The sequence below is a fragment of the Corapipo altera genome, unplaced genomic scaffold (assembly GCF_003945725.1).
Source record: "Corapipo altera isolate COAL_440 unplaced genomic scaffold, ASM394572v1 60644, whole genome shotgun sequence".
In the NCBI taxonomy this organism is placed as follows: Eukaryota; Metazoa; Chordata; class Aves; order Passeriformes; family Pipridae; genus Corapipo; species Corapipo altera.
Genome location: NW_020885089.1, coordinates 126,972 through 229,571, shown reverse-complemented (window position 1 = coordinate 229,571; position 102,600 = coordinate 126,972). Strand labels below are relative to the sequence as shown.

General features: G+C 46.1%; 2 protein-coding genes across 2 annotated transcripts; both read right to left on the bottom strand.

The window, feature by feature from the left end:
• Positions 1-12,665: 12,665 nt before the first annotated feature.
• LOC113960161 (spindle and kinetochore-associated protein 1-like) lies at positions 12,666-44,710 on the bottom strand. Its single transcript, XM_027669556.1, is given in 9 exon segments — positions 12,666-12,808; positions 15,064-15,196; positions 37,649-37,664; positions 38,475-38,612; positions 42,121-42,212; positions 43,177-43,301; positions 43,971-43,996; positions 43,998-44,066; positions 44,597-44,710. Coding segments are annotated over 8 exon segments (738 nt in total). The 5' UTR covers positions 44,063-44,066; positions 44,597-44,710.
• An 8,882-nt stretch (positions 44,711-53,592) lies between these two features.
• Positions 53,593-72,351, bottom strand: LOC113960162 (zinc finger protein 131-like). The gene is made up of 6 exons (XM_027669557.1): positions 72,213-72,351; positions 70,090-70,191; positions 67,546-67,690; positions 63,001-63,686; positions 57,976-58,106; positions 53,593-54,240 (listed from the first exon to the last, which is right to left on the bottom strand). The coding sequence occupies exons 1-6, from the start codon at positions 72,334-72,336 to the stop codon at positions 53,593-53,595; spliced, it is 1,836 nt and encodes a 611-aa protein (XP_027525358.1). The 5' UTR covers positions 72,337-72,351.
• Positions 72,352-102,600: the final 30,249 nt, after the last annotated feature.

Sequence of the window (102,600 nt, the reverse complement as noted above, 5' to 3'; positions counted from 1 at the left end):
ACACCGTTGCTAGTTGGCAAAATAGCTATTTATTAGGAAAAGGTGGCAAACAAGGAAAAGGGGGAAAAAACCCCAGGCGCCTGAGGGAAAAAGTTTAGGGCGGAGGAAAAAGTGCACAAAAGACCCTAGAAAGAAGGCCCCCCCCCCTTCCCCCATACTCACCCAGGTGTCACCTGTAAGCAAGTCTTACCCATCCTAACCAATAATGAAGTCTCTCTGCAGCAGCTGCGTGTTCCGGAGGGGTGGCAGGCTCCCACTTCAAGCAGGCGTCCCCGCTAAAAGCAACTTGGTCCATCCTGAAGAGCAAGCCACCCCCAAGAAACGTGTCTGCCTTTATAAAGTTTATTGAGAGCGCCTGCCCCGGGGAGGTGTGGCCAGTACCGCCCTGTCAGGGGTTCCCAATTCCACCCCCTTGGTTATGTAAGTGCACCCCTCCTGCGCATGCGTGAGCATTTTGGAAATTCCCTCACGCAGGCGCAGTGAATTGAGGGGGCTCTTTCTTATTTGAGGCTGGGGGAGTGCCTTCATCACCTCCTCTTCACTTTGTCCTCCAACTGCCCTTGGAGAGCAATGGACCAATCACAACAGACCAATTAAAACAGTTTACACAGAAGTTCTCCCTCCAAGGCCAAATTCACTGCTTTATCAGAAGACTTGCTGGGAGGAACCATAAACTTCTGCAGGTGGCTAGGGCCAAACACAGACCAAAACCAAAATAACATCCCAACTTCGTCCCCTCTCGCCATCTCCAGGAGGAGCCGCCCCAAAGTCCGGTCGCCCCTCGCCATCCCCGTGACGATCTGCTGGAGGGGTCCGCTCCCTCCCCTTCCCCCCCCCCTCCGCCATCCCCAGGAGGAATGACCCCAGGGGTCTGCTCCCTCCCCCCTCGCCATGCCCCGGAGGAGCCACCCCAAGGTCCGGTGCCCCCCCACCATCCGTGGGAAGAGCTGGAAAGGTCCGGTCTCCCCCGATATCCCGGAGAGAAGCCGCCCCAAAGCCCAGGATACACCCCCGGGAGGAGCCGCCAAAGCGATCCGGGCCCCCCGACACCCCCGGGAGGAGCAGCCGGAGGGAATCTGGTTCCCCTCTTCTGCCATAGCCCCTGCGAGGAGCCGAGGGAGGGGGACCCTTCCTGGCTCCCACCTCAGGGCATCTCTCACAGTGGAGGGGGGTGGGCTGGGGCAAACCCCCTCACTCAGACCCTCCAAGGTGGGCTTTCTGCCCTTTCCCCTCCCTGGACCCAACGTGTATTTGCTTGTCAGCCTAAATGTTTGGGTTTCCAGGTCTGCACCAAGCCAGCGTCCCTGTGGGACCATTCCAGGTTACCCGCTTTGGCCCCTGGAGCATGGCAGTGTCCTCTTGTCCTTCTGTTCCCAAGATCTTTCCAATGGAGAAGGTGTAATGGATCACAGGTGAGGCAGCTGAGCTCCTCCCACCCAGGAGTGGCTTGACCCACTGAGCAGCCTTAAAGGAAGAAAATTCACTGTATGCTATATTTACAGTGTGAAAGAACAATTAAAGGAAGCTACTTCAACAGTCTAAGTGGAGGAAGCACTATAGCTCGATAGTTATTGATCCCCTCCAGACAAGTGTGCTGCTTTGTTAGGGCTGGAGGAACCTGCTGCAGGGGAAGTGGTGAGGAAAAATAAAGGAGAAAGTGGCCTGGTAAATTAAAACTCCCGGGGAATTACACAGGAAGAAATGGAGGTGTATAAACAATAGGAATCTGTGACAAGACCACTCTGCTGTTTCTCTAAGATAAAAATGAATGTTCCCATCTGTTTACCCTGTGAGCAGGAAGGTATTGAATTGGTGCTTATGCCTGTGAATGCAAGGACTGTTGTCTGGCATCGTGGTTCAAGGTTTCGTCACAGAGAACCACACGGTGATACCCCCAGCTCCGACTCGAGGGCCCTGATCTGGTGTTCGGCAGAGAGGTTTCCACCACTGGCATGGCAAAGTGCTGTATGGGAACGGAAAATAACTCACCACCCGGGCTGTGGGGTGAGGCTGAAGCACACAGACCCAGTGCTGTGGGAGCACTCTCTGCATCCACACTGGCTGTGAGTGAGCTGGGGATTGGAGAGCTTTGCTTCCACAACTTGAAACCTTTGGTCTCAAGGAGGTTTTTTGGCACTGCCATACTCTGTTATGTTTCAACAAGTAGACCAGGGATTTCTGGAGCGAGTCCAGAGGAGGCCACCAAGTTGATCAGAGGGATGGAGGAAAGGCTGAGAGAACTGGGATTGTTCAGCCTGGAGAAGAGGATTCAGGGTGACCTAGTTGTGGTCCAGTTACCTGAAGGGAACTTACAGGAAAGATGAGGCAAGACTGTTTACAAGAGCACATGCAAGAGTGACAGGACAAGGGGGAATGGTTCAAATTGAAGGAGAGTAGGTTTAGATTGGATACTAGGAAAAAATTCCTCCCTGTGAGGGTGATGAGGCCCTGGCCCAGGTTGCCCAGAGAAGCTGTGGCTGCTCCATCCCTGGAAGTGTCCAAGGCCAGGTTGGATGGGGCTTGGAGCTACCTGGGCTAGTGGAAGGTGTCCCTGCCCATGGCAGGGGATTAGGAATGGGGTCCCCTTCCAACCCAAACCAGTCTGTGATTCTATTATTCCCTCTTTCAATTAGTAATAATAGCACATAAACACATTTTTTATATTTTCTTTTCAAGGCTGCACACCAGTTTGGTTCATATGAATTTGGTTTGGGTGAAGAGGCTGGATATTTCTGGCACTTCATAAAACCGGGGCACTGCTCAGCACCTCACAGGACCTTGGCAGTTGTTCCTGGCACAGCATGAACGACAAACTCTGGCAGTGCCATGAGCAGCGCTGTGGAGTGTCTCCCACACCAACCTAGCAACCAGCTCAGGACAGTGTGGCAGGATCAGTTCCAAATGTTGACTGGGCAAAGGGGCTCCGTGCAAACAGGATGATTAAAGGCAGTAACTGCAGGGTGCTGTGGTTTACTCCTTATCATTGTGAAGCATCGTGTCAGTGTGACTCAACCTGTGCCATAAACTGCAGGTTTTGGCACCTGTGGGAGTGTTTGGAATCACAGAATCACAGAATGTGCAGAGTTGGAAGGGACCCACAAGGATCATGGAGTCCAACTCCTGGCCCTGCACAGGGCCATCCCCAAGAGTCACACCATGTGCCTGAGAGTATTGTCCAAACAATTCTTGAATTCTGTCAGGCTTGGTTCTGTGCCCACTGCCCTGGGGAGCCTGTTCAGTGCCCAACCACCCTCTGGGGGAAGAACCTTTTTCTAATATCCAACCTACACCTCCCCTGACACAACTTCAGGCCATTCCCTGGGATCCTGTCACTGGTCATGCAGAGGAGAGATCAGTGCCTGTCCCTGCTCTTTCCCTCGTGAGGAAGTTGTGCCATCACTCACATGGAGGCGGGAGGTGCTGCCCTCTGGCATGAGGTGGGTGCCAGGTGCGTGATTCCAAGCAGGATGAAGAGAGACAGGATGATAACACGATAAGCAACTGTCCTAGTTAGAACAACTGGGACCAGTTCATCATTGTATGGGTGTAACCCAAAACTGTGTATTCTATAGCCTTCCATGCCATTTCCCAGAAACTGTTATCAATGAACCATTTACACCATCTGCCCATAGAGGCTGATTCCTCAGGCTATAAACTAGGTGTTAAGAGACCTGCGAGATAGGAGGGTGCTCTTGTCCTTGAAGCCAGGTAAAAAACCTGGAAAGCAGATATAGTATAACAATACGAGAATTAGAGAGTTAAAATGCAGGCTTTAAGCAAAAGCATAGAGAACTTAGTATTAAGAAACAGCAGAGGCAATAAATTCACTAAGGAGTACAGGACGCGCTGACATGAAGGAACATAAGCATAAGCACACAAGAGGACAAAAAGAACTTAAAATGCTAACGCACACATAAATGGACATATGGAAGGAAAACAGAGGGAGATAAGGAAAGGGATGAACTAAGAACCAAATACCCTTGCCAGACACCAGAAATCCCTGCCAACCGCACAGGAAAACTATCCAAATTAGGGAAACTTCAAGAGTTTATGAGGAAGATGAAGAAAAGGACACCGGTTCATGAGGCCGAAGAAAAGGAATGACCCTTAAAAATCTCCCCAAATTGAAGACCATGCCTCTAACCCCGCCTCAACTCCACCTGTTATGAATATTAAAACTAGATGTTGCAATGTAATAAATATTCGTATTGTATGATGCAATTGCTTGGCAAAAATGGTATAAAATGCTCAACTGTAAGTTGCTGGAGCAAAGTAGTTTTGTCTAGAGAGATCTGGCTGCTTTCCGGCACCGTGAATAAACATGCCTCCTGCTTAAAGGCTACAAACTCTGTCTTTCAGCAGTTTCTCCGTCCGAGCCTTTTGGGGCATAAAAATCGGCATCATCCTCACGCCCATTGAAGAATCCCCTGCCCTGAGGGAGGTACTGGGCATTCCTGCCTGAACTGGAGAATATATAGTCTTGGAGTCTTGGGACTTTTTTAACCACTCGTGGGATCCAGAGGAAGACTGCAGATCACCGCTCTCTACCAAACTGCACACCACCACTCTCGACTGGATTGCAACCACCACTCTTCAAACAGACTGAAAACACCACCCTTGACCAGACTGCAATCACCACTTTTGACCAGACTGCAACAGCACTCTCACCAACAGGTTTTTCCCCTCTCCTTTTACTTTGGACTCAGGGGGCCCAAAGAACACCACTCTGTTCATGCCCAAATCTGTTCTGCTCCAAATCTGGGATGCCACAGCTAACGATACAATTCTAGATGGGAGTGAAACAAGACAGCTGGGATCCCTGTCTTGAGATGCAGTCATTGATCAGGGGATTGGAAGGAGGCAGGAAAGTCTCAGCCTCTGGCGGCGACTGTTGTCCAGTGTGAGGGAGAGATACCTTTGTAAGGAGGACCTCCACGTACAGCAAGGACAGTGGAACACGATGGAACAAGGTATCCGACGCTTAAGAGAATTAACTGTACTGGAGATAATCTTTTCAGAGGACGAAAGATTCCCTAAAAGTCCAGATGGTGTACAGTGCACATCCCAGATGTGGTTGAAGTTTGCACGGCTCGGGCCAGAAATGTATTCTGGCTACTTAGCAACGCTGTAATGGAGGGAGGGAGAGGACAAGGTGGATGTGTTGGTTAGTAAACTCAGGATTTATGAAGACACTGTCACCGCCCCATTATGAGCCCACGTCTCATCTGTGGAAACCAAACTGGCTGAACATGTCCAAAGCCTGGAAGAGAAGATTGAAGAGGGACACCAGAAACTAAGAGAAGAAATTAAGGAAGGGATCTTCCATATCTCATCAAGACAAACAAGAGTCTCTGCTATCAGGAGCCAGCGTCCCCCAGCTAAGGAGAGAGGGCACACTCCACGTGACAATCTATGGCTTTACCTCCATGAGCACGGAGAAGATATGAGGAAGTGGGATGGGAAACCCACCTCTTCCTTAGCAACCCCAGTATGTGAACTGAAAAGAGGAACAAGTACCACAAAGAACTCTTCAAGGATAAATGCTGCCCCAGTCTCTCGTGGGCAAGACTCCAGACGGTACAGGAATGATGATACGTCTGATCCTCTTGAAGGGACCTCCAGGTCATACTTATAAGAAGAGCACAATGAGTACCATGACCAGGACTAGGGGTGCCCTGCCTCTAACCAGGTAGAGGAGAGGGACAATCAAGTCTATTGGACAGTGTGGATTCGGTGGCCTGGTACATCAGAACCACAAAGATATAAGGCCTTAGTGGACACCGGCACACAATGTACTTTAATGCCATCAAGATACGTAGGGGCAGAATCCATCTCTATTTCTGGGGTAACAGGGGGATCCCAACAGCTGACTGCACTGGAAGCTGATATGAGCCTGACTGGGAAGGAATGGCACAGACACCCCATCGTGACTGGCCCAGAGGCCCCGTGCATCCTTGGCATAGATTACCTGAGGAGTGGGTATTTCAAAGACCCAAAAGGACTTTGTTGGGCTTTTGGCATAGCTACTGTGGAGACAGAGGAAATTAGACAGTTGAACACCTTGCCTGGTCTCTCAGAGGACCCCTCTGCTGTGGGACTGCTGAAGGTTTATCTCAATCTGAGGAGACTGGAATGGTTGCTAAATAGGATGAGTTGTGAGATAGACCAAACTCCTCTCTCTCAGAAATTGTAAATTCAAAATTAAGGGGCTTTAATCGAGGAAGTGTGGGAAAAAACAGAAGAAATAACAACCCTTTATTAAAAGATATATGTATGTTGTCAAAAAAAGTAACAGAACGCAAAAAATAATTAGACAGTGGTCCTAGAAAAAAAAAAAGGTCTGAATGAATACTTCTCTGTCCTTTAGCGCAGTCCTAATCGTGGTCTGCAGGGGGCGCTGTTGGATCTCTGAAGGTGCAGAGCCTGCAGTACTCTGTTGTGTCCTGCAGGGGGTGCTGTTGGATTGCTGAATGTGTAGGGCCTGCAGTTCTCTGTCGTGGTCAGCAGGGGGAGCTGTTGGGCTCTGGCGGTCATCACACAGGGAGAGGGGTCTGGGGGCGGTGGTCTCATAGCATGGGAGGAGCCGAGAAGAAAATGGGGGACCCTTCCCTCAGTGGGAGAAAAAAAAAGGGAAGGGAAGCAGTTCACTCCCAGGGGACTCACTGTTGTCTCAGGTGCCGGTGTCTCAAAATTCCTCCCTTCTCTCCCATGGGCACGCAACTCTCCAATGAAACACAGCAGATCCGGGCTGGAGACAAGAGAAAGCTCCCAAGCAACTTGAAGCCAGTAGTCTGAGTTGGCTAGGATGAGAAACCAAAAAGCCAGATCCCCAGTCCTTCGCCCCAAATGCCTGCACACAGACCCCCGTCTCCACTCTTAGGGCAAACTCCGCCATCTCACGTGTCCTCTGTCTGGGCAACCAGCCCCCTCACTCCAGCCTTCCAATGGACCATTAGCTAGGAATGTAGCTTGGATGCCTAAATCTTTTGTAAAGCTAATGACCTCCCCTTCCCCCCTCCCATTCCAACTCCATTTTTTCTTACAGAGAAGCAGGGAAAGAAAAAATTCACTCCTCAGATTTATAACCTATAACATTATCCACCCCTAATTTTTTCTTTCCCATGCTTTCACACTTTATCAGATTAAGTCTTTGAACTTCATACATACATGCATTATTCTAACTATGTACACATCTACTAACAGGTAGATACGAATACAGATACAGATACAGAGTTACATATAGATGCAGATATACAGTTACAGCCAGTTCACCCAAAAATAAGGTCTCCTTGAGGTATACACCGAGTTTCTCCATCTTTCTGCATCACCCACCAGGTGCAACTGGACCCTTGGGCAAAAACAATCCCACAAATGGCTTTGCTTTTGCTGGAGGCAGGGTTAATCCAAACCTTTTTACCTAACATACCCCTCATGTGAATCACTGGGACCTTGTCTCCATCCACAGTGTTAAGGGACTCTGATTGGGCAGGGCTGGGTCGGTTGATGGAACCTCTGGTGTTGATTAACCATGTAGCCTTTGCTAGATGCTGATCCCAGTGCTTGCATGTCCCTCCACCCAATGCTTTCAGGGTAGTTTTCAACAGTCCATTATGCCGTTAAACTTTCTCCGCAGTTGCTGCATGATATGGGATGTGGTACACCCACTTGATGCCATGCTCCTCTGCCCAGGTGGCAACTAAGCTGTTCCTGAAATGCATTCTGTTATCTGATTCGATGCACTCTGGGGTGCCATGTCGCCACAGGACTTGCTTTTCAAGGCCCAGGATGGTATTTTGGGCAGTGGCATGGGGCACTGGATGTGTCTCCAGCCATCCAGTGGTGGCTTCCACCATGGTGAGCACATAGCGCTTACCTTGGCGGGTTCGTGGCAGTGTGATGTAATCAACTTACCAGGTCCCCCCATATCTATACTTACTCCAACGTCCACCATACCATAGGGGCTTCAGTCTCTTAGCTTGTTTAATGGCAGCGCAGGTCTCACAGTCATGGATAATCTGGGAAATAATGTCCTTGGTTAAGTCCACCCCTCGGTCTCGTGCCCATCTATGAGTGGCATCTCTGCCCTCATGGTCTGAGGCATCATGGGCCCACCGTGCTAGGAACAACTCTCCTTTGTGCTGTCAGTCCAGGTCCACCTGTGACACCTTGACTTGTGCAGCTCGGTCTGCCTGTTCATTGTTGCGATGTTCCTCATTGGCTCGGCCTTTGCGCACATGGGTGTCTACGTGGCGGACTCTCACAATTAACTTCTCTGTTTGGGTGGCAATGTCTTGCCACGTATCAGCAGCCCAGATAGGTTTTCCCCTGCATTTCCAATTGGCCTTCTTCCATCTGTCCAACCATCCCCACAGAGCATTGGTTACCATCCACGAGTCAGTGTAGATGTAAAGCTTTGGCCACTTCTCCCGTTCAGCAATGTCCAATGCTAACTGGACAGCTTTGAGCTCTGCAAATTGGCTCGATTCTCCTTCACCTTCAGTAGCTTCTGAAACTTGTCGGGCAGGGCTCCATACAACTGCTTTTCATTTACGTTTCATTCCTACAAGGCGACTGGAACCGTCAGTGAAGAGGGCATAGCGTTTTTCTTCTTTTGGGAGTTTTTCGTATTCTTGGGCTTCCTCAGCCCGTACCACCTGCTCTTCTTCTTTTTCATCTGCTAGACCAAAACTCTCACTTTCCGGTCAGTTTGTGATGACATCTAGGATCCCAGGGCAATTCAGATTTCCAATACGGGTGCACTGCGTGAGCAGAGCGATCCACTTACTCCATGTAGCATCAGTGGCATGATGCTCCCTTAAACATCCAGTTCAGCACTGGGAGTCGAGGTGCCAGGAGGAGCTGTTCTCCTGTGCCAATCACCTCTGAGGCAGCTTGTACTCCTTCATAAGCCGCTGGGATCTCCTTCTCTGTTGGGGTGTAGTTGGCTTCAGATCCTCTGTAACTTTGGCTCCAGAGTCCAATTAGGTTGCCTCAGGTCTTGCTAGGCACCTTTTGCCAGAGGCTCCAGGAGAGACCTTTATTCCCAGATGCAGAATAGAGTACATTTTTCACATCTGTTCCCATCCTGACTGACCCAAGGGCTACAGCGTGTGCAATCTCTTGTTTAATCTGTTCGAATGCTTGTTGCTGTTCAGGGCCCCACTGGAAATCATTCTTTTTGTGGGTTACCAGATAGAGAGGACTTACGATTTGACTGTACTCTGGGATATGCATCCTCTAGAAACCTATGGCACCCAAAAAAGCTTACATTTCCTTTTTGCTGGTCAGTGGGGCCATTACTGTGATCTTATCAACGACTTCTGTTGGGATCTGACGACACCCATCTTGCCATTTCACCCCCAGGAACTGGATCTCTCGGGCAGGTCCCTTAACCTTACTCTTCTTTATGGCAAACCCAGCACCCAGGAGGATTTGGATGATTTTCTTTCCTTTCTCAGAAACCTCCTCTGCTGTGTCCCCCCATATGATGATGTCATCAATGTACTGCAGGTGTTCTGGAGCCTCACCCTTCTCTAGTGTGGTCTGGATCAGTCCGTGGCAGATGGTAGGACTGTGTTTCCACCCCTGGGGCAGTTGGTTCCAAGTGTACTGCACGCCCCTCCAGGTGAAAGCGAACTGTGGCCTACACTCTGCTGCTAAGGGAATGGAGACGAATGCTTTCGCGATGTCAATAGTGGCATACCACTTGGCTGTCTTGGACTCCAGCTCATACTGGAGCTCCAACATGTCTGGAACAGCAGCACTCAGCGGTGGAGTGGCTTCGTTCAGGCCACGATAGTCCACAGTCAGTCTCCATTCTCCATTAGACTTACACATGGGCCAGATGGGACTGTTGAAGGGTGAATGGGTCTTGCTGATCACCCCTTGGCTTTACAGCTCACAGATCATCTTATGGATGGGAATCACAGAGTCTCAGTTTGTCCGGTACTGCCGGTGATGCACTATTGTGGTGGCAATTGGCACTTGCTGTTCCTCAACTTTCAACAACCCCACAGCCGAAGGGCTCTCCATGAGACCAGGCAATGAGTTCAACTGTTTAACCACCTCTATCTCCGCAGCAGCTATTCCAAAAGCCCATCTATGTCCCTTGGGGTCTTTGAAGTACCCGTTCTTGAGATAGTCAATGCCCAGGATACATGGGGCATCTGGACCAGTCACAATGGGGTGTTTCTGCCAGTCCTTCCTGGTCAAGATCACCTCAGTTTCCACCATGGTCAACTCTTGAGACCCTCCAGTCACCCCAAAAATGGAAATAGTCTCTGGTCCCACATGTCCTGAGGGCATTAACGTACACTGAGCGCCAGTATCAACCAAAGCCTGGTATTTTTGTGGGTGTGACTTGCCAGGCCATCTGATCCACACAGTCCAATAGACATGGTTGTCCCGTGCCTCTACCTGGCTAGAGGCAGGGCCCCTCTAACATTGGTCTTCATCCTGCCAGTCACTGTTTTCCTCTTGTGAATACAGTCGGGAGGTACCCTCTAGGGGGTCAGATCCCTGCCCACAGGATACTGGTACGGCACTCACTTTAGCAGACTTCCCCTTTTCTTTCTTTTCAGTTCTTGGGCTGCTAGGGCCCGGGTAGGTTTCCTGTCCCACTGTCTCATGTCTTCTCCATGGTCAGCTAGGAAGTACCACAACTCAGTTCTTGAGGTCTGTCAGCTCTCTCTAGCTGGGGGGCGTCTGGTTCTCACTGGGACCATATGGAAATTGCTTCCCCCAACCTTCTCTTTCAACCCTGTAGTTAATTCCTTGAGCTCATTAATCATTGTCTCTACAGTGGAGATGCGGGCCTGTAGTGGTCCTTCGATCATACTGTCGTACAACCGAAGTTTATTTATTACAGACATCACTGGCTCCCGCTTCTCTCCAGCCTGCAATGATGTCAGGTAACCTTTATGTGTGGACGGTCCCATACGTGTGAAGCTCCACCACATCTGTGGTGTACACTTAACCTTGTCAGGATCGTTGGTGGGTTGCCCATCCCCTCCAAACAATACTTCCAGCAGTGCCATTTCCCTCAGCCGTAGGATTCCTTCTTCTATGGTCTTCCAGCCTGTGCAAGGAATCTCTGTAAATGAACCTCTCCCTCACACCGTCCAAAAGCCATGCATAAAGAGACAGGGACTTCGATTCCCTCACAAACGCCTCCTCAGTACCCACATCCTGGGCAATAGACCTCAAGAACCTCGCTTCACCGCCATCAAGGTTTATGGCATCACCTGTAGAGTCCCAAACTCGGATCATCCAGGCCAGAATGAACTCATTTGGACGACGAACAACGTCTGTCCGTAAGCTCTGGAGGTTGTTATATGATAAAGACTCAGTGATGATTTCTGGTTCTGGAGCAACCGCTTGTAAGGGTCCTGCCTCCCCATCATCGTCAGCTGGGAGAACTGATTTGGCTTTATATTTCTTCCTTTGGATAGGGGCAACCTCCGTTGGCTTGATCTGCCCCTTTGCTTTGGCCTTATCCTGAGTCACCTTGGTATTAGGCGTTTTGTTTTCATTTTTTCCTTTTCCCTGGAAGTGCTGCACCATATCGAGCAACTTCCTGTAGGCAATGGCCAAAGCCCCACATGCAGCTGCCAACGGCCTCTCCATGGATCCATCACGACCTCTCTCCCTCACAGTTTTCATTATTTTTGTAGGGTTCAAGAGTTGTTCAAGGGTGAGATTCCATGTTATGGGAGCTGAGCAACTTTCTAGGAATTTACCCATGTCCTCCCATAACCCATGCCACTCGAGGTTTTCCACCCCTGGGGCAGGCTCCTGGATGCCTTCTCGGTAGTTCTTGGCCTTGGTTTCATATATTAGGTATACTATAATGGCACAAACTGGGATAGAAAGCCCAACAAGTTAAACGTCTCTGACATCTAAAGAGGATTTAAACTTCCCAGAGACCATTGTATTGTACCCAAAAGGAAACTGAATAAAGGGTTAGGCAAATACATTCCCCTGTGTTTCTCCATAGGAATGGGTGCTATTATCCTTAAAACTCCAGAGGAAACAGCTTAGGCTAGAGCAGTAGTGCATTCTTGAGGAGATAATCCAGATGAAAATCACAGGTGCTGAGTTTGCCATATCAGAAACCCAATGCACAAACTCAAAGGTACTTATCGCAATGAGAGTACTAGTATCTGAGCTGAAACACATTGACAGGTGTGACAAGTATCTTGGCATGGTTATATGCCAGAGGAAAGCAACAACCCCTAACATCATGGTGCCTACAGGTTCAAAATGTGTGTCAATCACACAAGGGGTTCAAAATGCGCGTAACTCACACAAAGGGTAGTTATTCTTTTTCCACCTTTCCTTTTTCCAGGCCCCACATTGGGCGCCAAAAATGTCTCAGTCTGAGGAGACTGGAATGTTTGCGAAAGAGGAAGAGTTATGAGGTAGACCAAACTCCTCTCTCTCAGAAATTGTAAATTAAAAATTAAAAGGCTTTAATGGAGGAAGTGTGAAAAAAACCAGAAGAAATAACAACCCTTTATTAAAAGATATATGTATGTTGGCAAAAACAGTAACAGAACACAAAAAAACTAGACAGTAGTCCTAGAATAAAAAAAAGATCTGAATGAATACTTCTCTGTCCTTTAGCGCAGTTCTAATAATGGCCTGCAGGGGGTGATGTTGGATTGCTAGACATGCAGGGCCTGCAGTACTCTGTCGTTGCCTGCAGGGGGCACTGTTGGATCCCTGAAGGTGTAGAGCCTGCAGTACTCTGTCGTGGTCAGCAGGGGGCGCTGTTGGGCTCTGGCGGTCATCACGCAGGGAGAGGGGTCTGGGGGGGGTGGTCTTATAGCATGGGAGTAGCCGAGAAGAAAATGGGGGACCCTTCCCTCAGTGGGAGAAAAATAAAGGGAAGGGAAACAGTTCACTCCCACGGGACTCACTTGTCTCAGGTGCCGGTGTCTCAAAACTCCTCCCTTCTCTCCCGTGGGCACGCAACTCTCCAATGAAACACAGCAGATCCGGGCTGGAGACAAGAGAAAGTTCCCAGGCAACTTGAAGCCAGTAGTCTGAGTTGGCTAGGATGAGAAGTCAAAAAGCCAGATCCCCAGTCCTTCACCCCAAATGCCTGCACGCAGACCCCAGTCTCCACTCCGAGAGCAAACTCCACCATCTCACCTGTCCTCTGTCCGGGCGGCCAGCCCCCTCACTCCAACCTTCCAATGGGCCATTAGCTAGGAATGTAGCTTGGATGCCTAAATCTTTTGTAAAGCTAATGACCTCCCCTTCCCCCCTCCCATTCCAACTCCATTTTTTCTTACAGAGAAGCAGGGAAAGAAAAAATTCACCTCTCAGATTTATAACCTATAACAAGGTTAAAGAACAATTGGTACGGATAGCCACAGGAACAGTGCACCGTCGGCAATACCGCACCGACCGAGACTCTGTGACCCCTATACATAAGATGATCCGTGACCTGGAGACCCAGGGGGTGGTCAGCAAGACTCACTCACCCTTTCATAGCCCTATATGGTCAGTGCGTAAGTCCAGCGGAGAGTGGAGGTTGATGGTGGATTACCGTGGACTCAATGAAGTCACACCACCCCTAAGTGCTGCTGTGCCGGACATGCTGGAGCTCCAGTATGAGCTGGAGTCCAAGGCAGCCAAGTGGTATGCCACCATTGACATTGCCAATGCCTTTTTCTCCATTCCTTTGGCAGCGGAGTGCAGGCCACAATTTCCTTTCACTTGGAGAGGTGTGCAGTACACCTGGAATCGACTGCCTCAGGGGTGGAAACACAGTCCCAGCATTTACCATGGACTGATCCAGACTGCACTGGAAAAGGGCGAGGCTCCAGAACATCTACAGTACATTGATGACATCATTGTATGGGGGAACACAGAGGGGGAAGTCTTCGAGAAAGGAGAGAAGATAATCCAGATTCTCCTAAGAGCTGGTTTTGCCATTAAACGGAGTAAGGTCAAGGGACCTGCTCAGGAAATTTAGTTCCTAGGAGTGAAGTGGCAAGATGGACGCTGCCAAATTCCAACGGAAGTGATTAACAAAATAACAACCATGTCCCCAACAACCAGTAAGAAGTAAACACAGGCTTTCCTAGGCACTGTGGGCTTTTGGAGGATGCATATCCCCGAGTACAGTCAGATTGTAAGCCCTCTCTACCTTGTGACACGGAAGAAAAATGATTTCCAGTGGGGCCCTGAACAACAACAAGCCTTTGAACAAATTAAACAGGAGATTGCCCATGCGGTAGCCCTTGGACCAGTAAGGACAGGACAGGATGTGAAGAACGTGCTCTACACTGCAGCCGGGGAGAATGGCCCTTCCTGGAGCCTCTGGTAGAAGGTGCCTGGGGACACCTGAGGACGACCTCTGGGATTCTGGAATCGGGGATACAAAGGATCTGAAACCAGCTATACACCAACTGAGAAAGAGATCCTGGCTGCCTATGAAGGAGTTCGAGCTGCCTCAGAAGTGATCGGCACCGAAGTGCAGCTCCTCCTGGCACCCCGACTACCAGTGCTGGGCTGGATGTTCGAGGGAAGAGTTCCTTCTACACATCACACCACGGATGCTACATGGAGTAAGTGGATCGCTCTGATAGGGAATCCTAATCGCCCTGGGATTCTGGAAATTATCACCAATTGGTCCGAAGGTGAGAGTTTCAGACTATCCTCTGAAGAAGAAGAGGAGCAGGTGACACGGACTGAGGAGGCCCTACCATATGGCAATTTACCAGCAGATGAAAGGTGATATGCGCTCTTCACGGATGGTTCCTGTTGCATTGTAGGGACAAACCAAAAATGGAAGGTAGCCGTATGGAGTCCCACACGGCGAGTTGCAGAAGTGACCGAAGGACAAGGCGGGTCAAGTCAGGCTGCAGAGTTTAAACCTCTTCAGTTAGCTTTGGATATAGCTGAACAAGAGAAGTGGCCAAGACTCTATCTCTACACTGACTCATGGATGGTGGCCAATGCTCTGTGGGGATGGCTAGAGCGATGGAGAAAGGTCAACTGGCAGTGCCAAGGGAAACCCATCTGGGCGGCAGAGATGTGGCAGGACATCACTAGCCGGGTAGAGAAGCTGAGCATGAAGGTCCGTCACGTAGATGCTCATGTACGCAAGAAACAGGCTAATGAGGAGCATCATAACAATGAGCAGGCGGACCGAGTTGCCAGGATTCAAGTCTCTCAGGTAGATCTGGATTGGCAGCACAAAGGAGAATTATTTCTGGCTCGATGGGCCCATGATGCCTCCAGTCACCAGGGGAGAGATGCAACATACAGATGGGCTCATGACCGAGGGGTAGACTTAACCATGAACATTGTCTCACAGGTCATCCATTACTGTGAGACATGTGCTGCCATCAAGCAGGCCAAGCGGGTGAAGCCTCTATGGTACGGTGGACAGTGGTTGAAATACAGGTATGGGGAAGCCTGGCAAGTTGACTACATCACGTTCCCCAAAACCTGCCAAGGCAAGCGCTATGTACTGACCATGGTAGAAGGAAGTACTGGATGGCTGGAGACATACCCCGTGCCTCATGCCACTGCCCGGAATACCATCCTGGGCCTTGAAAAACAAGTCCTGTGGCGACACGGCACCCCGGAGAGAATTGAGTCTGATAATGGGACCCATTTCAAGAATGGCCTCGTAGACACCTGGGCCAAAGAGCACGGCATTAAGTGGGTCTATCATATCCCCTACCATGCACCAGCGGCTGGAAAAGTTGAACGGTGCAATGGACTGCTGAAAACCACCTTGAAGGCACTGGGTGGAGGGACTCTCAAACACTGGGAACTGCATTTAGCAAAGGCCACCTGGTTGGTCAACACCCGAGGCTCCATCAATCGAGCTGGCCCTGCCCAATCAGAACCTTTGCATACTGTAGATGGAGATAAAGTCCCCGTGGTGCATATGAGAGGTATGTTAGGGAAGACTGTTTGGATTAGTCCCACCTCAAGCAAAGGCAAACACATCCGAGGGATTGTTTCTGCCCAGGGGCCTGGTTTCACCTGGTGGGTAATGCAAAAAGATGGGGAGACACGTTGTGTACCACAAGGGGACCTAATTTTGAGTGAGACAGGTCTGTAATGGTTCATTGTATATATATATAGATGTATATAGTTTTAAAGGGATGTAGTTTTTAAAGGGGGTTAATTTGGGCATGACATGGATGGCATAGAATAAGGGGTGGATAATGTCCTAGTTAGAACAGCTGGGACCAGTTCATCACTGGATGGGTGCAACCCAAAACTGTGTATTCTATAGCCTTCCATGCTATTTCCCAGAAACTGTTATCAATGAACCATTTACACCATCTACCCATAGAGCCTGATTCCTCAGGTTATAAACTAGGTGTTAAGAGGCCTTCGAGATAGGAGGGTGCTCTTGTCCTCACGCCCATTGAAGAATCCCCTGCCCTTAGGGAGGTACTGGGCATTCCTGCCTGAACTGGAGGATATATAATCTTAGAGTCTTAGAACTTTTTTAACCACTTGTGGGATCCAGAGGAAGACTGCAGATAACCACTCTCAACCAAACTGCAGACCACCACTCTCAACTGGACTGCAACCACCACTCTTCAACCAGACTGCAACCACCACCCTTGACCGGACTGCAATCACCACTCTTGACCAGACTGCAACAGCACTCTCACCAACAGGTTTTTCCCCTCTCCTTTTACTTTGGACTCAGGGGGCCCAAAGAACTCCACTCTGTTCATGCCCCAGGGTGCCGAGTTATACATTTGGGTTTTGTGGGTTAAAACCAATTGTTTGTCTGTATAATCATACTTGTTGTATTATTTTATTAAATTGTTATTCTGACTTATAATCTCTCTTTTGAGTTGAGTTCGTTTCCCCTGCTGGTTTACCTTTAAACCAGCACAGCAACTCAATTAAGCACTATGGAACCTGAACAGATAATCATGGGCTTTGCTGCACCCTCAAGCATGAGGAATTGTGTCTCTTTTTAAGTGGAGGGAAGCAAAGCTCTCAAAAACCTGCCTGAGTGTTTACATCAATTTCCTGATGATTGGTGAGGAGAGACCCGGTGCATTTCATCAAAGCAGGAGGTGCTGGTGCCTGAAGTGTGTGCCAGTAATGGGAGTTGTAAGAATCTTTTTTTTTTCACCCTGACACAGTGTGGTTTTTAACCCAGGTTCTCTCCCTTCCCTGTGCAAGACAGCCACAAGCACAGGTAAGGCAAGTGCAGGGATGTGTAACACTAGTCCTGCCTGAACCGTGGTCATTCAACCTTCCCGCTGCAGGCATGGACTATCGGATGCCTTCAGGAAGAGGATACTTCTCTCTGCTGTCGTCATTTCCCACGCTAATTGTCACTGGCAGAGGTAGCATTTTTATTGTCTAATCACAGCACGTGCAGCATTTTATTTGGAGTCTGAAATTCACCCCCCTGACAGGCAGAGAAGCCAAAATACATGGGGATGACATTCAGACTGTACTGAGGGGCTTTTACCCTGTCTGGGGATGTATTTCACCACACTTGCATAAAGATGCTGTTACACCCACTGCAAAATGTTTGTCTTGCATAACATTACCCTGTCTCCCATTACAGAACTTATCCAACATATTTAGGGAGTTTAATCATTGGTTGCTGAAATAAACAGGACCCGAGTGCCTCAGCACGAGTGAGTTTCAGAAATCCCCTGCCAGATCCGAACTTGTCAGTGCCAGTGAAGTGACACGAGTCAGTCCAGTGCTGTCATTTTCCAGTGGGTACATTCAGCACATCCTCCTCGACACCCAGTACACCACCTTTTCCAGACACATCCCTGTTATTTTATCAGCCCTTGGAACACGGTGCAAAGTGTCGGTAGTTGCCCTACAAGTGACCTGTGGTAGCACACCCTGGGATAAATTGTTAATGCTTTCACAGGCCCAGACACAACAGGCAGAGAATACTCTCGGTTTTGTAACTAATTCCATAAAATGAAGAACTGGTGTAAAACTGGCCACATTTCCAGAGGTGCTAAGACTGGTTGCTGGGCTTTGGGGGCACCACAGGACCCACGGGAAAAAAATTGTGCTTTCATAAGTTGACACTTTGTGGGCTGCCTTCCTTCTGCATAGATGGGGAACACTTAGGAATTGTTCTCCTCTGCTCATCTTCCTCACAGAGTTTTCCAGCTGAGTCCTGACCATCCCTAAGGATGGAAGACTGTATGGTGGGGCAGGGCAAAGGTGATGTGACAGTCAGGTTTTGTGTGTGAGGCAGCAAAATAGAAAGCAGTGTTTCTGGTCTCAGCAGTCTCCTCTCCTGGCTGCAGGCTGCCTACCCCTCACGCACACACTGCTTACCAAATTCCAGCTTTCCTCAGCACTTTGAGCTTGCAGCCCAATTTCATTCCATCAGCTGTATTATTAATCAGCAGGCTGCAAATTATGTTGCTATAGCCCACGTGCTTTTTATATTTTAAACTGAAAATTGAATAAATTGGTGCATAGTAAACAAAATCCCAGCGTTCCGGGAGCAGCACACAACTGGCATGGCTGAGCAAGGGGAGCTCTGGGGGATCTGGGGCCAGGACAGATGGGAGCCCACGGAGGATGACCTCATCCAGGCTGGATCCCCTTGTCAGCAGATTGAGGTAATCAGTGGAGTGATTGTCCAGACAGGCTCTCTACAGATCCCAGGGTAGCAAACACACCACTGAGATCGTCTCTCTCCTGCTTCTCACCCAAGGTCCCACTTGTTCTGTTCAACTGAGATGGAAGAACCCAAACATCCCAATCCCCTGCCACTTCAAGAAAGACCTTGAAGGGCTAGAGTGTGTCCAGAGAAAGGAACAGAGCTGGGGAAGGGTCTGGAGCAGCAGGAGCAGCTGAGGGAGCTGGGGGGACTCATCCTGGAGAAAAGGAGGCTCAGGGGGGACCTTCTGGCTCTGCAACTCCCTGAGAGGAGGGGGGAGCTGGTGGGGTTGGGCTCTGCTCCCAGGGAACAAGGCACAGGAGGAGAGGAAACGGCCTCAAGTTGTGCCAGGGGAGGTTCAGGTTATATATTGTGAAAATTTCTCCACGGAAAGAGTGGTCAGGCATTGGCACGGGCTACCCAGGGCAGTGGTGGAGTCCCCATCCCTGCAGGGATTTAAAAGCCATGTGGATGTGGCACTTGGGGACATGGGTTAGTGGTGGCCTTGGTAGTGCTGGGGGAATGGTTGGACTTGATGGTCTTAGAGGGCTTTTCCAACCTAAATGATTCTGTGTTCCTGTGATTTCAGCCCAGGTGAGCAGCCGCACGGAACTACCCGGAGAGCCGGTGTAACAGACAGATAACATACAAATGCCAAAAATTATGTTTCGCCATTGTTTCTCCCTGTCAAAAACTTCCTACCAAAACTTCTGTGTCAGTTTTCCACCAGAAGTTCTCACCAAAATTTTCCCACTGGAGTTTTCCTGCCAAAAGATCCTGGTATTGTTCATCCTTATCATATCTCTGCAAACATCTGAACAGGGCTACGTGCCAAAACACCACAGACTACCTCCTTTGAACACTATAAAAGTTGAAGAGAAATTTGGGAAGATCAGGGAAAGAGGAGTGAGAAAGAGAGTTTGGCTATACCAGCTGAAAAATCTCGTCTCTGCCTCGCCCTCACCTTTTCTTTTCCTCCGCCGCCGTAAAACTGCCTGCCCGTCACCAGAGACTGAACCTCTGCCGTCTGGCAGTGGACTGGGACCCTCAGTGCTACCCACGTGAGTTTTCCCCCCCGACCATATACCGAGATCCCCGTTGTGATATATAAATAATTGTGATTCGTGAAACAAATGGGTGATTACATCAAAATAAAACAAACGGATTGTAAAACTTAATTACACCCCCATAAAGAAATAAAACAGACCCTTACAAGGTCAAGAGGCCTAAAACCTCCTTACTGTCCGAAGAATAAAATATAGTAGAACTTTAAATCTTTAGGCGCCTGTTCGTCCAAGAATGCATGAATTATGACTGGTTGTAGAGATAACCCTTTTAGCTTTAGCTGTAAGAAAACCCATATATTAAATACTTAGCAAAAACCTGTAGAATGTATATGTATATGATATAATTAATATGCATGAAGTAGCTAAGATAAATACTAAATGTACCCTGTAGTAAGGGTGTGCAGATTTGGGAAACTGGTCCCATTTCTGTCACCCAGCCGGCTGCTTGCTTTTACCATATAATAAACTATTATTCGAAACTTATAGAAACTCGAGACTTTGTTTATCACACCGTCCGGCCTGGAGCCGCCCGGTGTGAGGCGTGAGCTGCGGAGAAGCTCACATCCTGGCTGCATTCCAGAGAACTAAAGACTCCCTGCAGCTAAAGAGATAACATCACACCGAAAAGCGGCACAGACCAGAAAAAAAAAAAAAAAGGGAAAAGCTTTTTTTTTCCCTCCCCCCCCCCCCCCCCCCCACTCCACAAGTCAGCTCGGACGAATAGGTAGTTCTTGGTGGTAATCTTTTTCTATGCTTCTAAAAAAGTAATCTTAGCATTTTCTAACCTTTTCTTATTTTTTTTCCTCTTTCTCTTCGCATCTCTTAGCAATTAATAAAAACAGTTTTGGCATCAACAGTTAACTTGTATGAGTTTTAATTTTGCTCAAGGGAACATTCGAATATAAAAATTCTTTCTGCAATATTTTAGCAGATTGTAACAGCCAGGTACAGCATGTGCCTTAGTCATCGCCTCACCCCAAACTGTACTAGTGAACAGCTCTCTAAATAGAGTCTGAAAAAAACTGAAAGGACAGTATAAAATATTTAAAAAGTTCCTTTGACTTCCTAACATTTCATGCAGAAAAAAGGACATAGAGAAATACCAACAGAGGAGAGGCTGATTGATGGTTGGACCAGAACTAGCCTCCCATGTCCATGTTTCCCATTCAAACCTTTGTAAAGGTCAGTTTATATTTCTAGTACACAGAATAAAAATGCCATTTAATAATGCATATATTTTTCTTTTCCTTCCTGTTACTAAGATTGCATTGCTTAGCAGAGCTCCAGTGCAGCCTCAGTGGTGGTTTACACACTGGTGTAAGGCACCACTGGAGTGGTCCTTTTGCATTAGCTCTGGATTAGTCACTCCTCTGAAATTACTCTGCCTTTGCACTGATGCCATCAGGAAAAGATGAATTCTCCAGGGGAGTGTGTGACAGTAATGTGTGATCAACTGCCCCAGAGTAGTATTAATGTGCAAAAATAAAGTGGAAATTAAAAACAGCAGGACAGGAAAGTGCTGTGAGTGTCAGTCTCGGGAAATGAAACCACTCCGTCTCGCCATGTGCACCATTCAATTCTTCATACACGGTCTGATTTCTCCCCAAAGTGTTATAAATCAAATCAATGCTTAAATATTGGTGTCTACAAAGCAGTTGGGAAGGTAAATTGTGGTAAATCCACGTGCATGGAATGGAGCAGCCCTCCACACCTGCACCCATCACATGATGCTGCACCACCACTGCTGGTGCACATTGCCCTTCCCCTTCCCACTGCACCTAAGGATATCACAACCAAACACAGGCTCTTTGGTGCAGGCATCACACCTTCCATTTTTTCTCTTACTTTTAGAACCCCAAAGAGAGGTCAAGGGTGTGAGTTCATGTCTCAGAAGGAATGAACTGCTCCTGCAGCCCTGGCTCTGCTTTATTCTGGTGTAGCAAAGCTGGCTGTGCATGAAGCAGGTTGTTTGCCCTGCTCACAGCAGGGGTGAGACCCTGGCTCTGGGCACAGGCAGTTGCTGAGCACCAGGACATCAGCCAAAGGCACACCAGTGAGTTGTCCACTAGGGAAATAGGGCCTGCCTCTTGGAAATAGGTATGCTTCAAAGGAGGAGATGTCAGAGTACAAAATCTGTCAGGCACAAGTGAAGTATTACCCTCAGCCCTGCCAGCAAATCCAGTGCTCTGCGAGGAATGGAGGGTTACATGGAAGAAGGATCGGAGATGCTTTGGAGCTGTGCTAAATCCAGGTCTGGATAATGTGGCAGAGGATGGCGTGGAGCAGCTGGTGCAAAGAACAGTGGAGTAGTGAGCAGATGTGATGTCCAGACATGGAGCTCCTGGGATTGGGTCTGTGTGATGAAAGCGGTGCCAGCAGCACATCCCACCTACTTCCTATTTTTTGCAAACGCTTGTTCACAATCTTGAGCCCACACAGCCTGTCCCTGCTGCTCTCCTCCCTGTCCCCACAGCTGCACCCAGGCCTTAGCACCCTCCTGTTGTCCTGAAATAAGCCTATTCACTCCTTCCTCCATCTTCCTGCATCACATTTTATCGGCGGAGAGGTTAGGACAGAATTGCACACGAATCAATATGATTGGCAAAAATGTCCCCTTTATTCGAGGAAAGGCAGCTTATATGCTGCCTGTGGCACAGAGACGTGATTCTTCCCCAGGTTACATTGGATACATAAGGAAAACATACTGTGGTGTACAGTACTAATTGGATAACAGCAGGTGTCCATAAAACTTGTTTTCCTGCCAGAACAACTCCTCCTTCACCTTGGCACAAGGCCTGCAGCCATATTAGTGGTGCAGTATTTTTTTACTGTGTGCACCCAGCCATGCCAAGGTGAGGGTCTCAGAAATGCAATAGAAATTGTTCACACAATTTCTGCCCTCCGACAAATCCCCCGTTGAAGTTTGAACAATTTAAATTGCATTTCTGTAACATTCCTTATTGTAGTCATAACACTTCAATAAACGCAAACATACAATAACACTACTATCATTACTAAACTTAACCTATTGACCCCAAGATGTGTGTTCTAAAAGTGTGCCTAAAAGTGAGGGTTGATTCTTAAAACTTCCACTCCGTCCAGAACATCCTTGGAAATGGAACTCCATTAAACTCTGGGCCATATGTCTTCTGTTATTCTTTTTCACACCTTGGCCCTTAAATAACACAATGACATAATCATATATTAACACTGGATCTTCTGTTTCTATTGCACTCTTTGCATACCATTCTATTGCAGCCCGGAGATGTGTTTCAGGATTTTTTGCCATTTTATGTAAAGGTATCGGTGTATTTGTTTATTCAAAAGCGTTTGTGTATGTGTAAGTGAATATTCACACATATACATGCATACATTTTCATTCGTTCACTTTCACACGGTGGCCACCATCATTCAAACATGCTTCACACAAACATACTTTTGAATCTCATTTCACTGTGTCTCATGAAGTACGAGACCATACTAATTCTCTAGTACCTTCTGGTGTGAAGGCTTCTCCATCAAACAGGAAAACTTTCCTCCACCAGTACTCAGTGAATAATCTAAGATCTTTACCTTCTACAATTATATGCTTAAACATACTGACAAATTGCGTTCCAGCAAAACTAAAAATACTGTGCATTAACAACACTAAAATGTGCACATAATGCTGAAAAATTGTGTTCTTGTAATACTTACTTTAAAGTTCGTACAATACACTCTCTTAAATCCTTAATTTCATGTGCTTAAAAAATATACTAAAAAGGTGTCTATGACTAAGAAAAACTATGTTTATAATACTAAAAAGAACTGTGCTCCAAAAACTATGTTCTAACAATATTGAGGAAACTGTTAACCACAACAGCTCCTGATGTTACCATTGTTACCTGCAGAAAACAGCATCAACCTTGTTTTCTTTCCAAGGTTTCATTCATCATGCAGGCAGCTACGAACACCTGTGTACAAAAAAAACCTTAACATGAAACAACTTTTGGAAATGAACTGAGGGGGCTGCCACCTATTCTCTCCCCGTTTCTGTCTTGCAAAAGTGTTGTACAAATTCTTAAATCACTGACCTCTATACCAAAGACATAGTATTGTCTGGTAATTTGGTAGTAGTTTTCAAAGTATACAAGTAATCCACCCTTTTAAAGTTTTTCTAGTTTGGATACGATATAGAATTTTACCTCAAAAATTGGTATGTCACAATCACATATAATTTTGGGTAGACTCGTAGCCCAAAAGGTTTCTGTCATATGCCAATTCCAAATAAATCTTGCTACCCGCTGTAACACTACTGGGATGAAACACATACAAAGACGAGCACCGCAAGATAATCAATGTCTGATGTAGAATTCCCAAACCACACCAGTCTGCCCGATCTTCACAAACATCACTGGTGTGACATGAACAGCACAGAAAACAGACCATTGTATACAGGGACAACCATTAGGCCTCAGGATGTTAAACCACTATACCAATGCCCCAAAAGGAACACTGTGATCTGCAAAAATAAAAAATTAGACAATTTAGCAATGATCAATTCGTGAAACAAATTTAGAATATAAAACCTGCTCTACTTGCTGGATGGTTTGAACTGCTCTTTTAGTCAGTTCCCTTGGTTTCCGAGGATTGTCAGAATGTTTGAGTAGGTCAAATAGAGGTGCCAGCTGGGTGTTTGCCAATTCCAAATAGGACCTAATCCAATTGAAAGACCCTCATAGCTTTTGTATGTCAGTAAGAATTCTTGACATCAATATCCAATTGAACTGGTTGAGGAATAACTGCTTTCCGTGTAATTTTTGAATCCTAAATACTTCCAGGGTTCCTCTCGCTGCACCTTCTCAGGAGCAACTACTAGGCCAAAGGATTGTAGACTCTTTCTGGTTTCAGCTTCCAACACACCCAACTGATCCTCAGTGGCCACAGCCAGCAGAAATATTACCTATATAATGACAACAAAAGACAGTCAGAAAATTGCAGGAGACAATGTTGGAATCATAAACCACTGACAAATTATAGGAATATTTTCATTTCTTGGGAGAGGGTTTTCTATGTATAACACTTGTAAGGTTCTGCACGATCAATAGATGGAACTGACAATGTGATCTTTTCTTCTCTATAACTGGGGTCTAACTGGATTGTGAAAAAACAACCTGTCAAATTAATAATAACAATGGGTTATTCAGCAGAAAGCATAGAAGGGGTCAATAAACCAATGCTGACATGGTAACCATGATCGTCCCACCCGTCTGAGATCATACAACAGTCTTCATTTCACAGATTTTTTCTTTATCACAAAGACAGGGGTGATTAAAGGATTCTGAGATGGTTCAACGTGATCAACATCAAACTGTTGCAGAGCCAACAGCTGTTCTGTAGGTATAAGCCACTGCTGAAATCACACAGGATCTGTATGTTCTAAAAGAAAATTCTGAGCAGTACCTCCTAGTCTCACAACCCAAACCCCTGGCATGACCACAGGCCAGGAGGCCGGCCAGGATGTCCGTGCAATGATAGTTACGTCAGGTCCCGAATGCAGAAGTTCGTCCGCTTGGACAACTAACAGCAAGCTTCAAGTATCGTAGAGAGTGCAGGTCAGCTGTGGACGTTGTGCAGAGATTGGCACTGACCAAAAGACTTGTGGTGCATCAGTAGAATCAAATCCTCCATCCCGATGCTCACGAGGCTCTGCTTGGGGAACATAACTCAGAAAAGATACAAGTTGAGCTATCCGTGTCCCTTTAGGAATTGTCACTGGAGGATAAGGTGTGGAGACCATAGCACAAATCTGCCTCGTACAGTTAGCATCAATGACTGCAACATGAACAAAAAATCCCCAAATCCCACAATCGTGCTACTAGAATGGTTGATTAACAAGGCACTTAACCCATGTTGCCTTCATACAATGCTAAACATCCACCAGTCAGATTACATGATAAATACATCTGGTATAGAACAAGCAGTAGTCACAAGCATTGAGGACATTTTTCTGAAAACACACTTGCCACACGCAGGGCACATCTCAAGGATGAAGGACCAGCTGTTCCACAATGAATATTGCCACCAGCTGCCGCATGAAAGAAGCCCCGAAAAGAAGACACAAGGACTCCCTAAAAGGACGTCGCAGCCCTGGCCACACTGATCAACATAACTGGTGTACTCAGGTCTCCAATCAGGAGGTCTAGAGACACAATACCTGTAGCGCTGTCGATGATTCTGAGAAAGGACGCAGGACGGTCCTGACAGTCTGCAGGGCCCCCCCGCAACAAGCTGATCAAGCAGGGCAGCAACATCGATAGCCCGTGATTTAAACCCTGGAAAACACAGAAAAGTTCAAACGACCCTGCCTCCTGCACAGCCCACACAGCTACAGCCCATGGGCAGCATGACACATGAAAAAGGAACAGCACCAGGGGAAAGGCTCCACCTGAGATTTAAGCTCTATAAGCCTCTGAAACAAGGTTGAAATAGAACACCAAATTTGTGTAAGAATCTCTTATTTAACTTCAGTCCTAATCATATGGCTAGTCAGACAGGGCTAGTCTTGAAGACAGGGCTTAGCTTTAGCTTTTACCTTTAACACTGCTGCAAGAACAACTTGGTAGCACACAATTCAGGAGAGTTTGTCTCCAAATCTTGGCTAAATCCATAATACAAATATAATCATATTATAACTTTCTATGCTGGAGAAAAATGCAAGTTGTGAGTCCAACTCTGATCCTTGCTTGCTAGCAATATAATACCACATACAAAAAGAATAAGTGGAAAGACCTTGTTGGTGACAGAGATTTCCCCAACTCCGGAGTAGTAGATTCAGGGATCTAGAGAGATATTTTACCTAAGAATTAAGGAAATCCCCAGCCTGCTAGCTTTCCACTTATCCTATTCGCAGATTTGTAGTTTTTGTAAGGTAATTTCTACTCTCTCCCTAGATCTGAGAAACTGCTGGAGGTGGTTTGAGTCCCACCCAGTTGCTAAGCAACAAATGATCTCTATTGTGTGAACCTTTTGTCTCCTCCTGCTAAGGTTGAACACGAAATTTGGGCAGAAGGTCTTTACAGGGGTAAAATGTAACTAAAAACAAGGCAATTCACTAAAGCTTTTATATAAAGATTCATTCTCTGGGAAACTCTTAAAATTTCTTGCATGTTAACTTTTAGTAAAACACAATCTTTCAATTTTAAGTCATCTACAAGTGAGTAGAAGGACTAGAGAGAGATTCTGCTTTCTCTTCTCAATTACTGACATGCCTGGATTCTGCAGGGCTACTCCCCCGCAAGCCAGTCACCGCCGAGCTGCTGTTCCCCGGGCCGCCCCGCGCGCCGTGCAGCTCCCGGGGATCCCCGCAGAAGTCTGGCTGGCTCTGCAGAAGTAGCTGTCGGCGTTGCCTCTGTCGCTGAGGTCCCTCTGTCGCCTCTTGCTGTGGCTGCCAGCGCCGCCTCCCCCACGGCCCAGCTCGGCGCAGCGGCAGCCCCAGCGCACAGTTCCGAGCCCTGGCGCGCGGCCCCAGCGCCGGCACGCCGGACTCTAGCAGTTGTTTGAGTAATCCTGGAAACGCGTGTCCCTTTTTTTTGTGTGTGTTTTTTTTGTTTTGTTTTGTTTTGGTTTTGTTTTTTTTTTTCCGAAAACAGCGTCCGTTGCCAAGGCAGCGAGCCACAGTGGCTGTCTTCCGGGTTTCATGGAGGCCTCAGGCGCCAGCGATGCAGCGCCATCTAGCGACGCTGAGGCTTTTAGCAGCATCGTTCCAGGTGACACATGCGCAGTAGCAGGCACAGTGAGGAGCGACACTGCCGACTGCGCAGCCGCAGTAGAGAGCGGTGCCGCTGGCACGGCTCCAACTTTAGTCTCCGCCGTTACTGATTTTCCTGCAGCCTCTACACGTCCTGCTGCTACATACACGGTGCTAAACAGAGGTGATCCCGCTGCTGTTAAGGTTCCTAGCATTCGCAACTTCGCAGCCGCAGGCACGGGGATCTCCCCTACAACGGACTGATCGGGGCAGGGACTTGCCGTAGTCCCGCCGTCTCCCGACAGAGCTGTTTGAACATTTATGAGTTCCCGTCGCTCAGAACTTAAGTCTTGTAGCGACTCAACTGCCAGACGCCCAACCATAGTACACCTTCTAGCGTCTCCTGATCCCGTAGAGATCTCGTCCCAAAACAATTCCTTTATAGTGTCCCTTGTGGACACCTGAAAGGCGGTGTGAGCAGTGGGAAGTAGATTCTTCGCTCTCACCCATTCCATTAACCCCTTAGGGGCTTTTTCATCAGAAACAGGCTCTCCTAGAGAGATTATATATTGGAGGAACGTTTCCACAGCCTCATCCTCTTTGGATGCCGCGGGCCCCATGCTCTCTCCCTCGGTCAACTCACCGGGCCAGGGTAAGATTTCCTCTGTGCCGTGCGCACGGCCGTTATTATAGCGCCGGGGACAGCGCTGCCTTCACGACCGCTTCCCTCAGCTCCTTCGTCCGCCTTACGTCCCTGCAGAACTCGGCGAAGTAGGACTCCCTGTTAAACGGGCGCCAGATATCGGCGGAGAGGCTCGGACAGAATTGCACACGAATCAATATGATTGGCAAAAATGTCCCCTTTATTCGAGGAAAGGCAGCTTATATGCTGCCTGTGGCACAGAGACGTGATTCTTCCCCAGGTTACATTGGATACATAAGGAAAACATACTGTGGTGTACAGTACTAATTGGATAACAGCAGGTGTCCATAAAACTTGTTTTCCTGCCAGAACAACTCCTCCTTCACCTTGGCACAAGGCCTGCAGCCATATTAGTGGTGCAGTATTTTTTTACTGTGTGCACCCAGCCATGCCAAGGTGAGGGTCTCAGAAATGCAATAGAAATTGTTCACACAATTTCTGCCCTCCGACAACATTTGATTTAATGCAGGTGTCAGAGCACCCATCCACCACCAAAATGGGGCAAGAGCAGTGACTGCTGCCATTCATCAGCTGTGAGGGATCCCAGCCTGCTCCTTCCACCTCACTGGCAGCAAAACTAGTCAAGAGCAAAGCTTTTGATTTCCCAAACTGTCACCAACTTGGCACCGATTTCCTTGAAGGTTTCCTTTTGCCTTCTGTTTTATTAAACTGACCTAAAACTGCCAAAGCAAAGAAAAAAGATGAAGTCTCTCTCATGTCATAGGTAGCCACCTCTGTAAATCCTTGGGAATGAGCTTGTCGAAACACCCTGGCACGGGAGGGGGTTGCCGCTGGAGCAGCCATTCTCTGCCCACCCACATTTCCCATTGTTTTTCACCTCATGCTATTATTTTTTACGTGTACTGTAACCAGCCTTTATACACTGAGAACATCCGGGAGCAGAGGCAGGAGACCTCTGCAATGACGTGACTCCCAGCTCTGTGTGCTGGAGGCTCCAGGGAAGGCCTCAGAGAGCCCAAATTTTGCCATGGTGCTTCCCTGTTCCTGTCCCACCCCAGAGACAGTTTCCTGGTGCTGGCAGCAGTGTGCCATCCCTTTCCCTGCCCAGCCTCCTTCCCCACTTGCCGCACAAGCCATTTATCATTAATAAAAGTCCTAATTAAAAGCACAGCCTCTGTCTGCTCATAACCCCCCAGTGTCACTGGTTTAGCCATGGACACCAAAGCTGTACTGGGCAAGGGGAACCCAAGCATCCCAGGAGGGCACCACGCAGGGTCTACAGCACTACAGTTTTGGATACAGGTACCTGGATCAGCTGCATTCCTCATTGTACCCACAGCAGAAATCCAGTCACAAGAAAGAAAAACAACAGAATTACTTCAAAACTGGTGGTTTTTTTTCTAAAAGCAGATGCCTTTCTTTTGCAGTGGCTGTCCCCAGCATGCCAAATCCAGATGATGCCCAGATTAAACACCACCACTGCTGTTCCCCCAGCCTTTGGAGCAAATTCTTTGCAATACCTGGATCCCAGCTTAGCTTTAACAAAGGAACTATCCCAGGAAAAACTCACCTGCTCACCTGGGTATTCATGTGCTTTCCCAGCTCCCAGCATTTGGATTTCTGTTCCTTTGCAGCACCGAGCCTGCAGAAAACAAGCAGCCAGGTCCCTTGCATGGACTTTCTTAAAGCTTTGCTGCAAATTACCTGGGATAAGCATGGGAAGCAGAAGAGAAATAAAAATGGGAGTTAGTCATGGTCTTCCTATTTATTCATAGATTATTTTACCCATTAATTAAAAGGGAGCAGGCTTCAGAATGGGAACTGCTTCCCCAAGGTCCCAATTAAGTGGGATGGCTCAGTGGGTGTCCAAGGGACTGGGCTAGGATGGAGGGATTGATGGATGGTAATAATGAAGGAGCTGTTTGAACATGTGCAAGCGAAGTTCTCCAGTGACCTTCAGCAGCCTGGTTTGGGAAGGCTGTGCTGTCTGTGCCAGGAGATGTTATCTCCTCCAAGACCAGCCCAGCTGAGGCATCCTCCAGGCTTTTGTGCTTTAGATCAAACACCTTGGGAATATTACAACATGAGAAATCACCAAGGCCAAGTGCACAGCAAAATAATTTCCCCCCCTCTCCTCCCCAAGGCTGGCCATTTCTCTGCACTACCTGGTCTAATTTAAGTGTTTTTAAGCTTAAAAACATGTTTTGGAAGTGATGGAAGTTGTCCGACATCCCAGCTTCTCGGATCCCATGACGTACTGAAGCTGGGCAGTATTTATTTGTTTTAGCCTTTTAATAGGGGGCCAACTTGAATTTACAACTCAATCCCAAACACTCCGAAGCTGGGAATGCAAAGGAGCCAATGCCGATGACAAACCCCTAGCAGAGAAGTCTCCTGGCTCAACACAGTTTATCCAGGAGCAGCACGTGGATGTCACATGGTGAGCACGTTTGAGATAATGCCCAAGGTATTTTGGGAAATGTGGGGTGAAGTCACAGCCCCACAACTGAAGCTTGGGGGGTTTGGAGTGTTATGGAGTGTTGGGCTGTTTTCCGTGGGAGCAGTGGAGCTAATTGGATAGTTCCCATGGACACAGCCTTGAGTTGTAAGGAGTACAAGGTTGAATCTGTTTGGCTGAGTGCAGGTGCTGCATTCCTCGGTGTTTTTGTGGGAATATGTTTGTGTTGTGTGTGTGGGAAAGTAGAAGTTGGAGAACTTAATAAAAAGCTGCCTGCTGCGCTGAGCAGGCAGACATCTCTCTGGCTCATCCTAGTGTCTCATCATCCTAGTGTGTGTGTGTCGCGTGTCTTTCTTCCCCTACAGACCAAGGCCTCCGACAGGTACCCTACGACAGGGAAATGAGCTTTTGATTAATACTTCTGTGCCTTTTCTAGAGGTTCTTAAGCTGGGAGTTCACAAGGGCAAGGTTGGCAGCGACACAGAGCTGCTCTCTTCTGCCCCAATCTGGGAAGATGGAAAATACCCTACACCTAATGTGCTTATGACAGCAGCATGGTTGTTTGGAGGAGAACAGCTCTTAAGACACTTGTTTAGCCCAAAATTGCTCAAACCTTCCCTCTAACAGCACTTGCCTTATCACACAGTGGCTGCCATGCTCCAGGTTCGTGTGCCCTCAGCAACAGCCCATGGGCTAACTGTAGAGTCCCAGAAGGGGATGATGTGTTTGTCCCAAACACCAACATCCAGATGGCTGTGGAGCCAACCAAGGACTGTTGGGAATAACATGGTGTGAGGAAGACCAGGATGTGGCTGGAGAAGGGGCCATATGGAGGAAGGGCAGCACTTTTACGGGACAAACATGTTTGTTCTGGCTCCTGGAGATCAGCACAGCACAATGCAGGGACAGAAATGAGGCTGAGAAATGGGCATGGACTGTAGGGGGATCCAGACCACCCAAGACACTCAAAGCCTCTGAATCATTTCCAGAAAGGTCTGAAAGAACAGGCTGTGCATCAGAACTAATTGACATAGAAAGTGAAAAACTTCTCTCCAGGGAGGGGAAAACTTAACTATAAAAGGTGTCCCTGTGAACAGGTCCCTGCCAGGACCCTGGATATGCCATCAGCTGGACCAACTCTAGAACCAGGACTGGTGATTTCTTTCCTTCTTTCTTTCTTTCTTTTTTCTTCTCCCTTCCCTTTCACCCCACCCCTTTATCCAAACCCACTGCCATGTGCTTATACTGGGAGCCTAGGGACTAACACACCAATTTCCAGGCCAGGTGTGTAATTTACTAATAAACTTTGTGAGTTTTTGCACACCCTCTGACATTTGTCATTCCTTTTGACCACGAGCATCTACAAATCTTAGGAGCTCCCTTCCCCTTAGGAGTGGGACACCACAAAGCCCCGGGATGGGATGTGGGAAGCAGTGCTGTGGCTTGCTGGCACGTGGCAGCCAGCGGCACCAGGGGAATCACAGGCTCCAGGGCACCACCAGCACGGGAAAATTTGGCTGCTGATGAGGTGCTAACGATGACAGAGCTGTGAGTCTGCCCTTCCCCACCAGCCAGGTCTCCTCCAGCCATATGGAGCTGGGCAAGTCTGGCAAGCCCTGGTCATCACTGGAGGTGTGCAGACAGGGCTTGAGCCCAAAATCAGGCATGGTGCAAAGGGCAGGGCAGGGTAGCTGAGAGTAGTGGAGACACTACACTGTCCCCATCACCTCCTGCCTCACAGGTCCCTGGAGGTGGATTTTGCTGGAGGAGTTGCCCAAAAGGGACACAGAGACGACTGTTCACTCCCCCTGCCCACAGCTCTAGGTGGGCTCCAGACACTGCTTTTGTGCCTGGAATAAGCCAACGAGCCCTGTGTCCTCACTGATCAGGGGGTCATAGTAGGAATGCCACTGCTGAGTGGGACGTGTGGACTGTTTCTCCCATCCTCTCCTTTCTTAGGTGGCTGCAGGCAAAGGTTTCACTGTCCTGGGGGGAAAGTTGATCTTAGGTCTCCACCCCTCAGCCTGCAGCTCCCATGCCCATGCTTTTCCTCTTGGTGGTCCCCAGAAAATGGCAAGGACTGTTTGATCTCACTGGGACATGGTTCATCCCTGGAAAAGGGTCTGGGTCAGCCAGGGCTGTTTCTGCGTGAGTTGAAGGAAGCAGCAGCCCCAGCTCACATGGACATGCCTCAGAGCCCTGAAGGCTTTTCAGCTGCTGGTTTAACCTCTCCAGTCCTCCCAGGCTTGCAAGACATATCCAGCTGAAGAACAAAACCAGAATAACCAGCTGGGCCACAGGTGCCAACCAGAGCCTTTGGTCTCGAGGAGACTCCAGCTGCCAGAGTTTCTGCTGGAGCCGGTCCTTTCACAGCAAGTGGAGCCTGGGCAGGGCAGCAGCAGCAGATGATGCTCGATCTCTGCCAGGCCAGAGGCAAAACCTGCTCTGGGCAGTCTTGGTGGCTCCAAGGAGGATTCATGAGGCTCCCCAGTAGAGCAATTCCCAAACCTCAGCATCGCTGTCACTAAAGGCCACAGTATCAATGACAAGGCATGAGGAGGGGGAGGAAGGCACTGCAGGAATTCAGAGACCTCTGTGTGAAGCAGATTAACCTGTAATTTGATGTTTTCAACCAGGGAAATTTTATCCCGTCATCCGAGGAACCCCATGAGTTATTTGTGTATTGTCTACGTGTGCATTGTTTCTGCCACCATCTCAAATTAAAGTCTGGCCTCAGCAAAGGACTATAAAAGGCTGTAAATGCTCCCATGGAAAAGATGAACAAGCTGAGGAGCTTTGTGTCTGGGTGCTGCTGTTAATCACACTAGTTCATGTAAGCAAGCCATTCAAGTGATATTAGGCCCAGCAAGACTAAAGAAAATTAATTAAGGCTTTAGAGAATAAAGATTCCTTGAAATACAAGCCAGATTTCTGATGGCTGCTGTAGGCAAATGAGGAGCCAAAAATCCGGAGGAACTGAGGGCCTGGAAGCCCAGGACATGCTTGTGGGTCAGAGCATGGAGGATTTGGTGATCACAACAAGCAAGAAAGACCCTTAAGTGGCTGGACCTGGAAAAAGTTTGATGCAATGGTGGATTGAAATGAAGTGGTTCAGCAGGAGACTTCTAAGCACCCTTTTTGTGGTCACTGAAAATTCGCTTGCCTGCATCTGAGGTCAGACAATAGGAATAATTAGGATTCACCATCTTTGTAAGAACCTCCCCTGCAGCCAGCACTGCCACTGCCACCCAGGGCCCCTCCCAGGCATCATCCCCCAGATGTGGGTGCAGAGAGGAGCCACAGTTTCAGACCCTTTCCTCTCTGCTTTTGGGGTGAAAAAACACTTGGTAGATCTTTTGTATCACCCCCACCAGGGTTAGATGATTGGAGATAAAGCCAGGGGAAAGCAAAGTATAAGAAGTGCTGCTTGAGCCATCTTTGTGACCTCCCTCTGCGCTCTTTGTGTCTCAAAGTGGTGTTTTGCAGAGGTGGAAAAAATAGGAATTATCTTCCCCAGCCACCAAGAGAAGAATTCCCTGCGTGGGTTCCCCATCCTTCATGCAAGGCAACTTGGCTTCTCCCTGCACTGCTGGGAAGCCTTAACCTCAGCTTTTGACTGGATGAAAACATCCCAGCTGAAGGCAGATGAAGGGAGATATTGAAACCAGCATCAAAACAGCTCATGGCAATGGTGAGCTGAGCAAAGCCTTCCAAAACCTGCATTTTAAGCTTGATCTGGTCCAAAAGTTGGCTTTACAAAGGACCGCAGAATTGTATCTCCCCTACCTCTGCACTGCGTGCTTCCAGTTTTGAGCAAAAGGCTGTTCTGCTGTTTTCTTATGCTTCTGATAACATTTTGCAGAGCATCTCTCCTGTGTTCTGTTTCCAGGTGAGCTTCCCAAGGTCAATAAAAAATAAGTTATTATCAGGCTAAAAAACAACATGCAAGGGAGCAAATCTGAAGTGCAGATGGGAGAAACACAGATGTGGCTACACATGGGGAAGAGCCCCTGCAGCAGCATCTGCACGGGATGTGGAGGAAGGGAGTCACAGAGATATTGAAATTTCTCACCTTCTCCCTGTTTCCCATTTCTTCCCCACTTCTGGGCACAAGCACCTCAAAGCCCTAGCGAACCATTACCAGGAAACGTGTCCAAACACTCAGAAAAACCCAGAATCACAGAAAATGCACATCCTGTGTGCTCAGATAAGGACCCAAATTAAACAATGCATACCACTGGTAACGGTAACTGAACAATGCCGGTGGAAGATTCACTCTCAGCGTGGCATCCTTGACCACGAGTTAGGTTTGTAATGCTTGGTCCTACAAATGAGGCCACCAAATCCCACAGAGCAAAGTGAGAAGGTGGATTCCTGACAATTTCTGCCAGCAGCATCCATGGTTGAGGAGACAAGGCAAGGAAGGAGAGCAGGACTGGCTTAGAGAAGAATGAGCATTTCATAAAACCAGTACTAGAAGAATAAGATCTGTTGATAACAGCCTAGAGGTACAGGAAGCACAGAAGATAAAACCAAAGTGATGTGGAAAAACTAGAACACTGGGATAATTTGCAAGTAAGGCTATTCAGTATTTATAGATGTAAAGGCATGCCTTTAAGGAAAAGGAACAGTGCTGCAAACTGAGAAGCCATTATATAAAAATGAAATCTGAAACTGAAATAACAACACAAACCCCCAAAAAACATGGCAGTAAAAGCCAGGTCAACCTGAATTATCCTGTGACCATCATTCAGTTGCTACAGCAAACCAAACGTCTTTGGAAAATATACAGAGAATTTAAAGCAGAAGTGGCTAATCAACTACAAGTTCAATATTCCAAACCAGAATGTGGGCAGGATTTTTTTTTTACCACTGCCAACTAAAAGTAAGTGCTGTAGATTTTAATAACAGCCAGTCCCTGCTGCCAGGTCCGCACAAGGTGTGTAAAACCTCCCAAATTCAAAGTAATTGCTCTTATTTCAGACTGAGTTTGAAACTTAGTTGCCATGAAGTTACTCACAGCCAGTTTTCAACTTTATTGATACTTCTTCGATTAATCCAAAGTTGGATGTGCAGCCGTTTCGTAATTATAAAAATGATCTACTTTGCACAGAAATAAAAGCAGCACTACCACCCCTGAGATGCAGCCACAGCATAAAAAACACAGTCTACAACCACAGGAAGGCTTTGCTTGTATGCATTAACTGCTATTTTATTGCTCCAAATGCCTCCCTTAGACACAGGGGAACGTGCAGAGCTATGAAGGCTAAGCCCAGAGGTATAAAATACCTGAATTTAAATTCCTGTGCTCCCACTATCAATAGACACTCAGTGAACACAATAAAGTCAAGGGAGCACCTCAACCCATCCTGAGGCTGAAACGGACAAGCAGGATTGGGTTGCCTAAACCTAAGAAACAAGGGCCCTGAGAGGCCCTTGGGCATCCAAGATGCTTTAGTCTGAAATTAAACTCTGTCAAAACCAAGCGGAATTTTTATTCTGTGCATAACTAAGGATCATAAAAACTCCAGCTTATCACAGCCCTCTCATGTTTCTACCCAACCATGGCTGGAAAACCTGTAAATGCTAACATTTATTTCAGTCCGTACATACACTAATATAAAAATACAAAGTTAAGAAGTTCCAAATCCAGCCATTTAATTTAGATTTAAAATAACTTTAAAATCTGCTTCACTATTCCAAAAGCTGCAAAATTCAGAAATCTTCCTTTAAAAAAAAACCAAAACAAGTGACCCAATTTCTTTTTTTAATCCACAGAAGCCCTTTTTCGAAACATTTTTTTCCATAGGTATGAAAACCAAAGCACAGTGATGTGCTCCTCAGAGAAAAGAAGAGCATCAGTGTATCACATATATACCACACTAAAAGAGATAAACCTCTTAATGGTCACCACCTGTTCCCTAAAAAAATGCTTAGACTAAAAGAAACATATTCCCTCAAGTTATCATCTTCTGAAACTCGAGAGTTATAATGAATGTGCAGATTCTAAAATATTTTTAGCAGTAAACATTTTAGAAAACAGTAAGAATTTTAGACACAGAATAAAGAAAGCTTCTTCCTTTGCCTTGAACTCAATGTTAACTGAGATGGATACCAAGAAAGTTCCTTTCTCTTCTTCAAAAAAATGCCTTTCTGGATCAGATTTGAAGGGTAAAATAATTTGCAAGTCTCTGACCACAGAATAGAATCACACAATTGTTTGGGTTGGAAAGAACCTTTAAGATCATCGAGTCTAACCATGATCCTAGGTCAGAACCAGTGCTGACCTGGAGAACTGGGATCTGAACCCAATCCTTGTTCATCCAAGGAAATATGTTTGGTGTAAGAAAATTTGGGTCACAAATATTTGCTGCTTAGATTTGATCAAACAGTATGTGAAATCACAAGTACTCCCTCAATCTTGTACTACAACATTGCCAGGCAACAGTAATACTGGTAGATTAATAGATCTATGTAAATTCATGTAAATCTTCCTCCACAGAACAAACATGCTTTTCCCAGCTGAATAAAATTATTTCTAGAGCTCCACCAGCACAGTCTAAGATGTAACCTCTCTATAAGCCTGCAATGAATAGGAAAAGGATCCATCTGGCCTCTGTCCCCATCCTCTGTGTCCATGAATAGCAGTGGAAAACCTTCTATTTTCAAGGATGATCACAGAATCCTGTAGGTTGGAAAAGCCCTCAGAGATCATCAAGTCCAACCCTTCCCCCAGCACTGCCAAGGCCACCACTAACCCACATCCCCCAAGTGCCACAACTACCTGTCCTGTGATGTGGAAGACCATAGCTTTAACTGGAAGTTAAAATAATATCTACTTGGAATGGTCTGTGTCTACTTCTCTTGCCGGAGCAGAGATAAACGCCAAAGACTCCCATGCCCCAGGTTTACTCTTCCACAATTTTATCAGGAGAGAACTACCTAAGGGAGTAAATACAAAAAATACTAGAGGTGATCTGCAGAATAAAAGTACCAGGTGCATGCTCTTTTAAGAGGTAACCAGAAGTCCTTTATCATTAGCTCAACATTCAGGATAAGAAAGAAAATGGACACAACTCACCTGAAAATTTTGAAAGCTGCAGGAAAAATTATTGGAAAGCCTCAAGTAAAATACACTCAAAAACATATTTCATACTGAAACGGGTATTGTCAGGGAACACACTGAATCTAGAGCCTCAATAACAGTTTAGCCTTAGGCATCAAGAGAAATTTCTCCTTTTTTTGCAGAAATATTTATCCTTGCCCCCAAAAAGTCATTTAAAAAAAGTTATTCCTACATGACAGACTTCAGACAAGGATAACCATTAATCAGGTCCCGATGTTAGGGAAAAATACCCATAGCTTTCTATTGAAGAAATTTGGGAATTTCAGTGCAAAGTGTTTTTTCCTTGAAACAAGTTTGATTTCCTTTGCTATCTGAAAACAGATTGATAAATCAAGAATTGAAGTTCCAGAAACCAATAACTGGGTCAAATAAAACCAGCATTTATGATTATTTTTCCTTCTAGTTGTAAACAAATCTTAATCTTATGAGATCATGGCTTTTTTTTTTTTGTAAGTTCTCAAAACAAGAAGAGAATTCACCTGTTAGCTAATAAATTTCTGTTAATACAATTACAGTGACTTTTGCAATAAGAGGTTTGGGTTTTAACTGATTAGCTCCGATCTTCCCAATAAAATAGAGGACTCTATTAATTTCATTTTCAGGTTTGCCAGTGCTACATTTCAACTATTTGGAGCTACTATCATGATGTTTCACCCTGCAGAATATTTAAAGTTTCAAGCCATCTCTGTCAGTCTCAGTTCTGCAAGAGGTCACTTTCCTAAACCTGTGTTTGCCACCCAAATTGACATGACAGGGTGTAAGGAAAGCCACGCTTACTTACGCAGGAACAGCTTCAAATTCTTCTGCCATTATTAATGGTATTTCTTTAATGACTCTTTTCTCTTTTGCAGGTTTCTTAGCAGGTTCAGGTTCTGCCACTTTTGTTTGTTCTTCGTGTTTCACAGTTGGCACGGTGACGCTGTGAAATGAATGAATATTAAGTGTATAAATAGCAGATAAGTAGTAAGGAGAATTCCATTACATTATCGAGTTTGCTTACTCACAGATGTAAATCCTAATCCATCTGTTAAGCTGGATGAACACAATTAATTATATTCCACAAAACAGAAATAAAGCAAGCCTACTCCCATTTCAAACTGCATCCTTCAGGTGACTGCATTACAGCTCTTGGTTTCTCTGCTACAAAGACTGCTAGCAGGTGAGTTGGAAGCAGTCCAAACACAGCACAGTGCAGCTCAGAATTCAATGTACCATTATGTTTCACAGAACATGAGGCCTGGCTTTTTATCAGATGAACCACAGCACAGAGTTGCAGATTCGAAATACTTCAGAGCTCTTTGAAACAAGTTCAAATCTTGGAAAGCCTGACTCATCCATTAGTCTTTTGAAGTAAAGAAATTCAACAACATCCAGCAGACTGTGAATTTTTTAATATTTTCTTTTTTTTAGCAAGATCCCCAAAGTCAAAGAATTTCCTGCTCTGAGTGGTTATTAGAGCATTATTTTTCCTCTAAAGGCTCATCTTAGAGCCTCAAATCCAGAGTGATTTCCCAGCCACCCACCTAGAGGCTCCTTGACATGAGGACAGCAAAGAGGATACATTTGGCTGTTGGAGCATATGGACGTTATTGGGATGTGCAACAAAATTAACTAAAGCAGTACAGAGCTGACCTGGCACAAGAAACTGATCCTCCACTTTGATCTGACCTTCCCATAAGAGATTCTTTTTTGATGTGGGGCCCCACAGCCAGCAAACAGCACAGCAGTGCCCCATCTGCTGACCCGGGGCTGGGATTTGAGGTGTCACTTGATGTGACACACCCAAGCTCAGTGTCCCAATCCCAGGAAAGACAAGTGCCACAGAGAGGACAGGGAGTGCCACCTGCTGGACTCTCAAATGGCCTGGCCAGTGACAGGGACAGGAGCAGCCTGACACAACGCAGAGCCCTTCTGAAACCCCAGACACCAACAGCTAAACCTACTCCGATGTAAACATCTGAAAAACATCTGTTTACATCAGAACAACAAAAAAACGAATCCTGGCATCCGTGGAGATAGCAGGGAATGTCAACAAAGAGGAGGGAAAGGGAAGCAGGGGGGATTCTGGGTGGTATTGGAGGTGGGTTTGGAATGGAAGGATAAAAACAAGGACAAAGGGAAGAGTTCACATCTTGAAACTTCACTCCTCCCACGCTCCAGTCTCCTGGCATCCATCCTACTGCAACAATGGTTCTACATGGTTCCTCATCCCCAGGTGCTTTTGCTTTGTGTTTCCACCCAATCCCTTGACCCTGTACTGCTGCAGTGACGTGGTATAGACACAGTTCACCATGACCTGGATGACAAGAAGAAAGAACTGATGCCTGTTTACAAAATCTAGCCTTGGCATAGTGAGAAACTGCTCTCAGTAAACACCTGGGATACAAGGGCTTTGAGAGACATTGAAGTTGCTTTTTATTTCAGTGAGATTCCTCTGGTAAACAAGAAAAGAAAACCCCAAGAATGCAGGAGAGAAACAATAGCTAAAGCCATGAATCATTCAATTCATCTGCGTGGGTGTTTTCATTCTCCTGGGGATTTCAAGGCCTGTCTCACCAGCCTTCAAGTGCTGGCTCTGCTTTCTGCATTATCTCATCACAGTCACTCAACAGTCCGTTAGTACCCCCATCTCCACACATGTGGAGACATAAGGGAACAGAAATGAAGGAGGTCAGTGGAGGAAGGTTTGGGGAAGAGGACTGAAAACATATTGACAGTGATATGGTAGATTCTGATCAATTATGTCCTGTCTTGCATTTCCTTGACCCTCTGCTGCACAACACGGCGAACACCAAGAACTGACAAGATGAGGACAAAAGGAGAAAGCATGCTTTGACAAATGGCATTAACATATAATGTGTTATTCCCCAGGAAAAACCAACAACAAACTGACACTGACAGAACAGCAGTTGTGAGCTGGCAGAGCACAATCTGTAGAAAATTATCAGAAAAGCTTGGCTGGTTTTACATATGTGGTTCTGTCCAGAACAGGAAGGACCAGCTAAAGTCATATCACAATTAACTTCTTGATCACAAGCAGGACAAGATTGGAAGGGAAACCAACATCCCAAAGAACTTTTTTGATATCAGAAGTGGCATGATCACTAAACAAGCCTCATTTGCATCTAAACAATTTCCAGGAGCTGACACAAACGTAGGACAAAGGGTTTCTTAAATTAAGAAAGTAGGTTATGACAAGGAAGGCAGAACCCCAGCGATAATTTCTGAAGGACTTTGATTCTTTCACACACACACAAAAAGTAACATTTAAATTGAAAAGGAACAAGACACCTCTAGACACATTTTGAGAGACTGTTTCCTAAACTGAGGGCTCATGTCTAAAGAGCTACAATCAGAAAAAGTTCCTGCAAAAGTCATCTCTCCACCACCTAAGACTAATCTAAGTTTCAATAAAAGCAGTACCTACCCCAATAAGAATATTGCTACACGTCAACTAAAATTACATCTAACTTTTCTCTTCTGGAACCCTATTTCCACACACTTAACCTTTTGCTTTGCTGAAATACACCTGAAATGTTTTCAGCCTGAGGATTGTCTGGTATCAGGAACCAGACCAAGGTATAAAGTTGAGATATTGAGGGCACATATTGGAAGCACTGAATTCAAACAGACTGATAAACTGCATTCTGACAAGATACAAGGCTAGAAACAAGTCCTGAGATCCCCAGATATTAAGACTCTGGAAGAAACCCCCACCTGGCATACACTAACATCACTCATAAATAAAAAGTAATTCCAAGAAGCCGGAGAAAGAGCTGAGAAACTCAGAGTTACAATGTCTTAGAAGCCTTCTGAATAACAATTGTTGTCTCACATACTTGTGTGCCATTCTCACACTTGAGCTACTTGATTCTGAACAGTTTCTTACCACAGCCCTCTCCAAGGCAGGGGATGTCATGGCTACCTGAAATAAATGCCAGGTTGCTGCAGGGAAAGGAGAATAAAAGACCCCCAGCTATAATTCAAAGCCTCACAGAAAGATGATCAAGTTAGAGGATTTTTTTAAATTATGTTTGGAAGGACAGTGGTGAACTTCAGTTCTAATGACCTAGCACTGGGATCACTTACCCACCTTCAGTCCACAGGCACTACAGTTATAAAATCAGTGTGTTTGTGATTTTAAAGCAAGGAGTGTTTACATTCATAGAAGCCCTTGCTTTCTACTGCATCACACCTGCCACTGGAAGCTTCCACTGGAACAGCTTGCTATTTTATGGACTTTACCTGATGGATTTTTTAGGGTGATAACATGAGCCTGGACAAGAGCAAAATCCAGAATCGATAGATACAACCTTGGTTCCCAAAATTTCAGAGTTAATGTACAGTGAAAGGAGTAGAGCTGCACAATGCTGCAGCTGGACACTGCCAGGAGCAGCCTGACACCCCCATGCTCATGTACCACATACCAGTTCTGAGCTGGCTTAGGCAGGTGGGGAGGAACGTGTTCAAGGAGGTGCTGTGCTTCATTTAGATCTCTCTCAGTAGCCTGCTGGAGCTCCTGAAATTAATGTGAGACTTCATCAGAAATCTGAACCTACCGACATCAAGCAAGTAAAATTAGGGCAATACAAAATTAATTTTCAGCTTTATTAAGCTCTCTCCCTGTCATCTTGCCTCTTTACCCCATCATTTCCCAACAGAAACTAGTAAAGCTCAGAGAAACAGAGCAAGGGGTGTCTGCCCTTGCCCTCAAATGCGAATCTTTAACAATACACAACTAGCAAGGTCTGGGCAGGGGAATGGTGGTAGTGATGAAGAGATACCACAGCACACTCACCTACATTCCCCAAACAACCCATTCCCCAAAGACTTAACACATGAAGGCACTGCAGACACACATTAGAATAGATAAATATTCGAATTAAACAGTTTTTGTAGCTATTGGAAAGATGCATAAGTTGAACTGTTCTTTAGATCATGGTATCTATTATCATAAAAACATGTTTTCAAGGTCAGTGATAAAGACATCCTTTTAATGGCCTCAAACTGAAGGAGGGAATGTTTAGATTAAATATTAAAAAGAAATTCCTCCCTGTGAGGGTGGTGAGGCCCTGGCACAGGTTGCCCAGAGCAGCTGTGGTTGCCCCTGGATCCCTGGAAGTGTCCAAGGCCAGGTTTTGGATGGGGTTTGGAGCAACCTGGGACAGTAGAATGTGTCCCTGCCCCATGGCAAGGGGGTTGGAAAAAGATAAGCTTTAAGGTCTCTTCCAACCCAAACCATTCTGTGATTCTATGATTCCATGTATAAACCTTGAAAAATAAAATTTTTAATGCTCATTAATGTTCATTAGGTGGAGAACTGCTTAATATGCCATCAGTAAGGCTGTTCCAAGCCCCAGTTTCTCTTCTAAGAACGTGCATCCAAACATATCACTGAGGATCTAGAAAAAAACCAACTACACACTTATCAAAGATTCCTTTGAATCTTTTAGTATTTTATGAACAAGAAAAAAAAATATTACTTGTAGCAAATTCTTCAGTTTTTCTTGCTGATTAACTTCATTTTCCATTTTATCCAGGAGATCATTCAAGAGGATCATGTCTTTTCCTATTTTACGGACATAAGGTTTGAGGCATTTTTCTTCACCTGTCAAAGAGAGAATGTTAAGCCACAAAATCTCCGACAAAAAAAAACAAAACAAAATCCCATTTCCCTCCCCTCCACAAGCAGTGATTACCTACTAACTCTACACTCCCCAATCACCATATCCTCCCACCCAGGAGAAGCAGCAAGTCAAACTGTTGTACTCCATACAGCCAACAGAGCTCATGGAATCATTTCATTTGGAAAAGCCCTCTAAGACCACGGAGTCCAAACATTCCCCAGCACTGCCAAGGCCACCACTAATCCATGTCCCAAAGTGCAATATTCACACAGCTTTTAACTCCTCCCTGGGATGGGGACTCCAACACTGCCCTGAGCAGCCTGTGCCAGGGCTGGACAATCCTTTCCATGAAGCAATTGTTCCCAATAGGCAACCTAAGCCCCCCTGGCACAATCTGAGGCCATTTCCCCTTGTCCTGTCCCTTGTTCTCTGGCAGCAGAGCCCGACCCCCCCCAGCTCCCCCATCCTGTCAGGGAGTTACAGAGCCAGAAGGTCCCCCCTGAGCCTCCTTTTCTCCAGGCTGAGCCCCCCCAGCTCCCTCAGCTGCTCCTGCTGCTCCAGACCCTTCCCAGCTCCATTCCATTCCACAGCCCCTCAATGTTTTTCTTGAAGTGGGGTGCAAATGGAACCCCACTGTTAATCTCATTTACCTATTTTTTTTAATTGAAAGAACTTTTGAAATCTTCATGTTGATGTGTAAGCAGAAATCTTCCATCATTGTGGATGCCATATCCTCCACCATCACACTGAAAGGGAACAAAAACAAAAGCAGTAATTTAAGACTATGCACAAAAGCAGTTTTCAGAAGGACCCCGATCTGCCAAAGAAGGAAAGAGAACTTAAATGAAGCAGTAAATGCTGTAATTCCCTTTTATTTTACTGAATTTTGAAGGCAGGAGAGGAAGCACAAAGCGAGTGACATTAGACAATAAATTTCCCTGAATTCTGGAGATCAATGTAGTGTGTGATATCAGTGCTGCAATTCCTCATGAAATCAGAAATCATATTGAAGTGTCCATTAATCAAGGAGTTGGAAATTTACTGAAATAAACAAGAAATACCTGCTTTATCCAAAGGACTTCTGTAAGTCTCTCTCAGGGAGATTACATCAGTGATTAATATTTAAAGGTTTAAAAAAAAAATAAAAGAAAATGCGTTAACAGAGTATGGAGGCACAAAAAAGAGCATTATATATCGACTACAGTTTATAGTAATAGAATTGTTAACCCTATTATAGACAATAATCGATTAAAAAAGGTTATAAAACGTGACAAAACCCTCGCATTTAACGCCGCGGCCCTGCACCGAGCGCTCACACAGCTCCCTCCGGCGGCTCACACATGGAAACAAAGCTTTTACTTCTCTTTTCGCTTACAACATTATCAAACTACCGCGCTTTACTAAATCAGCTATTAGACACCCGCCGCTTTTACCACGCTCCATACCTGAGGGAAGCCGATATACTGGGAAGGATCAAGGACACCCTGAGGGGGGATCGAGGTCACCCCCACAGGCGGCGGCGGCGGCGGCAGCGGCAGCAACTCCCGTTTCTCCTCACGACGCACGGGACCCAGCGCAAGTGTTCCCCTGGTGCCACCCCCGCTCCGGGCGCCGCGGGGGCCAGAGAGGGAGCCGGGGAGCGGCAGGACGAGGGGAGCGGATCCCGCGGACGGTGCCGTTCGAATCCGCCCGCGCTCGGGCGGGCGTTGGGCAGGGCGGGAAGGGCGCGTGCGCGGTAGGAGGAGGGAGGAGCGTGAAGGGAAGGGCGGAAGGCGGGAGCTCTGAGGGGAGTGGCAGCACTTGTTAGGAGCTCTCTGCTCTCTGTCTTTTGTTTATTCAATTTTAACAGCAAAACCTCCTTTTCTCCCCTCACCTCTGTGTAATTTATTTGTGTCCCCTAGGCAAGTCTGCTCACGAAGCACCACTCTTGCAGCGTGGCCCCTGAAAGCAAGAGGGTTTCTCTGCTCCTTTTTCAGATATAACAGGATATTTTCAGGATATGACAACATTTTCATTAATCAGATTACAGCCCCAGCAAAGTATATCATGCACAGAGTTACACCTCCAGCTGGAGGAAGCAATTGGAAACACTTTACTTTGTTTAAAATATGTTAAAGAAAAGTCAGCATTAGGAAAATGTGGGATCTTATACCAGTAACTTTATGAAGAAAGAAAATTCCTTTTAGCCAATATACTTTCTCTAAGCAAATTAACATACAAATTAAATCATCAGCAACAAAATATTACTGAAATTATTATCACAGTGCCTCTGTGATAACATATTTAAGAAGGGGGAAAAATTGTGGTACAACAGCAGCTGAAAGAGCAGAGTGTGAATATGTGAGAGGAACAGCTCTGCAGACCCCCAGGTCAGTGCAGAAGGAGGGGCAGGAGGTGCTCCAGGCACCAGAGCTGAGATTCCCCTGCAGCCTGTGGTGAAGCCCATGGTGAGGCAGCTGTGCCCCTGCAGCCCATGGAGGGCCACGGGGGTGCAGAGACCCACCTGCAGCCCAGGGAGGAGTCCATGCCACAGCCTGAGAGAGGCTGTGACCCTGTGGGAAGCCTGTGCTAAGCCCATGCTGGAGCAGGGTCCTGGTTGGAGCAGGTTTGCTGGTAGGACTTGCGACACTATGGGGGATCCACACTGGAGCAACCTGTTCCTGAAGGACTGCACCTCATGGAAAGGGACCCACATTGGAGCAATTTTTGAAGAACTGTAGCCTGTGGGAAGGACCCACATTGGAGAAGTTCATGGAGGACTGTCTCCCATGGGAAGGACCTCATGCTGGAGCAGAGGAAGAGTGTGAGCAGTCTTACCCCTGAGGAGGAAGGAGAGGCAGAGACAACATGTGATGAACAGACTGCAGCCTCCATTCCAGGTCCCCCTGTGCTGCTGAGGGGAGAGGAGGTAGAGAATTTGGGAGTAAAGTTAAGCCCAGAAAGAAGGGAGGGGTGGGGGGAAGGAGTTTGAAGATTTAGTTTTTATTTTCTCACTATCCTACTTTGATTTGATTGATAATAAATTTAGTTTCCCCAAGTTTAGTCTGTTTTGCCCGTGACAGTAATTGGTGAGTGATCTCTCCCTGTCCTTATCTGCCCCATGAACTTTTCATTATATTTTGTCTCCCCGTCCAGTTGTGGAGGGGAGTTGTGGAGTGTGGTGGGCACCTGGAGTTCAGCCAGGGTCAACCCATAACACCTTGGCAAAAGCTTTAAGACCCAGCTGTGCTGGAAGAGCACCAGAATTATAAAACTCAGCACACACGGGTGCGGGGAGCCCACACATGTTCACAGCAAGCTGGCAACGTGCAGCGGCTCAGCCTCTGCTTCCCGCAGCAATCCATCAGCAGAGTCTGACAAGGACCACCCTGGGACACTTGGCTGAGGCAGTGCCACCTCCAGGGGCTGGATCTCCACCCGGGGACACAGCCAGCCACCACTGGTGCCGCGGTTCCACCTGAAAACTGGCTTCCTCCCCGCTGCCTCCAGCCTCGTGTCCGCAGGGCTGCGCTTCCTCTTTCCACCTTCCAGCAGACCAACCCCGGGCAGAGGAGGCCCGCCTGGGATCGCGGGCCTCAGCCCCTGCCAACTTCCCGCCATTTGCGCGTCTCACTCTTCTCCCCACGCGGCGGGGACGGGCCTCCCTGCCTCATCACGTCCCCCGCATGCCCGACTCCCAACACCCCGGCTGAGAGGGCTGGCAGCCCGGGCTAGGTTTGCCGCCGCAGTCGCCTTTGTTGCAAAACCTTGGACAGCTCCGGCGGCGACGGGCTGCGATCCTGCAACCAGCTGTCACATGCCAGGCACAGCCCCTGCACACCACTTACACCTTCCGGGTCCTCGTATTCCCATGTTTGAGACCCTCACCCCAGGATCTACAGGCTGCACCCTCCTTTCTAGTTTCAGTTCTTTTAATGGTACAAATTATTTCCCCAAAAGGCCACCAGCTCTCAAAGGAATCGGAAAGACAAGTCCCAGCAGAGACATTTATAGATGACAAGGTTCCAGTTAGGGAAAAAAGTATCAGGGAGCTGTGTGAGCATTACTCACACTGCATGCAAAGCCATGACCAGGATGCAAACACAGGCATAGTTAGGTCCAGTCGTGGCTGAAGTGTTACTAGATCTGAGCTGGTGAGCTCCAGCATCTGTTGTACCTGCCTGAGCCACACGATGTTTAACAAGCCACAAATTATTTGTATTTTAATTGTAAACAAGTTGCTATAATTTTAAAATTATTTTCTAGAAGCAAACACAACAGTTTAAGGAGGTTGTTAGAAATAAAAAAAAATCTAATTGTATGTTACATGTTCACAATAGTCCCTATAGAAGAGATACTTCAGTCCTTAAAAGTAAGCAACCAAATTAAACATATATTTAAATGTTTCCTCATTTGAAATAATACTAAGTTACAGAATTTGTGTAAGAGAGTACCATATTCTGCACCATTAGCTAATTAAAAATTCCACTGCAGGCGTGAAACAGCAGAGGCTGCATGATCCTCCTCTAGTGACCATTTCACACAGGACTGACATCCAATTCCATCCTCATAAGCCTGCAGATGAAACATGCTTTTGAAACTGTTTTTGAAAAAAGCAGCTAATCCTTTCTTATATTGCCTGAATAATTCAGCAGATCACAAACTATTGATCAGCTCCCTTTCCTCTCCCTGCCCTTCTTTCAGAAGTAGCTTGTGGCCTCTCATGAATATTGTATATAAATCCACAAGTCTACCCCCAACCTCAAGTCTCAATTTAATGCTTACTTTTTATTTTGTATCCAGACACACCTCACATGTTTTTGTTCATTCCAACTTTTCCATTTCTCACTGCTTAGACCCCACTGATTTAGCCAATTAGTTTCATTCAGCATGAATTGAAGCATTCACCTCATGTGACACGGCTCACTGCAGGCCCCATGCAACAAGTGCAGCTGTGTGCTGCCTCATTGCAAGCTACAGACCAGTACCTGCATAACACAGGACACTGGGGACCAGCAGCATATACTTATTTAGAGGGAAGAACTCCTCCAGTGGTGCATAGGTATATAGTTTGGAGAGGTCTGCGTGTCTGTATAGACATTTGTGGCAGAAAGATGGCAAGGTGGTTGTTACAGAGAGCAACCAGAACTACTGACTCTCAAAGTCAATCATCCCTCCCCCAGTATTAGCTGTTGCAGTAAGGAGGCATGGAGGACTCCACCCATGGAAGCAATTTGGAAAGGAAATTCTAGGGAAGAGGGGGTTACAAAGGGACACTTTCCAGTGGAGTTATTACTTGAGGAGAGCTTTTCACCCTGTCCCTCAGGGTGAAGAGGGGATTGGTCATACCTGTGGGGTGAAGTCGCAGCCCCACAGTTGAAGCTTGAGGGGTTTGGAATATTACAAAGTGTTGGGCCGTTTTCCATGAGAGCAGTAAAGCTAATTAGATAGTTCCCATGGACACAGCCTTGAGTTATAAAGAGTACAAGGTTAAAGCTGTTTGGCTGAGTGCAGGTGCTGCATGCCTAAATGTTTTTGCAAGAATATGTTTATATTGTATGTGTGAGAAAGTTGAAGCGAGCGATCTCAATAAAAGCTGCCTGCTGCGCTGAGCAGGCAGACATCTCTCTGTCTCATCACTCTGTTGTGTGTCGTGTGTCTTTCTTCCCCCATGGACCAAGACCTACCGACAGATACCCTACGACACATACCCCCACTGCATTCCCACCCAGGCTCAGCAGAAGTCTGGATAGAGGCAGCACTGGGCACAACAACAGAGCATCATTTCTCTCCTACCAAATTCACAAACTGTTGTTAAAAAAGGGAGATTAAACAGAACAAAAAATAACCCAACTATGCTTACCAAACTACAGCCCTGGTATCAATAATACATAACTGCTCAATTTACGTTGGACTTAAATTGCCTAAAAGTTAGTTTCATTGATTAGACACAGTGAGATTGTTCCTTTAACTCCACTGATACAGACCTGGTGTCTATATGCATAAATGCTGAAAAAATTAGAGTTATGCAGCTAAGCAAGCTGCATCCCCTCCATGTTATCCAAAGGCAGGCTTCTTATCAGAAGCCAGGTATAAATACAATAGCTAACTTTTACTTTCATGATTAACATCGAGTCACATTCTTTCCTCTGCACATAATCTCATCACATATTACTTGCATCTCAGAAAATATAAAACATAAAAAAAGAATGCAAGTTACGATAATCAAATTGTTTGAAATTTTAATTGTGATTTGTTTGTTTTGCAACAGTTTCTCAAAGGCTAGCTATGATGAAACACAAGAATCATTTTGAATGAGACTAAATAAAAGTACAAATCTCAAGAAATAATTTTGCATTTGGAGAAGACTGAATAGAAAAGCCTGATTTTAACAGGATTACCAAGAGCATTAGGGAACGTCCTTGCAAAAATTCCTCCCTTTACTTAAGGCTTTGAAAACAAGGTTTTTCAGAAGTATGGAGGCACCTCTAATCTCAAGGCAATAATTCAGAATTGGAAGTTCTTAGCATCCTTAAACATAGAGCTAGACAAGTATTTTCTAAACAAACTTAAGATTAACAGGTCATTACTGTAAAGTTATTAAAATTATATTCATTCTTGCCATTGGGATCTGGCATTGTAATTGCCAGTCACTCAGTTGTTCCTAATTTATTGGATTAAGCAAATAATGCAATATTTCATGGATGCTATTGTTTTATTATCTAATACTAATTAAAATATTTGCACTCTTACTTTTCAATTCACATTTTAGGACTCATACTTATGGCTTTTACTTTTAGCACAATGTTTTTGTGTCAAGTGTCAGAATTTCATTAAAAAAAATCAGGAACCTGATACCATATAGACAAGCCTTCTCTATATTTATGTTTAAAAATATTCATTTTCAAAAATGACAATTTATAAAAGAAGAGCCTTCTGGTAGCTTTCTTCTAACTCATGTTTACCACAGATTCTACTGAGCTTTTCCTAATTTAAAGTGTCCCTTTTAGAGTGTCCTGCTGCCTCCACATAGAATCAGTTTCCTCCCTCATCCCCTCCTAAATTTAATGAAAAAAAAAATCAGTAGCTGATATAAAGCACTATAACATTACCTACATCGCCTTTTATTGAACTAGGATCTTGAATACTCCCTAGGAGCTTTGTGGAAATTTAACCACTGTTGTGCTGTTTTTGGCTGAGGTAATTTCCTTCCCAGCGGCTGGTGTGGGACTGTGTTTGGATTTGTGCTGAACACAGGGTTGATAATACAGAGATGTTTTTGTTATGGCTCAGCAAGGCTTACACAGAGCCAAGGCCTTTTCTGCTCCTCCTATGGTTCTGCTGGGGAGGGGACTGGAGATGTGTGGGAGGTTGGGAGGGGACACAGCTGGGACAGGTGACCCCAACTGAGCCAAGGGATATTCCAGACCATATGACATCATGCTCAGTATATAAAGTGGGGGGAAGAAGGAGGAAGGGGGGGATGTTTGGAGTGATGGTGTTTGTCTTCCCAAGCCACCGTTACGTGTGATGGGGCTCTGCTCTCCTGGAGGTGACTGAACACCTGATGCCCATGGGAAGGGTTGAATGAATTCCTTGTTTTGCTTTGCTTGTGTGAGCAGCTTTTGCTTTCCCTAATAAACTGTCTTTATCTCAACCCATGAGTTTTCTGGCTTTTACCTTTCCAATTCTCTCCCTGATTCTGCTAGTGGGGGAGTGAGTGGCCGTGAGGGGCTGGGTGGCTGGCTGGGGTTAAACCACAACAAAAAGGCACAGGATTTTTGTGCTCCAAGTCCTCCAGCAACAGTGTTTTTTCCCCAGCCTGAAAGTTAGGGACTGCTGTTAGCAAACAATCTGCCCAGAAAATTCACAGGTACCCAACTGGCCACTTACATTAGAACCCACCAGATTTTACTGATTCTTCTGCCACAGACACTCCGCAAATCTATAACAAGAGTTTGCTTCTATAGCAAGAGGAAAAGAGGTAAAGTTACTCTTACATATAGCCAGGGATGATGTAAGTGATAAAAGCTATTCATTATTAAAATCATAGAATCATAGAATCAGACGGGTTGGAAAGGACCTCTGAGATCATCAAGTCCAACCCTTGATCCACTACCACCACAGTTGCTAGACCACTACCACCAAGTGCCACGTCCAGCCTCATCTTAAAAACCTCCAGGGATGGAGAATCCACCACCTCCCTGGGCAGCCCATTCCAATGGCTGATTACCCCCTCTGTAAAGAATTTCTTTCTAATATCTAACCTAAACCTCCCCTGGCGCAGCTTAAGGCCATGCCCTCTTGTCCTACTGCTGATTGCCTGGGAGAAGAGACCAACCCCCACCTGCCTACAACCTCCTCTCAGGTAGTTGTAGAGAGCGATGAGGTCTCCCCTGAGCCTTCTCTTCTCAAGGCTAAACAACCCCAGCTCCCTCAGCCTCTCCTCATAGGACTTGTGTTCAAGTCCCTTCACCAGCCTCGTTGCCCTTCTCTGCACCTGCTCCAGCACCTCAACATCTTTCCTGAACTGAGGGGCCCAGAACTAGACACAGTACTCCAGGTGAGGCCTCACCAGCTCTGAGTACAGGAGAAGAATCACTTCCCTGGTCCTGCTGGCCACACTGTTCCTGATACAGGCCAGGATGCCATTAGCCTTCTTGGCCACCTGGGCACACTGCTGGCTCATGTTCAGCTTCCTGTCAATCAGCACCCCCAGGTCCCTTTCTGCCTGGCTGCTCTCCAGCCACTCTGTCCCCAGCCTGTAGCACTGCAGGGAGTTGTTGTGGCCAAAGTGCAGGACCCGGTACTTGGCCTTGTTGAACCTCATCCCGTTGGAACCAGCCCAACTCTCCAGCCTATCCAGGTCCATCTGCAGAGCCCTCCTGCCTTCCAGCAGGTCGACACGCCCTCCCAACTTGGTGTCGTCTGCAAATTTGCTAATGATGGACTCAATCCCCTCATCTAAATCATCGATAAAGATATTAAACAGAACTGGGCCCAACACTGATCCCTGGGGGACACCACTGGTGACCGGCTGCCAGCTGGATGCAGCCCCGTTCACCAGCACTCTCTGGGCCCAGCCCTCCAGCCAGTTCCTAACCCAGCACAGTGTCCCTGTCCAAGCCATGGGCTGCCAGTTTTTTCAGGAGTATATTATGGGAGACAGTGTCAAAGGCTTTGCTGAAGTCCAGATAGACCACATCCACAGCCTTCCCCTCATCCACCAGGCGGGTCACCTGATCGTAGAAGGAGATCAGGTTGGTCAGACAGGACCTGCCCTTCCTAAACCCGTGCTGGCTGGGTCTGATCCCTTGTCCATCCTGTAGGTGCTGTGTGATTGCACTGAGGATGATCTGCTCCATAACCTTGCCAGGCACTGAGGTCAGACTGACAGGTCTGTAGTTTCCTGGGTCCTCCTTCCGGCCCTTTTTGTGGATTGGTGTGACATTTGCCAACTTCCAATCATCTGGGACCTCCCCAGTGAGCCAGGACTGTTGGGAAATGATGGAGAGCGGCTTGGCGAGCTCTTCCGCCAGCTCCCTCATCACCCTTGGGTGGATCCCATCTGGTCCCATAGACTTGTGAGGATCCAAGTGGCTCAGAAGGTCGCTGATTGTTTCCTCCTTGATTACGGGGGGACTATTCAGCTTCATATTCCTATCTACATGCTCCAGAAGCCAGCTGTCCTCAGAGAGACCTGTCCTACCGTTGAAGACTGAGGTAAAGAAGGTGTTAAATACCTCAGCCTTTTCCTCATCTTTAATAACTATGTTCCCCCCCATGTCCACTAAAGAAAGGAGGTTTTCCTTGTCCCTCTTTTTGATACTGATGTATCTATAGAAAGACTTTTTATTTTCCTTAACAGTGGCAAGATTGAGTTCAAATCTTGCCTTCGTCTCTCTGATTTTCTTTCTACATGACCTAACTAAATTCCTGAACTCTTCCTGAGTAGCCAGTCCTTTTTTCCATAATTGGTAGGCTCTCTTTTTCATCCTAATTTCTCTCAAGATCTCCCTGTTCAGCCAGGCTGGCTGTCTTCCCTGCCTCACAAAGCTGTCCGTGTCTTTGGTAGTTTCTGTTCCATGGCAGTACATGAATGGGAAAGTTATTTTTCATATGAGAGAAGTGTAGTTTTACATGAAGAAAGCTAACTTTGGTCCACTTGTCCAGCTTCCTAAGGACAGCATATTGGAAAGGTGACCACCCACCATTGGTTCAAAAATTAATGTAAAAGTTAGCAAAAATAATTGGGTATTTCATTCCTAAACCTGCACAGTGTGATTATTTGTCCTAGTCATCTACCTTTTCATTCTGTGTTTCCACTAATTGTTGAGTTTTTAAGTCTTCAGCTTGTTCATGATTTTCCATATCTGCATCATCTACTTGACTAGTTTTATTTTCTTCTGCTTCTCCTTGATCAACACTTTCATATTCTACTTGTTCAAGGTCTGTTCCATCTATAAGTTCTGCCTGTACTTCTTTTATCTGTATTTGATTTACATGCTCCATGTGAACTTCAGCACTTTGTTCAGTCTGAATGTGTTCAACTTCCAAGTAACTAATTTGCACCTGTTCTTGCAGTTCCTCCATCTGTGTGCCTTTCACTTGATTGTCCTGTATGAGATCCCGGTGCATCTGTTCCACAGTTACCTGTGCAGGATCCACTTGTACCTGAATTACTGGTAGGACATGGACTTGCTCCACTTGTTCTATTATAGTCATTGATGTTACTGGTTCAGCTTCCATAGCTTCCATTGGAAGAACCTCTTCTGTCACTATTCGTTCTGAAATATTGTGCATGTCTTTGAGATGCCTTCTCAGCTCACTGCCTTGCATAAACCACAAATCACAGAAGGTACAGTGGTTGGGTTTGTCACCAGTGTGTATTACCAAATGATTTTTAAACTGATCCCAGCTGTTAAACACACTGTTACAAACCTGAAACAAAAGATACAGTATGTTAAAAAGTGCAAAAAGAAATATAACAAAGTATAGTGCCTATTTCAGATCATGGCTTCACATAGTGTAGCTTCTTGCTACTTGGATTAAGAAAGCCCACCATGTATGTTAGAGGTAAAAGCTGAGAAGTCAGCTTCAAATGAACAGAAGACCTGGTATTTATTTTTAAGACATGGTGTGCCATTTTTAGTTGTGCATACACAGGATGTGAGTCAGTACAACATTTTAAAGTTTTCTTATTTTAACCTTATGTGAAATTCACATACAGATTCACACCCCAATAAATGTCTGGTGCTAGAATTTTGAGTGTAAAGCTATTTATGTAATAATATCTTATGATCAAAGTGCAATACAAGCTGTCCTTTTACTGAAGTTCTAGATGCAGTACTACTAGCCAACATTTCCTTATCAGCTTTCATTTGTTCATGGATAGACTAAACTCTCACATTTTGCCATTTCAAGAAAAATATTTGAGTGATTTTAGCAGATAGAAATGTCTTAAAACTCCATCTTTTTAAGTCTCTTCCAGCTAAAAGTACTGCTTTGACTGCAGACATACTATTTTCACAAAGCATATGAGCACGCTTCCCTTCAGCTGGCACGGAGGTAAGTAGCCTGAAAACAACACACAAAGACTGCAGAAATGAATGAGGTGCCAGGGTAGAACAGAGAGAGAAGAATGGGGTAGAGTCAGGCTTGGAGTAAAGAAACGGGGTCAGGTGTCTTTGTCCACTCTTGGCTGCAGAAAGAAGCAAAGAACATGCATTTCACTGTTGGCAAATATTTTTGAAACAGAATGTTCCATCTCCTCAATTTTCAGCGACAGCACAGAAGGATGATAGAGTATCTAACAGGGATTAACTCAAGGAACAGGTCTGTGTAATCGAGCTGAATATCTCCATTTTGCTGTTGAAATCTTAAAACCATGTTTGTGATGCTAGTGACATGCTTTTTGTGTATGTGTGTCCCCTAGGCTCATGCTTTAGAAAGAAGCTGAACATATACACTTCTTAAAATACTAACCTTATAGATAAGCACTCAAAATTACTTAGTCATACATAAAGGTAATGACTATCAGTAATACCCAGGCACATAATATACTCTTCTTGCCATGTGGAGCCTAATTCAGTACTCAAGGGGTACACTGAAGAGCACCAAAAGTGCTCATCAAGCAAATGCAATTTTGTTTTCTCCTCCTTGTTCAGTGAACCAAGATTTTATTTATTTAACAAGATTTTATTTATTTTCACTCTCGAGGAAAAAAGGCAACGCAGAAAGAACCGTGCCTTGCAGAATACACCATCTAAGGAGTCTTTCTGCTGTGCCTTTTGCAATCAGATATGTCTGTCACGTATTGGCCTCATAAGCCACCAGCGTGCCTGTAGCAAATGTGGATAGTGCCTTCCCAAATCTTCGTTCGCGAAGCCTAGCCATGATGATTATTTATTTAACACTATTAAAATTCAGTTCTAAAGAGAAAAAAATTCAAGAAAAATTTATCCAAGAATCCCTGTAGTTGCTGCAGGCTGAAATAACACTAACCCACATTTACAGTTATCTGTAACAGAGAAAGCTATGAGGTGAAGCAACTAAACCGAAGGGTCACAAAAACAAAACAGTATCTTCAATGAGGCTACTAGGTACAATTTTGTGTTATACAGTAGTTCTCATGTTCAAAACAAACTTATCTTTAAGACAAAAGCATGCTCCCAAGAATTAACTTCAGTATAGCATAACTAAGCAATGCAACAGCATTGGTGAAACTTTTGATTAAATGAATTTATTCACCTCCTGCAGTATTCGCCACTTTCTGTGAATAAGATCACTCTTTTTTTTAACAAATAAAGCTGATATCCAACAGTTTTCTTTACTACACAACCCAATTTAACCTCAAACCACAGCAGTTCTGTGAACTGACTAAGGTAAGAGCCTTATTTGAGACTGTCACAGCAGTGGGGCAGCAAAATGGTAAATAAATATGCTACAACCAACCTCAGCTCTCATATTTTCTAGCTTTTCAGGATCAACTTTTAAACGCTAAGTAACATTCTTCTAAACAGCTGTTGTGAGTTTACTCGTTCTTTTCCCTCTGGAGCTGAAGATAGTTAATTCCAGGGGTGGACTTCCTGGTGCTGAGCCAATTAGAAGCTTTAGTAACACCTCTGCGAATTACATATTTAAGAAAACGGAAGAGAAGGCTTGTGGCGCAGAAGAAATTGGAGCCAGGAGAGTAGCAGAGGGAGCCGTCCGACCCGGGAGGCTGGGCCCCGCAGCCCTGGCCCATGACCCTGGGTCCGCAGCAGCTGCTAGCCCGGAGCAGGTAGCGGAGGCTGTGGGCGGAGGGGCGACTGGGGCCAGGACTGGGGCCCCGGCTGAGGCGTGCAGCAGAGCGCAGAAGAAATTCCAGAGAGTGAGAGAAGAGCTGCTTGGGAGCCTCCCGGACAGCGGGGGAGAGGCGGCAGCAGGCTGGCTGCAGCTCTGAGCATCTGGCTCAGAGCAAGCAGAGTGGCCCCTGCGAAGGTGTGGTGGCAGCCACGGGACTAGCCGAAGGACTCTGCTGCGGCACAGCTGCAGCCCATGAAGGAGGATTGCTATCCTGCTGTGGGAGGACTAAGAGGGAGTGAAGTCCTTCAGGGAATTTGCAACTCGGAGAGAGAGAGAAGCCACGTTGAAGCAGGTTGTTCTGGGTAGGACTTTAATGAAAACTATTGGGGTATAAAGACTGAGCCGAACCCCAGAACCTGTGACCTGGGGGAGGTGTGGACCTGACTTGGAGGGGTCCCCTGAGAACTTACTCCCCTGGGAGGGACCCCACGTAGCAGGGAAAAGACTCAGAGCTTTAACTCCCTGTAACCTGTGGTGAAGATCATGGTGGAGCAGGTTGTCCCCCTGCAGCCCATGAAGGATCATCGGGGGTGCAGAGACCCCCCCGCACCCCGATGAAGAGAGACTTTGGCTATCGCCCTGAGAGTTCTCCTCCTGCATTGATGCAGGGGGCCGAAGGGTGGTTAGAAGTGTGTTTAATACTATGTATTTTATTACTTTTTAGTCCCTATCCTGTTAGCAATAAATTTTAATATTATCCTCACATCAAGTCTGTCTTGCCTGTGTGAACCTCTCTCACCTTTTAGCAATTTTGTGAGGGTTTAAATCTGGCCAGAGTAAACCCACGACAACAGCTTTTCACATGTCAGTTGCATAGTGACCAAGTACCCTGCCTATCCCTCTACAGCATTTATATTTGCTTAAAAAACATTACAGATTGTCATCATAAGTTGAAATGACTTTCCAGCCAGTCAATATATTGGTATTAAAGAGAAGAAGAATAAATTAGGAAATAAAATAGTACTTTGCATTTTGGACGTTAGTGAAGCATGCTCACAAGCAGGAAAGGCCTAGGTCGGTTCATCAAGAACCTTAAAAAGGAAGCAGAAAGATCAGTAAGATGTATTTGAACATTTACCTACTCACAAGAATCTCTCTGATTAACTAAGTATTATGAAGCTCCATATTAGTAATTTAATATTTTAAATGGAACTACTTAGAATTTACCCTCATATTGTACTTGAAGGCAACCTTTATAATTTATTTTACTAAAAATAGTTCTTGGAGACATAAGTCCATTTTTGTTGCCTTTCCTGCTCAGTACTCTCACACTCCCTCAGCACAGGAAGGAGGTATCTAGCCTCAGACTCTGCTAGTCCTATTACCCACCTGACATTCGTACAGCTTCTTTCTTCCCTTTTTAGCTCCAGCTCCAGACTGACAGGCCGTCAGGTGACATTTGAGTGTACTATTCCTAGCAAAACGCTCATGGCAATTTGGACATTCAAATGGTTTTTCACCTGTTAAGACAGACACAAGGATATGTAAGTGTATAAAACCAGCCAGTTTTTGGTCAGCTCTTCCTTTTGTGTAGGTTGATAAATATGCTGTAAAGATGTGGCCAACTGGACTATTCTACAGAAGAAAGACATTCTATGTAAACTTTACGTAAATAAAATGGCAAAAACCTAATGTGGAGTCATAACTCTCATTTATAAAACCAAAACAAAATAAACCAAACAAATCAAAACAAAAACCATACACACAATAATGTAATATAATTCCCAGTGTCATTTAAGGTATATTCAGGTTTTTATGAAAGTTAGGTTATTATTCTGATGAAATATCCTAAAGAAATAGCAGCTATTTCTCTCTTTTCACCTGATAATAAGTTAAAGGCTTAACATTAGTATATACAAAGTGACACATTAATGAAGGAGGTATTTAAATAATACAAAGTTTTATTTTCAAGAACAATGACAGAGAGCTGAAACTAAGCTCCAGAAAAAGAAGTTGACACAGAATGACCATGAAGTAACAATGCATTGGTATTAAAACAAACAAACCAATCCTCAAAACTTTAATTCGAAGTAGTATATCATTATTACCATCATCAAATAGTAACAAAGAAAAACTGCTGTCTCTGTTTACTAATTTTATCATACACAAACACAATGAAATTCAAGGAAATTAAAGTACAAAAAAATTAGGAACGATGTGTTTCTTCTGAGTCTGATAATTAATCTGTGGAGGTACTGATACCAACATCACTATTGAAACAAACTACTTCATGAACTCCAGAAGAAGCTGATACATTTCAGGGAGTAACATAAGAATCTATTCTAGCTAGATTAAGTTTAAAAGCCTACATTTTCATGAATGCAGTAAGTATTGACTACTGAGATGGAAAGCAAATAAATCTGTATTTTCAGAAATAAAGACATTCAGAAGTGCATAAGAAACTTTTCAAAAGAAATCCACAAGTAGCCTATGATTCTTGCTTATGCACCTAAAGGTCACAGAAAAATGTTAAATGGAGGAAACATTCCCCTTAATGGTTATAAAAGGCTATGTTTTTGGAAACTGTTGTACAGGTAATGCAGAAGATGCTTGAACTACCATCTGTCTTGCAGATCAAAAATCACAGACATTGCATGAGCAACCAAATACAGAATCACAGAATCAACTACACTGGAAAAGACCTCAGATCATAGAGTCCAACCTTTGACCCAACACCACCTCGTCTACTAGACCATGGCACTAAGTGCCACATCCAGTCTCATCTTAAAAACCTTCAGGGACAGTGAATCCACCACCTCCCTGGGCAGCCCATTCCAATGCCCAATCACTCTCTCTGTGAAGAATTTCTTCCTGATGTCCAACCTAAACCTCGCCTGGTGCAGCTTAAGACTGTGCCCTCTTGTCCTACTGCTGGTTGCCTGGGAGAAGAGACCGATACCCACCTTGCTACAACCTCCTTTCAGGTAGTTCTAGAGAGTGGTGAGGTCTCCCCTGAGCCTCCTCTTCTCCAGGCTGAACAACCCCAGCTCCCTCAGCCTCTCCTCATAGGACTTGTGCTCCAGTCCCTTCACCAGCCTTTTTGCCCTTCTTTGGACATGCTCCAGCACCTCAATATCCTACCTGAATTGAGGGGCCCAGAACTGGACACAGTACTTGAGGTGGTGCCTCACCAGTGCTGAGTACAGGGGAAGAATCACTTCCCTGATCCTGCTGGCCATGCTATTCCTGATACAGGCCAGGATGCCATTGGCTTCCTTGGCCACCTGGGCACACGCTGGCTCATGTTCAGCTTCCTGTCAATCAGAACTCCCAGGTCCCTTTCTGCCTGACTGCTGTCCAGCCCCTCTGTCTCCAACCTGTAGTGCTGCATGGGGTTGTTGTGGCCAAAGTGCAGGACCTGGCACTTGGCCTGAATACATTGGTGAGCCAAGAGAATACCTCAGGAGGTGAGCCCCAGGAGTAAGAAATCAGGCAAGGAAGGCAAGAGACCAGCATAGCTGAGTAGGGACCTGCTGGTCAAACTAAAGAGCAAGAAGGAAATGCACAGGCAGTGGAAGCAAGGACAGGTATCCTGGGAAGAGTATAGAGATGAAGTTTGGCTGTGTAGGGATGGGGTCAAGGAAGGCCAAGGCGAAGCTGGAGCTGAACTTGGCAAGGGATGCAAAGAATAACAGGAAGGGCTTCTACAGGTATGTCAGCCAGAAAATGGAAGGCGAAAAAAGGTGTTACCCCCCCAATAAACAACGCTGGTAAAATGGAAGCAATGGACGAGGAGAAGGCTGAGGTACTCAACAACTTTTTTGCCTCAGTCTTCACTGGGAAGGGGGAAAGGCTTCAAACTGACAGAGAGTAGGTTTAGATTAGATATTAGGAATAAATTTTTCCCTGTGAGGGTAGTGAAGCCCTGGCACAAGTTGCCCAGAGAAGGCTGTGGATGTCTCATCCCTGGAAGTGTTCAAGGCCAGGTTGGACAGGGCTTGGAGCAACCTGGTCTAGTGGAAGGTGTCCCTGCCTGTGGCAGGGGGTGGAACGAGACGAGTTTTAAGGTCCCTTTCAACCCAAACCATTCTATGATTCTATGAATACTACAGAACAAAACTCACACCACAAACCTTCACCCGCCCCGTGATCTGGTCACATTTAAGGAGTTACTTGAAGCAAGGCACTGCCCCATTAAGGACTGATTTATTCTATTCTTAATCAAATTCTTCAACAATCTTCAACATATTCTGCTCAAAGTATCTGAAACTGACAAATCAAAAACAACAGTGGCAATATCTAAAGGCCAAAAAAAACATTGTGTGACTTCTTGCACAGCGCAAATCAATGCTGCAACCTCAGCTCTGCTGGTCACAGCAGCAATAGAAAACACAGAGAATGTATCAGCCTGCCTCTAGCTTGAGATGTGCACTGGCAAGCTGGGGAATAAACTCCTCTGCTAAAGGTGACAACTTGCTTCTCTTCCCCCGGGTGTCATTCAACTATGAGTTTATAAAATCTCACTTAGATGAGACTAATGAGGGAGGTTCTTGGCCTGATCTAACAATTAATTTTTTTTTCATTTATAAGAACAGGCGAGATTTCACTTGCCAATCATAAGTAACTCTCAGGACAGAAATTCTGATCTAAGATAGTCCAATATTGTGCTGGTCCTTTATAATCCTGCAGCCATAGGAAGGGGACTGCCCAAAATAAATATTTTTTAACCCAAAGACATTCATAACAACACAGTGACTTATTTATTTGCCCAATATGTAAGAAATACTAGGGAATTCAACCATAACCATAAAGTTGCCAAATCATTATTTAGATTTGGTTTAGAGAGAAATAGTAAAGTTTGTTGGGGTTTTTTTTGGGTTTTTTCTTTCTTTTTTTCTCCCCCACAAACACAAAGGCAGGCATTTATCAAATGAACTTCTTGGGATCATTTATTCAAGGTATGCAAATAGAGTCCATTTATTCACTCCTATGGAAGATTTTATTTGCAGTTCAAAGTATGCTTCCTGTGAAACATATTTTAGATTAATGAAGAATGGCAAAGACCTTGATTAATTTTTCCCAATAAGTTTGTATAATCTGCATACAAATTAGTTCAATTACAGAGTTTACAGACATGGGCTGATTAATTTGGCTGCTTGGAGCAGCACATCACTGGAACTGGAAGTAATTAGATTCCATGTGTGATACTTGCATCAATAAATATTTAGAAAGTACTCTGCATCTCCTGTGATATGCTAAGTTGCTTCATCCCCAAAATCCTTTGTCACAACAGCAACCAACATACTGTTATATTTAGCTTATTCTGTTAATCCTCCACAAACTTTTCTCTGAAAAGACTTTTGTTAGGTAGCTTGTATTTGGCTTGGTCATAATGGAGAAACACTCCCTGCTTCATAGAGGATAAGGATTTGCCAAAGAGTTTTCCTAAATGCAAGTTTTAAGGGGTTGTTTGGAGTAGATTGGATACAGTGTCATATATCAATACTCAGCAGTCCCATATACAGATGCAAAGAAGTTCAAATTAAAAGGCTTTCACAAGAACAAGCTGCAAAAGAAATAAGACTGTTACCTTCTATTAAATTCTTATTGATGACTCATGACTGACATATTACACAAAAACATCTAAAAGATCAGGACAACATGTATTTTACATTCAGAGAGCTATCTATATAATGCTCAGTAGCTATTCAGATAGTACAGACTTTTCAGTGAGATGAAGAAATAGCATCTTAACCTCCCATATTATATAGAAGAAGCACAAGTAATTTTGTACTCAAAAGATGCCGTCCAGATTTCAAAGAGGCAGATTTTACAGTAACAAAAGTCTACTATAGTCGCTAGAAATATTTTGCTGTGTTAATTAACAAAGAAAATGAAATCATAAATGAGATATCAAGAGCAAGGGGGGTATTTTATGCCTAATGCATTAACAGGCATTTGCTCATAAGTTCTGTTAAAGAAACCCTTTAAAATGTATATTCCACTGAGAAGTTCATGGTTCAGATCATATTTCAACAGAAACATTTACTAGTAGAATTGTGAACATAAGAGTGGCTCCTCAGTTTGGTACTTTTGAAGAAAAAAACATGCTTTCAGAAATTATTTTGAAGGAAATATTTTAAGATTTAATAGACTTAAGAGAGAAGCTTCATTAGTGCTTTCTGGTTTTGGGCATCCATTTTTAACCACCTCAATCCCTCAAAGTTTTTATCAATGTAAAACAAAAAAATAAAATAAAAAAAACAAACCAGCAGTTTAGTTGCAACTAGAAGCCAAGCATTTCTAGCACTCAGGACTCATGCATTTTCTTCAGCATATTCTTTATTTCCCCAAAACATGCAAAACCCCAAAATACTAGAGCCAAAGCCACAAGTACAGGACTATAGCTCTTACCTGTGTGCTTTCGGAGGTGCTCCTTAAAATGACCAAAGTGATCAAACTGCTTATCACAGTACTGGCATATATGTATTTTTTTGCCAGGTCTTTGCTTCTTGCTAGCACCACCTTCATCAAGGTGGTAACAGGTGAGGTGTTGTTTCAAAGCACTCTCTCGTAGGTACCTTTTATTGCATATGTCACACTTGTAACTCTCAGCAGAGTGTGTTTTCATGTGTTCCTTAAAATGGTAAAACAATTTAAATGAACGGTTACATTTTTCACAGTGGAATAAATTCTTCACGTGGGACAGCTGAAGTTCCACAATTTCAATATCTTCTACCTGTTTGAACGAGGGATCAGTTGCACTGCCACCTTCTTCTTGGATCTGGCATTTTGTCTCTCCTTGACGATACTTACTGGTGATATCAGCCAAAAGAGCCAAAGCAGATTCATCTGATGTACCCATTGTATGTATGTACTTTATAGATTGCTCTGCAGAAGCTACTTCAAGTGTTTCAATGCTGTTATCTTCTACTTCAATCATCCCTTCAGCAATCTCAACCTCAATTTCAACAGGCGCTGATTCTGCAGATGGCAGTGTTTCTGTGATAACATTAGAGGTTTCAGCTATCTTCCTCTTTTTTGCTTTATTTTTATCTTGCCTTTGATTTGATTCTAATGGTGATGAATTTTCTCTGTTCCTGCAAAACATTTGCATAAACATAGTTAAGATCTATAAGCACTTACATAACAATTCCTGCCTGATGCTGAGCTTCTGCATTAAATACTAGCTAGCTGTTTCTCAAAGAAGCTGAATTATGAATGACCACATAACCTGCACCCATTTCAGAAGCTAATTTGTCCTTTATCTATACACCTTGGAGCTGCAGAATAGCACAGTTAAAGCTGTGGAGCCTTTAACATAGGGTTATTCAAGTGTTTTAAATAGCTCCACTTGAATGATACAAAGCACCTATTCAAGAAGAAAGGCCAGTTAGCCTAATGACATAGGTGTATCTAAGAAACTTGTGAAATTCTGTACTTGGAAAGAAAACTTCTCCAAAGGAAGGAGTTCTTTGGCCTGCCTACCCAGAAATAAGATTCAAGTTCTTCCTACACTATTCACCTCAAGCTCTGGAGTGCATGCAATTGCCTGCAGCACTTACAGCTTCTTAGAAAACACTACAGCTGTGACTTCACACAATGATTATTATAACATCTTGTACTTCAAGAAAACACACAGCTAACAATTGTGATAAAAAAGAAAAAAGCCACTGGGATGCGAAAGGAGTATTTTAGTTTAATTTATCTAGGCTTAAACACAGTCCTTAGCTCTGTTCCTCTATTCCTTGCACCATAAACACACAACCCTCTTCCTCCAAGATGTCAGAGATAGCATCCCATAAACACAGACAGAGCTAAGTGGGCCAATGCTTTGAAATCACACACTCATGATTATCCACAGCACTTACATTCTGGAGGTTTTACTACTGATTATCAGTTTTGAAAATGAGTGGCTATCTTCCACTCAAATCAGACTTACAAGAGTAATTTGTGCTTTTATCTTCCTTTGAAGCCTGATAAAAAGAGGAGACTACTGTCCTTGAGTACATTGTGTGGCTCAGGTGTGAAACTGAACACATACAACACACTGTACTTCAAGGAATAACAATTAGTTCTTTTCTTTCAAGTCTAGATTATATGCTGTGCAACTCTGATGCATTACACAAATGGTTAGTTCTATAATAACCTCTACTTTAGTTGAAGTTTCTGAAGCTTACCCGTTTCAGTCAAACCTCAGATAGAGGCACTGTATTGCAATTTGTCCCCTTCCTACTGTGAAGGAGAAAACTGATACTGACAGGTAGTACTCAAGTTTGCTTTTCTAACCAAAAACACCTGACCAAAAATCTATGAACAATTGAAATAACCCTAAGAATAAACTGGTTTCAACATGTATGTGTTAAGCCAAACATTTATTTCCTTGTAACATAAGAATTACAGCATCTACAAGTGATGCATAACGAATAAACTGCATAACATTAAACAGTAGTGGGAATTAATTGCAGACTAGACAGTTTAGCTGGATGGACTGATCTGAATCCTGGTTCACAGCTCTACCAGTGTACACAGACTCACAGTGATACCAATTAGAACATCGGTTTTCAATTTCAAGAGCCTGAAATTTCTCAAGCAGACAGCAAAGGTCTGCTTTTCCCTGAATGAAAAAAAAGTTATTTTGGTGATACTGATGCCTATGGATTTTTTTTGATTTTTAGCTTTTTGTAGATTGTAGAAGTAGCTGTAGTCTGTCACACTTTAGCACAGTAGTTTACACATACCCCAACCCTATTACCCCATTTCATATCGAACTTTCTAAATTCCTTTAGTTTGTTTAGACTTCCCTCAAGGTAGGCCTTAGAATCATAGAATCATAGAATCGATTGGGTTGGAAAAGACCTCCGAGATCATCGAGTCCAACCCTTGGTCCAAATCCAGTCCATTTACTATATCATGGCACTCAGTGCCACGTCCAATCTGCCTTTAAAAATCTCCAGGGATGGTGAATCCACCACCTCTCTGGGTAGCCCATTCCAATGCCTGATTACTCTCTCTGTAAAGAATTTTCTCCTGATATCCAACTTAAATTTCCCCTGGCGGAGCTTAAGCCCGTGCCCCCTTGTCCTATTGCTGAGTGCCTGAGAGAAGAGACCAACCCCCACCTGGCTAGAACTTCCCTTCAGGTAGTTATAGACGGTGATGAGGTCACCTCTGAGCCTCCTCTTCTCCAGGGTAAACAACCCCAGCTCCCTCAGCCTCTCCCCATAGGACTTATGCTCCAGTCCCTTCACCAGCCTTGTTGCTCTTCTCTGGACCCGCTCCAGCACCTCAATATCCTTTCTGAACTGAGGGGCCCAGAACTGAACACAATACTCAAGGTGTGGCCTCACCAACGCAGAGTACAGGGGAAGGATCACTTCCCCGGTCCTGCTGGCCACGCTATTTTTGATACAGGACAAGATCCCATTGGCCTTCTTGGCCACCTGGGCACACCGTTGGCTCATGTTGAGCTTCCTGTCAATTAGTACCCCCATCATTCTGTTTAAGAACATTTGCACTGTGGCTTGAACAAGAAGATACACCAATAGACAAAGCAACCTTCAAAACCCAGAACCTTGGAGGAGCTCCAAGGACTGGACATGCTGTGACGAAGAGGAAGATGAGGAAGGGGGGGTCTCAGGACCCCTGACTCAATTTCCAGGGGGGCAGAACTGGGGGGCGGATAGATCTGGAATTGGATGGACTGTACTATAAATTGTGTAACCCCTGGACACGTGGTGCACGCATCTCTGTACTCCCTGTGGTTGAAGGTCTTCTATTAAAACTGCTCTCTACCTTATCTCTACTAATGATTGCCTGGTGAGTCTATTTTTGGTTCCCGTTATCTTAAGGCAACAATACCATGTTTAATCTTAATAATGTCAAAAAAGGGTGTTGGTGGAGTTGTAGAACTAGAAATGAACAATCCTATCTTTCTTCTTAAAAAAACCCCAACATACTTATTCAGTTCTGCTACCAATCAACAGAATAACTCGATTCAAAAAAACCCAAAAAAACACTGATGTTGAAAACCAAGTTTCCAGGGTACCATGTCATGGAGGTTTTGTTTGTTTGGCTCCTAGAAGAACTCTGTGTCAGTGCCACTCTCCTTAGCTTAGTGTGCCTATGGGGAGATAAAGAAGAAACAAGTCTTTCCTTAACCTGAACACAAAGATCTTTCAGAATATTTAGAAGAGAAAACAAAGATAACCATAATGCTGGGAGGCATTTATTGCCCCTCCCTCTGCTTCATGACAGAAGAACAGTGTAGCATATGGAAGGAATGAGAACATGACAGCACTTTGGGAAAGGGAAGGAAGGGGAAGAAAAACAGCATGATGGGAATGGCACATGCTTTTCTCAGGTTGGAGTTTGGTAATGGATTGCAGTTCCTTGTACTGTTTCTTGTACAGTACTGGATAAAAGGTGCTACAGCAACATTTGATTAAGTACTGATCCCATATGAAACCAGTTATAACAATTACATTTTTCAAGAAGTTTGAGACACTAATTTTGCAACACGAAGTTTTAAAATCACTTCCTATTCTCTTGAAAGCAGAAACCTGCATGAAATCAAAACACCAGTGCAAACTTGTTAATGTGGTCTAATTACCTGAGAGACATTGTCACTGTACAGCCAGCTGGCAATCAGGTGTGGGCAGTCAGATAGTACAGAGGCCTGGTATTAGTTATCACGAAGTCACAGCCCTACAATGTCTGCAACATTTACATCCATGTCACTTGTCATCAAGTTCCAGCCCAAAGAATGTGACATTAATTTTTTTAGCCTGTATAATTCTGACCCATATCTTATAGTACAAGAGTATACAATACCACACAGGTTTAGGAGGTTCCAGGATAAAGAAGAGCACTGCAAAATACTGGTAGTCAGCTCTCGTAAAAGGATTCTTAAGACTCTCCATTTCAGTGTTGGGAAGAAAAAGAGGCTTATGCGTTTACCTGATTTCAAGTGCTTTGATCGCTTCTAACATCTGTAGATACTCAGCTGCTTTCCAAACATCATTTGCTTCTTCCTCACCTTGGACCATTAGTTTTGCTGTATAGGTGAACTCAATTAGGTGGCGAAATGCCATGTTACTTACACCTGTTTACAAGCAAGAAAAACAGCCTCTCTTAGCAATTCCTCAGTCTTGCACACTTGCCTGCTCACAGCACTCCAAGAGCCAGTTTCATGATGTCACCCTTGAAAGACTCACATTTGAATAAAAAGTCTACCATAGAAACACATGAATCTGGAAGAACTACAGAGTCATTCCATGACAAAGATAAAAAGAAGAATAAGATGGACAAAAAGCTACTTGTATAAAATAATTAAAAGTACATATTTAAACATAAAAATATGATCTCTCTCAAGAGAGCTCTGAGCAGCAAGCTACCAGAAGCTGAATTGCTCCAGGAAATTGCTCCTTGCCTACCAGGTGGGTATTGCTCCACATCTATCCTGTTCTTGCACCACAGCCAAGGTATCTTTTCAATTTTTCTTCAGAGGAAGTCTTTTTCAGTGGCAATAACTACCTGTACTGGTTTGGGTTGGGACAGAGTTAAATTTCTTCATAGTAGCTAGCATGGGGCTATGTTTTGGATTTGTGCTGAATCATAGAATGATAGAATGGTTTGGGTTGGAAAGGATCTTAAAGATCATCTAGTTCAAACCCCCTGCCATGGGCAGGGACACCTTTCACTAGACTAGGTTGCTCCAAGCCCCATCCAACCTTGCCTTGGACACTTCCAGGAATGAAGAGTCTACAACTTCTCTGGGCAATCTGTGTGTGAGGAACTGGACTTTTTAAATTGCCTTAAAACATTGCTACTGGAGTGAGCTGTGCAAGCCCCCTTCCAGGGGACTGAAGATAAGGCTGAGGGGAGGAGGCCCTAGGGGCAAAGTCTTGGGGGTGTGATGCCTATCTAAAGGAGACCAGTGGCACTCTCTGGATGTGTGATATTTATCTCCTATGGGCCAGGCCATGTCAAAGGGGCCATGTATACACGCATCCATCACTACCCCAGAGGAGGCCTCTTAGTAGGGGTGGCTTTGAAGCACCCCCACCCCCAAGCCTAAATGACTTTGCAAAAACCAGTGCTTTCAGCCTCTGCAAAAGCGGCTCCCCATACACATGGGGTGGGACCAGGAGGGTTTCTCACGGTATATAAACCCACCGAATTCTGTGTTTTGTGGGCTTCTCTCCCCCATCGCTCCCCAACAGACACCAGTGACAACAGCAACCAAGTTCACCAGAGACCTTTGAGTGGTGACTATAACTTTTATTCTTCTCTTTCTTTCTTTCTCTCTTTTAACTCTTATTCTTTTCTCTCTTTCTTTCTCTCTTTTCCCTTACACATTTTCTTGGGTGGCTATATTACAACCGAAATGGCTACATACCTGTTTTCCTTTGCAACCAAATTATTCTAAAAGAAGTCATATATATATATATATATATATGCAAACACTGATGACCTAGGGATATAATAATAAAACAAAGTTACTCCTGCCTGGCAGGGCAGGTTGTAACACTGTGCCAGTGCCTCACCACCCTCATAGTAAAGAATGTCTTCCTAATATCTAATCTAAACCTACTGTCTGCCAGTTTGAAGCCAATGCCCCTTGTCCTGTCATTCCAGGCCCTTGTAAATAGTCTCTCTCTCTCTTTCTTGTAGGCTCCCTTCAGGAAGGCTGCAATTAGCTCACCCCAAAGCCTTCTCTTTTCCAGGCTGAACAAACCCAGTTCTCTCAGCCTTTCCTAGTAGGAGAGGTGCTCCATCCCTCTAATGAACTTGGTGGCCTCCTCTGGACTTGCTCCAACAGGTCGATGTCCTTCCTGTGATGAAGCAGTGTTGATAACACACTGATGTTTGAGTTACTGCTGAGCAGGGCTTATATAGAGCTAAGGCCTTTTCTGATTCTCACACTGCCCTGCCAGTGAGGGGGCTGGGGGTACGTGGGAGGTTGGGAGGAGACACAGCCAGAACAGGTGATCCCAACTGACCCAAGGGATATTCCAGACCATACGGCATCATGTTCAGCATATAAAGCTGGGGGGGGGGGCAGGTGGAGGGGCCGCTACTAGGGGACTTGGCTGGGCATCGGTCAGTTGGTAGCAAGCAACTGTTTTCATTTGCATCACTTGTCTTCCTTAGTTTTTTTTCCTCTCTCTTTTCTCTTTTACTTATAATGTTTACAAAGTTATTATTTCTTTGTAATTATGAAACTGGTTTTATCTCAACCCACAAGTTACTTTCTCACTTTTACCCTTCTGATTCTTCCCCCCCATTCCACTGGTGGAAAATGAGCAAACCTGGCTCTATGGTGCTTAGTTGCCAGCCAGGGTTAAACCACAACACTACCCCAAAACAACTCAAGAGCTGATATTTAGAGAGCTAATTGATATGATCAAGCATGCATTGAAGCCCATACCAGGAATACTACATTCATTTTGAGCTTGGGCACACAACTCTGAAGGTTTTTATTTGCATGAATCAGACTACCTTCAATTTCCACCAAGGGCTCCTGAGTGAAATCTTGGAAGAATTTGTAGAAGAACTGGCTACAGGCAGCAAGAACAGCCTTATGAGCTTTGAAATGGTGACCTACAAAGACAGACAAAAAATTTGGTTTAGGATAACACCTTCCTTACTCATAGTGCAGAATAAGTACAGATGCAGAGAAGAGAACAGCTGCAGAATCACCCAGTCTACAAATCTATTCCAGCAGCACATAGTCACTTAGTATGTCTCCTTGTAACATGAGATACCGCTGCGGATAGCCTGTCCCATCTTATGCAGATCCTTGCTGACATCACTGACCTTGTTGAAGCTCTGCAATTCAATCAGCTGAAGGACTCACTCAAGTCTTTCTCTTTTCAGATATTTAAGTTGTGGGAAATTCCTGTTGAAACTTTTTCCCATATGTCTTTGGCTCAGCTCTCAGGTTTTATCCAAGCTCTCCTTAGTTTTTGCTGCTCTTACATATGGATGTATTTAATCATCACTTCTGCCAGCATAAAGATCCCTGCAGAACAAAGTAGTTCTGCTGTGTTCTTCCTGTTTTCTAGACTGTGTATTCCTCATCACTGTGTTGCCTTCTCCCTGGTGTGGGCATAAACACTCAGAAGGCTCCATGGGACAGAGGTAAAAGAAGCAACATGGATTAGAACTACACAGCTGCACAAGAAAACAGTTTTGAGCTCCATATGTGGATTTTGTAATACTAGAGCAGGAACAAACATTCAGGATAAGTTTTGTGCAAGCGTTGTCAGTGAAACTACAGTGATTCTAAAGAGTAACGTTTTCTTCATTTGCTTACTTTTTTCTAATCCAGGCTCTGTAGGACCCTTTTCTTTCAAATAAGTTCTTGCTATCCTTTTAAGGATCAGGTGGTACTCCTTTAGCTAGGTCTGTCCTAGTGGACACTGCCTATCTTCCTTGAAGTGCTCATTCATTCTAAGACATGTTTGGGATAAGAAGCAATCTTAGGTGTTCTATTAGACACCACCTTTTCTAATGAAATAATAAGTATTTATATCTCCATCTTCCTTTTACACTAATACTTATGTCTTTAGAATTCATAGAAAAAGTGAGTTGTTCTACCTTATTTAAACTATATATTAAAATAGTAGGCAGATACCAGAGAAGCAAGAAGGCAGTCTTATTTCAAGATGTTTTTCCTTTTTTTTTTTAAATAATCAACCAATATTTGTACAAGTTCTCTGCATGCAAACAATCAGTTCAAGTTAGGGAAAGATATTTTTACAATGTTTTGGAAATCCTTAGACAACACATTAAATATAGCACAGCCGTTTCAAAGTGGGTTTCTATCTGAAAATATTTAGCCCCTTGTTTGGAAGGGGCTCCCTATTTTCCACCTCTACTCCGCTCTCATGAAACCCCACCTGGAGCACTGCATCCAGGTCTGGAGTCCTCAGCATAGGAAAGATGTGGATCTGTTATAGCAGGTCCAGAGGAGGCCAGAGATGATCAGAGGGCTGCAGCACCTCTCCTATGAAGGCAGGCTGAGAGAGAGCTGGGGCTATTTAGCCTGGAGAAGAGAGGGCACTAGGGACACCTTAGAGCACCTTCCAGTGGCTAAAGGAGGTCTATAAAAAAGAGAGTGACTTTTTACATGGGCAGATAGTGATAGGACAAGGGGGAGTGGTTTTAAACTCAAAGAGGGGAGATTTAGATTAGATATTATAAAGAAATTCTTCCCTGTGAGGGTGGTAAGGCACTGGCACAGGTTGCCCAGAGAAGCTGTGGCTGCCCCATCCCTGGAAGTGTTCAAAGCCAGGTTGGATGGGGCTTGGAGCAACCTGGTCTAGTGGAAGGTGTCCCTGCCCATGTCAGAGGGTAGAATAAGATGAGCTTTAAGGTCCCTTCCAATCCAAACCATTCTAGGATTATATGAAAAGCAGAAGCAAAATTATTAATCACTGCTGGAAACTGTTCAGCCCAAGATTAATAAATGAAACTCTGCAAACAATTCACACACCAATACAGAGCCAAGAATTTGTAAGCAGGCAAGTTTGACAGCTGACCTGTGACAAACCCAACAGCTTCCCAGCACAGCTTTCAGAATTCTCTGGATACCAACTGGTTCTCAGGCATATACATACCATCAACAATCAGAGTGATATCTGTAAACTGATCCTGCTCACGTTGTTCATTTAGTCTATCCAAAATAACTTTATAGTGTTCGGGGAATTCCTGGATACATTCCATCATTTCTTCGGTTTCCATGGCAAAAGGATTAATCTGCAAAAGATGTGGTAGGACAGTAAGAATACTGTGCCACTTAGAAAGTACTATGCACAGTCAGGTTAGTATACAAACATGAACTAACTAGCACTTTTCAGGGACTATAAAACCAATAGAAACAGCAAACTGTCTTGGTAACAGATTTACCTGATTTTAGTTGACAGGTAGGAAACAGGGTTAATGAAGTATGGTCTTATTTATACACATGCAAAAGCAGTCAAAGTGGATAAAGTGCATTTCTTCATTCAACATAGAATCATAGAATAGATTGGGTTGGAAAAGACCTCCAAGATCATCAAGTCCAACCCCTGATCCAACTCCAATTACTATATCATGGCACTAAGGGCCACGTCCAATCTCTTTTTAAAAACCTCTAGGGATGGTGAATCCACCACCTCTCTGGGTAGGCCGTTCCAATGCCTGATAACCCTCTCTGTAAAGAATTTCTTCCTAACATCTAACCTAAACCTCCCCTGGCAGAGCTTGAGCCCATGTCCCCTTGTCCTATTGTTGGTTGCCTGGGAGAACAGACCAACCTCCACCTGGGTATAACCTCCATTCAGGTAGTTGAAGAGAGTGATGAGGTCGCCTCTAAGCCTTCTCTTCTCCAGACTGAACAACCCCAGCTCCCTCAGCCTCTCCTCATAGGACCTGTGCTCCAGTCCCTTCACCAGCCTCGTTGCTCTTCTCTGGACCTGCTCCAGCACCTCAATATCCCTCCTGAACTGAGGGGCCCAGAGCTGAACACAATACTCAAGGTGTGGCCTCACCAATGCAGAGTACAGGGGAAGGATCACTTCCCTGCTCCTGCTGGCCACACTGTTCTTGATGCAGGTCAGGATGCCATTGGCCTTCTTGGCCACCTGGGCACACTGCTGGCTCATGTTCAGTCTCCTGTCGATCAGCACCCCCAGGTCCCTCTCCGCCTGGCTGCTCTCCAGCCACTCTGTCCCCAGCCTGTAGCGCTGCAGGGGGTTGTTGTGGCCAAAGTGCAGGACCCGGCACTTGGTCTTGTTGAACTTCATTCCATTGGAGTCAGCCCATCTCTCCAGTCTATCCAGATCCCTCTGCAGAGCCCTCCTGCCTTCCGGCAGGTCGACACTCCCTCCTAACTTGGTGTCATCTGCAAATTTGCTGATGATGGACTCAATCCCCTCATCTAAATCATCGATAAAGATGTTAAAAAGGACTGGGCCCAGCACTGACCCCTGGGGAACACCACTGGTGACCGGCCGCCAACTGGATGCAGCACCGTTCACCAGCACTCTCTGGGCCCGGCCCTTGAGCCAGTTCCTGACCCAGCACAGAGTGCCCCTGTCCAAGCCATGGGCTGCCAGCTTTTCCAGGAGTAACAGATTCAGCAGGGACCCACCTCCCTCAAAGCAAATACTGCAGGGATGTAACATCACTGCTAACTATTCTACATCTCAGCAGCATAATGTCAGAATCTTTATAAAGTTACTTCTTGCAATTCTACCAATCCTCTTTGTGAAAGAATGGTTCTGGAAATTTTAATACTTGTCACATTTTGTATCTAGTAAACATAAGACATTTACTTCCTTTAAATAAGGATGTAATAAAACAGCACTTTTCAGGTTTTGGGTACACAGCAGTTGCCAGGGACTTAATGTGTTGTCACACCCAAGAGCAAAGAGCTTCTTATTTACCCAGCCTTCTTACACTTCTCCCCCTACAAGGTGAAATATTCTTTGCAAACCTTTTAAGAGATATGTATGCTTGTAATCTCATGGCTCTTCCTCCCTTACTTATACAACAAACATAGCTGGGGGTGGGAGTTGCAGAGATCCTCAAACCTGAAAAGGTTTAGCAGAAGTCTGTGTCTGTGGATGAGACAGATGTTGGCGTGCTGCTGATGCAAAAGAATCTCTGGAGAGAGTCCAAGTGCTTCAATGAAAGCATTTCACAAATTAACTCTGGGCAAAATTACTTCAGATCTGTGCAGCAGCACTCATCTTCAACTTCCACATTCACATGGCTCTCACACTGAGAATGCCACAGAAAAAGGAAAGACATTTCAAAGTCACATTAATGCAGAAACTTTGTTTTCATAGTCTAACTCACTTGGAAGAACATATGGTTTCTGAGAGAAGATGGTCATTGGGCTTGAATGAGTCTTATAGTGAAGGGTACATCTCAAACTCCTTTATTGTTTTACTTAGTATGGACAAAAGGAAGAAAGTCAGGGGAGCAGCTAGTATCAAGCCAAACACTGAATACAGAGATGGAAAATTCTGGTGTGGCAAAGAAGCAGTTTTCTTTAGAGTGCTAGAAGAAACTAGATAGCAGGTGCTCCCTAACTTGTGCAGATCTTCTGTATGTGATTGGATTTGAAAAGTCCTGAGCTGATGCCACCATGCTTGCTAACTCCCCTGTGCAGCTGCCTAAATCCTACCTCGCTTCCAACAAACACATACTGGAGAAGAATTACCTGGTTATGATAAAAGCAAAGTTATTGTTTTATGACTAACAGACATCAAGTGAAGGAAACTGTGGAATTCCTATTTTTACCACAAAACACACTCTTTTTTGCATCTCAGAAAAACTGTCCCATTTTGCCAAGAGATGGAAAAAAGAAGAGCAGAAGCAATTGCTTATGGAAGTTTAGTTCTATCTGCTATCACTGCTTTGCCAGGCAGATGCTGAAATACATATCAGGATCTCGTGAGGGCAAAGGAGAAAGTGAGGTTGAATCATAGAATCATAGAATCAGACGGGTTGGAAAGGACCTCTGAGATCATCAAGTCCAACCCTTGATCCACTACCACCACAGTTGCTAGACCATGGCACTAAGTGCCACGTCCAGCCTCATCTTAAAAACCTCCAGGGACGGAGAATCCACCACTTCCCTGGGCAGCCCATTCCAATGGCTGATTACCCCCTCTGTAAAGAATTTCTTTCTAATATCTAACCTAAACCTCCCCTGGCACAGCTTAAGGTCATGCCCTCTTGTCCTACTGCTGGTTGCCTGGGAGAAGAGACCAACCCCCACCTGCCTACAACCTCCTCTCAGGTAGTTGTAGAGAGCGATGAGGTCTCCCCTGAGCCTTCTCTTCTCAAGGCTAAACAACCCCAGCTCCCTCAGCCTCTCCTCATAGGACTTGTGTTCAAGTCCCTTCACCAGCCTCGTTGCCCTTCTCTGCACCTGCTCCAGCACCTCAACATCTTTCCTGAACTGAGGGGCCCAGAACTAGACACAGTACTCCAGGTGAGGCCTCACCAGCGCTGAGTACAGGGGCAGAATCACTTCCCTGGTCCTGCTGGCCACACTGTTCCTGATACAGGCCAGGATGCCATTAGCCTTCTTGGCCACCTGGGCACACTGCTGGCTCATGTTCAGCCTCCTGTCAATCAGCACTCCCAGGTCCCTTTCTGCCTGGCTGCTCTCCAGCCACTCTGTTCCCAGCCTGTAGCACTGCAGGGGGTTGTTGTGGCCTTCCAAGAGGTTGACACTCCCTCCCAACTTGGTGTCGTCTGCGATTTTGCTAATGATGGACTCAATCCCCTCATCTAAATCATCGATAAAGATATTAAACAGAACTGGGCCCAACACTGATCCCTGGGGGACACCACTGGTGACCAGTCGCCAGCTGGATGCAGCCCCGTTCACCAGCACTCTCTGGGCCCAGCCCTCCAGCCAGTTCCTAACCCAGCACAGTGTCCCTGTCCAAGCCATGGGCTGCCAGTTTTTTCAGGAGTATATTATGGGAGACAGTGTCAAAGGCTTTGCTGAAGTCCAGATAGACCACATCCACAGCCTTCCCCTCATCCACCAGGCGGGTCACCTGATCGTAGAAGGAGATCAGGTTGGTCAGACAGGACCTGCCCTTCCTAAACCCGTGCTGGCTGGGTCTGATCCCTTGTCCATCCTGTAGGTGCTGTGTGATTGCACTGAGGATGATCTGCTCCATAACCTTGCCAGGCACTGAGGTCAGACTGACAGGTCTGTAGTTTCCTGGGTCCTCCTTCCGGCCCTTTTTGTGGATTGGTGTGACATTTGCCAACTTCCAATCATCTGGGACCTCCCCAGTGAGCCAGGACTGTTGGGAAATGATGGAGAGCGGCTTGGCGAGCTCTTCCGCCAGCTCCCTCATCACCCTTGGGTGGATCCCATCTGGTCCCATAGACTTGTGAGGATCCAAGTGGCTCAGAAGGTCGCTGATTGTTTCCTCCTTGATTACGGGGGGACTATTCAGCTTCATATTCCTATCTACATGCTCCAGAAGCCAGCTGTCCTCAGAGAGACCTGTCCTACCGTTGAAGACTGAGGTAAAGAAGGTGTTAAATACCTCAGCCTTTTCCTCATCTTTAATAACTATGAAGGGAGAGAATGCTGCTGCCTTCACCTCATCTGTAATGATAGGTCTAGGACAGATGATCAGCATCTTTCTTCCATCCATCATTCCATAAAGTCCCATGTGGAAATGTGTCAGCCATTTTACTTCACCGCTTAATTTTTCTTGCCCATTTTTGACATGTCATACAAGGATATATGACTTGCAGTTAAAAACGTAATTCCAAAAAAGTTTAACCAATCAAAATTTCAACCTCAAATCTCATCATTTCCATCTATCCAGAATTTACTTCCAAATTGCATGTTTATAGGGAGATCTTACGCCCCCCTCCAAAATAACAGAGCAAGCCCCCCAATCTAAGAAATTTTAAAAAGTTTCAGTCTCTCAGAACACTAAAAATCACAAATAAAAAAACGACTTACGATAGGTAATTTATTGTCCTGAATTAACACAAAACTAGTAAAAAAGTGTGAATTTATCACACATCTAAATACAGTTGCAGCATCCTTTGACTCTTCTAATTTTAAACTCTGTGATATTGCAGAAGAAAGCCCAACAGAACAGCACATGTTCAATGAGAGCATAACTACTTTGGAGCAAGAAGTGAAATGCACAGTCCTCAGAAAAAAAACAAGAAGCCAAGAAAGGCAGACAGAAGTGATCCAAGTTGACAGGCTCATATATGAGTGATGAAAACTGGATTAATTCAGTTATTTACCTGGATTTTTCAGCAGACTCAGTTGACTACTGACTTTATCTTATTAATTTCTGACACTAGATGCATCTCACACAATATGCATGCAATCAGCAGATCTATTCTTATAAATCTACCTCAATTAAGCCATCTTATTATTTTCACACTCCTGAACTTCAACAGGAACTCCTCTTATTTCAGGCACAAGATATTTGTTTTCTTTGTCTACATGGATCATACACAAATGCAGGCAGGCAAGGCAGGCAACACAGAACAGTAGACTGAGCACTGGCCAAACCACTGCCATGTCATTATAGCCACATCAGGAAAGGAGAATGAGGGGTGTTTGGTGGGTAACAGCAGTGGTTGCTTCAAGATAACACAGACACAAGAACTACTTCCGCAATTTGCTATGTATTTTTCTTCAAAAATAACAGCCACAGAGCAAGGACGTGAGCCAGCCCCTCAGTTCCCTCTCAATCGCATACAAGGCCTCACTATCTCTGAAGCGACCCAGGCACTCACGCCCCGACGAGCAGGGCAGGGCACAAGCTGGGTGTGGCACTGCCAAGGGGCACGAGAGGCCTCCAGTTGTCCATAGCGGCTGCGAGGCAGAACTGCGACCTGCCGCCAAAACCCACCGGCTCGAGTCTCCGCTGAGCTCTCGAAAGCGAGGCCGAGGCCCAACCCCGTCAAAGCCACTCACAGCCCGACGGTCAGCCATAGCCCCACTGGCGGGCGCTGGCGGTAATCAGCGCGAACCCCGCCAATCGTAAGGCGGCGGCAGAGCCCGCCCCAGGCGGAGAAGCAAATGAGTGCCCGCCGAGTCCCAGGAGCGGCAGAAGACGGAAGGCCTAGCCAGTGCTGAGTGTTTGCCGGGCACGGGCGACGGCGACCGCCACCGCCTTCAGGTGCGAGTATCCCACGAGAGCACCCCCGAGAAGGGGACCCGACCGCTGCTGGCCCGAACCGTACGTTCAGCAACACTGCCACCTCATTAGTCGTTATTACGTCATCAAAGCGCGCATTAAATACATTCCTTTTCAATTCCCGGCCGGGTTGCACCCTGGAGGCAGTTTCGCTGAGTAACTCACCGTGAGGAGCCCCTCACCCTGCCGCGCTCTCTCTGCTGTTACTGCTTTCTGCTCCCCAGCCCGCTGAAAAGCGGGACAGGCGCCGGCCAATCGCTACTCGCACTCCTGGCCTGCACCGCGTGCGGAAGTGACGGTAGGGTCAACCTTTCACACGACAGCGTGCGGGGGGGGTGGGGGTGGGGTGCGGTTCGACTGCTCGGAGCATTCTGAGAGTTGTAGTCTGGGATGTGTGCGTATGTCAGCACCGTATGGCTGCGGGCAGGGAGCGGTCGTTGGAGGTGGGTGACGCCGCCGTGAGAAGCCTCAGCCGGGGCGGGCCTGGGGGGAGGAGGGGCAGGCGGGCTACTTCCTCCAGGATTGGCATATCGCCGCGTCGCTGGTTCTCTCCGCAGGGGAGCAGGCAGTGCCCACGCAGGGTGGGGCAGCCGCGAGAACTGGCGGCTCCGACGGTCATTTCGTGCAGTCTCGGCCCTGAGCTGCTGTGAGAGCCCCGGCGGGTGCCCATTCCGCCCGGTAGGACGGCTGTTCCGCCCCTGGGAGGGACACAGCTGCTTTCTGAACATAAAAGAAAAATGCAATTGAATTCATCATTAGGATAAGATTAAACGCCGTCGTTTTTACCCAGATTTAAAGTCTATACGTTTGCCAGTTTCAGAAATGAGCCAGCAAGCACGTGCAGATTACTTGTAACAAAGTGCTGGCAATATTTGACTGCCCTTACTCTGTTATGGAAATTACATGTGCTAACCACCATAACAGGGTTCAACTCTAGGTTTCTGCTGAATCAATAAGCCAAAAGGAGCTTCTTCTATGCAGTCCTTTTTATTAGTAGCACTACAGCTTAAGCTGGATGCTTCCGAGAGGGACCTTGAACAAAAAAGTCCCTGGGCAATTATACCCTTAAAATCTTAATTTTCCACCTGTCATGCAACAGTTCAGACCAGTAGTAATAGTAGGGTCTGATGTCTTCTGGTTCTTCATCACATCTTTATCACTGTCTCTAGGCGGGCCATTTCTTATCTCTAAGGTTGCAGTTTCTGCTAATGAATGTTCATAGTGGTTTCATGCCACTTGAATTCATATTTGTTTTAGTTCAGTTATAATGTCACTGTGGTTGTATTCATTCCTCTTTTATGCTACCACCTGTAGCATCTAAATTTTTTAGCCTTTTTCATCACTGCATTTCACTAGGGACTTTTATGCCCTTTCCTCTTAATGGTTGAGTCCACATAAGGTATGGACCACTGTTTTAAGGCAGTGGTTCCTTATGGTAAAAAGGAAAGGCTGAAGGCTTCGTACTTTCTTTGCAAATGCTATCAGCTCAGTATGTTAAGTTCTATAGAAATGCCTGAAAAATAAATCACAGAATCTGCTGAGTTGGAAGGGACCCACAAGGATCATGGAGTTCAACTCCTGGCCCTGCACAGGACCATCCCCAAGAGTCACACAATGAGCCTGAGATTACTGTCCAAACGCTTCTTGAGCTCTGTCAGCCTTGGTGCTGTGACCACTGACTTGGGGAGCCTGTTCCAGTGCCCAAACATCCTCTGGGTAAAAAACCTCTTTCTAATATACAACCTAAACCTTCCCTGACACAACTTCAGGCCATTCCCTCCGGTCCTGTCACTGGTCCCCACAGAGAAGAGATCACAAGGAAGTTGTAGACTGCAATGAGGTCTCCCCTCAGTCTTCTTTTCTCCAGGTTGAACAGACCAAGTGCCCTCAGCCGCTCCTCATATGGCTTCCCCTCAAGGCCCTTCACCATCTTTGTTGCCCTCCTTTGGACACTCTCTAGCAGCTTAATATCTTTCTTATATTGTAGTGACCAAAACTGCACACAATATTCCAGGTGAGGCTGCTCCAGTGCAGAGCAGAGTGGGACAATTACCTCCCTTGACCAGCTGGCAATGCTGTGCCTCATGCCCCCCAAGACACAGTTGGCCCTTCTGGCTGCCAGGGCACTGCTGACTCACGTCCAACTTGCCATCGACCAGGACCCCCAGGTCCCTTTCCACAGCACTGCTCTCCAGACTCTCATTCCCCAGTCTGTCCATACATCTGGGGTTGCCCCATCCCAGGTGCAGAATCTGACACTTCCCCTTGCTGAACTTCATATGATTGGTGATCGCCCAGCCCTCTAATTTTCGAGGTCTCTCTGCAGGGCCTCCCTGCCTTCAAGGGAGTCAACAGCTCCTCCCAGTTTTGTGTCATCTGTAAACTTGCTTAGTATCCCTTCCAGTCCTGCGTCCAAGTCATTTATGAAGATGTTGAAGAGCACAGGGCCTAAGAGGAAGCCCTGCGGAACCCCACTACTGACAGGTCACCAGTCTGATGTTACCCCATTCACTATTACCCTTTATGCTTGACCCATGAGCCAATTGCTCACCCACAGCATGATGTGTTTATCCAGCTGTGAGCTGGACAGTTTGTCCAGAAGGATCCTGGGAGAGACAGTATCGAAAGCTTTAATGAAATCCAGAAAGATTACATCAACTGGCTTCCCTTGATCAACCAGATGGGGAACCTTGTCTTAAAAGGAAATCAGGTTTGATAAGCAGGACTTTCCTCTCATGAAGCCGTGCTGTCTGTGACTGATGAATGTGTTGTCTTTCAGGTGTTTTTCAGTACTTCCCAGAATAATCTTCTGCATTACTTTACCAGGCATTGAAGTGAGACTGACAAGCCTGTAGTTTCCAGGGTCCTCCTTACCCTTCTTGAAAATCAGGACAACATTCACCAGCTTCCAGTCAGCTGGGACTGCTCTGGATTCCCAAGACTGCTCAAAAATCATCGAGAGAGGTTTTGCAATGACATCAGCAGCTCTTTGAGGATTCTGGGATGAATCCCATCAGGCCCCATAGATTTGTAGGGATCCAGCTGGAGCAGCAGATCCAGTCAGGTGAGCAAGGGGTGTTGCCAGGACCATTTGCGGAAGATTTAAATGGCTCTAGGGAGCATGAGTGACCCAGACTGTGGTGAACAGGGGTGTGGCATGTCAGTGAGGGCATGGCACGGCAGTTTGAGCAGGCAGGGTGAGCAGGAAGGGCGCAACCACCCTCCTGGCTCCTAGTGGTGGGTTGTGTGTTAGGTGTGGATGTGGTGGGTTTTTTTGGTTTTTTTCTCCTCCAACTTGACTAGATCCAGCAATTGTTTACAGACGGTCAAAAGCCATTGCTGCTGCTGCCAGCAGGAATGTGGTGACACAGAAGCACGCAACTGTCCAGATCACTGGCTGCAGGGAGTGTCTGAGCCTGGTGTTAGTACCGGAGGACAGTGCAAAAGACACCTGTGTGCAGTGTGAACAGGTGAACGATCTGCTCTGCCTACTGGCAAAGCTTAAGGAAGAAGTGGAAAGGCTAAGGAGTATTAGGGAGAGTGAAAGGGAAATAGACTGGTGGAATTACACTCTTCCAACTCTGAGAGAAGCTCAGCAGGAGTCAGAGAAGCCCTGCCCCTCTTGCCATCAGGCAGAAGGAGGAGATGTAGTAGATGGGAGGTAATGGAAATGGGTCCCTGCTCAGAGAGGTAAAAGAATCCCCTCCCGACCCCCATCGCCTTCCAGGTGCACTTACAGAATATGTATGAGGCCCTGGATCTACAGGGTTAGGCAGAGGACACTAGAGAAAAAAATCTGTCTGAAGAGTCTCCCAGTTGCACTCCATCTACCAGATGGATCACAACTGCAGCTATTAAGAAAAAAAGAAGGGTAGTTGTAGTAGGTGACTGTCGCGGTCCGAAGGGAAGAGGGGACAGGACGCGAGGAAGGGTGCAAGCAGACTTGTTTATTCAGGCGTGTCCCTGATTCTTAACCTTCCCGCCAGGGAAAAAGGGGCAGAACATAGGGTGGGCTATCAGACAGACAAACAGGGGAGCAAATCGGAACAGGGCACAGGCAAAAGGGGGAGGAGTGGGGGAAGCAGGGAGCAGGCAATCTCATGGCAGGCCTGGGCATGTGCAGTTGTGCACTGCGCAGCATGAATACAATGAAACCACACAGTAACAGCAACGTCCATATGAAAGTCCTGCCAATTGCTGCATGCTTTTCTCCATGCCTGGAACTGTTCCCATCCTGAATCTTGCTTCTCTACAGGTGACTCCCTTTTGAGGGGAACTGAGGGCCCTGTATGCCAACCGGACCCATCCCATAGGGAAGTCTGCTGCCTCCCTGGGGCCCGGGTAAGGGATATTACCAGGAGCCTCCCCGAGCTAATTCAGCCCTTTGATTATTACCCACTGCTGTTTGTCCAGGTTGGCAGTGATGAGGTTGATAAGAAGGGTACCAGGGTAATTAAAAAGGACTTCAAGGCTTTGGGTTGATTGGTTGATGGGACAGGAGTGCAGGTGGTGTTCTGCTCAGTTCCTGCAGTAGCAGGGATGAATGACGAAAGGAACAGGAAAACCCATGTTATCAATAAGTCGCTTAAGGACTGGTGCCATCACTGGAATTTTGGTTTTTTTGATCATGGGGCAATTTTTAGGGCACCAGGCGTGCTTGAGTCAGATGGGCTTCATCTATCTAACAAGGGCAAAAGAACTCTAACCTATGAGTTGGCAGGGCTGATCAAGAGGGCTTTAAACTAGGTTTGAAGGGGGAAGGGGATGAAACCAGGCTCTCCAGAGATGAGCCTAAGGGTGGTAAGCCAGAGTTAGGGGTGAAATCAGCAGCCCAGCTGAAGTGCATCTACACCAATGCACGCAGTGTGGGTAACAAACAAGAGGAGCTGGAAGCCATTGTGCAGCAGGAAAACTCTGACATAGTTGCCATCATGGAAACGTGGTGGGATGACTGGCATGACTGGAGTGCTGCAGTGGATGGCTACATGCTCTTCAGAAGAGACAGGTGAGGTGTAGGAGAAATGGAGGGGTGGCTCTGTAGCTTAGGGAGTCGACTCTGTAGAATTTGAGGTCAGTGACAATATGGTTGAGTGCCTATGGGTCAGAATCAGGTGGAAGGCCAACAAGGCTGACATCTTGATGGGAGTCTGCTATAGACCACCCAACCAGGATGAAGATGTGGATCAATTATTCTATAAGCAGCTGGTGGATGTTTCAAGGTTGCTATCCCTTGTTCTTATGGGAGACTTTAAGATGCCGGATGTCTACTGGGAACTCAACACAGTGGAGAAAAGGCAGTCCAGGAGGTTCTTGGAGTGTATGGAGGATAGCTTCTTGTTGCAGCTGGTGAGCAAGCCTACCAGGGGTGGGGCCCCACTAGACCTGCTGTTTACAAACAGAGAAGGGCTGATGGGAGATGTGGTGGTCGGAGGCTGTCTGGGGTACAGTGACCATGAAATGATAGATTTTTCAATACTCAGTGAAACAAGGAGGGGCATCAATAAAACCTCTACCCTGGACTTCTGGAGGGCAGACTTTGGCCTATTCAGGAGGCTGGTTCAGAGAGTACCTTGGGAAACAGCCCTTAAAAACAAAGGGGTCCAGGAAGGCTGGACATACTTCAAGAAAGAAATCTTGAAGGTGCAGGAGTAGGCTGTCCCTATGTGCCAAAAGGTGAGCCGGTGGGGAGGATGATAGGCCTGGCTGGGCAGGGAGCTTTTGCAGGAACTTAGGGGAAAAAAAGAGGGTACATCAACTTTGGAAAAAGGGACAGGCAACTCAGGAAGTTTTTAAGGATCTCATTAGGTCATGCAGAAAGCAAATTAGAGAGGCAAAAGCTCAGAACTTTATCTGGCCACTTCTGTAAAGGATAATTAAAAAGTGTTTTTATAAATACATCAGTAGCAAAAGGAGGGGCAAAGTAAACCTCTATTCGTTATTGGACGCGGGGGGGAATATAGTTACCAAAGATGAGGAAAAAGCTGAGGCACTTAACACCTTCTTTGCCTCAGTTTTCAGCAATAAGACAGGTTGTCCTTAGGACAACTGGCCTCCTGAGCCAGTAGATGGGGAGCAGAATAGACCCCCTGTAATCCAGGAGGAAGCAGTTGGTGACCTGCTGAGCCACTTAGATGTTCCCAAGTCTATGGGACCGGATGAGATCCATCCTAGGGGGTTGAGGGAGCTGGCAGAAGAGCTTACCAAGCCACTCTCCATCATTTATCAGTCCTGGCTAACTGGGGAGGTCCCAGATGACTGGAAGTTGGCCAGTGTGACACCCATACACAAGAAGGGCCAGAAGGAAGATCCGGAGAACTACAGGCCTGTCATCCTGACCTCGGTGCCCGGCAAGGTTATGGAGCAGATCATCTTGAGTGTGATCACACAGCACCTACAGGATGGCCAGGGGATCAGACCCAGCCAGCACGGATTTAGGAGGGGCAGGTCCTGTCTGACCAACCTGATCTCCTTTTATGACCAGGTGACCCACCTGGTGGATGAGGGGAAGGCTGTGGATGTGTCTTCATGGACTTCAGCAAAGCCTTTGACAGTGTCTCCCACAGCATACTCCTGGAAAAGCTGCAGCCCATGGCATGGATGGGTGCACTCTTTGCTGGGTTAAGAACTGGCTGGATGGTTAGGCCCAGAGAGTGGTGGGGAATGGTGCTGCACCCAGTTGATGTCTGGTCACTAGTGGGGTTCCCCAGGGCTCAGTGTTGGGCCCAGTCCTGTTTAATATCTTTATTGATTATCTGGACAAGGGGATTGAGTGCACTTTCAGTAAAATCACAGACGACACCAAGTGGTGGGAGTGTCAATCTGCTGGAGGGTAGGAAGGCTCTGCAGAGGGATCAGGACAGGCTGAATCAATGGGCCAAGGTGTGGGGTGAAGTCACAGCCCCACAACTGAAGTTTGAGGGTTTTGGAACATTATAAAGTGTTGGGCCCTTTTCCATGGGAGCAGTAGAACTAATTAGATAGTTCCCATGGACACAACCTTGAGCTGTGTGGCTGAGTGCAGGTGCCGCATTCCTGGATGTTGTTGTAAGAAAATGTTTGTAGTGTATGTGTGTGGGAAAGTGGAACTTAGCACCAAATAAAAAGCTGCCTGCTCAGCGTAGCAGGCAGACATCTCTCTGGCTCTTCATCCTAGTGTGTCTCTTCATCCTAGTGTCTCTTCATCCTAGTGTGTGTGTTGCGTGTCTTTCTTCCCCCTTCAACCCGAGGCCCGTCGACAGATACCCAGCGACAGTTGGTGCCCCGTGTGGACCAGACGAACAGAAAAAAGACTGTTGAGTATTGCCTGGGTCGTAGGGGTATCGCGGCCGGAGGCAGGTGAGCTGCGGGGAGAGGCGCAGCGGGGTCTCGGTGCTCAGGAGCTGTATAGCAGCGGGGTGCGCTGCAGGACCCGGGTCCGATTTTCTCTACACCTGCACACGAGTGTTTCTGCCGCACTTGGAAGGCACGAGTTGCCTGGGAAGCCTGGGTGCATTTGGCACTTGTCAGGCGCAGGTGGGCTCCTGAGAATTTTTTTTCTAAGTCACCATGGGGCAGACCATGTGTGCAAACGAAAGGCGTGTGTTTATCGCCTGGAAAGCTTTGTTACGGCGTTTTGGTGTTAGACCGACGAAGCTAAGTTATGTCGCTTGTTGCTTTTGTGTCTTCGGACTGGGAGAGAGGCTGCTTTGCCTGGGAGGACATTAGAGTGCTAGAGAAGAGGGGCCGGGCGGAGCCGAAGGGAGCCGAAGCGGGACCGGAGGTTGCGGAGCGGGGCCGGGGGCAGCCAAGCGGCCCCGCCGAAATGGACGCACTGCTGGACACTCGGCAGCATTTGTCCAAGATGATCAAGGACAGCTACGGCATGAGCGTGCTGCCGATAGGCCAGGAGACGATCTTGTGACCATAGTGACTGAATTTCATCTTAAGGAGCTTTCTACGTCTCCTCCGGGCGGCGCCGTGCCTGTGTACCCGGCGCCGGGTGCCTGCGGGGTGGCGCCGTGTCCGGCTTCGGCGCCGCCGACTTCATCTATGCCCGTGCGGGCAGCGGCACCCGTGCTGCAGCCCTGGCGGCAGCGGCCGCGGCCCTGGATGCCGGCAGACTGGTCGCAACTGCGGGCCCCGGCCCCGCGGCGGCCGTTCGGCCGCGGGCCTCGGCGCAGCGGACGGCGGGGGGGTCTGTTTTCCCCCGCGCTGCCGACAGCCGTGGTCCCGAGCGGTGTTACGGAGGGGTAGCGGGCTGGCAGCGGCAGCCGCGGTGTCAGGCGGTGCAGTGGGGGGGCTGTCTGTGTTCTCCCCTGTTCTACAGTTCCCCCCCCCCCTCCCCGGAACGTGTCCATCTGCAGCTGTTCCTTCCCTCCTATCGTTCTTTCTCAGCGGACCGTGTAGATAACTTGCGACATAAGGAGAGCAAAGGCAATTTGACTTTTCTTTCTGATTTTTCTCCGAATGAACTCTATTCCCCCTCCTCCCCCTCCCTCCCTCCCTCTCCCCCATCTTCCGACAAATGGTAGTGAAAGCTCCCTTAACGAAGCAACACTTGCTTCCAGGGGGGCCGAGTGCTCAAGAGAAACAGGAGACACAGGGGGGGCAGAGGGCGGGAAGAGGTGAAGAAGGGAGGACAAAATGCAGAAGTGGTTCTGTTGCCGTTATGACAAATAGAGTGTCCTTGCTCTACGAAAAAGGTTGAAAATTTCCAAGGTAATATCTTGTCTGTTCCCGTCGTCTTTGTCTTTTGCATGGAGAGTTGTACAAGATTTACAAGTTGATATTAGCAAATATGCCATACATTCCCTTTAAGTTATGAGACTGATGAGAACTACACAGCTAATAAAAACTTACGATGTGTGTGTGAATGATGGATGACTGAGGTGGCCACCTATGTATGACTGGAAAAAGATTGTGTGAAAGAGAAAAGCTACATGAATGTGTAACTGTGTAAACTTAAAAATACTTTCTGCCGGTGTCAAGATTTTAGAGATGTGTAACGTGATTCTGTTGAACCATAGTGAATCCTTATTCTGGATGGTATATGAATTCTTCAAATTCCCACCATGAGTAATTCCACTCTTATGAAAACTGGTGAGGTTTTCGTTATTTCAAGACTAACCCTGTCTGACTAGCCATATGATCAGGACTGAAGTTAAATAAGAGGTTCTTACACGAATTTGGTGTTCTATTTCAGCCTTGTTTCAGAGGTTTATAGAGGTTAAGTCTCAGGTGGAACCTTTCCCCTGGTGCTGTTCTTTTTTCATGTGTCATGCTGCCCATGGGCTGTAGCTGTGTGGGCTGTGCAGGAGGCAGAGTCGTTTGACCTTTTCTGGGTTTTCCAGGGTCTCAATCAAGGGTTATCGATGTTGCTGCCCTGCTTGATCAACCTGTTGCGGGGGGGCCCTGCAGACTGTCAGGACCATCCTGCGTCCTTTCTCAGAAGCATCAACAGCGTTATAGATAGTGTGTCTCAGGGCCTCCTGATTGGAGACCTGAGTACACCAGTTATGTTGATCAGTATGGCCAGGGCTGCGATGTCGTTTCAGGGAGTCCTTGTGTCTTCTCTTCAGGGCTCCTTTCATGTGGCAGTTGGTGGCAGTATTCATCATAAAACAGCTAGTCCTTCATCCTTGGAACGTGCCCTGCCTATGGCAACTGTGTTTTCAGAAAAATGTCCTCAATGCTTGTGACTGCTACTTGTTCTATACCAGACATATTGATCACATAATCTGACTGGTGGATGTTTAACATTGTACGAAGGCAGCATGGGTTAACTGTCTTGTTAATCAGCCATTCTAGTAGCACGATTGTGGGATTTTGGGATTTTTTGTTCATGTTGCAGTCATTGATGCTAACTATACGAGGCAGATCTGTGCTATGGTCTTCACACCTTATCCTTCAGTGACAATTCCTAAAGGGACATGAATAGCTCAACTTGTATCTTTTCTGAGTTGTGTTCCCCAAGCAGAGCCTCGTGCACGTCGGGATGGAGGATTTGGTTCTACTGATGCATCACAAGTCTTTTGGTCAGTGCTGATCTCTGCACAAAGTCCACAGCTGACCTGCACTCTCTACAATACTTGAAGCTTGCTGTCAGTTGTCCAGGCGGATGAACTTCATCATTCGGGACCTGACGTAACTATCATTGCACGGACATCCTGGCCGACCTCCTGGCCTGTGGTCATGCCAGGGGTTTGGGTTGTGAGACTAGGAGGTACTGCTCAGAATTTTCTTTTAGAACATACAGATCCTGTGTGATTTCAGCAGTGGCTTATACCTACAGAACAGCTGTTGGCTCTGCAACAGTTTGATGTTGATCACGTTGAACCATCTCAGAATCCTTTAATCACCCGTCTTTGTGATAAAGAAAAAATCTGTGAAATGAAGACTGTTGCATGGTCTCAGATGGGTGATGTGGTCATGGTTACCACATCAGCATTGGTTTACTGACCCCTTCTATGCTTCCTGCTGTATAACCCATTGTTATTATTAATTTGACAGGTTGTTTTTTCACAATCCAGTTAGACCCCAGTTATAGAGAAGAAAAAATCGCATTTTCAGTTCCATCTATTAATTGTGCAGAACCTTACAGGTGTTATACATAGAAAACCCTCTCCCAGGAAATGAAAATATTCCTACAATTTGTTGGTGGTTTATGATTCCAACATTATCTCCTGTAATTTTCTGGCTGTCTTTTGTTGTCATTATATAGGTAATATTTCTGCTGACTGTGGCCACTGAGGATCAGTTGGGTGTGTTGGAAGCTGAAACCAAAAAGAGTCTACAATCCTTTGGCCCAGTAGTTGCTCCTGAGAAGGTGCAGTGAAAGGAATCCTGGAAGTATTTAGGGTTCAAAATTACACGGAAAGCAGTTATTTCTCAGCCAGTTCAATTGGATATTGATGTCAAAACTCTCACTGACGTACAAAGGCTATGAGGGTCTTTCAATTGGATTAGGTCCTATTTGGAAGTGGCAAACACCCAGCTGGCACCACTATTTGACCTACTTAAACATTCTGACAATCCTCAGGAACCAAGGGGAACTGACTAAAAGAGCAGTTCAAACCATCCAGCAAGTAGAACAGGCTTTATATTCTAAATTTGTTTCACGAATTGATCATTGCTAAATTGTCTAATTTTTTATTTTTGCAGATCACAGTGTTCCTTTTGGGGCATTGGTACAGTGGTTTGACCATTGGTCTGATCTACTGCACATCATAGAGTGGCTATTTTTTTTTTGCCTTGTCGGGCTCAAAAACTGTTCCTGGATTGTTTGAGCTCATAGCTCAAATCATCATTGAGGTTAGAAAAAGGTGTGTAGAGTGTTCTGGCAGAAATCCAGCACGCATTGTTGTACCTGTACAATTTCGTTACTTTGAGTGGTGCCTTGGAAACAAATGTGAATTGCAAGCTGCTTTAGCTGGGTTCCACAGCCAAATTTCTTATCATTTACCTTCACATTCCCTTCTTAAGATTTTTTTTTTTAGAAAAATTCCAATTGGACAAAAACACTACGCAGCGCAGAGCCCCTTGATGGCCTTACAGTCTTTGCAGATGGCTCGAGGAAGACAAGTGAAGCTGCAGTAGCATGGAAAGCAGAATGTGGATGACAACATCAAATTGTTCATCAAGAGGGTTCTCCTCAAATTGTGGAACATCGAGCTGTAACTCTTGCTTTTCAGTTATTTCCTAATCAGCCTTTAGATGTTATTACTGATTCTGCATATGTTGTTAATTTATTACAGCAACTCTATCAGGCAGTGTTGTATTGTCCATCTCCAGGTCTTATTTTTCAAGTTTTGTTTGAGTTCTAGAGAACTCTTTTGCAGAGGCCTGTTCCTTATTTTGTGCTACATGTTTGTAGTCATACCTCTTTGCGAGGTTTCTTCACAGAGGGTAATGCCTGGGCAGATGCTTTGGTTTTTGCTGTCACTTTGAGACTTGTTCCTAACATTCACCAGCAAGCTGTCTTGTCTCATTAGTTTTTTTTATTATCAAGGTACAGAAGCTTTCAGATGTTGATTTGGCTTGACTCATTCTACTGCTCGCTTAATTGTTGCCTCCTGTCCAGACTGTCATGATGCCTATACTTTTGTCCAGATTGTCGTAATGCCTATACTCTTGTCCAGATTGTCGTAATGCCTATACTCCTGTCTGTTTTGGTACTAACCCTCGAGGCCTTAGGACCTTACAGATGAGGCAATCAGATGACACTCATGTCAATGAATTTGGTAATTTAAAGCGTGTCCATGTGTCCACTGACATGTTTTCCCATGTGGTGGTTGCTAATGCACATACTAGACAAAAAAGCCATGATGTCATTCAACACTTTTGTGGTGCTTTTGCTACATCTGGGGCAACCGCTCCAGTGTGGATGAACAATAAGCTGTCTCATGTGTGTAAATCTGTCCAAATTTTCTTTGCTTTGTAGAGGGTCACTCATGTTACGGCTATTTCACATTCTTCTACAGGACACGTTATGGTGGAGAGAGTGTATGGTGCCCTGAAGCACTTGCTTAAAGAATAGAAAGGGGGAATGAGGGGATAACCCCCTCAGTCTCTAGGCTAGACAAAGCTCTGTATTTCTCAAACCTTTGACCTTCTCTGGCGATTGTCTTTATTTACCTTCTTTTAGAGTTTCAGGAAAAATATGCTGTGCTTGGCAAAAAGTCTCCTCCAAACTGATAATCTTGTGATCCCTGTGAGAGCTGAGGACAGAGCACAGCATGCAGATGTAGAACTTGTCTCTGGTCAATGGTCTGATCCACAGGACTTGATAACTTGGGGAAAGGGATATGTTTGTCTCTACAGATAATAGTCCTCGCTGAATACCTGCGCGGTATGTACGTCCTGCTGTTGGTCCTGGAAGTCGTCAGTGCAGTTCCTGACCTGTCAAAGTTCACTCCATGGCATAGTCAAAACATCTGGGTGACGCTAATGAAGGAACTGAACCACACGACCTTTTGTGCATCACTGGCGTATCCAGAGCAGCCATTTCACACCTGTCTTGTTGGTGTTCCTCTGAGTGACACGGAAGCATCTCTCCTGGTGCAGGATGTCGTCCGACGGCGTGACTTATTGAAACGGGACTGTCATACTGTGCGCAGATGTCTTGATCATGTTGATAGCTGGGATGATATGTTGTCTGTTAACACTCCACTTCAAAGGTTAGGTATTTTAGAGTCACTGTTTGTAAAAGACTGTGTGTATTTTAATCATCGTGTAGGTTATGACATAGAATGAGCACGTGGTGAGTCTATGGTACGGGATGTGTTCCCTGAATTGTCTTTTTATAGAAATGGTTCCTTCTGGTGTCGGTGAAAATCCGACTTGGAGTACTCCAGCAGTGAGTGCACCTTGTTGACTCCTTACGGGAGTGTTTCTTCTGTGTAAAAATAGAATCTAGCCAGGAATCCCTGCACAGCATTAGAGGGGCCTTGTACATCTAAAAAGTTGGTGGTTGTAGTTGTGTTGCCGATGCTGCCTTGTTTAGTGTCGCTCCTGCAAAGGGCCCTGCAGGATACGATACGGGCAGTCTTTGTGGCACAATTACAGACAGGGGGAATTGTGGGGTGAAGTCACAGCCCCACAACTGAAGTTTGAGGGTTTTGGAACATTATAAAGTGTTGGGCCCTTTTCCATGGGAGCAGTAGAGCTAATTAGATAGTTCCCATGGACACAGCCTTGAGCTGTGTGGCTGAGTGCAGGTGCCGCATTCCTGGATGTTGTTGTAAGAAAATGTTTGTAGTGTATGTGTGTGGGAAAGTGGAACTTAGCACCAAATAAAAAGCTGCCTGCTCAGCGTAGCGGGCAGACATCTCTCTGGCTCTTCATCCTAGTGTGTCTCTTCATCCTAGTGTGTGTGTCGCATGTCTTTCTTCCCCCTTCAAGCCGAGGCCCGTCGACAGATACCCAGCGACACCAAGGACAATTGTATGAGAGTCAACAAGGCCAAGTGCCAGGTCCTACCTACACTTTGGCCACAACAACCCCCTGCAGCACTACAGGTTGGGGACAGAGGGGCTGGACAGCAGCCAGGCAGAAAGGGACCTGGGGATACTGCTTGACAGCAGGCTGAACATGAGCCAGCGTGTGCCCAGGCGGGCAAGAAGGCCAATGGCATCCTGACCTGTATCAAGAATAGTGTGGCCAGCAGGACCAGGGAAGTGATTGTCCCCCTGTACTCAGCACTGGTGAAGCATCACCTCGAGTACTGTGTCCAGTTCTGGGGTCCTCAATTTAGGAAGAATGTTGAGGTGCTAGAGCATGTCCAGAGAAGGACAGTGAGACTGGTGAAGGGTCTGGAGCACAAGTCCTATGAGGAGATGCTGAGGGAGCTGGGGTTGTTTAGCCTTGAGAAGAGGAGGCTCAGGGGAGACCTTATCACTGTCTACAACTACCTGAAGGAGGTTGTAGCCAGGTGGGGGTCAGCCTCTTCTCCCAGACAACTAACAATAGGACAAGAAGGCACAATCTTAAGCTGCACCAGGCAAGGTTTAGGTTGGACATTAGGAAGAAATTCTTCACAGAGAGAGTGATTGGGCATTGGAATGGGCTGCTCAGGCAGGTAGTGGAGTCACCATCCCTGGAGGTTTTTAAGAAAAGACTGCATGTGGCACTTAGAGCCATGGACTAGTTGACAAGGTGATGTTAGATCATAGGTTGGACTTGATGATCTCAGAGGTCTTTTCCATCCTGGTTGATTCTATGATTCTGTGATCCCACACAATTTCACAGTCAGCTGGGAGTTGATCATTCTCCCAGTCATGGTCCTCCGGCTCAGGGCACTGGGACCCCCTTGGTCCGTCATCCATGTTGAGGACAGAGGCAAAGAAAGCGTTAAACACCTTTGCCTAGTCTCTGTTCCCTGTTTGTGAGTGTGGCAGGATAACCCACACTGATAAGGGATAGAATCCAATCAGAGAATACATACAATGCAAGACAGCATGCAAATTCAATTGCTGGCGCCAGGGTGCTGTCTTGGTGTTGAATTATGCTAAAACCAGCCTTTGCTTTCTCCTTCAGTTCCCTACTCGGGCTTCTAGGACATGGGTAAGTTTCCTTTCCCACTGACTCATGTCTTACCCATGCTCAAGTAGGAAGTACCACAAGTTGGTTCGTGGGGAGTAGTCTCTCCCCCAGTTGGGGGGCATCTGTCCCTGACCTCAGGGTCTCTGGTTCACACTGGTGCAACATGGAAGCTGTTATCTTTAACTGATATCTTTATCTTAGCCGTATAAAATAATTAATGTAGCTTAACCTATAAAGCTTATCATTAAAGGTCAGGCAGTCTCAACAGAAAGGAATTTTTAAGAGACAGAAGGTCTCCTTATTTTGAAGCAGAACTGATAAAAGCTAAAGAGCTAGTTAAAACTATCATCATGATTGTACACTGTTTCAAAGTGCATGGGCACCGATTCCAAAAGGCATGAAGATGTGTCAAAACTGAGAGTTCAAGAAAAGGACAACGAAAAGACAACGAACAAACGACCACCAGGGAGTTGTGAACGACCACCCAAAGGGACTGCTGACTCAAAACGGGAGGCGTGTCAAGGGGAGGAACAGTTCTGGGAAATGGGAGGAATAGGATTAGGTAATGTTTGAATTGTTAATTAGGTAACTGAATAAAGGCAGGAGGCTTTTGTAACTCAGGTATGCACAAGTTTTTGAGAAAATATTCTCTTGTGCATCCAGTGCTGAAATAAAGGAATGCTTTGCTCCCTAAAACTCAAAAAGGGTCTTAGAGAGTTTCTTTATACCCAGTTTTTGGGCAACAGTTTGCACTGGTGCTTCATGGAAGCTGTTATCTTTAATTTTAAGGTTTTTTGTGGCTGTCTTTGATTTTGTTGGTAATTTCCTTTTTGAAATTCCAGAGGTCCTCAACCAGCTTTTCTACAGAAGCAACTTGGTTTCAGGATGGAGCGTGGATGGTGTCCTCATATGCCCGCAACTTCTTTGCCATGGTGCCCACTGGTTCCTGTGCTTCACTCCATTGAAGCGTGGCTAGGAAGTAGGCATTTATAGGTGTATGAGTGAGTTTCAGCCACATGTGGATTCTGACCTGTTGGAGAAGATTATCTTGAGCACAGCTAGCTCTCTGAGTCATTGGATCCCTTGTTCCAGGAGTCTTACTGCCACTGCAGATCTTCTTCACAGAGGTATCTCTCCCTTACACTCACTAGAAGGCATTTTCAGAGGCTGAGAGGTTCTCGCTTCTTTATGAACCCCTGATCAATACCTGCACCTCGGGACAGGGATCCAGTGTCTTGCTTCAGAACTGTCCATGATGGTGCCATCGCCAGAGGTGTCCCAAATGGGGAGCAGCCAAGTCAGTATGGGCTCGTTTTGTAGTCGAGTGAGGTCTTTACGCAGATTACGCAGCATGTCTAAGGACAGGGACTCAGTGATGAACTTGGGCTCTGATTCCTCCACTGGTTGTGAAGGCCCTGGTTCCCCATCCTCGTTAACTGGACGTACTGACTTAGTTTTATACTTTCTCTTTTTCACGGGTGCGATTGCTGCTGGCTGTGGTTGCCCTTCTGGTTTGACTGGAGGCTGGGCAATCATGATGTCTGTTGGTTTTTCTGTTTGTGCTGGTTTAAAAGTTAACCAGCAGGGGAAACCAACCCAACTCAAAAGAGAGATTACAAGTCAGAATAACAATTTAATAAAATAATACAAGTACAACCACACGGACAAGCAACCGGCCCTAACCCACAAAGCCTAAATGTACAACCTAGCACCCCGGGGCACAAACAAAGCGGTGCTCCCTGGGCCCCCCCCAAGTCCAAAGCAAAGGGAGAGGGGAAAAACCTGCTGGTGGGAGAGCTGCTGCAGTCCGGCCAAAGTGGTGATTGCAGTCCAGCCGAGGGTGGTGGTCTCAGTCCGGCTGAGAGCGGCGAGCTGCAGTCTGGCTGAGAGCGGTGAGCTGCAGTCCTCCTCTGGATCCCATGAGTGGTGGTAAGGTTCTGAAACTCCAGGTTTATATATTCTCCAGCTCAGGCAGGAATGTTCAGTCCCTCCCCCAGAGCGGGGAATTCCATAAAAGGATGTTCAGTCCTTCCCTCAGAGTAGGGAATTCCATAAAAGGGCATGAGGACAGGAACATCCCCCCACCTTGCAGGCCTCTACTGACAACAGTTTCTGGGAAATGGCATGGAAGGCTATAGAATACACAGTTTTGGGCTACACCCATCCAGTGATGAATCGGTCCCAGTTGTTCTAACTAGGACACTGTTGCACTGTTTTTCTTCCCCTCTGACTGTAGGTGGTGCTGTACAGTTAAAACTACAGTACAATAAGCATTGGCCAGGGTCGAGCACATTGCAATGAGTTGGCCCTCTCTGGAACTGATGGAGTGGTTTTCCCTTAAGCACTCTGCAATCTTACTAGGGATCTGTGTTTGGTCAGGGGGGAGCTTCCAAACTCTCAGGGCAGAATATTTCTTCAGCACTTGGCCTATCTCTTCCCACACCCCCATCCAATCAGGATGGTTCATGTCTGGAGCAGGCTGTTGGGCCATGTCCGCAGCCCCTGGGGTAGGTTTTTGGACAGCCTCCCTATTATCTGGGGCAGATTTGTGGACAGTGTCCCTAGTCTCTGGGGAAGATTTCTGGACAGATTTTGGGGTATCTACCCAAAAACCCCTCAACCTGTCTCTAAATACTGAGTGAACTGTAGTGAATAAACATAGCAAAAACATCTGCAAGAATATGGTATCTTGAAAATCTAGAGGGAATTTAAATTCTTCAAAAGCTGTTGTGGCGGGCCTGAAGGAGAAATGGATGAAGGGTTGGGGAAAAAAACGCTTCCCTGCATTTCTCCTCAAGAATGGGTACCATTATCAGTAACTCCCCAAGGATAGTAGCATAGGTTATGATAGTAATATAGCCCTGAACACACATTCTAAAGGAGACTTACAGGCATTGAATTTACCACCCCATGGATCCAAGTTACGAACTGAAGAATAGAAACAGTTGCCCTGGTTATAGAACCTATTTTGAGATAACCACCTAAGTGAAATAACGGTTTACTAAAAAGAGAGAACAAAGAGAACAAAACAACACCCACACAATAATAGAGAAAATGTCACCCAGAAATCACTCTTTCACTTCCGCACCACTGAGCCAACAATGCAGTCCTGGTGCTGCCACGTGATCCCAGTGATGGTGTCTACGACACAGCAGCGACGAAAATGGCGGCAGCAGGAAGGGATGGGCAGGCAGCTCTGCTCTGCCTGAGGTGTATTGGTGCCCTGGCAGGCAGTGGGAAGCCAGCAGGTGGGGGCAGTGAGTGGCAGGAAGCAGGCGGGTCAGAGCCATGGAGGGCACTGGTGGCTCAGTCCTTGGACAGTGCGCGGGTGGCGGCGGGCAAGGTCTATGTGGGTGGCGAGGCTCACCAACTCCGGATGCCATAGCGTGGGGGGGTGCAGCAGTTTTGATTGGCAGAGAAGTGGGGGCTGCAGCAAGCTGTCACAGGCAGCGGCTGGGCAGCTCCTTCTCTGCTGCTATCCCAGAACAAAGAGCATGTTCCCTAGTGGGAGCAAGCGAAGCAGCAGTGGCTGCAGCACCTCCAAAAGAGCATGGAGGCTTCCTGGGTCCATGCGGCAGGTCCTACAGGCAGAGAGAGAGAAAGCCGGAAACTGCTGGCTCTTTTATTCTTCCCAGTTCTCACGGGATTGCTGCTCCAGGGATCTCGTCTCCCCCCCCATCTGCTCCCCCTCTCTCTCCATGGCTGTTCCCCCAGCAGCAGGAGGGGAGAGCCACACTGCTACCGGCTATTGGCAAGCAGCCCCAAAAACCCATGGTGGCATGGGGAAATTCAACAAGAGAATCTAAACCCACACCACCATGTCATCTGACCTTGCTTCCACTGGGCACACCCCTTCCTCTTTTGCCTTATCTCCAAGAGAAGATCCCTGCTCAGCCAAGCCAGCATTCTGCCTCACCTGCTTGACTTCCAACATTTGGAAATTGCTGCTCCTGTGCCCTTAGGAGGTGTTGTTTGAAAAGTGACCAGCAGTGATGGACCCTAGCACCTGCGAAAACATTTTCTCAGGGGACCTCACTCACTAATTCCCTGAGCAGCCTGAAGTCGGCTCTCCTCATGTCCAGGGTTGAGGTTTTGCTGGCAGTTTTCCTCCTGTCAACAGAGATTTTAAACTCAATCACTTCATGGTCGCTGTGGCCAAGATGGCCACCAATCCCCACTTTGTTCACAAGATCCACTCTGTTGAGAAGGAGCAGATCAAGGAGAGCATCTTTCTGAGTCGGCTCCCTTAGGACCTGTTCCGTGAAGTTGTCATCCAGGTTTTTTAGGAATTTTTTGGCCTGGGTTGAACCAGCTGTGTGATGCTCCCAGTTTATTTCTGGCAAGTTGAAGTCCCCCATAAGGACAAGGGCAGTTGACTTGGAAGTGTCCCTTAGTTCCTCAAAGAATAATTTGTCGGTATCATTGTCCTGGCTGGGAGGTCTATAGCAGACTACCATGGTGACATCCGCATTATTTGTTTGCCTCTTGATTCTTACCCAGAGGCTCTCAACTGTGCCATTGCCAGCTGTGAGCTCCATACATTCTAACCCTTCTATTACATACAGTGCCACCCCTCGACCTCTTCTGCCCTGCCTTTCCCTCCTGAAGAGCCTGTAACCATCCAACAGGGCACTCCAGTCACAGGACTCATCCCAACAGGGTTCACTTATGCCAATGATGCCAAATCCCTGGGACTGGGCCAAAGCTTTGAGCTCCTCCTGTTTGTTCCTCATGCTGCAGCATTGGTGTAGAAACATTTCAGATGTGGTACATTGTAGCCAACACCTCGTGGGGCAGATTAAAGGATCCCATGTGTGCTCATTTCCTCAAGTTTTGGCACACCATCTCATCACTCATCACTGGCGAGCCTGGTTTTTTCCCTTTCCCCCTTTCAAGCCAGTTTAAAGCTCTGTCAACGAGCCCCGCTGGCTCCTGTGCTAGAAGTCTTTCTCACCTCTGAGTTAGGTGCATCCCATCAGGTATCAGTAGACCAGCTGTTGAGTAGATTATCCCATGGTCAAAAACCACAAAATTTTTCCGATTAAACCAACCTCGGAGCCATTTGTTGACCTGATGGACCTGCCTATTCCTATCAATATTATTCCTTGTTACTGGAAGGATCGAGGAAATCACTACCTGTGCTCCTGATCCCTCTACCAGTCGTCCCAGGGCCCTGAAGTCTCTTTTGATTTCCCTTGGACTTCTCTTTGTTATTTCATCGCTGCCAGTTTGAATAACCAGTATCAGAGGGTCTTACTAGACTGGAGAGTTTTCCAGTAATGTCCATTACCTGAGCCCCTGGGAGACAGCAGACTTCCCTATGAGTTGGGTCCGGTCTGCATACTGGGCCCTCCATTCCCCTTAGAAGGGAGTCTTCTATTATAACTACCCTTCTTTTCCTCTTAACAGAGGAGGTCATGATGTGGGGTACAGGTGGCATTGCTTTAGGAGGCCACTCTATCCCAGAAGGACCTTTGCCTACCTCATCAGTTGTCTGGCCTTCTAGTTCCAGAGCCTCATAGCTGTTGTAGAAGGTGCCAGTCCTACTTGTTAAATTCTGAGAAGGAGGAGGAACCTTCCTCCTGGTACGTGCAGCGACCTGCTTCCAGCCTTCATCTTTAACAGACCCTTGACTAACAGTCCTTCGACTCTGCAGGGTTCTGAGTCCACCTGCTTCTCCACTACAATGGAGATTTGAGACTCCTGAGAGTCTAGAGGCTGTAGTCTCTGAAAATAATCGGTCTCTCTCTTGCTCATTTGCTTGAATACTACACAGCCTGTTCACTCTTTCCTGTAGATCCTTCATCTGTTGACACAGCTCTTCAACCTTCTGCAAAATAACTGTTTGTCTGCTCCAGCCTTGTGAAGAGGCATCAGGCACTCCTGGCAACCTGTGACCTGGGGAGTTGTGTCTACCATCAGCAGGCCTGTCTTGCTGGAGGCCTCTGGCACAGCTGGTACAGTGACTCTTGCAGCTACAGAGGAAGCTTAAACTAATATGCTAATACGACTTGGGCTGAAAGGATCTCTTTGCTCTTCCTTACCAGCTACTGAGTCCATTTGCTGCCTCTATTGGCTGCTCCTGGATGGTCAGAGAGGAGCCCTTCCTGTTTGCTCTGCCTGCACAAACTGCCTTGCAAACTGCCATGCCATGCCCTCACTGATGTGTCATGCCCATGTTTGCCTGCTGCTGTTGTGCAAACTGCTGAGCCACACCCTCAGTGACATACCATGCCCCTATTTGCCCGCTCCTGTTTGCTGCACTCTGGGTCACTCCCTAGAGCCATTTAAAGCTCCCACAGATGCTCCCATCACTGCCCCCTCCTCACCTGGTTGGCTGCCGAGGGCTTCTGGGTCCTGACGAGGCTTTGGGCTGCTGCTCGGGTTCCTAAACACTTTGAGACTCAGCAGGGGGAAGAAAGATGTTACAATAAATGGAGCATCTCATTTGATTTGAAACACTGACAACATTCTCCAGTTTTGCAAAACTTGCTAGCAAATATATTGGCAATGTTAAAATTTGCTGACCCAGAGGAGATATTCTATACAGACTTGTCTTTTCTGCATTTTATAATTCTCAATGCATGGGCATTCAGCATATCCTTTATTTTTTAGAGAACTGTAAGTCTATGAAAATGGAACTGAGGTTTCCTCATATTTGATTGATACATTTATAAACCACCAGTTGCATGATTTTTTTAAATTAACCAAATTCTGGATACTATAAGGGATCAGTGACTACCCCTATATAAAGGCTGGGAGTAAAGGTGTCAAGGTTGACAGCAGGTCTGTCGGAAGGAAGACAGTCACCATGAGCTTGCTAGAACTTAGTCACTATAAGTCTACAAATGCTGAATCATCGTGAGTGTGCTACAGGGCAGCCAATCCTGATGCATGTTTATTTGAAGACACCAATTGTAGTGTAACATGTATGTTATGCCAAGGGCTATAAATGTCAGTGATTTGTTACAATAAAGGATCTATCCCTCTCCTGTCCTATTTTTGAAGAAGACTGTTTCTGTGTTGCTTTGGCCATCTCAACTTAACAGCGACATTTGGTGACACCGACGTGATGCTGCACCAAAGTGATTTATCTCCAAGAGAGAGTCTGAAGTGATCTCCTAGACAGAGTTTGAACCGTGGGCCGAAGCATGGTGGAGACGGCACTCGATGAAGCTTTGAGAGGAGTGGGATTCTGCCTTGGTCCAGACCTGAGATTTTATCGACACCTCACAAGGTAAGACATCGGAGGTGAGCCATCGGGAACAAAAATTATAACAATGGGACAAAACATAAGCCCTCCTTAGTCGTAAGGGTGTTAAGAGTAACGATTTTGCATTACGACGGACATATGCTGTTATGGTGCTGAAAATAAGGCTTTGAAGCTACTACATCAACTGCATTTAGTGTGTCTGCCTGGCGCTTGCTCTGTGAGACTTTGAAAGATTTGGAAGCGGGCGGGAGGCAGCAATCCATGCAATGATTCGCATAAGAACCAAATTCTGAGACGCAGCTACCCAGGAAGATAAGCAGGCTGCCAGTGTCCTGAAACCGTAGCAAACTGTCTTTGAAACTTTAAAAGATCGCGCTTTTAAAAAGTCACCACCCTCCAAGTCAGAAAATGTAGAAAAACCTAACAATTCACCACCGGAGGCAGAAAAGAAAGAGGGGCTCCTCCCCTCCATTGCCGCCGATGCGGGAATTTTCAACTGCGTAGTCGCGGAATGGCATCGGCGCCCTGCCGAGGGGGCAGGAGTGCATCGCTACCCGACACACGCTGCCCCGACTGAACCGTGCGAAACCGAACTGTGACTCACTGCCCAACCCTCAACTTCCCCTCCGATCGGGAGACCCATCCCGGCTCACACAGTGCCACCGCTGCAGCAAAAAACAGTCTTTCCACCGGATGACTCCGCTGAGAAGACAAATAAGGAGAGAAAGTCAAATCGAGACATGCAGGCAAAAGGAGCGGGGCAGAAACAAACTCGAGAGTGAACAGAGGAGCAGCGAAACCAAGCCAAGTGCTGCGGCCCCTCAGCGGGGGCCAGGCGGAAAACAGCAGAGCAGAGCCCGTCCTTGTACGAGCCACTGGGCTTAGAGTGGGCACCCACCTTCTTTTCTTTCTTTTTCGCAGCCTGAGTTACCTATTCTTTGTTCATGTGCTAGTTACCTGTCTCAGTTTCACAGTGTATGTAAGGCGAAACACATAAGATATGCAACAGTTTTAAAAAGTTCTCGCAGATTAAGTTTAATGTAGTGAAAGCCTGAAGAAAGTGTCTTGAACAAAAGAGAGAGGGTACCTATGCTGTGCCAGGACCCTGATGGAGACGACCCCCGCCGCTTGTGAGAGGCGGGGGGAGGGGGGGGGGGGTGTGCTGGGACGGGCTGGAGCCAGATCCGTGCCCGACCGGGGTGCGGGCGGCGACCACGGCCGGCTCCGGGACCCCTATGGGGGCGGTCCCGCTGCCTGCGGTGAAGAATTCCGAAGTGTGTGTGTGGGGGCAGCTTTCCACCGGAGCAGAGCGGAAGTGCCTTTCTCCCCTTTCTCCCCGCGCGGACAGCCATGCAAACACCCTTTTGTTGTTCTGTGTTTTACAGACAAGTCTTTAGAGATTACTAGAAAAGGTTTTGTGTAGACTAATTTAGTAAAATGCCTAGTTCTAAGATATCTTATTTGACAAAGGCAGTTTTTGCCAGAGAAAAAAAGAAAAAATGGGCCGTTTTAGCCTGAGAATTCCACCTTTGTGGAGAGAGAGATGAGATATAAAGAGATAATACAAGGAATTGCCTAGCAACAGACAGTCATTCAAGTTTAAACTATTGCTTAATAATTGAATAGAGGAAATCAAAACCTTTTTTACTTTTTATAACAACAAACAAGAAACAAACCATGTGAACTTCTTTGATAACCTTAATTTTTCTGTTCTCTTTTCAGTAGAACATATAACAGAAAGACTGAAAAGTCGAAATTGTTCCTTAGTCAATTTTTTAAAGCAAATTGTTGCTGAAAACCAGAAAACGTTCTGAAAAACTCGAGTGCCTTCAGAACTGTGAGGTTTTCTGAGAAAGGAAAAAAAAGAGTATAAATGCTCTTTCATCCAAAGATATTTTGCTGGTGTGATATATAAATAATCGTGATTCGTGAAACAAATGGGTGATTACATCAAAATAAAGCAAACGGACTGTAAAACTTAATTACACCCCCATAAAGAAATAAAACAGACCCTCACAAGGTCAAGAGACCTAAAACCTCCTTACTATCCTAAGAATGAAATATAGTAGAACTTTAAAT

Bases quoted from the DNA above. Each gene is read 5' to 3' on its own strand.
- LOC113960162 (XM_027669557.1), bottom strand. From the start codon at position 72,336: ATGGAAACCGAAGAAATGATGGAATGTATCCAGGAATTCCCCGAACAC. The intron at 67,691-70,089 runs GTAGTCTGATTC...GCTTGTAAACAG, and splicing joins GCCCTTGGTGGAAATTGAAG to GTGTAAGTAACATGGCATTT. The intron at 54,241-57,975 runs GTGGGTAATAGG...CTTTTGTTTCAG, and splicing joins AGAAGCTGTACGAATGTCAG to GTTTGTAACAGTGTGTTTAA.